The sequence below is a fragment of the Cololabis saira genome, chromosome 8, assembly GCF_033807715.1.
Source record: "Cololabis saira isolate AMF1-May2022 chromosome 8, fColSai1.1, whole genome shotgun sequence".
Taxonomy (NCBI): domain Eukaryota; kingdom Metazoa; phylum Chordata; class Actinopteri; order Beloniformes; family Belonidae; genus Cololabis; species Cololabis saira.
In genome coordinates, this window is record NC_084594.1 from 6899717 (window position 1) to 7026949 (window position 127233).

General features: G+C 41.1%; 3 protein-coding genes across 3 annotated transcripts; 1 reads left to right on the forward strand and 2 right to left on the reverse strand.

Moving 5' to 3' along the window:
- Nucleotides 1-618: 618 nt before the first annotated feature.
- LOC133449097 (protein MTSS 1-like) lies at nt 619-95356 on the reverse strand. The gene is made up of 15 exons (XM_061728230.1): nt 94836-95356; nt 59138-59199; nt 51967-52040; nt 35051-35135; nt 32035-32126; nt 30813-30887; nt 20290-20447; nt 20071-20178; nt 19753-19850; nt 12499-12577; nt 8837-8965; nt 7433-7574; nt 7224-7250; nt 2930-3516; nt 619-2887 (listed from the first exon to the last, which is right to left on the reverse strand). The coding sequence occupies exons 1-15, from the start codon at nt 94905-94907 to the stop codon at nt 2381-2383; spliced, it is 2295 nt and encodes a 764-aa protein (XP_061584214.1). The 5' UTR covers nt 94908-95356; the 3' UTR covers nt 619-2380.
- Nucleotides 95357-104027: 8671 nt separating this feature from the next.
- Nucleotides 104028-105859, reverse strand: LOC133449248 (nuclear factor 7, ovary-like). Its single transcript, XM_061728379.1, has one exon. It carries the CDS (start codon nt 105788-105790, stop codon nt 104294-104296), a length of 1497 nt encoding a protein of 498 aa, XP_061584363.1. The 5' UTR covers nt 105791-105859; the 3' UTR covers nt 104028-104293.
- Nucleotides 105860-110269: 4410 nt separating this feature from the next.
- Nucleotides 110270-119481, forward strand: LOC133449098 (parkin coregulated gene protein-like). The gene is made up of 5 exons (XM_061728231.1): nt 110270-110326; nt 112542-112700; nt 115732-115903; nt 117709-117858; nt 119366-119481. The coding sequence occupies exons 1-5, from the start codon at nt 110270-110272 to the stop codon at nt 119479-119481; spliced, it is 654 nt and encodes a 217-aa protein (XP_061584215.1).
- The last annotated feature ends 7752 nt before the right edge of the window (nt 119482-127233 follow it).

The window sequence follows — 127233 nt, forward strand, 5'->3', positions numbered from 1 at the left end:
TGCCAAAGGTCGTCTCAGTTCAGAACAAGAACAACTTTTGAAGGGGGAGGTCCTGATGGGTCAGTCTGACCCGGCTGGAGGTTGTTGAACTTCAGCGGTGTCGTAGTTCACAACCGGGTTCAGCCATGAGTCCAAACATGTCACAACATCATCAATAATGATGATGCAAAATATCCATCCATCCATCCATCCATCCATCCATCCATCCGGGCATCAGGACACTGGTCAACAACATCTTTAGTTCAAATATATTTACATGTCTGCATATATGTGTGTACATTTGTTATGTATTTATATCTATATTGAACACCGTCTTTGGTAACCCAAAGACTTTTGTACCTAGGCTGCAGCATCCGGCGTCGCCGTGGTAACTGGACCAAAACTAAAGTGTTTCCAGCATCACAGACGGTAAATAAGAGACACCACAGTCGTTGATCAGGGTCATGTTTATCAAAACTCCCACAGTCTAGAAAACCCGTCTAGACGGAGTTGGTCCATGTTCGTCTCTGGCGTCTCCGCTCGTCACCCTCACCGGGTTTCCTCCTTAAAGCTTTGCTACAAAAACATGAGCGACGCCGACGCGATCAGATCAATAAATCAACAAAAATACAATGGAAATATGTGTACGTACATTTTAATATAAAGATTTAATTATCTCCCAGGAAAAGAAGCACTAATATATACAGACATTGGGTCCGATCGATCGATCGATCGCATGATCAGAAAAGCTCTAACGTACCAAAAAGAAAATCTTCAACCAGGTAATGAAGCTTCGACCGGCTGCAGAGGAACCATCTCCCAGCATGCTTTGCCAGAATGGGACAGCGAACTGGACGTGTGTGCAGCTGAGAACGGAGAGCGACTCCTGGAGAGCAGTTTCACGTTTACGGGCGAGAGCGGCGCAGAGGCAGCGGCAGTTAACCTTCCTCTGGTTCTGGTTCTGACGCGGGAGGAGAACAAACCTCCCGTTCTGATGATCAATTAGCACAAAAAGAGACGAAAAGGCTGCTCTGAAAAAACATCTAAAATGATTGCAAAGCCCTAGTTTTAGCGATTAAAATAAATATCAGGCTCGAGGCTGAAAACTGAACCGGTCTCAACCCGTTTGGATCCAAAACAGGACCAGCTATTTTGGCCCAACGAGACTCCACTAACTTTAATCTAAAATCACATCCTGCCAGCCGTTAAACGGCGGCTTCTGATTGGCCGGAAGCATCAAACAGGACTAAAAAAAAACAGGATTCTGGACCAGAAAAATGCAGCAAACGTGTTCAAAAAGAGTCAAAATGTGTAAAAGTGGAAACTTAAACTCAACTTTTCCTCTCATCAATGAAAACAGATCCAGGATTAGGAACCAGAACCAGAACCCGGGTGGCTGGATCTAAACCGGACCGCCACTTCTATCAGATAAATCTTGTCTGCAGTTTATCAAAATCCTTTATAAAACGAACTGTAAAAATCAAACACTATCCCAGAATATGTGGCGGATTAAATGTTTAAGTGATTCTGATTATTACGTCTTTCTGACCATTTACACGTTTGTTTTTGTGCTGCAGAGGATTAAATAACTGCCTTGCTCAGAGGCCGACGGTGAATCCATCTGACGTGAAAACTTCCCCACCTGACGTAGAAAAGCATCTAAATAAATAAAGTCGTCCGGCGCCGCTGAAGCCGCCTCTGCAAACGCTGAATCTGCCTCCGAGTCGTTCGTCTAAGCTTCTCCGCCGCCTCGTCCGTCAGGAATCTGACCGGCGTCGTCTCAAATTAAAGTTTCTCCTGCTTCCCTGTAAAGGCACCGGTCGACCCGTGACCCGTCAGAGGAACGCGGAGCTAAAGCTCCAAAGCTCGCTTTAGTTTATAACATTTACAAATCTTCTTGTTCAAGTCAGCGTTGGGTTCCAGAGTTCCCGGTCTTGAGATGACCCGGTTCCAGCTTAAGACTTTCCTGAGGCCGAAGCCTCAGCCAGCCCAAATAAAAAACACCCGACGTGGTTCAACCACGCAGAGCCGTGCAGTTACCGGGATTATCAATAACAAGCCCCGCCCCGCCGGATCGGGCCGGGGACAGAGAAATCAAATCAAACGAGGATCTAAGAAGCAGTACCGGCCTCCGGGTCTGGGTAAACACGCCCATCCGACCCGGTACCAGGAAGTAAAAACTAAAAACGATCAGCGGCCGCGCGGGTCCGCCGGAAACAGTCATGCAAAAAAACATTAATCATAATTCAAACGTGAACAAAAAGGTAAAAGCTCGACGGCCTGAGAGGAAGCAGAATCTGAGGAAAGTAAAAATTTAGTTCCAGCGATCAAAGTTTGTGAAGTCCGTTTTGGTCCGGCGCCGACGCCCTCGTACCTGAAGCTCGTTAAGGATTCCCCGGCCTCACTTGTGATTGGCCGGGGGCGGCAGCGCGGGGGCGGAGCGGTCGTCGGTGATAGTCCTCCGGAGCTGAACCCTCCGGATGAGTCTCAGCATGTCTCCTCCTCCTCCTCCCGCCCCGTCCTGGCTCTCCCGCTCGGGGCTCTGGTCCGGCCCCGAGGGGGGCGGGGCCTGGAGGCCGGAGGGCTCTCCCTGGGGGGGGACCTGGTACTGGCCCTGGTACTGGGCCTGGTACTGGCCCTGGTGCTGCTGCTGCTGCTGAAGCAGCCTCCTCTTCTCCAGCTGGCTCAGATGCTGCGGATCCTCGTCCGGAGGCTGAAACAGATCCTGCAGATGCTGCTGCGGCAGCGGGGGTTGCTGGTTCTGCTGCTGCTGCAGCTGCTGCTGGTGGTTCAGATGTTTCATGATCTGCTGCTGCTGATGTTGATGCATGGGATGTTTCTGCAGCTGGTGATGCTGCTGCATCTGCATCTGCTGATGTTGATGCATTTGCATTTGCATCTGCTGCTGCTGCTGCATTTGCAGCTGCTGATGTTGATGCATCTGCATCTGCTGCTGCTGCTGCTGCAGGGATTGTCTCTGCTGCTGCTGCTTGACGCTGCCCCCCTCCGGCGGCAGCGAGGGAACGGTGGGAACCGGCACGGGGATGGGCATCTGCCCCGGCACCAGCTGGTAGTACGGAGACGAGTAGGCGGACAGAGCGCTGAGGCTCTGGGTGGAGGTGCAGAGTTTGCTGTGGCCCAGCCCCCCAACCCCTCCGACGGGGGAAACGTTCTCGTCGCTGCCGCCGGCGCCGCCCCGCTGGGCCTTGAGCGGGACCTGCGGGGTGCAGATGGGGATGGGGACCCCCCCGCTGATGGTGCCCCGCCGGTACGCCGGCTTGGACGACGGCTTGCGGCGGATGGTGGCCGTGTGCGATGGCGGCGGCATGTGGCCGGCGGCCAGCTCGGCCTCGGCCAGCAGGCTCACGGTGGACGCCGGGCGCCGGGACTGGACCAACTCCCGGAACTGGAACCGGAGGTCCGAGTTCCGGGGGAGGGTGGAGGACTTGTCGAAGTCCGACTGGCTGCTGCCGTGAGACAGCTGGTGGAAGGAGATGGAGTCAGCGTCGCCGTGGAGGGAGATGGATTCGTAGTCGACTGTGGAGAGAAAGACGGGATTGGTATGATGGCAGAAGCAGAAAACACATCAAACAAACATTTATGGAGAAAAAAAACTTACAGTCAGTTCAAATAATGAAGTGGAAATGAGACTGACGGACAGACGGGATGAGGAACTGGTAACCCTTTCTTTTACAGTACAGTATTAACCAGGTAATACCATGGTAATTACACTGTAATTACCTAGTAGTACCTTGTATTTACAAGGTAATTACATGGTAACTACCGGGTAATTTACCCAGTAAGTACTAGGTAATTATTACGTATTTTCTTGTACCATGTAATTATGTGTATTTACCATGTAATAACATGGTAAATACCTGGTTGTTTAAACTAAACATTACTAGGTAATTACAAAGACATTAGATGGGAACTATGAGGGAAATTACAGGTATTTACTAGGTTAATATTGGTAACTACCAGTCAATTTACCATGTAATTACTCTGAAATTACATGAATTATTTCTAAGTAAGTACCAGGTAATTACTAAGTATTTTTCTGCAAACTACCAGGAAATTATAACCTATATTTGAGGTAGTTACCAGCTAATTACACTTTAATGACCATGTAGTTACCTTGTATTTACTATACATTTCATGGATAACTACCGGGTATTTACCCATTCATTATTGATTCATGTATTATCAATGGATTGGTGCATGTACCCCCGAGGGTGTAAATGACTCTATTGACCTTGTAATTAACCTGATAGTTACCATGTTTTACCTGGTAATTAGCAGGTACTTACCTTGTAGTTACTTGCCCAGTAATTCTATTTCCTAAGTATTTACCCAATAAGTACATACATTTTTTACCTGGCTTTTACTCAGTAATTAAAGTGAAACTGGACTGTAAAAGAAAGCGTGTGTTGTTTCCGTAATATTACCTGGTACTTCCTCATTAAGTACAGAAATAATTATCTGATATTTAACCATTAATTAAGAGTTGGTAAAATATGCAAGCAAATGATTAACTTGTGATATTTTCATGTTGAAACTTATGAAAAGTTATTTTATTGTGGTTCGCCCTGTGTTTTTGTTGTTTACATGTCTCAAATCTTTGCTTCTGTGAGGGATTAAGGGTGATGGCCAAATGCAGATAATACTGGGGTCCTTGACATGCCAGTTTGAGATCTAAATATGTTGTTATATCGTTATTGAATGCACTGTATTTTTTATTGTTTTGCATTGATTGACTAAATGTGCCTTTATTTTCAACACTGTGCCTAGTTTTATGTTTTACACTATGCAATACGTTTTACACTGTACAATATGTTTTTATACAGAACTTTGTATTTTTTTCTTTATCCTTTTGAAGAAAAAAAAGTATTTGACAGATCACCTGTTTTGGCGTATTTGTTACAAGGTGGTGGTGTGTGAGGGGGTATATGTGAGGGGGTGTGTGTGAGGGGGTATGGTCCAACTTTCTAATTGCTGGGTAAAGGGGAGGTAATTATCAGACGTTTTGCCAATTGTTCAAATCTTTATAATTATAATCTACAATTACCAGGTAATATTATGGAAACAACACATGCTTTCTTTTACAGTCCAGTTTCAATGCGGAAAATACGGTATTTTGGTTCCAGGACTGAATCAATTACAACAAACGAGTGAATCTGCTGTTTTTCCGTTTCACGAGACTGAACCGTCTCCGTTACTGATGCAGGAAGCAGTTTAGGAAGACGTCTAACAGCTGCTGGAGAACTTTACAGTAATAACAATAACAATGCACTCTTCTTCCAAGAATCTCTGCCACAGAGCCAGTACACAGTTAAAACTAACAATAATAAGTCATAAAACTCAACTTAAAAACACCTTCCTGAATAAAAACTTTGTATTCAACCCAGGTTGAGACAGGGAGCCAGTGGAGTGAGTGGAGAACGAGTGTTATGTGCTCATATTTCCTCAGTTGAAGAGGATGGTTGTGGCTTCAGGAGATGGTTTATGGTTGAAAAAAGCTGTTTGGAGTTGCCAGGGTTTTTATTGATTAACCCGGAATAGACTTGTGAACGAGCATCTTTAAAGGAGTTGGAGTCGGCCCTTTGATGCTCAAGGAGTTGCCATCCATTATCTATACCCGCTTTATCCTTGTTTTGCAGGGTCACGGGGGTCTGCTGGATCCTATCCCAGCTATTTTCAGGCGAGAGGCAGGGGTTACACCCTGGACAGATCAATTAAACTAGCATGCATGTTTTTGGACTGTGGGAGGAAACCGGAGTACCCGGAGGAAACCCACGCAAGCACGGGGAGAACATGCAAACTCCACACATAAAGACCCTGCCGGGCCTGGGAGTCGAACCGGGAACCTTCTTGCAGTGAGGCAACAGTGCTAGTGTTTATGGACCTTCAAAGGTTCGTGTGTTACAGACACAAAACTTAAACGTCATGTGCTGGGAACGAGTGATAACTGTTCTCGGACGTCTGCAGGATTCATAAGGACCTGCAGGTGGGACCAACTACTGATTATAATAGCATGAACAACGATACGAGGACTGGTGACGTTATTATCGTCCTCATGGTTGTTGCTGTACATAACTTTACTGTCACTATTATTATTATCTTTAGAATAGTTTGTTTACAGGTGCGTGACCCCTCCCTCTCATGTATGTACATATACGTATAAGTACATGCTTGCATTTATATTTGCATGTATCTGCATCAGGGCCGCCGCAAGGGGTGTGCGAACCGTGCGACCGCACGGGGCCTCGCGCCCCAAGGGCCCTCGCGCTATGGGCGTTTTTTTTTTTTTTTTTCTATTTTTCCCTCATAAATATCAACTGTCACGTTCCATTACAGACCTAAATGTGTGGTAGTCTGTGCATGTCAATAAATATATGTGCAATGATGCACGTGTCTGATTTGTTTAATACAACTGCGTCAGACCAAGCGCAGACACAAGCTGCTCTGATCCAGACGGGTGGAGTTGGAACAAACGTCACACAATGTCGAGAGAACGAGACAGATTCAGGAAATTTCCATCAGGTGATGAAAAAAGAAAAAAACTAAAGAAAATGGAAGAGTTTAATGCCTCTCTGAAAGGCTCGTTTGATAAATTTGTTACAAAAATCACTGATCTGACCGGGTCTCAAGCAGCCATGGGGCCCCGTGTCGAGGCAAGAGATGATGATGAGGCAGGGGAAGGTATCCAGTATTTTGCTAATTGGAGAGTTAAAATTGCGCATATAGACACCTGATCCGACCCGAAAAACCCAAAAATTTCGCGCACGCTCGCTACGCTCACGCACAAGGCCCCCCCCCAGCCATTTCACACAGGGCCTCGCAAATCTCCCAGGCGGCTCTGATCTGCATGTTCATGTAACTCTCTCTCTCGTCCTTTTTACTGCAACACATTCCCCCGCTAGGACACATCAAACACCAGTGATCATCACACTACACACACCGCACCCATCACTGTCTGGTCTTTCCCTCCGTCTTGTCCTTGTTTCACATATGTAATTCAAATGTTGATAAAATATACACACACACATCCATGCACCAACATCTGCTGCAAGATTAAAATGCACATATATCCCATCGATAAAGGCGCCCCCCAATCAAAGTACTAAACATTAATATACATGCAGATGTGAAGGAAAGAAAGGTAGCTAAACGAGATGCTGGTTGCAGATGCGATGGCATGCCCCCCCCCACAGACTACAGACAGACAGACAGACAGAGAGACCTACCGTAGGGGGGAGGATCTCTCCTTACAGCTGGAAAAAAGAGGAAGGAAGGAAGTTTAACCAAATAAAAAGATGAAATAGAGAACGACAGGAAGCAGAAGACGACGATCGATTAGCTGAAAACAAACACCGACGGGATGGAAAGAACACCAGAGTGATGTCGTGTTTGCAGCAGCAGATACGGACCCGAGGGTCTGGGAGCGGGGACTCACTGTGTGAGTGGATCGTGTCCTCGGAGCAGGACGGGGTGGTGGTCTGGGTGCTGTAGCCGCTGGAGCAGTGAAGAGAGTCCCTGCTGCTCCTCGAGTTCGACACGCCCAGCGTCAGGGCCAGCTGGTCCCGGGCCGAGCAGGACTGGATCAAGAGGATGAGGAGGATGAAGAGGATGGAGAGGATAGAAACAAAAAGACGGTGAGATAATTCACAGAAAGGAGAAAACCAGCAGCATTTCTGGTATTTGAGACACTCAACGTTACTTTTGTCATACAGGACTGTCTCAGAAAATTAGAATATTGTGATTGTGATTTGCAATTACAAAAACAAAAATATCATACATTCTGGATTCATTTTTTTGTTTTTGTTTGTTTTTTTTAATTGCATTACAGAAAATAAAAGAACTTTATCACAATATTCAAATTTTCTGAGACAGTCCTGTAAATCCGAGATAAAATTTCTGTTTCTACATTTGAGTTTGAGGACATTCACATCAGAGTGGGTCCAGTTTATTCGTGCACCAACGTCATCCATTAAACATCCGAGGCCCATAATCAGCTCAGGGAAGCTGCTCAAAGCTTCTCTTCAGCTGGGAGGGAAAAGTTCTGCAGTCTGACACCTCCACGGAGCAAGGACGGGTACTGGGTGGTCCCGCTGATGTCCAGCTCAAAGTTCTTATAAAGTGACACTTTGTCGGCCTTCTGATTGGTCCCTGACCTTCTCTGCTGCTACATCCGCTTTATCCGGTTGGACAAAGCAGCCGTCTCTCTCGTTCACATCAATGGAAAAAGTAGTTTTTACTTGTTTTGTATCAAGATTTAAACCACAGGATTATTTTTTTTTAAACTTTATATTAGTAAAGGTAACACTTGCAGTGTCATGAGGGTGCAGCGTATTTTTATCCCCAAACTGGCAGAAATCTGATCCGTACTTCCAAAACAAAGTCGGCTCGGCAGCAGCAACAACTGTGAAAGTGTTTTATTTATTTAACTTAAATGGTTAAAAAGTGACACCCACTACCCGGATAGAATCACAGGAATACATTTCATCCCAAAACCAACGGCAAATTACGATAAAGCTATGTGGATGGCTGGACCTTCCACCATGTTATCAGCTAAACTCATCAAAATAATCTTGTTTTCGCAAAAAAAAACTCCTTTTATAAACCCTGAAGTGCTCCTTTTTATTTATATCTAGTTGCTGTTGGTTTTCTTTGGTACTTTAATTAGAAATAAAGTGATGTAAAACCCCGCTTTTACATTGGAAGTGGACGGGAAAGATGTCATAGCAACGGGGGCGGGGCTTGACGAAGGGTCAATTGTGTCTTATTTTCTGCACATCTTCATCAGAACTCTCATCAAAAGTCATCGTGTGAATCTGGTGACATGAGAAGGAGGAGTTACCTTCCCGGAGGCCGACATGGCCCGGGCCCGCTCCCCGTGGGGGCCGTAGGAGTTGTGTGGGGGGGCCAGCAGCCCGTTCTCCGTCGTGCTGCTCATCCCGGCAGCGAGCTGCCCACCACCGACACCGTCCTGCACAGACAAAACCGCCAATCAACCAGCTGCATCACGAGACCAACACCACGTAAAAAACAATGGTTTGAACCGTTTAAACCAGGGGTCGGCAACCCGCGGCTCTAGAGCTGCATCTTTAGCGCCGCTATAGTGGCTCCTGGAGCTTTTTCAAAAATGTTTGACTTTTTTTTTTCCTTTTTTTCTTTTCTTTTTTTTCTTTTTTTTCTCATTTCGACTTTTTTCTCGAAATTTCGACTTTTTTCTCGAAATTTCGACTTTTTTCTCGACATTTCGACTTTTTTCCCGACATTTTGACTTTTTTCTCAACATTTTTCTCAAGATTGTACTTCAACATTAATCTTGACATTTCGACTTTTTTCTCGAAATGTTAACTTTTTTCTCGACATTTCGACTTTTTTCTCGAAGTGCATAATGAAAAAAAATCTTCCCCCAGTTATAACTAATATAGAAACATGCAGCATGTGTTGTCTTCATTCTAAGGCTTATACAAGACTTTTCATTTTTTGCGGCTCCAGATATATTAGTTTTTTGTGTTTTTGGTCCAATATGTCTCTTTCAACATTTTGGGTTGCCGCCCCCTGGTTTAAACTAAGAAGTCTGCAGATCCGTCACAGCTGACGCATCGGGAGGCGAGATTTTCACTTCTATATATTTATCTATAAGGCTATTATTGGCTTGCTGCCGACTTATGTTTCCTCCCTCCTTGCTTGGCCTGCTAGTTCACACCACACTCCATCCCCTGACTGGCTTACACTACAAGTCCCCCGAGTCTTTACTGAGCTTGGTAGATCTGCTTTTAGCTTTTCTGCACCATCCACCTGGAACTCATTACAAAGCACTTTAAAAATCAATTCACTAGTATCTTTTGGTCATTTTAAATCCCTGATCTTAAATCTTTTAAGCACTGTTTGTATCTGTTTTAATTGATTTTATTGTTACATTATTTATTGATTGTAACTTCATATTTGTTTAATTGACTGCTCTTTTGTTGTTCTGTTTTTATCTTTGTTTTTTGATCAGGTCAAGATTAAGATTCCCAGAATATTCAAATTTTTTGAGATAGGATATTTGAGTTTTCTTAAACTGTAAACCATGATCAGCAATATTAAAATAATAAAAGGCTTGCAATATTTCAGTTGATTTGTAATGAATCCAGAATGTATGATATTTTTGTTTTTGTAATTGCATTACAGAAAATCACAATATTCAAATTTTCTGAGACAGTCCTGTACACATAAAAGACGACACTGATGAGTCCAAACACTGTAAAAAACACCAGAACACACGATATTATTGATTCATGGACATCGAGAATCAAGCGAGGGCTGGATGGATGAGGACCAGTCAAACACGTCGGGGGGTAAAACCTGGGACACAAGTGATGGAGGACACGTGGAGGACACGTGGGGGACACGTGGGGGACACGTGGAGGACACGTGGAGGACACGTGGAGGACCGGCGAGGGGGACGGATGGAGGACACACGGTAACAACACAGGACTCGGATCGGGGGGTGTCGGTTCTCACGCTGGTGGAGTCCCTGCGGCTAACGCGGCGGCCCTGAGCGGGGTGGTGGCCGTGGCCGGCCGCGTAACCATAGCGACCGCGGCGAGACGGGGAGTTCCCCTCGCTGAGGGAGCGCCCGGTTTCCTCGCCGCCGTACGTCAGGCGCGGGGACGAGCATCGCTACACACGGGAGAGGGCAGAGCCTTACCGTCAGGGGGGAAACCTTGAAGTTAAACACTTTACACGCTCAGTCATTTTCAGGGCCCTGAGGGTCAACGTATGAGTGAAATGTACCTTTAATATGTTTGTTTTCTTCTTTCTAGTTCAGGGGTCGGCAACCCAAAATGTTGAAAGAGCCATTTTGGACCAAAAACACAAAAAACAAATATGTCTGGAGCCGCAAAAAATGAAGTCTTGTATCAGCCTTAGAATGAAGGAAACACATGCTGCATGTTTCTATATTAGTTATAACTGGGGGAAGATTTTTTTTTTCATTATGCACTTCGAGAAAAAATTCGAAATGTCGAGAAAAAAGTCGAAATTTCGAGAAAAAAGTCGAAATGTCGAGATTAATGTTGAAGTACAATCTTGAGAAAAAAGTCGAAATTTCGAGAAAAAAGTCAAAATGTCAAGAAAAAACTAGAAATGTAGAGAAAAAAGTCGAAATTTCGAGAAAAAAGTCGAAATTTCGAGAAAAAAGTCGAAATGTCGAGATTAATGTTGAAGTACAATCTTGAGAAAAAAGTCGAAATTTCGAGATTAATGTTGAAGTACAATCTTGAGAAAAGGCGAAATGTTGAGAAAAAAGTTGAAATGTCGAGGAAAAAGTTGTCATTTCGAGAAAAAAGTCGAAATGTCAAGATTAATGTTGAAGTACAATCTTGAGAAAAAAGTCGAAATTTCGAGAAAAAAGTCGAAATGTCAAGAAAAAAACTAGAAATGTCGAGAAAAAAGTCGAAATGTCGAGAAAAAAGTCGAAATCACGAGAAAAAAGTCGAAATGAGAAAAAAGGAAGAAAAAAACAGAAGAAAAGAAGAAAAAAAGGAAAACATTTAAAAAAGAAGAAAACAAGGAAAAAAAAAGGTCAAACATTTTTGAAAAAGCTCCAGGAGCCACTAGGGCGGCGCTAAAGAGCCGCGGGTTGCCGACCCCTGTTCTAGTTGAATTAGAGACATTTATTAACTAGTTCCAATCAGACATCAGTGATCAGACCCTGAAAGCACATGGTGGTCCAGGTATCGATCGTCCTGCACCGCTGGACTCTGGACTGGAGGTGAAATGGGATTCATGTGTTTGTTCATGTGTGTTTGTTGTTGTTCATGTGTTTTGCTCCACTCTGGGGCAGGACGACCCCAGACTCGGATCACATGACCTTAGGCCACTAATCCAGAGTTCAATCAGTGAAGTCAACAGACCCAAACTGAACCAATCAAATAACTTATCACAGTTGGAAACAGATTAATCACTGAAACACTCGCCTCTCTCTCCTACGGAAGAGTATTAGGGCCAGGCAGGAGAAAAAATATTTGAGAGGGGAAGATTTTTTTTTATTGTACACTTCGAGAAAAAAGTCGAAATGTCGAGAAAAAAAGTTGAAATGTCGAGATGAAGTACAATTTCAAGAATAAAGTCAAAATTTCGCCTTTTTTCTGAACATTTCAACTTTATTCACGAAATTTTGACTTTTTTCTCAACATTTCGACTTTTTTCTTGAAATTATAGTTCAACATTAATCTCGAAATTTCGACTTTTTTCTCGACATTTCGACTTTTTTCTCGAAGGGCACAATAAAAGAAAAATCTTCCCCTCTCAAATATTTTTTTTCCTGCATGGCCATAATACTCTTCCGTACTCTCCCCCCTGAGTATAAATGTGTGTGTGTGTGTGTGTGTGTGTGTGTGTGTGTGTGTGTGTGTGTGTGTGTGTGTGTGTGTGTGTGTGTGTGTGTGTGTGTGTGTATGTGTGTGTGTGTGTGTGTGTGTGTGTGTGTGTGTGTGTGTGTGTGTGTGTGTGTGTGTGTGTTACCTGGATGTGGACTCCGTCCACAGCGCAGCTGATGGAGTCCAACGAGGGGACGTGTCTCACTGATCCGGACTGATAGTTGCTGCCAAACAAACAAAAGTCACATTTACATTTTGTTGCACCGATAACAAAGGTTGAAAAAAAAAAAAGTAAACTAATTGAAAACTTTATTCAAGGTAGGTGGACAGGAAATGGCTGGAAGGAGCGACAGGCTGGGATTCAAACCTGCGCTGCCTGGACTTCCGGTTTGCAGCCTCATGGAGTAGACGCACGTGTGAGGGCTCCTGTCTGCGCCTTTAACTTTTCACTTTTTCACTCCACTATTTCATAGTCTGGGCGGTCTACGTCAAATATTATACATTTTTAAACCACTTTGGTTCAAAATGTCTTCACATCGTGGTAAATCTGGGAAGAAAGACGAACAAGCCAGTGCGGCCAGCTTACCAGTAACAATGGCGGACATGTCGCAGCTACTCGACCAACACAGGGAAGCTCTGGCCGCGGACTTCAAAGCTTCTTTCAGCCAACTCGAAAATAAGTTTGAGCAGGTCCGGTCCGTGGTTGATGAACACGGGCAACGGCTTTCATCACTTGAGCTTGCTTCGGATGATCTAACTCAGCGTGTCAGTGAGCTGGAAAATACCTGCTCGGGTCTTCGGGAGAGCAACACGAAGCTGACGGCGAAAGTTGTGGACCTGGAGAGCCGCTGCAGGAGGCAAAACATCCGCATCCTGGGCCTGGCGGAGTCCATTGAAGGTGAACGACCCACACAATTTTTTTCCGACCTGCTGCGGGAAGTTTTTGGGGAGGCGCTCTCATCACCACCGGAGCTTGATAGAGCCCATCGCTCGCTGGCCGCTAAACCGGCCGCGGGACAGAGACCGCGGCCGGTCATTATCCGTCTGCACCGATACCAGGTTAAAGAGCTCCTGATTCGCGAGGCCCGGCGGAGGGGGAAGTTGGAGTACCGCAACCAACCGATCAGGATCGTGGAGGATTATTGCCCCGAGGTTCTGAGCCAGCGCGCCGAGTACCGGGAGGTGATGGCGGAGTTATACCGCCGCGGGCTCAGGCCGTCTCTGCTTTTTCCTGCGAGGCTCCGGATCACGCTTTCCAGCGGGGAAAAGAAGTGGCTGCGGTCAGCTGAGGAGGCTCGGAGATACATCGGCAGCCTTCCTTCTCCATCCTCTGCACCGTGAATGACATGCGAACACCTGAGGTTTGCAGCCGGGAACGCTGACTCTTCACTGTAAAAAAATTTTTTTTTTCCTTTTTTTCTCTCTCTCACTTTCAAAGTTGCAGTGCGGACGTGAGTAGACCCAATTCAGTGAATTGTCACGCTGTACAGTATGTGAAGCTTAATTTTCAAAGCCGAATACTTTTTTTTTCTCTTGTTTTATTATTACTTAACTTTTTTCATTAGTAGTATTGCTTTTTCTTTTATTACTGAGTCATTATTATTACTGCTATTAATATTATAATTTGATCTCACAGTGCTGGTGGTGCGGAGGTATTTTAATTTTATCTATTCCTTTTTTTTCCCCTTTGCTTCTTTATTAATGTGCCCAGCATTGTTGAAATTTGTTGTTAGGAGTGTAGAGTGCACGTTTACATTGCAATAAGGAGCAAGAAGATGTCATTAACGACAGGAAGGTTTTTTTTTTGGTATGTGGGGGGAGAGCTTGCTGCTATGTTCTTTAGCAGCTGTCTGGGGGGGTGGGAGGGTGGGGGGTTCTGTTTTCAAGGCTAATACTCGTTTGTTGGCCCATACAAGTATTGCACAGCCAGTAATTTGTTCATTTCTTTTTTCATGTGTGTGTCCTGGATTCATTACCTGGAGTTTTGATACTATTTGTACTCATCAGCCTATGCCATTAGCTGAAGAATTTGGATAGAGTATTAAATCTTGTTAGCTGGAATGTTAAGGGTTTAAATCATCCTGTGAAAAGGAGGAGAATATTTTCTCACATCAAACAGTTTAAAGCAGCTTTTGTCTTTTTGCAAGAAACACATATTCGGGGGTCTGATAATTCTCGCTTAATGGCCCGGTGGGCGGGGCAGCACTTCCACTCTTCATTTCAAGCGAAGGCAAGAGGAGTTTCGATTCTTATAGACCCAAATATTCCTTTTGTGCATCATAATGTTGTATCAGATACTAACGGCCGTTTCATCATCGTCACAGGGAAACTATATGACATGAATATAGTGCTTGCCAACGTATACGCCCCAAATGTAGATGATGTACATTTTTTTGATCATTTTTTTTCTTCCCTCCCTGATCTGAGTTCATACTCTCTCCTTCTTGGCGGTGATTTTAACTGCTGGTTAGACCCTGTGCTGGACCGTTCCTCCCCCAAACCCGACTCAGGGAGTAAGTCCGCCTCATTCATTCAGTCTTTCCTTCTCAATTATGGCATCTCCGATGTATGGCGCTTCCTCCATCCAAATGAAAAGGAGTATTCATTCTTCTCACATGTCCACCATACTTTTACGAGGATCGATTATTTTCTTATCGATAATCAGTTGCTACCACACGCTCGGTCCTGCACCTATCAGGGTATAGTGATATCAGATCACGCCCCTGTCATATTATCCCTGGCGCTACCTAATCTTCCTCAAATTAAAAGGCATTGGCGTTTTAATTCGTCCTTACTTTCGGATGCTAAATTTACCAAATTCATAAAGGAACATATAACCTTCTTTTTTCAGACTAATGCCACCCCCGATATATCCCTTTTAGTAGTTTGGGATGCATTTAAAGCATACCTTAGGGGGCAAATAATTTCCTTTACTGCAAATATGAGGAAGAAGGCCATGCAAGAACGCTTAGATCTAGCCAAGCAAATCAAGGACATAGATCAGAAATACTCCCTTGTCAAAGACCCAGATCTTTATAATAAACGTGTGGAGCTCCAAACCAAATTCAACTTGGCTTCGACATACCAAATTGAACGTCAACTGTTGCGAAGTAAGAGCTTGTTTTACATCCATGGTGATAAATCAGGGAAATTGTTGGCTAGTCAACTGAGGGGACTTAAATCAAAGGGGCACATAACAAAAGTTAAAATGGAAGATGGGACTATCACTTCGAATCATGTAAAGATTAATAATGCATTCAGGGACTATTATTCCAAACTTTACACCTCTGGATTTTCTAACACTAATTCGATGAATGATTTTTTAAATGACCCCAGTATCCCTACACTTTCCACTGATAACAAAATGAAATTAGAAGAACCAATAACAAAGGAGGAGGTTGCTGCAGCTATCCTTTGCTTGCAATCCGGTAAATCCCCTGGGCCAGACGGGTTTCCAGCAGAATTTTTCAAGGCGTTTTCCCCTCTTCTTTCATCTCACCTAAGTGCAGCTCTATCTGACTCATTCAAACAAGGCAAACTCCCGACTTCATTCTATGAGGCGTGTATCACACTCATTGCCAAAAAGGACAAGGACCCGACTGAGTGCTCATCATATAGGCCAATATCTTTACTAAATGTTGACACCAAAATCTTGTCCAAAGTCTTGGCCCGTAGATTGGAAAGCATACTACCATCAGTCATATCAGAAGATCAAACTGGTTTTGTCAAAAATCGACAGTCATACTTTAACATACGTCGTCTGTTTGACATTCTGTACTCTCCATCCGGGGGGGCTCCTGAATGTGTCCTCTCTCTGGATGCAGAAAAGGCGTTCGACCGGGTAGAGTGGGCGTATTTATTTGCAACGTTAAATAGATTTGGCTTTGGTCCTAGTTTTATCACCTGGATAAAACTTTTATATTCATGCCCTGTCGCCTCAGTCCTGACCAACTCTCAGCTGTCGCAGCCCTTTACCCTCAGTCGCGGAACCCGACAAGGGTGCCCTCTAAGCCCGCTTTTATTCGACCTGGCAATTGAGCCATTAGCGATAGCGATACGGAACTGTGAGAGGATCTCTGGTATATGGCGATATGGTGTTGAACATAGGGTGTCTCTGTACGCGGACGACCTTTTGTGTTACATTTCACGTCCAGATAGCTCAATACCTGTCCTGCTGGATTTACTGAACAATTTTAGCCAGTTCTCAGGCTACAAACTAAACCTGAATAAGTCAGAACTTTTCGTTGTCAGTGAGGGGTCAACGGCGGTGGGGTACACCAACTTTCCTTTTAAGATTGTGAAACACAAATTCACTTACCTGGGCATTGCCATAACGAAAAAACATATGCACCTTTTCAAGGAGAACTTTATTAGTTTGTTAAATCACACAAAACAATGTCTCTCACAATGGTCTCCTCTCTCAACCACCCTGGCTGGTCGAATTAATTCGATAAAAATGACTATTTTACCAAAGTTTTTATACACGTTCCAATCCGTGCCAACATTCATTCCTAAATCATTTTTTGACTCACTAGACTCGGCTATATCATCATACATTTGGAAGGGAAAACGGCCTCGACTAAATAAGACTCATCTCCAAAAATCTAAGAAGGATGGAGGCATGGCGTTGCCTAACTTCCGTTTCTATTACTGGGCGGCCAATATCCGTTGCATTACCTTCTGGTCACACTTTCACAGTAGACCTGACCGACCCATATGGGTGTCGATGGAGGTAGGATCGGCCCAAAACATCTCCATTCCTGCACTTCTTGGTTCCTCACTCCCTTTCACTTCAACTATATCTACAGATAACCCTGTGGTACGGCACACACTGAGAGTGTGGACTCAGTTCAGGAGACATTTTGGCTTTCTTGCTTTCTGCCTCTCAGGCGCTATTGTAGCCAATCACCTTTTTCAACCTTCCCTACTAGACCCAAAATTTCAAGAATGGCAAAGTCTAGGTATCTGTCGCTTTAAAGATCTCTTTATTGATAAAATATTTCTATCATTTGAACAACTTTCTAAAAAATTTAATCTCCCAAACTCACATTTTTTCAGATATTTACAGGTTAGGGACTTTCTTCGATGCCAAATATCAAATTTTCCTGTGGGACCAGATTTGAATATCGTTGACTCATTTCTCTGTTTACAACCATCACATAAAGGGTTAATATCGATTATTTACAGTAAATTGCTTTCTGTAAGGCAAGCCCCCTTAATAAAGATTAAAACGGCGTGGGAACAGGATCTGAATTTGTCTATACCGGAAGACACATGGGCGACAGTCTTTAAGTTAATAAATGGCACATCTCTTTGTTCTCGTCACTCTTTGCTACAATTTAAAGTGGTTCACAGAACTCACATATCCAAGACTAAATTATCCAGTTTTTACCCAGATGTAGATCCATGTTGTGACAAATGTAAGAGAGAGGAGGCTTCTCTTATCCACATGTTCTGGACATGTCCCAGTCTGGAGAAGTTCTGGAGGGAAGTCTTCCAGACTTTATCCCTCATTGTCGGTTTGGACATAGAACCCAACCCTTTAGTTGCTCTCTTTGGTACCATGGGAGGCGATGCTGATGCACGTCTGAGCCTGGCTAAACGTCGAACTCTGTCATTTGCTTCCCTGCTTGCCAGACGGGCAATTCTGTTGAGGTGGAAGGATGCTGCTCCGCCCACCCACGCTCAGTGGGTGATGGATATTATGTCCTGCTTAAATCTGGAAAAAATATACTATTCCATCCATAACTTGAAAGACAAATTTCATAAGGTGTGGGGGCCTTTCTTAGAACACTTTACCAATTTTTAGACCAATGGCACCATCCCTACTTAAATCCCCTTAGTATTAACATTATTATTGTTTCCTTCTTTAAATACATTATTTAGGGTATGTTTGGAGATAAGTTTGCTTGCCTTCATATGTATTTTCTGCTGCTCACTTCATTATTCGCCTTGAACTGAAACCTGACTTCCAGCTACTGTTTTTGTTTTTTATTGCTCCAGGAATGATGGACCATCTACTGTTACACAGCATTTACCTTTGTGCAACCTGACTTGTCGTTGTTTGTGGGGGGGTGGTGGGAGGGTTGTATGTGGGGGGGTGATGGGAGGGCTAAAATGGGGGCTTGGATGCCTGAGCATTTCACAGTTCTGCCGTGTCTTTGTATGTGCATCTATTTTTGTGGGAAAATTCAATAAAAATATGTTTGAGAAAAAAACCTGCGCTGCCTGCATGAAGGCTGGCTCTGTAAACGGCCCTGCAGGGCCACGTCTCACCTGCTACAATCTAAGCACTTATCTAAACTTATCTGCTATTCTCTATAGAAGCAATTCTGTACCATAATTCAAATGGTAAAATGGATTAGCAAAAATGATTTTTCATTTTCGGAATAAAGCCGCATTCTTTGACTCGTAAATAAAAATTAATATGAACTTATCCAAACTGCATTTTCATTTTCTTCTTTACCATTGCTCATTCTGTGACTTAATCAAAATGATGAAGAAAGAAGGACATTGCTTCTTGAAAATGAATTTACAAACAAAATTTAAGACCAAAAAGACAAGTCACTAAGAAATCCAGCGCTGAGGTCGAGGTTGCCAGATCTGACAAGTTTCAGCCCAAACGTGATGTAAAACCCGCCGAAATAATGAGAAAACAGCCTGAATCATTCATTCTCTATGTTAAAACTATCAATTATTAAATGCGTATTAAATTTCAGGTCATAAGAAAATTAAGCCAAAAAAAGTTCAGGCTCCAAACAAAGAGTAGATTAAAGCAAATATAATATCGGTGAGTTTATTGTATACGTTTCTACTTGTTAATAATTTCTCCTAAATATTTAGTAAAAATCAGAAAAAGCAGCACAAATTTGATCAACCCGCCCAGTCCTGTATTTAACCCGCTCAACCTGGCAACACTGACTGAGGCGTTGTCAAGCAAGTATGTGTCTAACAACTGGTAAACACATCTATTTCTCCTCAAAAACAATTAAATAAACTTGCCATAATAGCAACTTCTTTGTTGATAATTTCTCCTAAATAATTAGTACAAATCAGGAAAAGCAGCACAAACATATATTTTTCAGCCCAATTGGGCTGAAACTTGCCCAACCTGGCAACACGGATTTAGAAACTCTGCAGGAGATTCTCCTCAAATGATGAAATAAACCTTTTAAAGATGACTGGATACATTCCCTCTAAAATTAAGATCTTTGGATTGAGATTTAAGACAAATTAAGACATTTAAAGGCCTTTAAAGACTTTTTAAGACTTTCTAAGGACCCCCGGTACAATATCCCCGAGTCCTTCGTGCAGAAGCACCGGTTCTTTCCCTCCGGCGCCACTGAACCCCGTCCAGAACCAGAACAAACCCAGACGTGAGAGGTGAGTGAAGCGGTACCTGCTGATGCTGCTCTTCCTGGACAGCGTGTTGCAGGGCGAGGCCGGGGGCGTCTGGTAGGTGTAGTTGAAGTCCGAACCCTTCAGGTCCAGGATCACCTGAGGAACAAACACGTGTTAACCCGACCGCTTCCTAGAACAACCACACGGTTTTATCTGCCGACGAGGCTCAGGAGTTTCCTCAAGCACCCGGGAGGAAGAGACGGAGGTGAACGAAGTGACGGAGGTGAAGGAGTTGGAGGTCAGATGAAGGAAGTGACGGAGGTGGAGCAGGTGATGGAGGTGAAGGAGGTGGAGGTCAGATGAAGGATTTCCTCACCTGCTCGCTGGCCGGCGGCAGCTTGTTCGGTTCAGCCGTCAGGTTGCTCAGGTCTGCCAGGATCGTCTGCAGGTGAGTCACTTCCCCCAACATGTTGATCTCATGGTCCTGGAGACACCACAGTTAACAAAGTAGTAGTACACACACTGATACACACACACATACATATATACACATACACACACATACACACACATATACACCCCCCCCTCCACCCACCAGCACGGGTCTCAGCATGCTGACGAAGCTGCAGTATCGTCCTCGTTCCTCCACCAGAGCTCTGCACACGGCTCTCTTCTCCGTCTCCTCCAGGACGGCGTAGCGGACGTTCACGTCCTGCAGGGCCGAGTCCAGCTGGCAGCGCGCCTCGTCCTTCCCTGGACAAATAATAGAAAACATCTCAGCCTCGTCCTTCCCTGGACAAATAATAGAAATAAATATATATTAATAAATAAAAAGCCTCGTCCTTCCCTGAACACGGAAACACCAGGTGATGTCAGGAAAATACACGGAAATAAAATCATATGAATAAACATGAATAAACTCAGTTTGGTGAAAACCCAAACAGCTGAAAGAAAGAAGGAAAGAAGTCGGTGAAACATGTAACAGGTAACGGCCCCGACTGATCGAGGACTGGTCGGGGGGCAGGTCGGGGACTGATCGAGGGGCAGGTCGGGTAAAACAGCTCAAAGGACTTAAAAACTACTAAAAAGATTTTAAAGGTGACGGAGGTGAAAATAGTTGAAGGAAATAAAATGAAAAATATTTTTTTTAAATAAATAAAAAAAGATTAAAATGCATATATATGCCTTAAGTTGGTATTAACCATTAATATATGTGCACTAGAGGCAGCTCCACAAATCACTTTCAGCCCAGGGTAAACTCCAAGAAAGGTTCAAATTCGGTTTGCATCCTATTCTACCAACATGTGGAATTCCTTACCGACAGCCATAAAAGAGAGCAAATCCCTAATCTCCTTCAAGTCTGCCCTAAAAAACCCCTACAGGAGGCTGCTACTGTAACTGGGAATAATGAAAGCCTCTACTGCACATCCCGCTGTTCCTTCTGATTATTGCTTCTTGTTTTTGTTTTTTTGTTTTGTTTTCTGCTTTTGTTTTGTATAACCTAGCTTATTCTATTTGTCTCATCACCTTTTTAGTCTCTCTCTGTGCAAAATAACAGTAATTCCCCCCTTTTTTCTTTTTACAATCTTCCCTACAAAGTATTGCTTCTTACCTGTATGTCATTCAATGTTATATGAGTTTAAAAAGGTCTCCAATGTAAACAAGTGTAATGCTTTCTTGGAATAATGCCTTTTAGTTGACTTTGTATCAGCGAATCTGTACTGTCATGAAACTGTACCTGATCCTATGCAATTCTCCTAATAAATTATTCAATCAATTCAATCAATGCAGACAAGGTTCACACTGATTCACACTGAAAGCGTCACAGGCGTCATAGGCAGCCGGCTGCCATTCATTTTCTATGAAAGCTCAGTGCAAGAGGCATCGGAGGCGTCAGAGCCATCAGGAGCAGTCAATTTGAAGTTGAAAGATCTCAACTTTATGCAAATAAGCAACGTTGACGCCGAGGCAGCGTCCAATCACAGACCGGGATTCCGAAGCAAGAAGCCTTAATGCAGATTGTACTTTCATGTACACACAAACGTACACTCATTCACATGAGCAGAGCTGTGCACTAACAAACTTATTTTATCAGGAATTAATATATTTCATCCAGCAAACTGACATTTTTGCTGATTTGACTGCCGTTTTTACCTGAACTGCTCACGTGAAACAGTAACTGATGGGTGAGGAGCTGGATGGTCCCAACCATTTTATTTGCTACATTGATCCAACGCAAAATAATTCAAAACCGTGCTTATTAATCACAAAACAGTTTAAACAATATGACCAAATCCGCTACGACCCAGTATGTCAGTGTCCACCGGGACCAACAGCTATGATGGTTGATAATCCAGATCAACCTGGTTCAGGAGAATCAAACTCACTCTTATGCGGAAATAATGCTAAAATATAAAGAAGGCTTCCCAAAGTGTGATTCATGGTGAAATAGGAAACTGAAGATGTGCACAACGGTTTTTCTCAATACACGAGTCAAAATATAATTTGCGTGATGTTTGTAAATTTGTTGTACAAAAAGCTAAAAAAGAGACGTATATATCTGTTGTGGGAGTTAAACTATGGAATGACGCTAACCTAGATTTACGAATGTGCAGCTCATGTTCGGTTTACAAAAAAAAGATTTGTAGAGCAATCTTTGAAAGCTACAAATGTTAATGTTTATTTGTTTTTGTTTGTTGCTGTTCTCTGATATTTATCTAAAAAAATGTCTTTACTATTACATATGTAAACCTTATTGGTCCTCCTTTTCTGGTTTAGTTTTGCTATTGTTTGTTAGTTTGTATGTAGGACAGGCATTAATATAGCACTATGCTTCTGCCTGTGCCTTTTCAGTCACTATTTGTTCGATAATGTTTGTGTTTAATGTTTGTAGTGTGATGTGACTGAATAAAGAATTTCAATCAATCAATCAATCAATCAAGATGTGCACGCTATACAGGACTGTCTCAGAAAATTAGAATATTGTGATTTTCTGTAATGCAATTACAAAAATGTCATACATTCTGGATTCATTACAAATCAACTGAAATATTGCAAGCCTTTTATTATTTTAATATTGCTGATCATGGTTTACAGCTTAAGAAAACTCAAATATCCTATCTCAAAAAATTTGAATATTCTGGGAATCTTAATCTTAAACTGTAAACCATAATCAGCAATATTAAAATAATAAATGGCGTGCAATATTTCAGTTGATTTGTAATGAATCCAGAATGTATGACATTATTGTTTTTTAAATTGCATTACAGAAAATAAAGAACTTTATCAAATATTCTAATTTTCTGAGACAGTCCTGTATGTAGATATATAGACTATATGCACTTTGTTCCCTCCAGTTCTGCAGCTTGAAGCCCCGACTGGTGCAGGCGTCGACAGACTTCACTTTGAATCTACCACGCGATGCTGGCCATTTTTTACGCTTTCAGTGTGAATCCACCATTACAGACGCCCTTCAGCTTATTTAGAAACAGTTGATGGAAGAAATGATGTCAAAGAACAGTTAGACGAGGTTTGTTTCGTCGTTTGTTTCCAACAGATTTATTTGTTTATTTATCCTCCCAAAACTACAGAAAGATGGAGAAACATGTCAAACTGACTAAGAGTTGAGATGTGCAGATGTGACCAGCAGGGGTCAGCAGAGCACCACACACACACACACACACACACACACACACACACACACACACACACACACACACACACACACACACACACACACACACACACACACACACACACACACACACACACACACACACACACACACACACACACACACACACACACACACACACACACACACACACACAGACCTTGTCCGTCTGGACTCGTCAGAACCAGCTGAAACTCAAGGATCAACCGGGTCTCTGTTATAGTTTCACTCTAAATCATTAGTTCTGCAGAGGTGACGCGAGGCGGATAACTCTGTTTACTACGTTGTTTACTGGACGTGTCCAGCAGCACGTGGATTCACCAGCCCCCGTGCACAAGTTCAAACACCCCCGGGGGCCGTCAACCCGGCTGGACCCGGTTCTTCAGCTACGGAGCAAACGCCTGCATGCTTTAACTTCAGAGGTCAGAGGTCGGCACTTCTGTCCTTTTCCTTTTTAACTATTTATCTCACACTACAGTTATATGCCAGTTTTTTACTCAATGTGCCAGTTTTTTACTCAATGTGCCAGTTTTTTACTCAATGTGCCAGTTTTTTAAACTACGGTAATATGCCAGTTTTTACCTAATATGCCAGTTTTTTTACCTAATATGCCAGTTTTTTTTACCTCATATGCCAGTTTTTTAAACTAATATGCCAGTTTTTTTACTCAATGTGCCAGTTTTTTCAACTAATATGCCAGTTTCTTTACCTCATATACCAGTTTTTTCAACTAATATGCCAGTTTTTTACCTCATATGCCAGTTTTTTTTAACGCATATGCCAGTTTTTTACCTCATATGCCAGTTTTTTAAACTAATATGCCAGTTTTTTTACTCAATGTGCCAGTTTTTTAACCTCATATGCCAGTTTTTTACCTCATATGCAAGTTTTTTACTGCATATGCCAGTTTCTTACCTCATATGCCAGTTTTTTAAACTAATATACCAGTTTTTTTACCTCATATACCAGTTCCTTACTTAATGTGCCAGTTTTTTTACCTCATATGCCAGTTTTTTACTCAATGTGCCAGTTTTTTTTTATCTAATGTGCCACTTTTGCCAAAATCCTTCTGGTTCCATGAGCAGATCTTTGATCTTCTAGGATCATCTTTCAGTTTTACGAGGTAAACGTTAAAGGTTTAACTATCGGACCTGGACAACACAGTTCCGTTCTTTATTACCTGCTTTTAACCCTGAAATCAAACTGGTCCATCACAGAGGACCAGAATGCACTGCTGCGTCTCAGAGGACGAGAGAAATAAAACTATTCTGCGTACCGACTCCTTCACCGCAACATTAGAGACGAGTTGTTTATCATCTTCTCTGATGAAACTCGGATTTAATAATTTAGCTGCTGTTTCAGTGTGTGATCATATTCTCCATGTTTGCATCATTTTTGTGTTTTTAAGTGGCAAAACAAAACTCTCTTTATCTTCAACTGGGAGGAATAAAGAGAAAAGTGGAGCCACAGACGGTAAATCCAGCGGGAAACACGGAGAGCAGTTTCCACCGCCGAGCCGACACACTGCAGCTTTGTGCCATAAACCTCCTAAACAGCCTCTTCAGTGTGTGTGTGTGTGTGTGTGTGTGTGTGTGTGTGTGTGTGTGTGTGTGCAGAGGGGAAGCTGTGAACAGAAGCTCGGTGTTGCCGGGATGTTAGTCTAACGTCTGACCTCTGTGGAAACTCACTGACAGTCTGCACGCTGTTTCCACATGGCTGTGGCCCCGCCCCCTCAGCCGGCCAGCCAATCAGAGGGGTTAAAGCCAACGCCGAGGCCATCAGGTTTCTCGTTTTCTTCAGACCGGATTCTCCCAGATTTGACTTCACAACGTAAACTTAAACCTCCTTTAGTCTCATTTAAGTGGTGATTAAAACCCGGGGCCAGATTCACCAATATGTTCTTAAAAACGATCTTAAGAAATGTCTTAAGATCTAAAATTAAGAAGTTCATAAGAAAGTTCTTAAGTGAAATTCCTCAATATTTTCTTAAGAACCGTCTTAAGAACTGTCATTTCTTACAAATTTCTTGTTTTTCCTACTTAAGAACTTCTTAAATTATGTCATTGCATTGCACGCGCCAACAAACAACATTTATAGGTAGTTTGCGTCTTAACCGTCAGTCACTCACTAAACATGGAGAAGGAGAAAAAGAGATGCAGGAACTTTTCAAGGTTATGGTGGATGAGATTAATGTGCGAAAAAAAATAATATTGGGGAAAATTAATAATAATTAACTACCACGCTAACTAACATGTTAACAAACAGTTAACAGGCTCTTTGTGTAATTAATTACAAAGTATATCCTCAAACTATGAACTACTAGTCTCAACTTGTCTAAAATGTGTTGAAAAAGGTGATATTAGAGTCTTATTATTATTATTATTATTATTATTATTATTATTATTAATATTATTATTATTATTATTATTATTATTATTATTATTACCTTTTCACAGAAGACATTTTAAGACAGGTCAAGGTTGTCTTAAAGTTAATAAAAAAAGTCAAGAACAAATTTGAGAACTTATTATTTCAAGAATACCATTTATTCTTAAGTTTTTTCTTAAGAAGAAACTTAAGAAGAAAGTTGAGAAAATCCTTAAGAACATTTTTGGAGAATATGACTTCTCTTTTTTCTTCTTAAGACTGAACTTAAGAAAAAAAAAAATGACACTTAAGATTTTTTTTCTTAAGAATGTTTTGTGAATCCGGCCCCCGGTTCTTAATGAGCATCTGGATCGATCCCGGGTTGATCATGTTGGATTTTAAAGGCGGTGACACAATTTCCTGAGGTCTGGATGAAATGTCAGGGAAGATTAAGTGAAACAGCTCAGTTTTATTACGTATAAACAGTTAACAGAAGCTGCTTTTAGGGGGCGGGGTCAGACCGCATCGCCGCTCTGCGTTTGCTCTTCTATGATACAACTTTACAGACTTCTGCAAAGTATCAAATACATCCCAACGTTAAACTGAGTAGATATAAACATGGAGAAACTGGACGGTTCTGACTCCGGGACACTCTCATCTCCTGCAGCACCAAACGCCTCATTTCATCACAGTTTCAGGCTGAATTTGCCGGAAAACAAAGACAGTTTTGGAGTTGACGGTCCCTTCAGACACCCAAATATGAGCTTTCAAGCTTAGACAAATATATTTCCTTCATAATATTCCCCTTCCAGCCTGATGTGTGCTGAAACTCACTAACTAATCTGTGGACTTTATTTGCATTCATGATGCACGAGCCAAAAAACAAAAACAAAGCTAGCTTTTTTTCATGGTGCTCGCTGTGATCCTGTCGTTTTTAGACCGTGCACGAAGCAGGACGCAAGTTCTGAACAGGAGAAAGTGAAGTGAAGAGAAAAGTCTGCAGGTAAAAGCCAATGAAACGCCGGGCAGTTTAAGACTTGCTCTCGTCTACGTCTCTTTTATTCAAGGATGTTGAAGATGAGTTTTTCATTTTTGCAGGTTTTTTTCCCGTGTTTCACCAAAGAAGCAAAAGAAACAACAGAAGAGACGATGAAACACAGATTTCGTTTGAAATCCAACTGCGTATCAGCATGATTGTATTTACAGAATAAGTATCATGGTTTCAGCATGTAAATGTGACGTTTAACGGAGCATCTGGGCAGATGTTTGATGTGATGATCCCGAGGCGGCTGCAGGGATTGTTTCTCAGAGTCCACGGAGATGAAACACTCGTCTTCATCACGTGGAGCTTCTGCCCTTAAAAGCACATGATCTCTTCTTCTACAATACGGCTGTTTTTAAGAGAAGAAATGAACCAGATTTCTTGTCTCTGGGCTATAAATCACTGACACACACTCACAAGCCGTGTGACATCAAATAAAACCAGAATACTCCACTAAAAATAGTTCTTTTATTCTCAGAGGGACCTGCGTCCCTTCAGCTATTAGACGCTGTTGATTTGTCAACGTGAACGTTGTATTATGGGATTCAGCCAGACTGATATGCCAGTTTGTTACCTAATACAGCAGTGTTTTTACATAATATGGCAGTTTTTAACCTAATATGGCAGTTTTTTTTTACCTAATATGTAACTTTTTTACTTAATATGCAACTTTTTTACCTAATATACCAGTTTTTTAACCTAATATGCCAGTTTTTACCTAATATGCCAGTTTTTTACTTAATATCCCAGTTTTTTTATCCTAATATGTCAGTTTCATACCTAATATGCCAGTTCTTTTTACCTGAAATACCAGTTTTTTTAACCTAATATGCCACTTTTTTACTTAATATGCCACTTTTTTTACCTAATATGTCAGTTTTTTACCTAATATGCAACTTTTTTACCTGAAATACCAGTTTTTTACCTAATAAGCCAGTTCTTTTTACCTAAAATACCAGTTTTTTTACCTAATATGCCACTTTTTTACCTAATATGCCACTTTTTTACCTGAAATACCAGTTTTTTACCTAATATGCCACTTTTTTACCTAATATGCCACTTTTTTTACCTGAAATACCAGTTTTTTACCTAATATGCCACTTTTTTACTTAATATGCCACTTTTTTGACCTAATATGCCATTTGAGTTAATCAAAACATTTTACTTCATCTCTTTTGCTCTCGTTGCTTATTTCTTTTAGTCTGTCTTCACCTTTGAGTATTTTCTCTTTTTTCCTTGCCTTTCTTTTTAAATCTTGGATCTTTCTGCTTTAATCAGCTTCTGTTTTCGACCCTCAGGTCCAATCAGTCGCCTCGTCCTCACCTCCCTCTTGTTGCGTCTTCAACATCCTCAGCTCTCCATCTTACGTCGCTTCATCCCTCTCTTATCTGCATCTTCATCCCTCTCTTATCTGCATCTCCATCCCTCTCTTATCTGCATCTTCATCCATCTGTTGCCACTTCAGAGCTGAATGACATCATCTCTTCCCTCCCTCCTTCCTCCATCTCAAAGCTATTACATGCAGACCGCACCATCCGTCTTTAGTGCCTTTAATTTCCTCCTCAGAGGTGGGAGTCCCGTGTTTTTGTAGCGTCACAAACTTTTTCTGTTCACAACTCGTCGGAGACATCAGACCTCCATCCTTGTCCTCAGTTGTGCTTTATTGTCCACTAACTTTATTGTCCATCGTGTTCAGGTGCTAAAATCAGACCTGAACGTTACCTGCACCAACCAAAGTAAAGAAACCAAACTGGAACGAGCAGCCAGGGTCGGTCCAAGGTTGTAGGCGGCCGGAAACAAGATTTTGCCCTTGGCCTCAAAAACACAGCAACTGTGTGTGTGTGTGTGTGTGTGTGTGTGTGTGTGCATGTGTGTGTGTGTGTGTGTGTGTGTGTGCATGCATGTGTGTGTGTGCGTGTGTGTCAGAGGAGATAGATAAGTAGTTCTTTTGTCTGCTTTTGTTCCCCGACCCTCCTCCCAACATCTGCAGACTTCTCTGTCAGCAGTCGGAGATTCCCTTTCCTGAAGTGGCTGAACATAATGATAGAGTTATGATCCCCACGCACACACACACACACACACTGATACACACACACACACACACTGATACACACACACACACACACACGTAAACGCACACACGCAGCATCACACGGGATGATCAGAGAGGGAACAGATGTTTACTGTTGGTGGGTTTTCTTTCTCCCCGACCGTAGCAGAACGATCTGAGCGGAGTAAAGAGACCAGCAGGTTGACGGCCCCGCCTGAACGCCAGAGATAATTACAACACAAACCTGTCGGTAAATACAACCCTCCGTCTCCGGGATAATCCCTACTCATTACAACAACTCGGACTCGCAGTCGCCCTGCAGTCGTTTACATGCACTTTCACTGGGAAATGATTCCTGTGGACAAACAAATCGACGTGGATCATCTGGATTAGGAGAGTCGTTTGATCGGCCAATCAGAGCCCGCGTCTGCCGGTGACGTCACGTGGGGGGCGTGAACCATTTTCTCCACATTTTGACTTTTTTCTCAACATTTAGACTTTTTCTCTCCACATTTAGACTTTTTTCTCGACATTTTGACTTTTTTCTCAATATTTTGACTTTTTTCTCCACATTTTGACTTTTTTTCTCCACATTTTGACTTTTTTTCTCCACATTTTGACTTTTTTTCTCCACATTTTGACTTTTTTTCTCCACATTTTGACTTTTTTTCTCCACATTTTGACTTTTTTTCTCCACATTTTGACTTTTTTCTCCACATTTTGACTTTTTTCTCCACATTTTGACTTTTTCTGTGACTTTCTTTGACTTTTTACTTTCGCATCTGAATCCCGGGACATCCACAAACTGCTGGAGCTGCAGCTCCTTTCACCTCCGGGCCGTCTGCATTCCTTCATGACAGGCTTTCGGTTTCCTTTGATTATGGGATGGAAAGGCCGAGTGAAGCCATGGCAACGGCAGGGCGTGTCGCTCTGGCAGCAGGGAGGCTGCAGGTGTGTGTGTGTGTGTGTGTGTGTGTGTGTGTGTGTGTGTGTGTGTCCAGGTTCCCACGGCAACGGGCTGAGCGACAAGCAAGAAATGATCAATTTAAAACCCCGTCGGCGAGTTTAAACGGATCAATGAACCAGGCGGGCCGGGTCAACACACGCAGGTCCAGAGTCAGGTCCAGCAGGAACAAATCCATCATGAGGTCGTAACCTCCCGACCGCCGACGCAGCTGAACTTCAACACGTCCTTCTGAATCTAAATGTTCAAGTTTAAATCTCTTAACCCTCCCGTTGTCCTCATTTCCTGAATAAATCCCGTGTCCTCTGTGTTTAAATGACCGGTCTCCAGTAAAGCCCCATTATAATCACCTTAAGTGAATTTTAAACACCAAATTTCATCTTGCTTGAAGAAACAACTTGTCATTCATCACAAAATGCGTGAATGCATACGTTTTCCCTCTTAATTTGTATTTCTATAGGTAAAGAAAAAAATTTGCAAACGTGAGTTTTGAATGCAGTTTTATTCATCCCAATGACTCAGTTTCTTTTTTTTTCCTCCAGTGAACAATTTTCGATAATGTATAATACAAAAATATGAAATATAACATATCCCATTCAGCTAATTAGCACATATAGGGCAGTATGCAAGTGCCCAGCCTTTGTAGATATATTTATTACACCTGCAGCACAAAGTATAGTCCTGACATCTCTTCCTCTTACTTGCCCTAGCTGGGGAAGTTACATTTCAAGTTAAAAAATATCGCTTAAAGGATTTTTTTTTTTTTAACACGGTGGCGGGTCATTGTGACCCGAGGACAACAGGAGGGTTTTAAATTGACTTTTACATCCCAGGAATAAAAACTCATCCCTGGCCTCCAGACCGCCACGACCCAAAACCGCCGTCTCCAACCCGACGAGAGCAGAATAAAACCCTCCTCCTCGTCATCCGTCTCCCGGTGGATGACTGTTGTGTTTTTCAGCCGCCGGCTTCTAAAACGTCATCTGCCACGATTCCTTTCCTGACCGCCGGCGCCGTCTTACCTTTCTTCACCTTCTTCTGCAGCTTCACCGTGTCGGAGGATTTCTTCTTGATGTCCGCTCGGGCCTTCTTGTACTCTGGACGGAGGAGAAGTCGTGAGTGAGATAGGGCTGCAACGATTCGTCGACGTTGTCGTCAAAAATCGATAATCAAAATTGTCGACAATGAAATCCATTGTCGGCAATTGTTGCCAGACGTGTTTTTCCAATGGAGTGAGGCGTCTCACTTCAATACAATCTCTGCCGAGAGTTGCGCATGCACGATAGCGTCTCACGCAGCTGCGCGTAATAAAACCTCAAAAGTTTGGGAGCATTTTATCCTCGATACAGCGAATAAAAAGACGACTTGCAAGGTTTGCAAAGCCGACCTTGTTTTTCACGGGAGCACGTCGGTAATGCATTTGAAGAGAATGCATTACGTCGGAGTGTTGAACGAAACGGACTCGCCTTGGTAAGATATTAAGCCTATTTTCATTTGTTAAATTAATTTGTTTCATTCGTTAACTTTGTTTATTTCATGTTATTTATTAGTGTTATTTGAGCCACTCACAGCTACTCTCGTTGCTAAAACCTAATCAAATAATTGATGCTGCGCGAAAGGCGAAATAGCTTGTGTGATGATGACGATGGATTTGCATCTAACTTTCAGTCAGGTGCCTATGAACTGTCAATTATCCATCAAGCTCCACAATTATCATGGTAACATTAAATCAGATAGATTTGTCTGGACTTTTCTCTTGCGGGACGGGAGAAGACACTAAATCAATGCATCTTTATTATCGTGCGGGCATGAATTCTCAGAGTTTTACGGATGCGGAAGCAGGATGTAGAAAACAGGGCTCTAGTGCCATCTTTCTTGTGTTTATTATCATTTAGCACATAATTAAAGGTGACCTATTATGGCATCTAATACCTATTTTAAACAGTTCTTGAATGCCTTAAAAACAAGCTTTTGATTGTTTTTACTAAATAAATTAGAAATTCAGCCTCTAAACCATGTCTTTATCTTCCCATTCTCTAACCTCATTATCTATGCAGGATTCTGAGTGGGCGGGGCTATGATAATGAGGCTCTGTGCTGATTGGCTGCGAGAGAGAGAGAGAGAGAGAGAGAGAGAGAGAGAGAGAGAGAGAGAGAGAGAGAGAGAGAGAGAGAGAGAGAGAGAGAGAGAGAGAGAGAGTTGTGTCGGTGCTCGGCGAGGACGGGTCTGGAGGCGGCCGCTCACCTTTGGCGTGGTCTTTGTCCAGCTGACTGGCCACTTTCTTCCACTCCTCCATTTTCAACTCCAGCGGCATGATGAGGCTCTCGGAGAGAGCGCTGGAAAACACACATTCAGAGTCTCACTTGATTTTTAACGACTGGTTCGCGGCGTTTCTGGTTCAAACACGGACGGCCTTGCTCGGGCAGACGGCCCGGCGACGCCGCGGCCGCCCTTAACGGGATTAGACGTTCTCTTAGAGGAGGATAACGTTCAGGGAGTTTCCCCGGCAGACACGTTACTGTGATCTGATGACATCACACCCCCCATGATGATTCAGAAAACCAGCAGGTCACATGACTAAAGTTGCTTTCGTCAACGAAAATTATGACTAAATATCGTCGTCAACGAACCTTTATCACCTGAGGAGAACGAGACGCAGCGAAAATGCTGGTCATGTGACGATAACGATAATTGAATTACGGAAGAGTATTAGGGCCATGCAAGACAAAAAAGTCGAAATGTCGAGAAAAAAGTCGAAATGTCATGATTAATGTTGAAATACAATTTTGAGAAAAAAGTTGAAATTTTGTGAATAAAGTCGAAACATTTCAACTTTATTCACAAAATTTTGACTTTTTTCTCGACATTTCGACTTTTTTCTCGAAATTGTATTTCAACATTAATCTCGACTTTTCGACTTTTTTCTCGACATTTTGACTTTTTTCTCGAAGTGCATAATGAAAAAAAAATCTTCCTCCTCTAAAATATTATTTGTATTTTTCTCCTGCCTGGCCCTAATACTCCTCCGTATTAAATATATAATGCAATATCGTAGAGGAATAAAAACGAGACTAACTAGTAGATTATAAAATAAAAACTATGCTAAAATGACCCTTAATGTCCATGTTTTCAGTAGTTTCTCTGGTTTAATGTCCATGTTTTCAGTAGTTTCTCTGGTTTAATGTCCATGTTTTCAGTAGTTTCTCTGGTTTAATGTCCATGTTTTCAGTAGTTTCTCTGGTTTAATGTCCATGTTTTCAGTAGTTTCTCTGGTTTAGTTCTGCTGGGTGACGTTAGTCCTCAATCCCAGTCGCTGCAGCAGGAATCAGATCCAGAAGATGCAGCTGCAGAGTTAGAGGCTGATGCCGTTAACGCAGAGCTCTAGTTAACGTCAATTAAAAACAAAGTTACATAGAGAAACGCAGGGATCTGCTCTGGGGGGAGAAGAAGAAAAAGATCCATCTTTGGATAAACTTTCCTACATAGACGTGGAAAAGAAAACCCAATGTGTCGTTGAAAAAGAAAAAGATGGGGAGAAATGCGGAAAAATAAACATGTTATAAACTCAAATTAGAGTCTTCTGTATCTGGAATTAATGTATTCTTGAGTCTATAAGGTAACAGTAATATAATAACAAGATAACCTTGTTTGAATTGTAAAATGGGTTTGGTTAAATACAATCTTTGACTAAAATGGTCCTGGACTGACTAAAATACTCTGAAAACTAAACTGAAACTTGACACGACTAAAAGGAGAATGAACGTGACTAAAATTAATAAAAACTAAAATGATAGCTTGACCCAAAGACTAAAACTCAAATTGAAACAGGCTGACAGAAACTACTCAGAATCAGCCGGGGACCGGCGGGAAACGGCTCGTGTGGCTCAAGAATCCCTGCACCGTCGTAAACGCTTCGTTTCCTTCTGCTCGGCAACCAAATCTGCGAAACAGAAGGACTGAGCTGTTTATTCCCCGTCGGTTACCGAGAACCGACACGGAGGGAAAAACACGGTCAGGTTTAAGGATAAAACAGGAAAGAGGAAGTGGAAACGTCGTAAAAATGAGGCACGTTTAAGTGCGTCACAAAAGGATGAAAACGCTCAGTTCTGGAGAAGAAAACATGGACTGACTGGACCTTTTTCTTCTTCTGCTTTAGAATTCAAACGGATCAGACGCATTTATTATTCTCTCTCACGTCTGGTTTAAGAACCGAAAAACACCGTTGTTTTATTATTTCCCAAAAAAACGGAGCAGACGACCGAAAAGTTCAGCTCACAAATGTCCACTTTGTGAGTTTTTGAGACTTTACACATATTACAAGACCTTCTTTTGCTTTATAGAGTAGTATTGATGCACATCTACTGGGTCTGGTACCGTTTCCCCTGGTACAGAACGTACCGGAGACTCGTAATCAACACCAGCGTTCTGGATGTCTTGGACCAATACTTTAGTCTCTCTTTTAGTCTACGATTCACTTCCCTGACTGGTTTACGTGTTTGTCTGTTCAACAGGACGCAGAAATCACTGGAAATCAGAGTCTAATCCAGGAGAACCCGACTGAACACCCGTTTAGGGCTGCAACTAACGATTATTTTAATAATCGATTAATCTGACGATTATTTTTTCGATAAATCGGATAAAAAAAACTAAACAAAAAAGCATTAAATTCCAACCATTCAAAAACAGAACTGACAGTGCAAATTCACAGTGCAGATAATCTTCAGAAAGTTCACAAACAGGTTGCTCCTTGAACATCCCTGAGCTTTTAAAGTATTGATTAAAAAAAAAACTAAATGGACTAACACAGAAAACATACACATGCTTTACATCTGCCAAATATATAAAAATAAAGTGCACAAAAGAGGTATACTTTGTTTAAAAGGGACCTGAGCTGTCAGAACAATAAATAAATTATAAAAAATAAAGAAAAATAAAAATCAGAAATCAGCGACACAACGAATCGATAATGGAATTCGTTGCCAACGCTTTTAATAATCGATTTTTATCGATTTTATCGATTCGTTGTTGCAGCGCTACACCCGTTTATACTCGGCTTTCACACATCCATGCGCTCTAAAGGTTGTTTGTGTGTCAGAGATGAGACAGAACCAGAAAAACACACTTGAGGATAATTAAGTGTCTAGTTCCCACACTGTCAGATAAGAGGTGTCATTCACACCTTCACCTGGCTGCCCGCTCAGGTGTGTGTGTGTGTGTGTGTGTGTGTGTGTGTGTGTGTGTGTGTGTGTGTGTGTCTTACGTAGTGAACAGCTTGAGCTTGGATTCAATGCTGCGGTGTCTCATGCACATCCTTGTCAGCGCTGAGCCGATCTCCTTGGTGGCCCCTGCAACAATAAAAGAAAAAAATAATAAAGCTTTTATTCTGAAAAGCTTGAGACGAGTGAAGCATACAGGACTGTCTCAGAAAATTTGAATATTGTGATAAATTCCTTTATTTTCTGTAATGCAATTTAAAAAAACAAAAATGTCTTACATTCTGGATTCATTACAAATCAACTGAAATATTGCAAGCCTTTTATTATTTTAATATTGCTGATCATGGTTTACAGCTTAAGAAAACTAAAATATCCTATCTCAAAAAATTTTAATATTCTGGGAATCTTAATCTTAAACTGTAAAACATAATCAGCAATATTAAAATAATAAAAGGCTTGCAATATTTCAGTTGATTTGTAATGAATCCAGAATGTATGACATTTTAGTTTTTTTAAATTGCATTACAGAAAATAAAGAACTTTATCACAATATTCTAATTTTCTGAGACAGTCCTGTATTATCTAAGCTGGAAAAGTCCTCTTATGTGGGATATTAACGGTTGAAACAGACATTAAAGTCTATAACTGGTCTAAGGCCGGTTAAGACTGAAACATCTTCTTTCTTCCGAGTCTTTAACTTTCCAATCGCCACCCCAGAGCGGGTCAGGGTCGATGTGGGACAAGTTTCACGCTGGATGAACCTCCTGAGATTGTAAAAGAAACACCAGCCAGTCTGAATCCACAACAGCAGGAGGACGGTGACGTCACACGACCTTGTGTTGGGGAGATTGAGTCCTGCAGGTCCCAGTTAACCCGTCAGTGAAGTAAAAATCTTCTCTTATGCTTTTATTGTCTCAATTTTTACTGACTTTGTACAAAAATACAGTTCTGTTCATGAATTATGCAACGAGCACGTCATTTCACAACCAGCCCGGGTTTGTGCGTCATGAGGAGACAAACACGGCGTCTCAACAGCAGCGAGCACGAGGCCGGGAATCTCTCTCCTCACACGGCTGATCGGCATGTAAACAACATTTCATCATCGCTCTGACAGTTTCAACATGTGTTTGTGAAGAAAAAATAAATAAAATACATTAATAAAGTGAAAACAACAAGTTGGTTTATCAATAAAGTGCTCCTTTTTTTTTTTTTTTTTAAGCGTCAGACATGATGATGAGATGAGTTCATGCTTCTCCCATGTGGCCAGTTTACGTGTTATTAATTCGCTTCACAGTTAAAAACAGTGACTTCTGTTGCATTTTTGTGAAGTTTATACTATTTTATAATGAGATATCGACTCCGACAGCGAGAGGAGAACTTGAAGCCGTCAAAACAGCAGCAGAACCGAACAGAACTCATCCCAACGGGTTCTTTATTTCATTTCATTTTTCATTTCATTTTATTCTTTATTTCATTCAAAAAATAAAACAAAGAATTCAATACAAATACAAATACAAATGTTCATAAATTGTGAATGAAAAGGGAGCAGAAAGAAGAATGATCTTATCTTATCTGCCCCTTTTTCCAAGAAATAAATTCACAAATAACATAAATTAAAAATTAAAAAAAAAACAACAACTAAGTAAATAAAAAACTAAAATAAAATAAAATTACCACCGTCTATGGGTATGTCAATCAAACTTAACTAACATATTGCATTATATTTACTTAACATACTGGCTTTAATTGTTCTTTTGAATGTGATGTATGATTTGGATTCTTTGTTTTCTTTATTCAGATTGTTCCATAAACTGATTCCTTTCACAGAAACACAACGTTCCATCAATTTTATGGCCAAATCTCCTTAAACTGAGAAACCAACACAGATATTTGGGAGGATTTTCCCTCCAGCGTGGACCTGACCTGCTCTCAGTGCGTCAGTCTGGGTTAAGGTATCAGGAACCGTGCGGAGTGATCCGTCAGACCTGCAGAACTTCTTTAAAAAGAAGATCCCATCAGCTTTTAAGAGAGGAGATAAAAGCAGAATCATCTCGTCTGATAAAACCCGCTCAGGACAGGAGTAAAGTTCACCAACTTATTTATTTGTAGCTACTGAGTCTTTGTAACGACTCGGGTTAATCATGAACAACCAACTGTCCTCTGACGGAATCAGCAGCGCTGTGTCAGCCGTAAAGAAACAACCGATCCAGATCAATATTCACGCAGGTCCCTGATCAGGCAGAAATCTGTGCTTTTATTTCATTTTACTTGATGTGGTCGAGGGTCTAACTCTAAATGTAACTACGGAGACCAAAACCAGACTGAAATTTAGTCTGGTACAAAAAACAATTGTTGAGGAACTGCAGTTTTTCTTGACAAAACACGATCAAACACTCAAAATACTCTGTAAAAACAAATCGAAACAATCTGATTATGAAGGTCTGATTTATGAAATAGCTCTAATTTATCTCTCAGCTATTAAATGTTGCATGAAGCTGTTTAGATGATGTGCTAAATATAAATTAAAGACATGAAAGATTCAAAAATACAGTTGCTGCAGTCAGATTTACCTCTACTGCACATGTGCAACTCTCAGCAGAGATAGGAAGGATGAGTGATGTCTCACTCTGTTCATTTTCTTTTTCACAGACAACGGTCGATAAGTCGCAGTTTTTTTTTCATAGTTTGGCCGGTGGTGCGACTTATGTGTGAAATTATTAACACATTATTACCGGTATTATTATCATTTCACATGTTATTCTCACACTAAACTTCAAGAGGGCGCTCTAGGAAGCGCCGCATCTTCTACCTCCGGACTCCGGAAAATCAGCTGCTGCTGAAATTAAACAAGAGCTTTTCCAGTCTAAAGTTGTAGATTGTGGGCAGTATTGTGGGATCTTGTGGGCATTTTATTTTGGTTTATTGTGAATGATCCTGTGGGCATTGGGCACTTTATTTTGTGTTTGAATACTTTGATTCTGGTTTTAGTGTTGTCTGTTGGACAATATGACTGAAAATAGTTTGCACTTTACAGTACAGGTTGTGACTGTCCTTTTTGTCCTGTTCTGCGGAAGTAAAAGGATCATGTTACTGAGCTCAGCTGAGATTTTACAAGTGTGCATGTGTACTTTAATATGCCTCAAAGTTGATTAAAACAACTTGTGCTGGATTTGTGACTCATCCTTTTTCCCTGCATTAAATAACTGAAAGTAACTTTTACTCAAATTACATTTTAAATTAAGTACTTTTGTACTTTTACTCAAGTACATTTTTAGATGAGTACTTTTACTTTTACTTTGAGTAGGATTTAAGCAAAGTAAAGATACTTTTACTCTAATTTTTCAGTACTTTTTCCACCTCTGCTCCGGAGTTAGCGGAGTTGTTTAAAAGTGACTCCGAAGATGAAGATTTCATTGGATTTAAGTTATTTGGAATGACATGGATGGTTTGGTAAACTTATTAGCATGTTATTTATGCTATAGTTATCTGAATAACTCTTAATATGTTATGTTAACATACGAGGCACGTTCTCAGTTGTGTCATGTAACGTAAACAAACCGTACAATTATTCAGCCTGTTGTTGCCTCTATTCTATTTTTATTTTAAGTTGCCTTCCAAGATGACATGTCTGTTCTTGGTGTTGAATTTTATAAAATAAATGTCCCCCAAAAATGTGACTTATACTCCAGTGCGACTTATATACAGGACTGTCTCAGAAAATTTGAATATTGTGATTTTCTGTAATGCAATTACAAAAACAAAAATCTCATACATTCTGTATTCATTACAAATCAACTGAAATATTGCAAGCCTTTTATTATTTTAATATTGCTGATCATGGCTTACAGTTTAAGAAAACTCAAATATCCTATCTCAAAAAATTAGAATATTCTGGGAATCTTAATCTTAAACTGTAAACCATAATCAGCAATATTAAAATAATAAAAGGCTTGCAATATTTCAGTTGATTTGTAATGAATCCAGAATGTATGACATTTTTGTTTTTTTTAAATTTCATTACAGAAAATAAAGAACTTTATCACAATATTCTAATTTTCTGAGACAGTCCTGTATATGTTTTTTCCTTCTTTATTATGCAATTTATGGCTGGTGCGACTTATAGTCTGGAAAATACAGTATTTTTATTCACAATTTGTTTCAACGTCAACTAATCGTTGCTCCCCCTAAAGCAGAGCTTCCAGCTTTCCGCCACTGTCTCTCGATTCAGATCTTGCTTGTTTAATAAAATAAAAAATCTCTCCTTGTACATGGTTCAAATTCCTCCACACATTGATGTAATGTTGGCACTCAGTGTTTTTTTTTTGTTGTGTTTTTTTAAGACAGTCTCATGATTTGACTTCTTTCCAGCGTGACCTGGTGTACGACGTCGATGCAACTGAGTCAGGATTTAACCACCAGTGACTCCACGGGGGTTTGTTTTTAGCTGAGTAGACCTAACGTTCACTTGGTGGGTTGCTTCCAACTAGTAAACAATGTTAATGAATTAAAGGCTTCAAATATTAAGTAATTAGTGAGCAGTAGCTGCAGATCAAAGCCCCATCCAACTCTGTACTTAACAGATTTGACTTGGCTGTTATTGATCTGACTGGTCTGAGGTTTCAGCGTCGGCGCTGGAGCGGCGAGGCCGGCGTTCGCCTCAGTTCAACGCCGCGCAGCTCGACTGGGATCCAGATTTCCACCGACCAGTCAGGCCTGCGTGAGTTTGCGCTGACTCATCTCCCGTCATTTGCATATCAGAATGTGAGATCTGCGCGGAGAGGAAACGGGACGGCTCCGATACGAGCAGCTCAGACCGAAACAGGACTGAATAATGGCTGCTGTGTAAACAGAAAAGAGCGATCAGGTGTGCATCACCTCTGCTTTTCCTTCCTGTTTCAGACCAAACATAAATAAATAAATAAATCAGTCAGTTCTTGGTCTTTCCTTCACTTCCCACCATCCTTTCATCTCGCCCCCGCCCGTTCTCCACGGTCTGTGACTCACGTCGTCCCTCCCTCCCTCATTTTGTCCTGGGTGCTGCCTTAATGGCTGTGCAGCAGGTAATGACGGTGCACACGCACCGACATGTGAGGACAGACATGCTCCCTGGCACTAGGTGTGGTTGGAGGTGCGGTGAGGAGACTTTGCTTTAGTTGCCGTTCCCTCCCTGTTGCACCTCAGAGAACGTTTAACACTTGAATTTAGTGGCAATCAAAGTATGACATTAGTGCAGGTAAGCATGTGTTGCAACGTTACGACACGTCTTAAATTATCTCACATTTAAAGGCTGCTCCTGCGTTGTGTTGAGATATTGAAAGGTCAAAGTTCTTACGGCCTCCTGGAGCTTTTGTTTCATTTTATGACTCAATCAGTTTTTAGCAAAGAGCTCTGTGAAGGAGATTCCTGCGTGATTACTGACTTTTATCAGCTAACAGGCGCCGTGGGAAACTTGATCACATGCATCTGCAGATCTCAGTAATTCCTCTTCATCTCATCGCCTTTTCTGCCTCGTTTTCGGGGTAATTATCGTATTTGTGGCAAATATGTTGATCAAAGATACTTTTTTGATATTTTATTACAACAACACACATAATGGATTTACGCGGTTGTCACCGCACTATTGTTCATGCACTTCAATTTGTCCAACTGTACAGTGTTTACATTTACAAGCCTAGGAGGCAGTGAGGTACGATGCAAAATTAAGTTGCTTACTGACTTTTCAGTATCAGAAACAAAGCAGTGCACTGTCCTGGTTTATATAAAACATATTAATGTTCATGCACTTTAATTTGTCCAGCTGTACAGTGTTTACATTTACCAGCCTAGCAGCAGTGAGGAAATATACAAATGCACTTTCTTGCTATTAACAAGTGAGAGAAACTGCAACATAACTTACAATAGTACAATAAATAAATCTAATCTAAAATCTTGTACATTGTATGAAGTCTTGGCATTGAATAAATGCATAATTACAGACGTTTTCCTTTTTATGGGTAATTTATCTTTTTCAGTCACATATATCGTGATATATCGTCGATTAAATTAAATTAAATCGCAGATATTGTGATATTATCGTTATCTTGGGCCACATATCGCCACAGTATTGAATCGTGATTTACCCGTATCGTCCCACCCCTAATTGATTCCCATAAAAAGCAAGAAGATCACAGATGACAGGGACGACATGTAGAAGCACACGCTCTTAACGGGACAGAACTGGGGGGGGGGGGGCAAAATACCGATATGGCAAGTTACCGATGTGGCAATATATCGCGATACTTTGATGCCCAATTTGATATCGATATTCAAAACTTGAATATCGCAAAAGTAAACGAAGTATGCAGTTCAGAAAATTTTTTAAATTTTTTAAAAAAGACATGAGGAATTTTGCGTTATTCATTGTATTTTGTGCCAAGCCAGCACAACTTTTTAAGTATTCAACCCCCTGAGCAACGGCAGGGAACCCAAACTGAGGCAGCAGCTCCTTTCTCAAAAATACCAACCGTCTCAGAGAGTCGAGAGATGCTAAAACTCAAATCGCTGGGCGAGGCTCGCCGGGCGAGGGAGCCGCTACGTCAGGTTCTGCGTGGCCGTGCTGCTCCTACATGCACATGCAGGATTGATCTGGTCTGCAGAGAACAAGGCTGATCACTCCTCTGTGGGTGGGAGCCCCGGGAGCTGGGCCAACCCAAGAGCCCAAGCTTCATATGGATATAGATGGATACTTTATTAATCCCCAAGGAAATTTAGGTTTAAAGAAAGCTCTTCCTGGCCTCGGCCCGGCCAATTAAAACGGTGTAACCGATACCAATCCAAGGCTGGTTAACTGATGGAGGCTCCTCGTTTTTACCGCCTTCTTCTATTTGCTTTTATTAAAAATCAAACCTGACATGAGTTTCAACGTGAAATAAAGACCTGCATCTTGTTGTGAACTAATTTTTTTCTGTTATTTCACCCTCAGATGGTGTTTTTATTTGAACCGAGGAAATGCTCCATCTTCTCTTCCTTCATCTGGTTTTCCTCATCCATTATTTTGGTTAACATTGATATTTGTACCAGTTTTAACGGAGACAACAGAAGAGTTTTCTCTCCTAAGCAACATCACTGACGTCAGGCCGTGCGTGCACGTGCACGTTGTGTGTTCAGGCTTGTCTGCCAGCGATCGCTGGGACTGGAGATGCTTCAGGGACAAGATCAGACAGAATTTCTTTTGAGTCTCACGTTCCGTGTTGACGGATTATTCAAAACTCTTAGTTGCAGTAACTACGTCACACGCCGGCGTCTCCAGACACGCTCGGCCCGAGTAGTCCTCCCAGAGTTTACCGATTCCATCTCCATCTCACTCACTCAGCACTGGGGGGTTTTATTTGTCATATACAAATAAAACACCCCAAAAACCAAACACCCATATAAAGATAAAAAGATAAAGAATTAAAAATAAAGATACAAATAAAAACAAAAATAGAAATAGAAGAAAAAAAAAAAGAAAAAAGTGCAGTTCCATAAATAGAATTATATGGATAAGAAAGAAATAAGTGTTATGTAATATTGCTCAAAGTTATTGCACCGTCTGGTTTGTTCCCTCTGTTCTTCACTACAGAGTTATACAGGACTGTCTCAGAAAATTAGAATATTGTGATAAAGTTCTTTATTTTCCGTAATGCAATTGAAAAAACAAAAATGTCATACATTCTGGATTCATTACAAATCAACTGAAATATTGCAAGCCTTTTATTATTTTAATATTGCTGATTATGGTTTACAGTTTAAGATTAAGATTCCCAGAATATTCTCATTTTTTGAGATAGGATATTTGAGTTTTCTTAAGCTGTAAGTCATGATCAGCAATATTAAAATAATAAAAGGCTTGCAATATTTCAGTTGATTTGTAATGAATCCAGAATGTATGACATTTTTGTTTTTGTAATTGCATTACAGAAAATCACAATATTCTAATTTTCTGAGACAGTCCTGTAGTAGTAATAATAATAAATATTAATAGTTGTTTATGTAATGTTTATGTAATATTTGCTCGGGGGTCGTGTTGTGGGTCTCTGGAAAGATCCTAGAGACAACTTCTGTTGTAAGAGACGCTATATCAAAAAAACTGAACTGAAGTGTTTTTGTCTCATTTTTCTTTAAAGTCTTCTCTTCATCTGCTTTTAGAAACTTTAAAATAAAAGAACATTCATATCTAAAGGGTTTCTGAGCCTTTCAAACACGACTTTATCATGTAAATAAACAATTAAAGTCATGAAACTGTAACCTAAATGTTTAAAAATGCTACTCTGCACCACGGTTGCCATGACAACAGTCTAAAGCGGTAACTGCTCCCCCTGCACTTAACCTTTCCCCCTGTTCACATTGAGCGGGTTATTGATTAGCCGAGCGGTTGACCAGCAGCTGGACCCGAACGCCTCTCGGCCTCCGCAGCCCTGGACGCCGACACGCGACCTTTAAAGACCTCTGCAGGAATTAGTCCGGCGGTCTTGTGACGTGCAAACCCCATGATGCCGGAGACGTCAACAGCTCCTCCGTTGCCGCGGAGACGGGTCATGTGGAGGAGAGGGAGCTACTCTGCAGATCAGCTGATGGTAACGAGACTTCAGACAACTGGGGTCTTCTCACCGTCGCTCTTTACGCCGATATCTCACGCTGGTGGGGTTTTATTGTTATTATTATGAATAAGTTGAGAGAGCTGACAAAAAAGCGGAACGAGGAGCCGTTTTTCTGGTGTCGGTTCTTAAAATACAAACAAGAAAAGGAGTGTAATGATGCACTAACGCTAAATATTAACATTCACAAACCCTTACGATCATAATAAAACCACAACTCTTCACGGAACGCAACATAAAGCAAAAGAACTGCAATACCCATAATGCAATGCAGTTTAAATCGGAAGAAATGCCCCCAAATTAGGAATGGGTGATATTTTACCGTTCACAATATACCGTCAAAAAAATTCCTCACGATAAGAATTTGTCATGACACGGTAAAAACGATAAATTCCTGTTGATGATGTTTTTGTGTAAACCTGATTTTTGGAAGGAAGGAAGGAAGGAAGGAAGGAAGGAAGGAAGGAAGGAAGGAAGGAAGGAAGGAAGGAAGGAAGGAAGGAAGGAAGGAAGGAAGGAAGGAAGGAAGGAAGGAAGGAAGGAAGGAAGGAAGGAAGGAAGGAAGGAAGGAGGAAAGAAGGAAGGAAGGGGAAAAAAGAAGGAAGGAAGAAAGGAAGGAAGGAAGGAAGGAAGGAAGGAAGGAAGGAAGGAAGGAAAGGGGAGAAGGAAGGGAGAAAACAAGGAAAGGAGGATTGAAGGGAGAAAAGAGGAAGGGAAGAAGGAAGGAAAGAGCAGGAGGAAAGGAGGAAGGAAGGGAAAAAAGAAGGAAGGAAGGAAAGAAAGAAAGAAAGAAAGAAAGAAAGAAAGAAAGAAAGAAAGAAAGAAAGAAAGAAAGAAAGAAAGAAAGAAAGAAAGAAAGAAAGATAAATTCCCGTTGATGACAAACATGGCGGATCTGAGAGCGAGATAGATTTATAGTTGAAAAGGTGGAGTTGAATTGGTATTTTTTTATCGTCATTTTTATCGTTATCGGGATAAATGCCAGAAATAATCGTGATACATTTTTTAGTCCATACCGCCCATCCCTACCCCAAATAAATTATTTTTCCAGCCTCAACTTCAGGCAGAGTCTCCAGCTCACAGCCGATGTTTTTTTTAATTTGTTTCACTTGTTTTTCCAATTTCCTTGTTAGGATGAGCGGTTTTTAATGGATATTTATCCTCATTATCATATTCAAATTGTTGTACTTGAGGGAGGAGACAGGGCGGAGTGTTGTGCTCCAGCATGTGCGCTCGATTCCACGTTGATTGGGATGTTCAAAGAAACGTGCGTGGATTTGGGCGTCTGCAGGTTTGAACATCTGAATTTTACATACTTTCACCAATCAGACCTTTTTTGATTGATTTTCCTCCAATGAAAACTGCGATTCAGCTCACTTTGTCCCGTATTTCTGTGAGAGTCAAAAAATAGTCCTAAAATGCCAATGGAAAATGGCTTTGAGCTGTTGAGTTCATAAGTTATTTTTTTCTCTTTTATTACAGCTGTAGCCTACAGTCATGGCCTTTGAGGCACAAATATGTTTAAAAGTTATACAATTTTAAGTTAAGCAGGACAGGTTTCTGTTTAAGAAAGATACTTATTTTATTCAGTTCATTTTGTTATTTTGTATTAAAGTGAATTGCTGGATAATAATTTGTTTTCCATGTGTTCATGGCATTCAAAAATATGCATCTAATTCAATTTAGGTTCGAGTCAAATAGTTAAAAAATCGTTTCACTCACAAAAAAAGGGGCTAAAAAAATTCAAACGCCAGGAAAGGTGAAGGTAATTGGGTTGAGGTGATGAGGTGTCCCTTATTTATTTTTCAAGGAGTTGGTAACCTTTAACCTCGGCACTTCTGTGAGACAAACGTTCTCGTTTAGTGTGGAGCGTTTTTGAGATGCTTTCTGAGTCCAATTCACTCGATCTCCGTCGCTTCAGATTATACTATGAACATTATAAAATAAATATGGATGCACATATTTAACATTAAAAACAGTCCAACTTTAGCATCTAAACTCAGAATTTCCTATACAGACTTTAATTGAGATGACAGCATTGGCAGCAATAACAGGAGGTGTGTCGGGAGGCTCGTCTGCCTCGGGGGGTCGTCTTTGTAAAACTTGATTTAAAAAGAAAAAGAAAATAAAAGACAAGTATGAACGAGCTCTACATGAAAATAAGCCATTGTTGAGCAACACGTGGATTTCTTGTATTATTCAAATGTATAAGTTATAGGAACTTAACCTGAAAACTGCCAACGGTGCCGCTCGACAGCCGTCAACCCCAGACACGATGCTCGTCTGTGATTTACTATTGTTGAATAATTGAAGTTTAACGGTTAACGTTTAACTTCATTTACTTGAATGGGAAAACAAGTGAAATCAAAACTCCATTGTTTAAAAAACCTGTTTTTGATGGAGGAGAAGTTCCTCCTCCTCCTTCTGCAGCTCACACTTCACTGTTTTTTATTTTAATTCTTAAAATGTGAGAAAATAAATCCTTTAAATTCTCAAAGTGTGGGGCGCGCCCCACTGGTGGGGGAGGAAGACATGAAAGGTGGGGCGCAACAAACGGGAGGAAATTTTCAATTTCCTATCTTACTATAAATGCTATTGACAATAAAGATAATTCACTCTAAACAAAACATAGTAATAATTAATAGCTAAAATTATTAAAAAGCATTAGGAGACCGGAGAAAAAGGTACCCTGGAACTAAAGTGCAAAAACAATGATTGACGTCGGACCGTTAATTGCAGCGGGACAATATTTGCAGCAGTATATCCCCTCATCGGACAGAAAGCTTTAAACATCCTTCTTCCCTTTGCCACTTCATATCTCTGCGAGACACTTTTCAGCTGTTGCTTCTCTAAAAACTAAGTACAGATCCCAGCTCAACATTGAGCATGATTTGAGAGTGGCAGTTTCCAGCCTGCAACCCCGTTTTGAAAGGATGTTCAGTGCAAAACAGGCAACACTGCAGCCACTAGTAATGCAGGGAAAGTTCTCGTTTATGTTTTTTGTAAATTAAGTTATGATAGCACAACTGCACTTTTATTTTCTCTTTTTGAACTTTGTGTTATTTGTTGTTTTTGATTTTGATTCAGTATCAAATATGAGTAATTTCAATACATTTAAAATAACTTGAAGAAATTCGTCAAGATTTTTGTACAAATGTAGTTGTTCAGGCATGAAACTCCTCTTCAGATTAAGGAGCAAGTACATGCACGTGTATGTATTTTTCATCAATAAATGACATTGATCCCGAACCCCTGATGGTGATGCGTCATGTGACCCACTTTTATCGTCTCTGTTGGTTCAGCAGCAGAACTCTCTGATAAACTTCAGCAGACGCATTACGTTCTGGCCGTGATACCGGTGCACCTTTGAGCAAGGCATTAGGCCCCGGGCTGTTAAACACCTCTCCCAGATCACAGGAGGATGAGAACATGAGCATTAGTGTAGAAACAAATCACGAAGCGTCTCGCCAGACCGGTTCTGAGAAGAGCCCTGCGGGGGGTCGGAGGCCGCTCAGCGCTTTAACCGCTTAAACGCTTTAACGCCCGAGACTCGGAGAAGACGCAAATGTGTTGCAGAAGAAGAAAAAGTTCTGGTCTCGGGTGAAAGCAACTGTTGCTTTTGTCTTTTGTGCTTCAGTCACACGTTCAGCAGCTGACGGGGCCGAAGGACAGAGACACAACGGAGGAGGACAGCTGTCACAACACACACACGCGCACATGCACACGCACACACACACACACGCACACACACACACACACACACACACACACGCGCACATGCACACACACACACACACACACGCACACACACGCACACACTCTCTCGAGGTCAAACTCTCTGCTGCTGCAGCTCCACCGTATTTAACATATATTAAGGTTTCAACTAAAGTTAGTTCCGTCAATGAAAATTATGACTAAATCATCGTCAGCAAAACCTTTATCACCTGAGAAAAACGAGACGCAACGAAAATGCTGGTCATTTGACGATAACGATAATTAAATATATAATGCAATATCGTAGAGGAATAAAAACGAGACTAAAATGTAGATTACAAAATAAAAACTCTGTGTCTTCATTTTCATTGACCAAAATGAGATGAAAAGTTCTACCAAAGATCCTTAATGTCCATGTTTTCAGTAGTTTCTCTGGTTTAATGTCCATGTTTTCAGTAGTTTCTCTGGTTTAATGTCCATGTTTTCAGTAGTTTCTCTAGTTTAATGTTCATGTTTTCAGTAGTTTCTCTGGTTTAATGTCCATGTTTTCAGTAGTTTCTCTGGTTTAATGTCCATGTTTTCAGTAGTTTCTCTGGTTTAATGTCCATGTTTTCAGTAGTTTCTCTGGTTTAATGTCCATGTTTCCAGTAGTTTCTCTGGTTTAATGTCCATGTTTTCAGTAGTTTCTCTGGTTTAATGTCCATGTTTTCAGTAGTTTCTCTGGTTTAATGTCCATGTTTTCAGTAGTTTCTCTGGTTTAGTTCTGCTGGGTGACGTTAGTCCTCAATCCCAGTCGCTGCAGCAGGAATCAGATCCAGAAGATGCAGCTGCAGAGTTAGAGGCTGATGCCGTTAACGCAGAGCTCTAGTTAACGTCAATTAAAAACAAAGTTACATAGAGAAACGCGGGGATCTGCTCTGGGGCTGGAGAAGAAGAAGAAGAGACCAACTTTGTATACACTTTCCTACATAGACGTGGAAAAGAAAACCCAATGTGTCGTCGAAAAAGGAAAAGATGGAGAGAAATGCTGAAAAATAAATATGTTGTAAACTCAAATGAGAGTCTTCTGTATCTGGAATGAATGTATTATTGAGTCTATAAGGTAACAATAATATAATTATAAGATAACCTCTAAAGCAATGTTATAATCTCCTACATCATCCAATATTGTCATGTTAACTTGCTTGTTGTTCTAATCCACTACTGCTACCACTAAATATTTAATCACTTTTCCAACTGTTGCTCTGCTTACTGCCCCCTACCGGTCACCGCCGGTACGACGTGCTCTCCTCACGTACTACGCGAGCGACGTTGCAGTTGGTGGTGCAGGGACGGACGTGAAAGGATGCGAACGCAAGCACCAACAGCAAGTATATCCCAGGCTTTAGTCGACTAAAACTCGACACGACTAAAGCCGGGCAGACACTGTGCGATTATCGGCTCGTTTTGAGCCGATTTTCCAGTCGTGCGACTTTTTTTTGGTCGGGCCTGATTTTGACCCAATCGTTGCTCGTGCCTCGTGCAGTGTACGTGGGGTAACGACGAGAGATTAAAACCTCACGACGAGCTCCCGATCACAAATCGTGAGGTCGCAAGAAAATCAAACCTGTTTGAAATCCTGGTCGCTCCTCGTGAAGGAATCGCACAGTTGAAGCAGCTACGACCCGATTGGACTCATCCTTTCACAGAGAGCATGTCCAATCTCTGATGTCACGTCAAAAACTATTATTTGTAGTTTAAAGTGTTGCAAATTCACATTACAAATCATGTTTTAATAGCAAAAAAAAGACTGCATTTCCCGCATACGGTGCCGCGTACCCTGCGCCGTAGGCTCTGCGTTGGTGTAACGCGGAACCATAAATCAGCCTTTAGTGTGTCTCTGTCTGCTGTTCTGAACACTTCTCTTTTTTCTCTTCTCATTTTGCTGGGACGCCGGGTTCCTCCGCCGAGACACAACTTTTGCGGTATGCGTTCTTTGTTGTGTCTAAAAATGATGCGCAGTGCCCACCCAATCAGAAACGCTACAGATATTTTGGGATTTTTTAAATATATAGCCTATATAAAAAAATAAAATTATAAAACAATAAAGGATCCCCATAACCTTTGATCAGGTGGGCAGGACGCACGTTTGGGTGGACACAGCCCACCCCTGCCCCAAACCGGCCTAGAGTTCCAGTACACAGAGGTCCGACGGGAGGATTATGAACGTATAGTGTGAGCAGACGGAGCATCCGAGCATTGGGTCGTACAGTGTGAGAACATAAATCGTGGGCTCTAAACTTTTGAACTCCGCAATCTAGTCGTGCAGTTTGAGATGGGGCTGAATCAAACCATTTAAAATATTGCACAGTGTATGCCCGGCTTTAAAGGAGAATGAACGTGACTAAAACTAATAAAAACTAAAATGATAGCTTGACCCAAAGACTAGACTAAAACTAAAATTGAAACAGTGTAACAAAAACAACACTAGTTCCAATCATGTTCTTCCCCGTCGCCGCCGGTGATGTGGAGCGAGTCCCGGCAGGTCGGAGCATCCATCACTAGAACATGTCAAGAGGGGGGGGATAAGGCCCGTGTTTGATCCTAACACACACCGGACTCTGGTTATTCATCTGCATCTGATGATCTTAAAGTAATGAAGTAAATGAATGAAGAAAACAAGCCGTACCCGGAGGATTGTTCTGGGGACAACTGTGCCCTGAGCATCGTCTGAAGGAGCATTTTTACATCCATAAACCTTACGTTGTGTAGTTTTCTAATCACTGAAAGCAGCTTTGACAGAGTTAATAACGTCCCACTCCCCCAGTGAAGTCATGTGATGCAGAATCTGGAGCTGATTTCCAAACAACCTCCTGATCGTCAGGACAATTACAAGTTCCCTCTAAACTCTCCGTCTGTTCAGCCACCAGAGTTTGATCACACGCGTCCGCCGCCTCTTTTTAATCCCGTAAACAAGTAGTCAGATATGACGGAGCAGGTCTGAAGGAGTGGCCGTGATTCACCCCCCGCAGACGCCACACTGGATTTTCCAGTGAATACCAGCTGATTTATGGGTTACGTAACCACAGCGAGCGCTGCAGCAGAGCGTGCTGGTCCCTGCCCTGCTGCCTTTATCTCACAGGCAACTCGACAGATGGCCTGAATACTTTATATGATCCGTTTGAGCCTCAAGTGGGCCGGCAATTCATGTCGAAGAGGAAAAACAATAATACAGTGAATGATACTAGAATATTAGAGAGTTTACTCTGTTTCTGAGAGAATAAAGAGCTGAAACCTCATTATGATGATGATGGTGAGAAAAGGCCTGGGGAAGTTTCTTCATCATCAATCAATGTGTTATAAGAAAATCTGGGAATTTACGTTCCACGTGTTCGTGTTTGTGTCACGTATATTTCAGAAGGTCTTTGGTTATTAACATCAGGGTGTCTACAGGTTTAACCAAGGTAAATTTAAGACTTTTTAATACCATTTTTAAAGAAAATTTAAGAGAATCGCTATGAAATCCAGCGCTGAGGTCGAGGTTGCCAGATCTGACAGGTTCCAGCCCAAACACAATGATACTAAACCCCACCAAAATAATGAAAAACCAGCCCAAATCATACATTCTCTATGTTAAAACCATCAATTATTAAATGCAAAATGAATTTCAAGTTTCACAAGACCACTAAATAGCCAAAAAAAGTTCAGGCTCAAAACAAAGACTACAATTAAATTCAGTAGATTAAAGCAAATATAATATCCGTGAGTTTATTGTGTACGTTTCTACTTTTCTCTGCCATAATGGCACCTTCTTTGTTGATAATTTCTCCTAAATATTTAGTAAAAACCAGGAAAATCAGCCCAGATATAAATCTTTCAGCCCAACTTGGCTGAAACTTGTCCAACCTGGCAACACAGATTTAGAACCTCCGCAGGAAATTCTCCTCAAAACGATGAAATAAACTTCATAATGATGACTGGATACATTCCCTCTAAATTTAAGACACTTGGATTGAGATTTAAGACCAATTAAGACATTTAAACGCCTTATTTTAGCAAAAATTGAATTTAAGGCTTTTTAAGGACCCGCGGCCGCCCTGAACATGTTGAAACTGTGATTAAGTTTCCCTTCATGATCTGGAGAGACAGAGGAAACTACGACTACGTGGAGTTGAAAGGTTGATAAATAAATAAATAAATAAATAAATAAATAAATAAATAAATAAATAAATAAATAAATAAAGAGAAGGATGACCTAAAAATGCCAGAGAAACTTCAGATGAAAGTAGCAGAGGAACTACAGGTAAACCAGTAAAACATGAAATACAGACAACAACGGCGTGCACGGCGAGGACCAAGCTTCGTGGTTTCCACGTGAACGGAGAGCATAACTTCTGATCTCATTATTTATAAAGAAAAGAGAGGAAGAGGGAGAGATCTCAAGAACAAACACTTCTCTCAGTTCACCCGGCATGATGCTGCACTTTCATCCTCACGTGTTCGACACAACTTCTGCAGGACGGCTGAATCCTGAGTTTCTGAGCTCAGATTTTCACTTCACCAAAGAAAATCAATGAGCACGAGTCAAATGCAACGAGTTATGATTTATAACCTGTTTACATGTGAAATCAGGCTCCGTTAAACAACGTTACCTCTGGTCCCGGTCGCCATGTCCGCCACCTTCTGAAAGGCGTCCAGGAAAGCCCCCGTCACCGCGATGGTCGTCCTGGAAGAAACAGATCAGAAGAATCTCAACCATCAACAACTTCTCAGGTTTATCAAGCAAAATAAATCCTGTGTTTGTTAAATAAGCGGAACCATTAACCACTTTAAGACTTCCAACAACAAACATCTGAATGTACAACCGGAAATAAGAAGATATTAATAAACTTGGGACAAAAAAGTATTTAGTCAGACACCAGTTGCACTAGTTTTCCACTTAAAAAGATGAGAGAGGCCAGTGGTCTTGTATTTCTTCCATTTTCTAATAATTGCTCCCACAGTTGATTTCTTCACACCGAGCTGCTTACCTATTGCACATTCAGTCTTCCCAGCTGGTGCAGGGCTACAATTTAGTTTCTCACGTCCTTTGACAGCTCTTTGGTCTTGGCCAGGGGTCGGCAACCCAAAATGTTGAAAGAGCCATATTGGACCAAAAACACGAAAAACCAATATGTCTGGAGCCGCTAAAAATGAAAAGTCTTGTATAAACCTTAGAATGAAGGCAACACATGCTGCATGTTTCTATATTAGCTAGAACTGGGGGAAGATTTTTTTTTTCATTATGCACTTTGAGAAAAAAGTCGAAATGTCGAGAAAAAAGTCGAAATTTCGAGAAAAAAGTCATAATGTCGAGATTAATGTTGAAGTACAATCTTGAGAAAAAAGTCGAAATGTCGAGAAAAGTCGAAATGTCCAGAAAAAAATTTGACATTTCGAGAAAAAGTCGAAATTTCAAGATTAATGTTGAAGTACAATCTTGAGGAAAAAAGTCGAAATGTCGAGAAAAAAGTCGAAATGTCGAGAAAAAAGTCGAAATGTCCAGATTAATGTTGAAGTACAATCTTGAGAAAAAAGTTGAAATGTCGAGAAAAAAGTCGAAATGAGAAAAAAGGAAAAAAATTAAAAAAAGAAGAAAAAAAAAAGGTCAAACATTTTTTAAAAAGCTCCGGGAGCCACTAGGGCGGCGCTAAAAAGCCGGATGTGGCTCTAGAGTGGCAGGTAACGAGTGGAGGACAGAGGAGTCTCTTAAGGAAGAAGTTACAGGTCTGTTAAAAGCTAGGGATCTTGCTTGTTTGTAGGTGACAAAATACTTATTTTACCCAGGAATTTACCAATTAATTCAGTAAAAATCCTACAATGTGATTTCCTGGATTCTTTCCCCCCATTCTGTCTCTCATAGTTGAAGTTACCTATGATGAAAATTACAGGCCTCTGTCATCTTTTTAAGTTGGAGAACTTGAACATTTGGTGGCTGACTACACTAAATACTTTCTTGCCCCACTGTATTTGCACAACAGAGTCCGGTTCACAGGACTAGTTCAACATCAGGATCATGTAAACCACATTTAGATGCCCTGAGAGAAGAAGAAGCTGCCGACAAAGGAGGCTGGTCAGAGCTTTTATAAACAGCCGTTCAGTGTAAAGAAACGCCAACGTCAACGTTTCCTCCGGCTTCAGCTGAAGGACTTTTATTTTGAAAGGAGGACCGGTTTGTCTTCAAAGGCAACGGGAGACGGAGACACACATGATCCTCATCAATGGACCTTTGTCTGCTCGTCATTTCCTAGTCAAGTGTACGCCACACACACACACACACACACACACACACACACACACACACACACACACACACACACACACACACACACACACACACACACACACACACACACACACACACACACACACACACACACACACACACACACACACACACACACGTTACCTGATCTAATTACGTTTCCAGGGGTAATGACTCTGTCTCTGTTCGGCCTCAGTGGAAACTCTTTCATAATAAAGGCCGAACACACGAGTTAAACACCCCCAACCTACCGTTTCTAAATCCCCAGTAACGTATGTTGTAACGCAAAAGATTATATGCAGGTTAAAGCGGTCGTAGCAGCAGAATAAACACACAAACACTCGGGTGCGTCCCTGAAGCCTCGCGTGGGCAGAGACCTGTCTGATCCAGCTGTGCCTCACGTCGAGGGAAACAACAAATAAGTCTGAATCTTGTGCAGCGTTAAACGCTGGAGTGGTGTGAGCAGCATCCCGTGAGGGCGTGCACGTGTGGCTGACTGGTAGGGCTGCAACTAATTAGGGATGTGTTGAAAAAATCGATTTCCCAATTCTAAATCGATTCTCATATTAATTCCTAAAAATCGATTCATATGTCTAAAGATCGATTTTTAAAAAAAAAAATTTTTTTGGGGGGGGGGGGGGTGGATTTTTTTTTTTTGATTTGTTTAATTTATTTATGTATTTTTTTTTCATCATTACATTACAACTTTTGGTTATTTTTTTGTTTATCCCCAAAAAAGGAACACGGACACGAGAATAACTGGTGCCATGTTTTTGCCTTTAAATATGTTTAAAGGTATGAAAACGTTAAAGTGTTAGGTTATAATTGCATAAATTGTCTAGATTTCATTACTTTATAAACTGTCTTGGGGTTACATTTGCAAAAAATGCTAAAAACCAAATGCTCAAAAATTAAAAACCAAAATAGACCAAAAATGGAACAAATAAAAACGGAATGTGGTAAAAAATAAAAGCGATTTCATCCGTCTCTGTTTCCTCCCTGGATCTGTTTGGTAATTCTGACCCTCATGATGTTTCTGAAAGCAGTTCTATCAGCATTCTGGGAGCTGATTGGTCCTTACAGCATCATTAGCTGCAATACTTGCTGTTTAATCTCAATATAATACTATTATTAATTGGTTGCATAACTACAGTCATATAATTCATGCAACAGCTCAAAAAACAGTTTTAATAACACTAACCCAAATCAATATCGGAATCAAATCAAAACGAATCGAATCAAATCTTGATAATCGATTCTGAATCTTAAGAATCGGAATCGAATCTTGACATTTGAATGGATCCCCAGCCCTACAACTAACGACTATTTTAATAGTCGACTAGTCACCGACTATTGAAACGATTAGTCGACTAATCGGATAATTAGTATTTTTTTCTTAAATTTAGTATGAGGTTGCTTTAATTATGTGGCAAATGATAATAAACGCAAGAAAGATGGGTACTTCAATGAAAAATAGATATTTTATTCAACTTCTTTGGACTGCATGCATTTAATTTAAAATACTTTTGTCAGGCATAACGTTAAAGCTCTCTTTTAAAGCCAAAATACGCTTAATATCTTACGAAGGCGAGTCCGTTTTGTTCAACACTCCGACATGCTTTCTCTTCAAATGCTCGTGCATTAACGACGTGCTCCCGTGATAAGCAAGGTCGGCTTTGCAAACTTTGAAAGTGATCTTTTTATTCGTCGTATCCAGGCTAAAATGCTCCCAAACTTTTGAAGTTTTATTACGCGCAGCTGCTGCACAGGACGCCGTCATTTTTGTTACCTGCTACCGCTCGGCAGAGACGCTATCGTGCATGCGCGACTCTCGGCAGAGATTGTATTGAAGTGAGACGCCTCACTCGTCTGGCGACAACTGTCGACAATAGAGTTCATCGTCGCCAATTTTGGTTATTGATTTTCGTCGACAACGTCGACGAATCGTTGCAGCCCTACTGACTGGCAGGACGAGGCGAGGTGATGCGTATCCGCGATAGCTGGCGACTACAGAATCCTCCCAGAGCGTCAGGTCTAAAGTTGCTTTCGTAAACGAAAATCATGACTAAATATCTTCGTCAACGAACCTTTATCACCTGAGGAAAATAGACAAGACACAACAAAAATGCTGGTCATGTGACGATAACGATAATTAGATATATAATGCAAAATTGTAGACGAATAAAAACGAGACTAAAATGTAGATTACAAAATAAAAACTCTGCTAAAATGTGTTTTCATTTTCGTTGACCAAAACGAGACGAAATGTTCTAACAAAGATCCTTAATATCCATGTTTTCATTAGTTTCCTCTGGTTTAGTTCTGCTGCTGGGTGACGTCACGTCCTCAATCCCAGTTCGTTTCATACCTTCCCAAAGGAACCGGACTTTCCGAGCACGCAAATGAACTCCGGTCCATTTCAGGCGGACTGAAAGGGAAGCTGTGATTGAACACTTAAGGGGCGGATATACTTGCTGTTTGACCCTGCGTTCGCGTCCGTTCACTCACAACCAACTGCAACTTCGCTCACGTACCACACATTCCCCATCATACCGGAGGTAACCGGTTGGGGGCAGTATGCAGCGCAAGAGTTGGAAAAGTCATTCAATATCCAGTGGTAGCGAACAACAAACAACTAAACAACATGACAACATTGGATGAAGAGGAGATTATAACATTGCTTGGTATGGTATGTTAGACCGTAGAACCAAAGCTGGCGGGAGACGGGAGACTTCTCCACCCTCGTCTTGCCGATGCGGGAAATCGATGACGAGAAACACCGGGAATATTTCCGTATGTCATCAGCTTTGTTTGCTGATGTGTGATCAGCTGGTGCTCTGACCTGGACCAGCGCCGCTCGCAGGAAAAGCCAGAACTGCAGGTCACATGTTCAGTGTTTCTTGGAGAATGTGCCTGAATTGGCGCTTGAAACAAACACCGGACACCCGTGTCGAACATGATGCGTACAGCAAGTATATTCCCCCCTTTAGGCTCCATTCGCACTACCGGTGTTCTGCCAATTTCTGCTCCCTGCCGAGAAATGCTACTTTGTGGTTCTGCGCATGTGCACAGTTGATTTTGAAGTTTGATTGTCACGCTAAATTGATAAAATGGGATGTTGAGAATTTGATCCTTCAAAAATACACTACCCATGACATGAATCGCATTACACTTTGTAAACATTATACGATAAAGAGGAAAAAAAACAATTCTATCGCTTTATTTGATATTCATTCGGTCATTGGCCTTTATTTAACCAGGCAGGTCATTAAGAACATTCTTATTTACAATGACGGCCTGGCAAGTGACAAGGACCAATTGGGGGGAAAAGGAAGAGGTTTAGGGAGTAAAACACAGTAAAATTGTAGCTCCACAAAAGGTAGAAACCCATTAGGGAGCATTTTTTTGCAAAGAAGCAAAAATTGGCAGAACACCGGTCTTGATTCTTTCTGTTTGCGGTTGTTGACATTAGTCTCTTGAAAGTGTCTTATATCAGACGTCTTCAAAGTGACATCAGAAACAATATAATGGTTTTAATATCTGTTTATACGAGCACGGATAAGAGGTTGGATTGGTGGACTGGTGGACCGGGACACGACCGGCTTCGCTGGAGCAGATTTCATCCCAAAGTAAATCCTGCCGGTGCACAGTACTGGAGTTGAGGGGGGATGAGGGGGACGGCATCCCCCCTGAAATAAAAACAGTCCAAATCATCCCCCCTGTAAAACTGATCACCAGAAAAATAACACCAGAAAAAAAACTTATTTGACAATTTTCACCTGTTTCAAGTAAATTTTCACTTGAAATAAGTAGGAAAATCTGCCAGTGGGACAAGATTTATCTTCTCATTACAAGCAAAAAAATCTTGTTCCACTGGCAGATTTTTCTACTTATTTCAAGTGAAAATCTACTTGAAACAGGTGAAAATTGTTGTTTTTCCAGTGATGAGTCTTATTTTAAGTGTAATGAGATGTTTTTACTAAAATGAGACATTTTAACTAGAAATAAGACAAATATTCTTGTTAAGATTGTGAGTTTTTGCAGTGATCCATGTTACTTATCCTGTGAAGGACAGAGTCATATTGATAAGTTCAGAAAAGTGTTTTTTATTGTTGTGTTTTGATGTATTTGATGTAAGCCCAGTGGATATTTAAAGCTTACAGAAGGCTGCATTTAACTGCTGCTATGTCATTCCTGCAGTATTTCTGCAGGTGTTTTGGTCACTGCTATTATTTGTAATATATTATATTATTTGTAATCAGCACAAATTATCCGTCCCCATATGATAAAATCCACCATCCCCCCGATTTGTTTTTACAACTCGAGTACTGCCGGTGCAGAATAGTGAACATTAACAGCCTAACGGTCAAAGACGGAGGCCGAGGTCGCAGACATCAGACACATTTAGTACCATTTAGCCAACCGGACCCGGATCTGATGTGGAAATAAATGGATTTCATGTCATCTGATCTGTTCAGACATCCTAAAAAAGAAGTTGGCTGGGTTGGAAGAGACGCCCGGGCGGCTGATCAGCTTCAGCAGAACAGGTGAGTTCCCATGAACCCGTGCAGGTCGGAGCTGCGTCTTCTTCTTCTTCTTCACTGCAACAACAATCCGGCTCCGTGTAACCGAGACTGTCACCGTTGTTGTTGCTGCGTGTCAAAGTGGTGACACTTATTTATAGAAAACCTTTCAGACACCGGTCTGGAAGTGCTTCATGATGAAAACAGCAGCGACAGATGAAAGCAGTGAGGGGGAAAAACATTTCATTTTCCAGCTCCAACATGGAAGCGGGAAGTTTAGAGGAGCAACAGTCCTTCAAGTGCAACATTCTTCCACTCATTCATGTGCATCATTATTCTCTCATTTTTATAGTATATACAGGACTGTCTCAGAAAATTAGAATATTGTGATAAAGTCCTTTATTTTCTGTAATGCAAAAATGTCATACATTCTGGATTCATTACAAATCAACTGAAATATTGCAAGCCTTTTATTATTTTAATATTGCTGATCATGGCTTACAGCTTAAGAAAACTCAAATATCCTATCTCAAAAAATTTGAATATTCTGGGAATCTTAATCTTAAACTGTAAGCCATAATCAGCAATATTAAAATAATAAAAGGCTTGCAATATTTCAGTTGATTTGTAATTAATCCAGAATGTAGGACATTTTTTTTTTTTTTTTTTTTTTTTCCAAATTGCATTACAGAAAATAAAGGACTTTATCACAATATTCTAATTTTCTGAGACAGTCCTGTATATATATATATATATATATATATATATATATACACATACACACACACACACAGTCTTTGTTTCCATAGTCTTTGCATGTGTGCACTTTTACGGAGCTGCTGCCTAATCTCATTGTACCAGTATAATGATAATAAAGGCTTTCTATTCTATTCTATTCATGAAATCAGGAGATGAAACTGTGACGTTATCGTCTGTATTCCCGGCAGTGGAGCCGTCACTCAGGATGTCCGTGGAGTGTAAGTCTGTGCCTCTTACCTGAGCTGTGATTGGAGCTTGGTTCCTTTGGTGACGAAGTCCTCCCACGTAGGATAGCTGGCCTGCAGAGCACAGAGATACAGAGAGAGAAACTCATTAAGTCCACTGTTTTTCATTCACACAGCTCAAAATCACCTTGGGACAGCCGACATTAAAGCCCTGAGAGCATCACGAGGCTCCCCAGGTTCAACTTAAACGCTAATCCCAAAGCTCCTGAAAGTGTTTATTTCCTCACAATAGCTGTGGAGGCTGTCGATGGTTATTTGGGAGGTTGTTCGGCTAATTTGAGCACATGTGTGTAATTAACAGCCGTACAAATTCAAAGAAATGTGATGTCTTCAGAATATCAACCATGAGGGCTGAAAGCATTTAGGATTAATGGTCTCCGCGGAAACAGGACTGAATCTAAGGGCCAATCCCAATACACCCCCTACTCACTACCACTTCACTCTCAAAATGAAGCCACAGGCGTAGAGCCCTTGTAATGTTCCCTAGGGATTGGGACACCACTTGCTACGTCACTGCGTGGTTTACGTTCGGGTACGTAAGCGACTGCGTAGTTACGTTTGCACATACGTCACACCATATCAGGAAGCCCAGAGATAAAAGCTGTTTTAATTTCCGCTGTAGCGCTGTTAATATGCAAATTTATTGAGTTTTAATATTTTTTCAGGTGTAAAAGTAACCGTTAAAATCCCCAACCTGGGCTCAGTTTATCCAAAAACGCCTGTTAAGAAATTTGATCCAATGTTTTTCGGAGATGAGAGCAGCCGCCGGCGATTTATGTATCCGCGTTAAATCTACGCAGAGCCTACGGCGTAGGTTACGCGGCGACGCGCACCGTGCAGCGTGCATTGTCGCGTAAGCTACGCCGTAGGCTCTGCGTTGGTGTAACGCGGAACCATAAATCAGCCTTTATTCTAGCGAGATCTGAAGATACAACGCAACAACGGGCAAGCGAGTGATTATGAACATTCACTGAGAGAATATTATGAAAGTAAAATATATATTTCTCGCTAGAAATGTAATAAAAACGCATTTTTATGCAGAAACTAACTCAAAATATTGATTTCATTCACTAAAAATGATGTTATGTTTTTTTGTTTGATTCAGTCTGCAAATGATGACGTAAAGCATTCTGGGAAATCTTTCTGGCCCTCCGTCAGCTAGTCAGTATCTGAAATCCCTCACTGTGAAGGGCTAGATTCATGCACACTAGCCCTCGTTTAGGCCACTACCTCTACATGCAAAGAGGAATTGGGACACCACTACCCTAACGGGAACGTGCAAAATTAAGGGGTAGGGCTGAAAAGTAGGACTAGGGGGGGATTGGGACGGCCCTAAGAGACGAGAGGGAATAATTGTCTGGATTTACGAATAAATTATATATATATATATATATATATATAACATTTATTCGTAAATATATATATATATATATATATATATATATATATATATGTGTATGTATGTATGTATGTATGTATGTATGTATGTGTGTATGTATGTATATATATATATATATATATACATATATATATATATATATATACATATAATAAATATAGGAAGGATGAAAGGAAGGAAACCCAACATGGAGTGTCCTAATGAGGACTTGAGGACCAGCCTGTAAATCACTGGCGAGGTGATGAAACTCCGGCGTCCACGTTCATCACCTCGCTCCGTGTTTTGATGGCGGCGTTTGGGCAGCGAGGCCAGAAATCTCCCTCGAGTTTTTCAACTTCTTAGATCTGGGGACGGTCGGGATCTGACGGGTTGCATCATGTTCACGGCTGAACCGAGTCGCGGTGCCTCCGGATGTGATTAAAGAGTCCTCTCATGAGGAGAGAAACGCTTAATAAACATGGATAAGAAGGATCGATCACCCCGAAGAGACAATTAAAACGAGCGCTGTAAAACCACATAACTGAGCTTCTTCAGTGTCTTGAATTTATCAGCTCGTTTTAATCACCTGCCGGCTCTGGGATCCAGCAGGATACGAGGATTACAACCCCCCCCCCCCCCCCCCCCCCCCTCTGGTTTTCTCTGAATAAGGTCTCTGAACACATGAAAACAATGAACAGCTGAGTGAGTGGCTGCTGCTATTTTTGGTTTCTCTGGCTGCGAGTGAGAACGGGGGGCCGGGGGGGGCCCCGGGGGGGCCCAGGGGGGCCCCTCAGGCCCTCAGGCTGATCGTGTCACCGTAAACACACTGAAACCAGCAGAAAGAGGGGGGGGGGGGACACATGCTTACACACATGCGTGTTTCATACAGTCCTTTAACCCTTTATGACCTACCATAGAAGTCCACCTAAGCATACTTTTACATTTCTGCCTGCTATTCTGCCATTTTATAGAGTATTTTTATTTACTATGCGTCAAAACAACCCATATAAGCCAATCTTTAATAATCTGTATGTTACAAGTCCAGACTAACTACATAAATTGCTAAAAAGTGCAAATAACTACCAAAAAAATGTAAATAATTTTTTAATTTCACACATATTTTTCTAAATACAGTAATCCCACAGTTAGACCCCTTAAAACTGTCAATGGAAAAAAGTAACACAGAAGCCTTTCAAACCCCAGGAAATGAATTCATACTTTAGTTTTTGAGATATACCGTATTTTCTGGACTATAAGCCGCTACTTTTTTCCTAGGTTTTCAACCGTGCAGCTTATACAAAGGTGCAGCTATTCTGTGGATTTTTCTTCCACCGCTCGGGGCGCTCTAACCGGAATTAGAATCAAAACTAAGACAAAATAAATGCAAAGAAGAATACGCTACTTCTTCTTTAGCAGATAGAAGTAGGTAGAAGCAGATTTCAAACAGATAAATAGATAAATAAATACCGGTTATTTTCTCTTGGTTCTGTCCAGTTTTAATCAGCAAAGTTGCTGCCGTGTTAAAAGACACTGTTAGGAAAGGATCTATTTAGGTACAAACATGTACATCATTTACAGTTCAAAATCCTTCTGTACATGCAGTAAATATCTAATCTAACAACATAAATATCTGCAGCGTGCATATCTTTTTTTTTAAATAGAGCGGATGCGGCTTATATACAGGTGTGGCTTATAGTCCAGAAAATACGGTATCATTTTATATATCGCGTTTAAATATCGTGTCTTCCTCCGGCGCTGAACTCGGCTCCAAAACTTTGCTCACGGTAAACCGTTTCATAATGTGTGTGTGTGTGTGTGTGCGTGCGTGCGTGCGTGCGGGCTTGTATAGTGAGTGTGTAGTGTGTGTATGGGGTGTGTAGGTTGTCGCTGAATAATCTTTTGTGAAAATCTCTGATAAAAAGCACGAACAAGAGCGAAAATTCAAACCGACTAGTTTCCCGGGGAATGACGTCATCACCTCCCTTTTCGCGGAAAAAATCCAACCTGACGACACGCTGACAAGGTGATGATGTACGTGTCGACGTAGGACGAGCTGTGAACACGCACCAGATCTATAAATAACCCGCAATGTCAACTATGAAGATTTCCACAATTTTACTGGATTATTATGGGATATTCCCAAACGATTTAATGGATTAAAACTCTAAATGCAGAATATGGAAGTGAAACTCTTCATGTTTAACGATACGATAGTTTTTATTTGTCATTTTCAGGACACATGTAACACACATGTGGCTCAGAAAAGCAAATAATGATGCAGTTTAAAAACGTCCTAACTCAACTTAACTAAAACTAAATTTGAACTTAACTTAAAAAGGTGCTTGAGTGCTTAAAAATATGAAAATAAATAGAATATGCAGCTTTACATTAAAAAAAAAAAACAGTTTGGTCATTATAATTGGTTATTATAATCCTTTCATTTTTGAGTTCAACAGTCTTATATATTATGGCCTGGGGGATGAAGCGGTTGCAAAATTTAACATGCAGAAAGAAGTATTGCTCAGTTTTATTTGGTTGTAATTAGGGCTGGGCGATATGGACCAAAAGTCATATCTCAATATTTTCTAGCTTAATAGCGATACTCGATATATATCGATATTTTTTCTGTGCCATAATTGGGGTTTCCCCCAAAGCATTATAGCATAGCATCTCTGTTAGCTTCATTTTTTTCTGAGGCAAACCCTTAAAAAAACAGTCAGTTTTAATACAAAGCCTCGTGCCAAATGTCACACAGGTTCCTTTGTTAACAGAGGTCTGCACAATATCAAAATGTATAAAACAAATAAAAATAAACTGCCTGCATATATAGAATAAAAATGCTTCTTGAATAAAATAAAACAAATATCCCTTTCCTGCATAACAATTAAATTAAAATACACTGTGCAATTAATACAATGTAGACATTAACAGGCAGACTTTTCCACTGAGGTTGACAGTTGTGCAAATAACAAAACATTTGTGCAAATCTCAAATAAAACATTCAAGTCAATTTGTCACAAAATAAGCTATATCAAAATCATCAATAAAAAAAATGTAATTTTTTTTTTTTTTTTTTTTTTAAATCGATATAAACGATATTGTCTCGTACCATATCGTGTTTGAAAATATATCGATATATATTAAAATCTCAATATATCGCCCAGCCCTAGTTGTAATTGTACATTTCTAAAATCAATATGCAAATGGGAGCGCCGGCGCTCCATCCGGTCTTAAAGGGTTAATCATTTCCTGATAAAATGTTTTATGCCCTGACTCATTAATTAAACAGCTCTGAACCTCCTGATGTCACGTTAACTGAGAGGACGCGGTAATCTGTGGATCAGCGCGCGCTGGCGTTAATATCCTGGTACACAAACATTCAAACATCCTCCACCGTCGACCTTTAGGCGGTAAGAGCGGCGTGTGGTACCGGCGGCTAGCGGGTTACGTAACCGAGGACGGTCCGGCCGCAGACTCTGACCTTGTCGGGCCGGTTATTGAATCTAAACACTTTCCCCCCCGTGTGAACCCGGTCACCCTCTCCCCGTCCTCCGATTGTGCTGGTCCACCAGAGAGGGGATAATACCGATTTAACCCCTAACACAACACCATTAGCCTCTTAGCTCCACCGGCCCCCCCCGCGCAGATATCCAGACTCGTGGGGCGGCTGGACGCTGCAGGACTTAAGCTGCGGTGATGAAACGCTGCAGGTGGAGGAGGAGGAGGAGGTTTATCTACATCACCACATCAATGAAACGCTGATGCTGACAGAGTTTTACAGACGGAATTAGACTTTCATCTTTCCAGGAACTCGTCTCACGTGAAAGATGAAGATGCAGATCAGTTTAAAGGGGACCTATTGACTGTGTTTACATGCATCAATAACCCTTTTAAAACCCGAATATTGGCAATAACCCGAATTTGCACGGCCATGTAAACACCAATAACCCCTTTGAATAACCCGAATTTGCTCATAATCCGGTTTTTAAAAACCCGAATATAACCCCTGGGTTACTCCTTTTAAAACCCGAATATTGGGTCATGTAAACACCTAACGGAATATCCCGATCAAACGGAACAGGAATTTGTTTTCTGCGCATGCTCTGTTCACAAGGAATCCTGGTCTTTTGAGTCCAGGAAGTTCTTATAAACACAGAGAAACACAAGACCAGGAGTAGACTAATCACTTCATAAATGTAATGAAGGATATGAACATTCTGGCATTTGTAGACGGTAGAAAGTACCGGGATAGTGAGATTTACAAGAAGGTGAGCGAAAAGTTGCGCGAAGCAGCATTTGTTTTGAATTTGGATACAGGAAGAAGAAGCGGAAATTACGCTAATTGCGTCATCACGTTCTCCGTGCGTCGCTGGTTTGATCCAGATATCCCGAATGATTAATTACCATGTAAACGGGGATAAACCTGTTTGCTCACGCATGTAAACAGAATATTCCGAATGTTTCAGTAACCGGAATATTAGCAATAACCCGAATTTTGACTGCATGTAAACGTAGTCATTATGGCATCTAATACCTATTTTAAACAGGCCTTGAATGTCTTAAAAACAAGCTTTTGATTGTTTTTGCTAAATAAATTAGAAATTCAGCCTCTGAGCCATGTCTTTATCTTCTCATTCTCTAACCTCATTATCTATGCAGGATTCTGAGTGGGCGGGGCTATGATAATGAGGCTCTGTGCTGATTGGCTGCCTGAATGACGTGATACACCGCTACGAAAAAATGGCGGAAGCTCCGGCCGGTGGAGTTAGTTGTGGGCGTGATTAGTTGTACACTGTCAGAAATTTCTCTTCAAAATAAGATAAAAAATGGCTGCCAAACTTTAAAATATCTGTGCGTATCACCCCGTGCAGTGTACTTCAGTTGTTCCATTTTGAGGTGAGACATGGCGTCTTCCACCCACCGCTTATGAGAGGGAGGTGTGGGCTTTTTCCAGCTAAAAAGTATCAGACGTCGTGCTAGTCGAGTTGAGAACGCTACAGCTCCCGCCTGGTGCCTAGATATTGGCGTCTCCTCAGGGACGACCCCAAATAATGCAGTCAATGGATTGGGACTGATAATTTTATTGCAAATATATGAAAACGTATCAAATATATTTTCCCAGAATAGATCCAGCTTTGGACAGAACCAAAACATGTGACTTAAGGCTGAATTATGCTTCTGCGTCAAAACTGCGCCGTGCCTACGGCGTGTGGTTTGGGTCGACGCAGACCACACGCGGTCACCTGCGCCGTCTCTGACGTGCACCTCCCGAAAATTGTAACTACGCGTCGAGGCGACGCAGACCAAACGCAGACGGAGAGGGCTGTGATTGGTTCGCTTGGAAGCAACGCATTTCCGGTTTCCGGTTTGAAGCAGTCGTGAACTTTCAGGGCTCTTTTCTTCGTTTATGTGTGATTTTTTTTGTTTTGTTTTTTTGCACAATAGTTGTCCTTATTTCTTTGATTTACTGTGACCGGAAAAAGTCGGATAAACCATTCAGAAAAAGATCGCTAACTAGCGGCCGCGGGGGTACTGCACCGCGATGAAATGGAGTGACAGAGAAGTCCGAAGGGTTCACGACGGCGTCACGGCTGCGGCGTGTGCTCTGCGTTGGTGTGACGCAGAAGCATAACTGAGCCTTTAAGCATCGAGGCTAGGTAACAAAAGACAAGTGGCACTTTTCCACTAGCACCTACTCGGCTCTACTCATCTCAACTCGGCCTGGTTTCTTTTCCATAACAATTCAGCACCTGGATCAGAAGTAGGAGGTTGGAGCAAAGCTGCTGTGACGTATTTGATTGTGTGATCTAAACGAAGAAGACAACAACACTAAAGATGTAGAACCTGGAGGAGATGATAGATGTGCTGCTGGGTCTGTGGCTTGTGTTCCATATCAAGTTAAAAAATGAGAGTGAGAGAAGCTTCAAACAGCGACGCTTTTTAATTTTTTTTAGTTCGTCTCTGCGCTGCTGAAAAGTCAGCTGGAGCCGTGAGCAGCTATGAAGAGACAGAGCTCCTGGTGTATCTGCTCGTTCCTTATCGCTCGTCTAGATCTTTTTAATTCTCTCCTCAGCACCAGGTTTATGAACATCTGCACCTCAGAGTTGGATCACCAAAAAGACTTTTGCGCTGCCATTGCTGGTCGAATATAATGCTGATGTCACATCCTGACTCAGACGTCTGACTCCAACCCCCTGACCAATCGGTGGCCTGAAGTGTGATGACATCACAGCCCGACTCAGACCGCTTAGAACCTCGGCAGAAAAGTTACAGCAAGGTATCTACTCGGCACGTTAGACCCCTAGTGAAAGAGCCAAACTGGACAACGATCCGCTGTGGCGTCCTCGAAAAGGAACGAGTCACGACGTCTGTTTTTACACCGATAATTAATGAGCAGGAACAAGAAGCATCGAGTGAAATGCGTCTTTAGAGTCTTAAAACAACGGAAACAGAGCAAAACACGTCAACAGGTACCAACGTTTCCTCCGGTATGACACATACGACGGGACGCAGGATTGCATCATCATCAGGCGGTGCAGTAAACAGACGAAACATAAACAAAGAAACCAACTGTAGCCGCATTAATGTGCTCAGAAATTGGTTTAAATCAAATTATCGGCAACGAGGCCGACTGTGGGTCCCGGCGTTGCTCGTGGTGCGCCGTCATGTGACCCGGGCTGCAGATACGATGGTATCATCTTCATGGCGGTGACTTCTGTCGCCACAACTCCACCTTCCCGGCGTCTCGTGAAGCTCCATTTATTCCACGTTTCGGATCAGCACATTTTCTCAAGTTGCATTTTAACTTAGGATTTCAGGCTCAGTCAGGACGTTACATCACGCGGCCTTTAGCTGCAAAGACCAGCACGACTAAAGCGTTGCATCAGCCAGATTGTACAATGTGGCACCGCAGATTTGGACCCACAATCAAAGATAACGCCATGATTCTTTCATGAGACTGAAACCCGTCAGCCTTCAGGGCCGACCGTTGTTTAGATGAGATGTAAAACATGTTCAGAGAGGACGTCACATAATCATGGTTTGTTTCTGCAAACAAAAGCATTTAAAAAACATGTACTGGTTCAGATCTCCTGCACAGTTTCTCCAGAAAAGCACCAGCTCGTCCTCCCTCGCATCCTTCCTCAGAAAAGCCGCCCGGCTTTACGAGTGAATTCAGCCGAGAATCCAAACGAAAACATGACGAATGGTGATTTTTATCAGCCAGGCGCTTGTTGGTCAACCTACGGTTATCGTGTTTGTGTCTGACTCAGCGAGCTGCCTGATAACAGAAACTAGAAAAACATGTAGATAAGAAGCTCAGTCAGGAGTTCAGCTTCACTAAAGCACATGTTTATTAAATTATTAACACTTTCTTTGCTCTACAATAGGCCTGTGTTGAAAAAAACGATTTCCCAATTCTAAATCGATTCTCATATTAATTCCTAAAAATCGATTCATATGTCTAAAGATCGATTTTTTTATTTTGTTTGTTTTTTTTCTTCTTTTTCTTCTTTTATTTATTTATGGTTTTTTTTTCATCATTATATTACAACTTTTGGTTATTTTTTTGTTTATCCCCAAAAAAGGAATGTTTTGTTGGACACAAGAATAACTGGTGCCATGTTTTTGCCTTTAAATATGTTTAAAGGTATGAAAACATTAAAGTGTTAGGTTATAATTGCATAAATTGTCTATATTTCATTACTTTATATACTGTCTTGGGGTTACATTTGCAAAAAATGCTAAAAATCAAATGCTCAACAAATAAAACAAACGGAATGTGGGAAAAAAAGTTTCCTCCCTGGATCCGTTTGGTAATTCTGACCCATGATGTTTCTGAAAGCAGTTCTATCAGCATTCTGGGAGCTGATTGGTCCTTACAGCATCATTAGCTGCAATACTTGCTGTTGAATCTTAATATAATACTAGTAGTAATATTTTGCATAACTACAGTCATATAATTCATGCAACAGCTGAAAAATTACTGTTTTAATAACACTAACCACACTTAAAAATCGGAATTGAATCGAATCAAATCTTGATAATCGATTCTGAATTTTAAGAATCGGAATCGAATTGATTCTTGACATTTGAATCGATCCCCAGCCCTACTCTACAATCCTTCAGCCTCTCAGAAAACAGTTAATAATGATCTATAAGTTGAAGCCCAGTCGGGCTACAAGCCCTTAAACCCAAACGGCCTCTGAAGGCCCCGTTATTCCCCCACAACTTCTCGCCCCGGCCAGAAATTCTCCCGGGGTTTGTTGTTACGGCCAGGAATGTCACGGTAAGTCGCAGAGAAAATACTCCAGCGCAGACGGGCGGCTGGACGGGTCGCATCAGAGTCCAGTCAGGATTTATGTCAGGAGCTTTAAAGCAGCAGCGGCGGTGGCTAAATTGGGGTGACCTGCAGGGGTCAGCGGCGGTTTCAGAGGGCTCCCCGGACAGCTGCCAACAAAACAGCTGTCTACGCCCATCTGGTGACCGGCTATTTTTACATCTCCACCGCATTTCAGTTAGGCAGTCAGCGAAGACGTTTCTGCTTCTTCTTTCAGTGGATACACAGATTTGCAGAAACGGGTTCCCGGAGCAAAGACTTGCGGCCTTCACAAGTCTCCAAAGCTTCTTAAAGGTTTTTTTTAACGACACAGAAAAAGCTTAAGTACAAAAATTCCCTGTATGAGGAAAAAAAACCTTTGTTCCCGTCAGCGGTGGGACTCTGGGTTAAAACATTGTTCTAGATCAGGGGTGTCAAATGTGCGGCCCGCGGGCCCCATGTGGCCCGAGAGAGGTTTTCATGCGGCCCGCGAGAACTTTCCAACGCAAAAAACCGAAATGTTAATTTACTAAAAAGGAAGACATAGATAATTGTCATGAATCGCAGCATATCCGATAATATATTTCTTCTACAAATCCATCGTTATTCCACAAAGAGAGCAGTTTGACATTTTTTTAGTTTTCTAGAATGCATTTGCCGATTTTATTTCTTTGTAGACGGTCGTTTATTTTTATTAACTGACTACTATTATATATTTTCACAGGAAAAATATCACTGCTAAAAAAGATGATGGAAGATATTTATTCTGAGAATTTCAGTTTTGAATACGAGGATAGTGACAAAGTAAAACAGTTAAAAGAGAAGTGCTGACTTTTTCGGCACACTGGCGTAAATATCCGCGCCAATTTTTAAAAATAAATACACTTAATTGTCCTGGAAAAATCTCTAAATCACAAAGAAACACTCTCGGATGTAATAAGAAATATTTTGCTTTTAATTAAATTTCCTTTAAAAAAGCGAAATATTAAAAAAAAAAAATACTTGTTTCTGTTTATCTTTGTAAAATGATATTAAAAGTATCTTACATAATTTGAAAAAAAACGAGAAATTTCAAGAAAAGATCATGAAGAAATATATTTTAGATAATTAGAGTGTAAACAAAGTGCATATTTCCTTTAAAATTAACTAAACTGATATTGGATTAGATAACAATAGTAAAAAAAAAAAAAATTAGAAAAAAGATTTTTCGCACCGTTTTTGTTATTTTGAGCGTGCGGCCCGCGAGAAAAAAATTGGTCAAATCCGGCCCGCCAAGCAATGAGTTTGACACCCGTGTTCTAGATGCTTTATTACATCATATTAGACTTGTAGTCAAGACGTTCTAAACCGAGACCAAGACACTACCAAGACCAGAGAGAATCAAGCCCAAGTCAAGACCTAGACCAGTTCAGCTTGAGACCGAGACCAAAAACAAACCCAGTTATTTTGTAGAACATCAGCTCCATCCTGGTTCACTAGTTTCCATGTGAGCTTGTTTTCAACTGCAGCTCAATAACACAGAGAAGTGGATGATGATGTTGAACTCACTAGAAATGTTTCCATCCATCAGCTGAGATCAGATATGTGTGGCGACTGCACTACCGCTATTTCTACACTATTGGAGGATTGACTCCAGTGCTTTTAAGGATTGACACGACTACTAACTAGTCCCAGAGTCCTCTAGCAGAATAACCAGCTCCAACACCCCCCTCACCTCAGAAAAGGAGTGAATAGTAAATGTTACTGATTTAAATTGGACTGAATGGAGATGAAACCTGAATTTTAGTTATAAAAAATTGAAATTACATTAATTACCATTATAGTAATCAGATTACAACTAGGGGTGGGCAAAAATATCGATATGGCAATATATCACGATACTTTTCCAGCTGATTCAATATCAATATTCAAAATTTGAATATCGATTTTTTTTTTTTTTTTTTTTTTATCCCTGATTTTTTCCCCATTCTATCACCCAGTGCTCCTACCTAAGTGACAGTCCTGTGCATTGCCACTCTTTACCAACCCCGGGAGGGCCCTGCACTGAGCTCAGGTTTTATTTCACGTTTTATTTCATTTTATAATTTATTTTTTATATAACACAATTGCCTGTCCTTAAAAAATGAAAAATAATGGACAGAGGTTTATTTATTTATGGATTTATATCTGTACTGACTGATCACTGTGCCTGTCCTTGGTTTTAGTACCCATCTTTCTTGTGTTTATTATCATTTGCCACATAATTAAAGCAACCTGATACTAAATTTAATATTAATTTCATATGATGTAAATAATATGAAAAACATATACAAATATGTTGTAACTTTAGCTTGTATAGTTATAATAAAACATTGTTTTGACTCAGTTTGTCCCATGAATTGTCACTATAATCTGATGAACGTGCAACTCGGATTTTAAGATCCATAAAGCTTTTTACAGTTTTCAGCAAACTTTATATATCGCAAAATTTGGATATCGCAATATCGTATTGTATCATGACTCAGGTATCGTGATGTGTATTGTATCGTGAGGTCCTTGTTAATACCCACCCCTAATTACAACGTATATCAGCATCACTGAAATGGACCTGATGCTTAATCAATCACAACAATATGCAAATATAATTCATATATTTATTCCTACAAGGCCATTATAAACCACAAAACTGCAATTAAATACAGACACACATGCAGATGCACCAGAACATTAAATCAAATGCAAAATACAAATAGTTTACAAAACTGTACATCAGCAGATCACCAGATTCACCTTGGCGAGCAACGACATCTCAATTATCGAGACCTGCGACCGAGAGAAGACCAAAACCACAAAAAAGTGGTCTCGAGAACTACAAGTCGAGATCATATGTACGTTTTTTGGAATAAGTAACAAGAAACATGTTCCTTGAGTTTATTACGAGACGACTTTTTCCACAACTTTTCCTTAGAAACATGCATCTTTGCCTGAAACGTTTCCTGAACCTACAGTAGCTCTAAACACGCCTGAAGCAGCTCCCTGCCACCCAGCTCTCTGTTTAGACCAGACCCAGGTGTTATCTCATACGCTCCGCCAACCAGACAATGTAAGCAGGTATACGGTTACAAGTGTGTGTGTCGTCTCCTGCTATCAGCGTCTAATCCTACTACGATAATCCTGCCTCGTTCTACTGACCGAGAGAGAGAGAGAGATGGAGGGAGAGGACGGGCCGACGGGAGAGCTCAGGAAAGTGAGACCGCTGCCCTGCTGACCTCTCCGGAGTCCAGGCCGACTCCAGCGCTTTAATTCATCCAACCAGCCAATCAGGAACATGCTAATTCAATCATTCATCCGGCAGGAGAGACCCTCTTAGACAGACGAGGCTTTTCATTGGTTGTGAGTGTGAGTGAGCAGCGTTTAGCAGGCAGCTCACACCAGGTATTAGGAGGTGTGATCGGACCTGGCCAAATGCAAATGAACATTCACGTCACTTTTGCTTGGAAACACCAGATGCGTTGCTGTTTTTAGCAGCTGGAAACGACGAGGCCTCACTCGCAGATGAGTTGAGTTGAGTTATACTTTAATGTCCACTAGGGAAATTTGTTTTAGGCATCAATACATGCATAGCGTATAAAATCACATACAATCAACTAGGGCTGGGCGATATATCGAGATTTTAATATATATCAACATATTTTCAAACGCGATATGGTACGAGACAATATCGTTTATATCGATTAAAATTTTTTTTTTTTTTTAATGATTTTGATATAGCTTATTTTGTGACAAATTGACTTTGTTTTATTTGAGATTTGCACAAATGTTTTGTTATTTGCACAACTGTCAACCTCAGTGGGAAAGTCTGCCTGTTACTGTCTACATTGTATATTTACAGTGTATTTTAATTTAATTGTTATACAGGAAAGGGATATTTGTTTTATTTTATTCAAGAAGCATTTATATTCTACATATGCAGGCAGTTTATTTTTATTTCATTTGTTTTATACATTTTGATATTGTGCAGACCTCTGTTAATAAAGGAACCTGTGTGACATTTGGCACGAGGCTTTGTATTAAAACTGACTGTTTTTTTAAGGGTTTGCCTCAGAAAAAAATGAAGCTAACAGAGATGCTATGCTATAATGCTTTGGGGAAAACCCCAATTATGGCACAGAAAAAATATTGATATATATCGAGTATCGCCATTCAGCTAGAAAATATCAAGATATGACTTTTGGTCCATATCGCCCAGCCCTACAATCAACACATACAGACAGCAACAGATATCAGACTCAATACCACAATAAAATTAGTAAGAAACCAAGCAGCAGTGAACGACATTGCACATACCCTATAGGCAAAAATTGCATCTATCCCGGAACCTCATTTCATTACATTTCATTATTGGTACAGTATGAAAAAAAGCAAGAACAAAGAATAAAAACAAGCTTTTTCCTCGTTTCCTTATAGATGAAATAAATAAATAAAATAAATAAATAAGGGTAAGAAGAAAAGAACAGGATGAAGACGGACCGCAGAAACATGTACGACTCAAACCGGATGCAGGGAAAGATCCACGGGAACAAGAGCTTTGCTGTGGTTAAATCAAATGAACCAATGACGTTAGCTCGATGGGTCGTCCCTGAATCCGTCCCAGGATGCTTCTGGGTTCACACGTTAAAAGACGCGAGCGTCCCGGCAGGTTCAGATTTATTCCTGAGTGGCTGCATCTGAATCCGTCGTCGAGGCCGAGTTAATTTAGTTAACGACCACCGAGACCATGAGCGAAGCCAACAGAGTAAACTGGAATAAAAATAAAAACTAAAACACTAACAACTAACATTAACAATGCACAACTAACTGAAACTGCAGCTCAAATTAACTTATTTTGTCTATTTTTCTAATTGCTCAAAAAAAAAGTTTTTTGTACGCTTCATCTTACATTCTTTTGTCGATAGGTGGAAGTCAATACCTTTGAAAATTAAAACAAAGACTGAAACTAACCAATTTTAAAACTAAAATAATCAAAACATGTTGAAAAATGAAAATATAAACTATAAAAAATGCAAAACTATTATAAATCAGCTTGAAACGTGTTCTGAAGCATTTTAATAACGCCAACAAAACAGCTAAATGTCTGTTTTGAATTACAAGATACTTCAAAATTCAAGAGAAAACGCTGAAAGACGCCGCTACGTTCATCACACCATCGCCCAGATGAACAGGACTGAATAACACCCGTGTGATCACTGTCAACTTTAAATTATTACAATATTTCAGTTTGCCGTAACGACCAAAAATAAAAGCTGATATTCAAACCCCGCCGTCCCATCTTGTGCCAGTCAAATTACTGTGGTCATATACAAATGTGAAATTTGGCAGATTAACTCGATATTCCACAACTTTGGTAGCAGGCAACGGTGTCTCTGGCAGCAACATATGGAAGACGAGGTTTAAACAAGAAAAAAAAGAGAAATAAAGAGATATTAGACCACTTTAATAATAAATAAATTCACTGGAAGAAGAAGCAAGAACGTGCAAAACATAAGGAAGGTGGTGATTTCACATGTAGAACTTGTAAAATGTCTCTTTCTTTCCCAATAAACTGAGGTGTTGATTGTTTTTTTAACTTGTCTGTTCGACGTAGTCGTGGAAACAAACTGGTTCAAGAAGCACGACGCACACCTCATCGTAAATGATCGACTGTAGGATCGCGGATAAGTTACAAAGGAATGCTGGGAAAATTCCTCTGAAACCATTTTGAAAGTGAAAGTTGACAGTTCCAAAGAAGCTGTTAGCGTGACTAGTTTGAAAACCTGTTTATCCCTGGAAACCAAAATAAATGTTTACACATTTTATTCACGCCTCGTCTACGCACCATGTATTTGATAAATGTTCGCTTACCGTGCGTTTTATTCCCTCACAACGAACCTCCACTCAGGGATTTATGAAGTATTCCTTAAATGTAATTTAATTCACGACGGTGAATCGACCTTCACTGTTCTAGTCGAGATACAATCAACACCTCAAAACTGGGGGTTACAGGACTGTCTCAGGAAATTAGAATATTGTGATTTTCTGTAATGCAATTACAAAAACAAAAATGTCATACATGAAATTAGAGGATTTTGTGTGCCAAAAATAAATAAATAAATACATCATTAATTAATTAAAATGGGAATGAAATATATCATTAATTAATTAAATGTGTCATTAATTAATTAAAATTAGAATGAAATATGTCATTAATTAATTAAAATACAATTCATTTTAAGTAAAAATATATATTTATTATCTCAGCATTTAATTAATTAATGACACATTTAAGTAATGATTTCGTGTTACGTGTGAATCATGAAATGTAAAACTGCATTTAATTAATTAATGACACATTTAATTAATGATTTCGTGTTGCTGAATCATGAAATGTAAATGTAAAACTGTCAGTTTCACTCGTCAAACTCAGTGGGCGGGGCTAATTAAATGTGTCATTAATTAATTAAATGCTGAGATAATAAATATATATTTTTACATGAATTGTATTTTAATTAATTAATGACATATTTCATTCTAATTTTAATTAATTAATGACACATTTAATAAATTAATGATATATTTAATTCCCATTTTAATTAATTAATGATGTATTTATTTATTTAATTTTGGCACAAAAAATCCTCCATATGAAATATTGCAAGCCTTTTATTATTTTAATATTGCTGATCATGGCTTACAGCTTAAGAAAACTCAAATATCCTATCTCAAAAAATTTGAATATTCTGGGAATCTTAATCTTAAACTGTAAACCATAATCAGCAATATTAAAATAATAAAAGGCTTGTAATATTTCAGTTGATTTGTAATGAATCCAGAATGTATGACATTTTTGTTTTTTTAATTCCATTACAGAAAATAAAGAACTTTATCACAATATTCTAATTTTCTGAGACAGTCCTGTACACCTGGGGGTTAGACCTGGGGAATTTGGATATCAAAGGGGAACTTTCATCATTCTCAGACAAGTGTGTATCCGTTCAACATGGGTGATAGATCTGAAACATAAGTCTCTTCAGCATTACTTTCCGGTTGACCTCAAACACAACACATCAGAAGAAAAGACAATTTATCCGGCACAAGAAGAGTTCACCAGCAAACGGGAACGAGAGTCCTGAAGACTCTGAACTCCCATCTGTTTCATAGGGCTGAATGTTTTTCAGAGCTGAATACCTGCTTTCGATTAAAGAGCCACTTTAACGACAACAACAAGGATGTCCACATTTGTCCTAAAGTAAATCAAAGTGACGGTGTGATTATTTATGTGCGATTCACTCATCAGGGACTTAAGTAACTGCACCGGGCGCTCAGCTCTGCTGTGATTAAGACTCAACACGTTTAAAAGGATTACCGCTAATCACACATGCGTTAGTGGGCCGTAAGCCGCGCTCATGTCGGCCTGCTGTACAATCAGACAAACCTCACTTCGTGGGGTTCTGCCCTCTCTCTGAAAAAGGCTGCAACAAACCAGAAGAAGCAATAAAACATCTACTCCGCTGGTCTGGCAATTGACCCTTTGTCAGCCTTCTGATTGGTCCCTGACCGACCAATCAGAAACATCATTCTCCGTTGCTACATCCGGTTTATCCGGTTGGAGGAAACAGCCGTCTCTCTCGTTCATATCAATGGAAAAAAAAAAAGAGTAGTTTTTACTTGCCTTGTATAAAAATTTAAATCACTGGATTATTTTTTTTAAAACTCTGTATAAGTAAAAGGAACTGTGTGTTGTGTGTAGTGTTGTGAATATGCAGCGTATTTTTATCCCCAAACTGGCAGAAATCCGATCTGAATTGCCAAAACAAAAACGGCTTTGCAGCAGCTACAACCGTGAAAGCGTTTATCTTAAAATGGTTAAACGGTTGTAAAAGTGACCCAGAGAGAATCACAGGAATACATTTCATCCCAAAACCAACGGTAAATTACGAAAAATGCCTGCTTTGGTTATGTGGACGGTAGGGATGGGCGGTATGGACTAAAAAAATGTATCACGATAATTTCTGGCATTTATCCCGATAACGATAAAAATGACGATAAAAAAAATACCAATTCAACTCCACCTTTGTAACTATAAATCTATCTCCCTCTCAGATCCACCTTTCTTTCTTTCTTTCTTTCTGGCTAATTTCCTTCCTTCTTTCCCCTTTCCTTCCTTCCTTCCTTCTCCCCTTTCCTTCCTTCCTTCTCCCCTTTCCTTCCTTCCTTCCTTCCTTCCTTCCTTCCTTCCTTCCTTCCTTCCTTCCTTCCTTCCTTCCTTCCTTCCTTCCTTCCTTCCTTCCTTCCTTCCTTCCTTCCTTCCTTCCTTCCTTCCTTCCTTCCTTCCTTCCTTCCTTCCTTCCTTCCTTCCTTCCTTCCTTCCTTCCTTCCTTCCTTCCTTCCTTCCTTCCTTCCTTCCTTCCTTCCTTCCTTCCTTCCTTCCTTCCTTCCTTCCTTCCTTCCTTCCTTCCTTCCTTCCTTCCTTCCTTCCTTCCTTCCTTCCTTCCTTCCTTCCTTCCTTCCTTCCTTCCTTCCTTCCTGTACGTTGTGCGTGGATTTAACACAGAATCATAAATCAGCTTTGCACAAAAACATCATCAACAGGAATTTATCGTTTTTACCGTGAGATACAAATTCTTACCGTGGGGAATTTTTCTGACGGTTTATCGTGAACGGTAAAATATCACCCTTTCCTAGTGGACGGCCACACCTTCCACCGTGCTATTAGCTAAGTCAGCTAAACTAATCAAAATATCTTGTTTTCTCCGAAAACCACCGTTTACCAATACACTTCACCTGAAGGGTTCCTTTTTATTTATATTTAGTTGCTGTTGATTTTCTTTGGCAATAATTAGAAATAAAGTGATGTAAAACTCCGCTTTTACAATGGAGTTGGACGAGAGAGATGTCATAGCAACGGGGCTTGACGAAGGGTCAATTACGACCAAGTCAGGTGCCACGATGAAGCAACAGAGAGCAGGAGAAGTGACGGAAACTGTTCAAACATCAAGGTTGAGGGTTTATTTGTTCTTGTTTGAGCAACACCGGCTGTCTCGAAGAGAGAAAAGTGAGAGTTCAGAGCGTCAACACCAGTTTAATGGTCTGAATATTTCATACCGCGCTCTGTAGGCGACTATCGTCCTTCATCTAACTTCTTTGTATAAATCAAACTTAAAAAATGGGTACAGATTGAAGGAATCTGTGGAAGACGACTTGAACTTTAGCAACAGACCAGCTTTGCCCGGAGCAGCCGCTGCAGCCGGGGAGCAGCGGAGGAGATAAAGGACGGATGATTTGACTATTTCAGCTCCGCACATGTGAAATGAGACAAAAGTGTAGCGTTACGTCACGTGAGGGCGACTTAACTTTCCTGGGACAATTCTGGTGAAACGGAGGAGGCTTCAAGGCCTTAATGGATCCCTGAAGGGGAGCAGAGCACCGTGGATTTGATCTGTTCATCAATATCAGTGCTTTTGTCCTTCATTACAAACAGAGAATACTTCAGTTTCATAAGCATGGCGCTAGTTCAGCCCCGGCTAATGTGAACCACTCTCGTCACACACACACATCTGTATGTGATCTCTGAAATTCTTGTTTGCTTACAAACATCGGTACATTTGAGAGCAGAAGAAAAGGAGGGAAAAAGTCCCGTCTCAGCTGTTTCAGCTTCCAGGCTGAATCATCTGATTTCCATAGCGAGATCTTGTGGTGTAAACTGGAGCCGTGCGGCCTTCGGTGAGGCCGACGGTTCCCTTCCCTCGTCACTCCAGACGGTGGGAAGGACGGCCGTCTGGACTTCCGTCCGTCCTCAGACCGGTTCGCAGTCGACTGACGGAGATAAACCTGCGCTGTCAAATTCCTCGAGCAGCCGAGCGGCGACTTCAAGCGCTTCATGGGGAAACGGCAGTTCAAACGTTGACCTCATTCATGTGCTGGATCTGAACTGTTCTCAGCAGCTGGAGGGGCCACATCTGGCCCCCAGTAAGCCTGGGGGTAAACGAGTATTATTAACTCGATTAATCCGTTGATTATTTTATTGATTGGTCGACTTATCTAACGAGTAATTGGACGATTATTCTAACGATTATTTTTCTGTTGTTTAATGAATAAAAGCCATAATAATCTTTAAACATATAGTTTATTAAACTACAGTTTTGCACATCAAAATAAAAAAAAATATATATTTTAATTACATAAAAAAAGTCTGACCACGTGTGTCATCAAAAGGGAATTAAGGCTGGATTATGGTTCTGCAACAAATCGACGCCAAGCGTGCGCCGCAGGTTGCACCGCGTCGCACACCCCACGCCGTGCCTGACGTGCACCTCCCACAAATTGTAACTACGCGTCAAGAGGTCGCAAACCAACGCAGACCGAGAGGGCTGTGATTGGTTCGCTTGGTAGCAACACATTTCCGGTTCCAGTTCATGAAGCAGTCGTGAACTTTCAGCGCTCTTTTCTTTGTGTGTGTATGATTTTTTTTTTGTTTTGTTTTTTTGCACAATAGTTGTCCTTATCTCTTTGATTCACTGTGACTGGAAAAGTCGGATAAACCATTCAGGAAAAGATCGCTAACTAGAGGTCGCGGGGGGTACTGCACCGCGGCGAAATGGAGTGACAGAGAAGTCCGAAGGATTCACGACGGCATCACGGCTGCGGCGTGTTGTCTGCGTTGGTGTAGCGCAGAACCGTAATCCAGCCTGAATGCAGTTTAGGAACCTTTCTATGGCGGATGGAACAAAAAAAAAAAAAAAAAAAAAACCACTTGTTTTCGGTAGGAATTATTTTCCGATGGCACTTTAGCTTCTGCTAATAGATATGAAAAAAAAAAAGTTTTTCATGCAGGTAAAGGGAGTTATTACCATAAAACAACAACTGTAGGAGCTGATGCAGACCATAATTTGATCATGTGACTTCATTTTTACAATTATTTCGTTAATTATATTTTTTGTAATTAGAATTGTCCCGCCCACGAGAGACGAGGGGGCGGGACTTCGCTTTACATGCTCCAACTTGGCTGGTGTGCTGGTCTGGTATCAACTCCAAAAGGCGTTTAAATTTAAAGTATTCACATACTTTTAACGACTTAGGGCTGTTTTTTTTTTTGCAGGACTTTGTGCGGAAATGCGTCAACAACAAAATATGACGTCAACAATATTTTGAATTCGACGTCATCACTACAGGCCAACCTGCTAGTCCGACACAGACCAGGAAGTCGGGTTTCTCTTCCGACCTTTCCGTTGACCTCCCACCTCAAACCAACCCAGTCCACTCCTCCCCCGGCGGGTTTCTGAGGCAACATTAGTTACTGATGTTAGTTTCACTGGTGTTACGTTGGTTTCAAAGCAGTAGGCAACAAAGGGGAGCTTTGAATTTCCAACATTCGACTTTTAAATCGACTAAAGGCTGCATGACGTGTCGTCAAAAATGCCGAAAATATATATTTCTACCTGATATTTGGAGCTGGCGGTAACTAGAGACAGGGATTTTGTCCCCTTTAGCTGGATCTGAAGGTTGGTGAGTGTTTGCTTTGTCCGTTTTTACTAAAGGAGAGAGGGAAGGGTTGTCACGCCGCTCTTTCAGATGTGGCAGATTCCTCCACCTGTTCAGGCTACACAACTTGAGGATTTAGATTGGGAGTCTTGATCACATGACAGGACTGATCGTCAACATCTTTAACCCTCTTATCATCTCTTTCCTTCATCCTGTAAGTCCCCTCCCTCAGATATTCCTCGTTGTGATGCGTTTCTCCTCAGTTTCCCTCCTTTCATCAACCCTAGAAAGCACATTAACACACACACACCCATGAGGTGTGTGTGGAGCTCAAAGTCCATTTCTGTTACACAATAGACAGTCAGATTTGCGCCCACACCCAACCTCACCTTAGGCGCCCTATTTCCCGTCAGGAGGGAGTGTCATAATTACCCCCCCCCCACAAGACTCCCACACACACATCAGATCAAACATGAAGAAATATATCAATGTTATGACATCACTTTGTGCTCCGGCCTCCAGTTGTTGTGTATTTTGGTCTGTGTGTGTGTGTTTCTGTGTGTCTCTATGTTTCTGTGTGTGCAGACCTGTATTTTCTCACAACACACACACAGTTGATTACATAGACAGCAATAATTATAAGAGAGTAATGTCATCTTAATTCCTATTTACAGTTATGTGTCCGTCCTCGTAGAAGCTGCACACTTCTGTTGCTCGTTGCTGAACACACACACACACACACACAAACATTTACAGCACAGGACGGATAAAACACACAAGTGAAACCCTGCGGGGGGCGAGAGCAGGTCTACTGAAACTTCGGTGACAACGGCTCGATCCCACCCGTGATTCTCTAGTTTACTAGAGAAACAAGTAGGCCTGTGTGGAAAAAAAATCGATTTCCCAATTCTAAATCGATTCTCATATTAATTCCTAAAAATCGATTCATATGTCTAAAGATCGATTTTTTGATTTTTTAAATGTATTTATGTATTTTTTTTTTCATCATTACATTACAACTTTTGGTTATTTTTGTTGTTTTGTTGGACACGAGAATAACTGGTGCCATGTTTTTGCCTTTAAATATGTTTAAAGGTATGAAAACATTAAAGTGTTAGGTTATAATTGCATAAATTGTCTATATTTCATTACTTTATATACTGTCTTGGGGTTACATTTGCAAAAAAATGCTAAAAACCAAATGCTCAAAAATTAAAAACCAAAATAGACCGAAAATTGAACAAATAAAAACGGAATGTGGGAAAAAATAAAACCGATTTTATCCGTCTCTGTTTCCTCCCTGGATCTGTTTGGTAATTCTGACCCACATGATGTTTCTGAAAGCAGTTCTATCAGCATTCTGGGAGCTGATTGGTCCTTACAGCATCATTAGCTGCAATACTTGCTGTTGAATCTCAATATAATACTAGTATTAATATGTTGCAGAACTACAGTCATATAATTTATGCAACAGCTCAAAAAACTGTTTTAATAACACTAACCCAAATCAATATCGGAATCGAATCGGATTGAATCAAATCTTGATAATCGATTCTGAGGCCACGTTTACACATAGCCGGGTATTTACAAAAACGGATATTTCCCCCTCTACGTTTTGAAAAATATCCTCGTTTACACGAACCCACATGAATACGCTGTTAAGGTGCTATGATCAGCCAAACCTGCAGGGGGCAGTGTAACGAGAAGATAAAGTCATGCTAGCCAATCAGAATCCTGGAAAAAAACGTCAACAAATGACACGTGTGAAGCCTGAATAATATGGTTCTGCGTTAAATCGACGGCGTGGCCTACTGTACGTACGGTGCACGTCGCCGCGTACCCTACGCCGTAGGCTCTGCGTTGGTGTAACGCGGAACCATAAATCAGCCTTGACTGCCAGTTACTTCCAAGATGGAAGACTCTCGGTCTTTCGTTTGGAGTGTCAGAGAAGTGGAGTTACTTTTAAGTGTGACTTTAGAATATAAAACAGGTAAAATACAAGAAAATATTGACGGTGGCGAAACTAATTGTAAACACAGGTCGAACAAATGATGCCGGTGACGTTTCTGTTGCATAATGTGACGTTCTGAAGCCTAAATCTCAGTTTCTCTCCGTTTACAAGCAAACGTGAGTTTTTGAAAATCTCCACTTTGGCCGGAGTTTTCAGAAATGATCGTTTTTGGTGACTTTGAGCTTCGTTTTCGTGTAAACGAACGGCCAAAACGCATGAAAACGCCACCGTTTTTGCTCCGTGTAAACGAGGCCTGAATCTTAAGAATCGGAATCAAATCGATTCTTGACATTTGAATGGATCCCCAGTCCTAGAAACAAGCAAATAATCTTCCACACAAACCCCCCCCCCGGACTGATTTGTTTCTCCAAACAACAACACGTCTGAGCTCGACTGACATGGACGGGTCGTACGAGTCCCGGCACCTTCTCGGTGGCGATGAATTCAGGAGAATCTCTCACCTCTCCCCCTCTTTTTTGATCTGATTTAAGCTGAGGAGGAAAAGGAAAGCAGAGCATGTGGGAGGGAGGGCCCACTGGGGGGGGGGTCTCATCAGGAACACTCCCCGTGATGACGTGGTGGACGTGATCCGGATCAGGGGGGTTAGCAGCAGGAACGCTGAGCCGCTGAGAGGAGGAGGATTCCCTCGGACCGGGGTTTCCTCCGTCTCAGCGGGTCGTTGGGGCCGACGACGCTTCACCGACCTCTTTAGCTGATGCTACATTCCTCAAACTCACTCTGATAGTTGACTGTTCTGCTGTCAGGGTTTTCACCTGGACCCCCACCTGCCCTGACCAGACCAGACCGTATGAGAAGAACCGGACAAAGAGTAGTCTAGTTTGAGTCTAGTCTTTGAGTCAAGCTATCATTTTAGTTTTTTATTCATTCTCCTTTTAGCCGTGTCAAGTTTCAGTCGACTAAAAGTCTGAGCATTTTAGTCTTATTTTAGTCAGAATTGTCCAGGACCATTTTAGTCAAAGATTGTATTTAGCCAAACCCATTTTACAATTCAAACAAGATTATCTTATTATTATATTATTGTTACCTTATAGACTCAAGAATACATTCATTCCAGATACAGAAGACTCTAATTTGAGTTTACAACATATTTATTTTTCCACATTTCTCACCATCTTTTTCTTTTCGACGACACATTTGGTTTTCTTTTCCACATCTATGAAGGAAAGTGTATCCAAACTTCGTCTCTTCTTTTTCTCCCATTTTACATTTTAGTCTCGTTTTTATTCCTCTACGATATTGCATTATATATTTAATTATCGTTATCGTCACATGACCAGCATTTCGCTGCGTCTCGTCTCGTTTTCCTCAGTTGATAAAAGTTCGTTGACGACGATATTAAGTCATAGTTTTTGTTGACGAAAGCATCTTTAAAGAGTCTCCTCCTTTCCCTCGTACCAGCGGGTCGATGGACTGCGAGTCCCGGCAGAGATCTGCTAGTCTCGCTGGTCGTCATTCAACTAAGTAACTGGTGGAATGGAAACTGGAAATGGTTTAATTGTCCCCACCTCAATCCGACTTTTAAACACCTAACCCGTTTTTTCCTTTTTCTATAGACCTGTTTCTTTCTTTTATCCTATGTAACTGTTTTATCCTGTAGCTTATGTGATTGTTTTTAACCCTTGCTACGAGTACTTGTGCTTATGTAGGAATTTGTTTTTATTATTGTACTGCATGTAAGGATGCAAGGACTGTGATTTTTGCACTTGCACTTTTGTCCTCCCGCAACAAAGTTCCTAACGGAAAAATAAAGTACTTTTGAGTTTGAGTTTTGAGTTAACAACTAACTAACTTACTTCTGCAATGAACTCGACCCGGGAGGAACAGGACGCTCCCAAGAGACCGAAACTCAAGGCTCAAATATTAGAAGCAGTTCTGGGGGAGGGGGGCAAAAGAGGAAGGAAAAGAGTTGATGGAGGAAGGATGGAAGGGGAAGAAGACGAGCTCTGCATGCGAGGAAGGAGGGATGGGACGGAGCAGAGACGGAGGAGTGTGGGAGGTCGATGGCTCGTAATGTCACTCCTAAGATAGCTGGGTCAGAAATCAATAACCCGGCTCTCCGGCAGGACTTCACAAGAGCTGCTGCAGGATGGATTTCTACACGGATTTACCTTTTACTTCTGCACCAACACCGAAAAGAGAAACAATATGACTACGTTTACATACCAGTCAAAATTCGGGTTATTGCTAATATTCTGGTTAGTGAAACATTCGGAATATTCCGTTTACATGGTAATTAATCATTCAGGATATCTGGATCAAACCAGCGACGCACGGAGAACGTGATGACGCAATTACTGTCATTTCCGCTTCTTCTTCCTGTATCCAAATTCAAAACAAATGCTGCTTCGCGCAACTTTTCTCTAACCTTCTTGTAAATCTGGCTATCCCGGTACTTTCTACCGTCTACAAATGCAGAAATGTTCAAATCCTTCATTACATTTATGAAGTGATTAGTCTCCTCCTGGTCTTGCGTTTCTCCATGTTTATAAGAACTTCCTGGACTCAAAAGACCAGGATTCCTTGCGAACAGAGCATGAGCAGAAAACAAATTCATGTTCCGTTTGATGGGGATATTCCGTTTGGCGATTACATGACCCAATATTCAAGTTTTAAAAGATGTAACCCAGGGATCATATTCGGGTTATTCAAAAGGGGTTATTGGTGTTTACATGGCCGTGCAAATTCGGGTTATTGCCAATATTCGGGTTTTAAAAGGGTTATTGACTGAATCTAAACGCAGTCTGTGACGCCCAGTTCTTGTGGCAGAAGCACTAATATCGTCTCCCGATGACGTGACATCGGGGCTGCAGCCGACACGTCTTCGGTGTCGGTGCACAACCGTCGCGTTTACTATAAAACGCACCTTTGTTCATTTAGAAAACAACCTACAATCAGCGCCGGGCCTCCCAGCCTTCATGTCTGCCGGCTAATTAGAGAGCGTGAGCTGTGCAGGCCGGTCACGGGGCCGAGGAGCCGCGGATCTGCACAGCAACTCGTGTGTGTGTGTACATGTGTGTGTGTACATGTGTGTGTGTGGCAGATGGCGGGAGTGCCCCTCGTGCTGCTGTGCCAGCCCGGTTGAATACCAGGATATGATGCCACAAGGACCAGAACCTTCCTGCTTCCTCGTTATCTGACAGCAGCGATGACTCGTCCACGGCTCTGCAAGTCCCGTCACGTTACAGGATAATAAAAGAAAACTGAACACCTGAAACACATTAGGAGTCCTCCTTTTAGCTCCGATTCTTCTGCAGTTCTGACCGGGTTAAATAGCAGCTGCGACGGCGAGGACGTGCAGGGCTAAAATGGGACGTTTGCGGCTCGAAACCAACGTTTGAGGTTTGAAAATCATACAGAAAAAGACAGATGTGACTTCAGCGATCGTCATCTGAAGATCTTCTGAGGACTGAGTCACCACATGAGGTTTGTCACGTTGATTTCTGAACGCCACACTGGGCTTCAGCGAGGAAACCGCCTCAGGCCGACCCGTCTGGGCCATGTGGCATCAATGAGACGTTCAGGACCGTCGTGGGGCTGTGAAATGCTGACTCAGCAGGCGGCAGGTGAAGAAAACTGCTCGTGTTGGTGATTCAGCGTCCGTCCTGGAGACCTCCGGCCACATCCTGGCCGAGGTCCACCGGCGCTCCGCTGCCGCAGCTTAATTAACCATAATTGTGATTAATGGACCAAAAAGATTTAGGATTCCGTCATAGAAACTGGCTGAGAAAGTAGCACGCAGCCGTACATGCAGAACTCTTTTTATTGATATGAATGTATTCCTTTGAATTCTGTAGAAGCAAACTGAGGCCCCGTTTACACGGAGCAAAAACGGTGGTGTTTTCATGCGTTTTGGCCGTTCGTTTACACGAAAACGAAGCTCAAAGTCACCAAAAACGATCATTTCTGAAAACTCCGGCCAAAGTGGAGATTTTCAAAACTCCGTCTTCACGTTTGCTTGTAAATGGAGGGAAACGGACATTTAGGCTTCAGAACGTCACATTATGAGACAGAAACGTCACCAGCGTCATGTGTGCGACCTGTGTTTACAATTTGTTTGGCCACCGTCAATATTTTCTTGTATTTTACCTGTTATATATTCTAAAGTCACACTTAAAAGTAACTCCACTTCTCTGTGACTCCAAACGAAAGACTCTCGTTCCGTCTTGGAAGTAACTGGCAGTCCAGGCTGATTTACGGTTCTGCGTTACACCAACACAGAGCCTACGGCGTAGGGTACGCGGCGACGCGCACCGTACGTAGGCTACGCCGGCGATTTAACGCGGAACCATATTATTCAGGCTTCACACGTGTCATTTGTTGACGTTTTTTTCCAGGACTCTGATTGGTTAGCATGACTTTACGCTTCTCGTTACACTGCCCCCTGCAGGTTTGGATGCTCATAGCACCTTAACAGCGTATTTATCCGGGTTTGTGTAAACGAGGATATTTTTCAAAACGTAGAGGGGGAAATATCGTTTTTTGTAAATACCCGGCTATGTGTAAACGTGGCCTGAGTCTCGTAAATAAAGCACGAGACGCTCCGGATAAAGGTGTCAGTATGCTTCTGCGTCACACACACGCAGAGCACACGGCGCAGCCGTGACGCCGTCACGAACCGTTCAGACTTCTCCGTCTCTCCATTTGGTCGCGGTGCAGTACCCCCCGCGACCACTAGTTAGCGATCTTTTTCTGAATGGTTTATCCAACTTTTTCCGGTCACAGTGAATCAAAGAGACAAGGACAACTATTGTGCAAAAAACCAAAACAAAAAAAATCTCATATAAACGAAGAAAAGAGCCCTGGAAGTTCACTACTGATTCAAACCGGAAACCGGAAATGCTTCGCTTTCAAACGAACCAATCACAGCCCTCTCGGTCTGCGTGTGGTCTGCGTCTCCTCGACGCGTAGTTACAATTTTCAGGAGGTGCACGTCACTGACGGCGCATGTGACGGCGTGTCCTCTGCGTGTACAAAAACCACACGCCGTAGGCACGGCGTCGTTTTGACGCAGAACCATAATTCAGCCTTAAGTGTGAGTTAGGGCTGGGCGATTTTGGACAAAAATAAAATCCCGATTTTTTTTCTCTGAAAACCCGATTTTCGATTTCGATTTTTTTTGGTAAAACTACAAAAGACAATCGAATAAATTGTTTCAAATATTATTTTTTTTTAACTTTATTAAAATGACAATTACAAATCAAAATGTTTCAAATATTTTATCTTTATTTTTAAAGAAAAATAGCAAACAAATTTCCCTATTGGGAATGAAGTGCAATTGAAAGATACTGTAAATCCTCCTTGAGTTTAGTAAAGTGACAACATTTACAATTTTCTTGACCAAACAAAGATGACTAGACGAGCTCGGTCTGTAATGCAGCCAGTTGCAAAAAAGGAAAATCGATTTTACGATTTTTTGCTTTTTTTAACATCGTCTTGATTAATAAATCCGATTTAGATTTAAAATCGATTCATCGCACAGCCCTAGTGTGAGTGTTTGAATTGGTTCAGTGAATCTGACGAGAGTTTCACAGCCCGTCATTGTATCGCAGTATAAACGATAACGGACGTCCCAGGAGACGACAGCGCTGACAGCTCCGGTTTAAAGAGTAGGACACGTTCAATAACAGCTGATAAACCCGAGAGCATCAATTATAAACGAGCGCTCCACTTAACGAGCCGTCAACAACAGTTAGTCGATATTTTCCAACAGTCAAAAAAGACACTAAAATGGTTTAATTGTCTGATCAGCAAATTTTTGCTTTAAAATGTGACTTCATTAACCACAAAGTCCAAAGTTCTCCCATAACATTTAGTGTGAAAGTGTGTGTGAAATACTGTTCTTTAATTTAGTGTATTTTCTAAAACATGAAGTCTGAAACTCAGAAGGAAAAGCAAACGGATTCTGCCGAGGGCTGCAGGAAATGTTTTGAGGAAGTCCCTCCGCTCCGTTGCCCTGGAGACTTCAGGTGACTCACTTTTTCTTCCGTCTGATAAAAACGACTTGGGCATTTTTTTGCGATGTCGACACCGACCGTGGCCTGTGTTTTTCAAAATCCAGGAGCTTCCAGTTTTTCCGGACGCAGAGTCCAGGGATTTCCTGCCGAGCGGGAGCCCAGATGGGGATGAGGAGGCCAGATCTGTGGATGGTTTCTCCCGGAGGATCCAGCTGACGGCACAGCCGCCCGCGCGGGAGCTGCAGGCCGGCAGGCCGGCGGCCGGGGAACTGAGCTTCCCTTTCATGCTCTTCCTCTCCAGCTGTCGGGGAACTGAACCCGCCGTTTCAGAGACGCTGATGCTGAACCTTTGACACAAGCTTCTGTTTTCTGTGCAATAATCCCAACTACGGATGGACTAAAAAAATGTATCACGATAATTTCTGGCATTTATCCCGATAACGATAAAAATGACGATAAAAAAAATACTAATTCAACTCCACCTTTTTAACTATAAATCTATCACCACATTCAGTCTTTGGAGCCAAAACACTGCTCTAAAAGATACTAAATACTACTAAACGTATTTCTTTCTTTCTTTCTTTCTTTCTTTCTTTCTTGCTCAAATATTTCTTTCTTTCTTTCTTTCTCATATATTTCTTTCTTTCTTTCTTGCTCAAATATTTCTTTCTTTCTTTCTTTCTTTCTCAAATATTTCTTTCTTTCTTTCTTTCTTTCTTTCTTGCTCAAATATTTCTTTCTTTCTTTCTTTCTTTCTTTCTTTCTTGCTCAAATATTTCTTTCCTTCTTTCTTTCTTTCTTTCTTTCTTGCTCATATATTTCTTTCTTTCTTTCTTTCTTTCTTTCTTTCTTTCTTTCTTGCTCAAATATTTCTTTCCTTCTTTCTTTCTTTCTTTCTTTCTTGCTCAAATATTTCTTTCTTTCTTTCTTTCTTTCTTTCTTTCTTTCTTTCTTTCTTTCTTTCTCAAATATTTCTTTCTTTCTTTCTTTCTTTCTTTCTCATATATTTCTTTCTTTCTTTCTTTCTTTCTTTCTTGCTCAAATATTTCTTTCTTTCTTTCTTTCTTTCTTTCTTGCTCATATATTTCTTTCTTTCTTGCTCAAATATTTCTTTCCTTCTTTCTTTCTTTCTTTCTCAAATATTTCTTTCTTTCTTTCTTTCTTTCTTTCTTTCTTGCTCATATATTTCTTTCTTGCTCAAATATTTCTTTCTTTCTTTCTTTCTTTCTTTCTTGCTCAAATATTTCTTTCTTTCTTGCTCAAATATTTCTTTCTTTCTTTCTTTCTTTCTTTCTTGCTCATTTCTGTCTTTCTTTCTTGCTCAAATATTTCTTTCTTTCTTTCTTTCTTTCTTGCTCAAATATTTCTTTCTTTCTTTCTTTCTTTCTTGCTCATATATTTCTTTCTTTCTTGCTCAAATATTTCTTTCTTTCTTTCTTTCTTTCTTTCTTGCTCAAATATTTCTTTCTTTCTTTCTTTCTTTCTTTCTTTCTTTCTTGCTCATATATTTCTTTCTTTCTTGCTCAAATATTTCTTTCCTTCTTTCTTTCTTTCTTTCTCAAATATTTCTTTCTTTCTTTCTTTCTTTCTTTCTTTCTTTCTTTCTTGCTCATATATTTCTTTCTTGCTCAAATATTTCTTTCTTTCTTTCTTTCTTTCTTTCTTGCTCAAATATTTCTTTCTTTCTTGCTCAAATATTTCTTTCTTTCTTTCTTTCTTGCTCAAATATTTCTTTCTTTCTTTCTTTCTTTCTTTCTTTCTTGCTCAAATATTTCTTTCCTTCTTTCTTTCTTTCTTTCTCAAATATTTCTTTCTTTCTTTCTTTCTTGCTCATATATTTCTTTCTTTCTTTCTTTCTTACTTTCTTTCTTGCTCAAATATTTCTTTCTTTCTTGCTCATATATTCCTTTCTTTCTTGCTCAAATATTTCTTTCTTTCTTTCTTTCTTTCTTTCTTTCTTTCTTTCCTTCTTTCTTTCTTTCTTTTAGGCTCCTTCCTTCCTTCCTTCCTTCCTTCCTTCCTTCCTTCCTTCCTTCCTTCCTTCCTTCCTTCCTTCCTTCCTTCCTTCCTTCCTTCCTTCCTTCCTTCCTTCCTTCCTTCCTTCCTTCCTTCCTTCCTTCCTTCCTTCCTTCCTTCCTTCCTTCCTTCCTTCCTTCCTTCCTTCCTTCGGATTTAACGCAGAACCATAAATCAGCTTTACACAAAAACGTCATCAACGGGAATTTATCGTTTTTACCGCGAGATGACAAATTCTTACCGTGGGGACTTTTTTGACGGTATATCGTGAACGGTAAAATATCACCCATTCCTACTCCCAACGCCACCGACGACGGCAGCTGCTAGGGAAACACGACTAGTTCATCTGGCGGCTGATGTTTCTGCAAACCCTCGTCTTCTTCTGGTCTCACTGAAGTTCGTCAGGCTCGTGATTCTCTCGTGTGTTTACGTTTCTGATCTGATCAGCATCCCCGCTCCTTTATTCAGATCTGTATTCCAGTCCTCTCAGCTGCAGAAAGTCACCACCTTGATCCTCAGCTCCATCTCGTGCCAAAGCCCCCCCCCAATCCTAGTGCAGATACACCAGAGGTTGTCGGGATGTAATCTGACGTCAAAACTTACGTCACATACACATGCAGAGCACCATAATCCAAATGGCGTGCTTGTTTCGCTTTGAATGACATGCAGATTTGTTTTGGCTCCATGGATAAGATTTAAATCAAGCTGCTCAAAAATGGTGACAAGATCTGTTATCAATGGGAACAACATGGATTATAAAGACAGATAAATATAAGTAATCGCTAATGTTGGTTCATTCTGGGGTAATAACACAGCGTTTATCGTAGCTTTGTCTGTTTGACATGTCTCAACCACAAGCCGACGTCTTTATTGACCATGTGCACGCAAAGGTTCACAAGTATTGCTGCAAAAAGCTGAAACTGATCAGTGAAATCATTGATGTTCCAGTCAGCACAAACTCTTCTGTAAACACCAGCAGCTCCAGAGCGATTGCTGCTTATTTTGTTGGTTTTTTAAGTAGACGTTACATGAAAAGAGACGGTGCTAACCATGAACATCTGAGAGCAGCGAGGCGCTGACGGACAGACAGACAGCAAAGGGCAGCCTGGTTGACTAACATGAAAGAGCACACAGCTGGTAAAATCCCCCCCATCCCGCCCCGTTAGCCGCTCACATGGCCCACTTCCAGGTTAAAGCTCGGCTCAGTCGTCAGCCAATCAGCATCAGGACTGTCCAGAGTCCCCGCTCAGCTGCTCAGCATCTACACGTCAACGTTCAAACGCAGGGCAACAGTAGTGATTCACACCTGAGACACTGTTCATACTTTCCTCTCAATAAGTATAAGATTAAAAGTATAATGATGGGAAGAAATGGAGAAGATACTTAATTCAAGGACTTTGATGAATTGTTAAGTCCCGCCCTCAAGCACTAATGAGCCAATGACTGCGTTTCCATGCATCAATAACCCTTTTAAAACTCGAATATTGGCAATAACCTGAATTTGCACGGCCATGTAAACACCAATAACCCCTTTGAATAACCAGAATTTGCTCATATTCTGGTTTTTAAAAACCCGAATATGAGCCCTGGGTTACTCCTTTTAAAACCCGAATATTCGGTCATGTAAACGCCAAACAGAATATCCTCATCAAACGGAACATGAATTTGTTCTCTGCTCATGCTCTGTTCACAAGGAATCCTGGTCTTTTGAGTCCAGGAAGTTCTTATAAACACGGAGAAACACAAGACCAGGCCACACTTTTGGAGTGAGGAGGAGACTAATCATTTTATAAATGTAATGAAGGATATGAACATTTACATTTACAAGAAGGTGAGCGAAAAGTTGCGCGAAGCAGCATTTGTTTTGAATTTGGATACAGGAAGAAGAAGCAGAAATTACGGTAATTCCGTCATGACGTTCTCCGTGTGTCGCTGTTTTGATCCAGATATCCTGAATGATTAATTACCATGGAAACGGAATATTCCCAATGTTTCAGTAACCGGAATATTAGCAATTACCCGAATTTTGACTGCATGTAAACGTAGTCAGTGGCTGTTGAGTATAATTAGTACGTTTCAGCTCTATTGACAGGACAATCTGAACGCTCATCGGTTTTAGGGCTTTTACTATGACCCCGTCCACACGTAGCCAGATATCTGCGGATATCTGCTAAACCGGAGATATTTTCCTACGTTTTGACCTGTCATCCACACGAAAACGCAAATAAACGAAGGTTTAAAAAAACTCCGGGCAAAGTGAAGATTTTTGAAAACTCCGTTTATGTAGATGCGTGTAGACACACACAACCGCAGTTTTGTGTTTTCGAACGTCACATTATGCGCCAAAACAACAACAAATCTGCTGCGCCTTTTGTTTACTACAGAACTACAGATGATCCAGCATCTGTTCTCCAAGCTATTTATTAAATAAATGGTCTCTGGTCTTGACCACCGCTTACTGCGTTACACCGACACAGAGGCTACGTCATAGGGTACGCGGCGACGCGCACCCTACAGCGTAGGCTACGGCGTAGGGCTGCGTCGATAACGCGGCAGCTCCGTGGGGAGAAGGAGACGCGCCTGCCGGGGAAGCGGAGCCGCGGAGGTGCAGCTTCCCCGGGAGCCGCAGATTATCTACAGGTTAGAATGCTTATGAATGTGGTCGAAAACGCAGATCTTCGGTTACGTGTGGAAGGGGGTTTTTTTTTAAACGATGTAATGTGGATGCAAATTTTTTTATAAACGGAGGGAGGAAATATTCGGTTTTAAAAATACCCGGCTACGTGTGGACGGGGTCTATATGTCCCAACAAAGTAAAATACCATGACCGGGATACTTGCAATATTAAACCCAGGTATTGCGAGAGCGTGGACAATGGAGTTTGTTTCATTACATTTCCCAACTCCCAACAAAACTAGGTTAAATGTCTGCTTTGGATTAAGCTGCCAGCTTAGTGTGAATAAAGAAATTAACAAAGATTTCTATGTTAGTTTTAAGGTAAATCAAAGCTACAATGGTTTCAACTGTGCTCCTGTGTCCAATTTATCCTCCTCACCAACTCTATATTTTTAGATTATGCATATTTATGTCATATCTGAATGCTCAACACAGACTTGTGAGCCAATGGCTGTTGGGTATAATTAGAATCTGTCGTCTCTACTGACAGGACAATCTGAACTGTCATCTGTTTTATGGCTTAAACTGTATGTCGCCAAAAAAAGTAAAATACCATGAATGGGATATTTGCAATATCAAATCCAGGTATTGTGAGACGATGGAGTTTGTTTCATTACATTTCATAAATCTGAACAAAACTGATCAGGGTAAATCAAAGCTACAATGGTTCCAACTGTGCTGACATATTAAATAGTAATTGTTGATGATATTCACCTGTGATTGTGATGATAGACATTTCCAATTTATCCTCCTTACCAACTCTATATTTTTAGATTATGCATATTTATGTCATATCTAAATGCCAGAGGTGTCAAGTAACAAAGTACAAATACTTCATTACCTTACTTAAGTAGAAATGTTGGTTATCTATACTTCACTGGAGTCATTATTTTTCAGACGACTTTTTACTTTTACTCCTTACATTTTCACGCAATTATCTGTACTTTTTACTACTTACATTTTAAAAACAGCCTCGTTACTCTATTTCATTTGGGCCTTTAATAAAAACTATCCAGTTAAATTGCTCCATCCGGATAGAGTGAATTTGGTTGTGGTTGTTTCAGATGTTCTTGTCCAGTTTTGTTCTTACATCCGTTCCCTCAGATTCCTGCAACTAAACTTGGATGTACATTCCAATAAAGGTTAGGATAAATGATAACATGCCTCTGAAGTTTGACTTTTTGCACCATTACAATACTTATAGGCAACTAGTCATCATATCTCCTGCTCTCTGAAACACATGTTAATGCTCAATAGTACACATATATGCTTCTTTAATATATTTGCATTATACTAAGATGCATTAATTTTCAATGGCTTTTGTCCTTAATGGCTTTTTCCCCCTTACATTACTTTTACTTTTATACTTTAAGTAGTTTTGAAACCAGTACTTTTATACTTTTACTTGAGTAAAAAACTTGAGTTGATACTTCAACTTCTACAGGAGTATTTTTAAACTCTAGTATCTATACTTCTACCTGAGTAATGAATGTGAATACTGAAGACACCTCTGTCGATTTGTGTAAAAAAAAAAAAGTGGTAAAAACATCTTGGGAGGTCAAACAAGTTGTGCGGGTAGCAACAGTAACTAAGGGGGGCGGGGCTTAGGTCAGCGTAATTGATAAGTGAGCATTGCAGGGAATCCCCAATACAAATGAATGGAGCCTCAGAATATACAAATATAACCTTTGTCAATACAGAAACAGCTCATGATGACAAGTATGAAAGAAAAAAAATACAAAAAAAAATTATAAAAATATTACATAACTATAATAACTTTGCAGGAAGTTTTTTTTTTAATTATTGATTGATAAATTTTACCTTCATGTCGTTCATGACGATCTGGAAGAGCCCTCCCAAGGCGCTGCATTCCTTCTCTATACCCGCATCCATTTTTCCACAGGCTCCGGAAAAATCCTCAACCTCACAAGGAGAAAACTTTTTTTCTTTTTTTTTCTTTTTTTTTAAACCTCCCCTCCAAAAAAAACAAAAAAAAATAAAATAAAACTTCCAGACAAGTTTAAAAGTACTCCAGCTGGTGAATGAATGCAGGGGGGAGGTTATTCAGAGGGATTGAGGTGAGTTGGGGGTAAATAAAGCAGAAACAGCCGGGAGGAGGAAACACAGAGATCCAGGTCGGACTGGCTGCTGCAGAATAAACGGCCCCACACGCCGCGCATCGCGCCCCAATCCCGGGGAAGCCCGTCTGCCCGACGGCTGCTGTCCTGCACCGCCGCTCCGGCCCGTTCTGGCCCGTTTGTGTCCGCGGAGAGACGGAGAGAGCGAGGACGGTCCGCGCTGCGCCGGCCGAGTCCCAACCTGCAGGAGCGAAGCAGGGAGCGTCAAGCTGGCGGAGCCGCCAACGCTGCTTCCGGTCCGCCCCTTCAGAGTAAAACAGCTTTTATACTAGGACAGGGGTCGGCAACCCAAAATGTTGAAAGAGCCATATTGGACCAAAAACACAAAAAACAAATATGTCTGGAGCCGCAAAAAATGAAAAGTCTTGTATAAGCCTTAGAATTAAGGCAACACATGCTGCAACACATTTCGAGAAAAAAGTCGAAATGTCAAGATTAATGTTGAAGTACAATCTTGAGAAAAAAGTCGAAATGTCAAGAAAAAAGTCAAAATGTCGAGAAAAAAGTCGAAATGTCGAGAAAAAAGTCGAAATGTCGAGATTAATGTTGAAGTACAATCTTGAGAAAAGAGTCGAAATGTTGAGAAAAAAGTCGAAAGTTCAAGAAAAAAGTTGAAATGTCGAGATTAATGTTGGAGTACAATCTTGAGAAAAAAGTCAAAATGTCAAGATTTGGAGTACAATCTTGAGAAAAAAGTTCAAATGTCGAGAAAAAAGTCGAAATGTCGAGAAAAAGTCGAAATGTCGAGAAAAAAGTAAAAATTTCGAGAAAAAAGTCGAAATGTTGAGATTAATGTTGGAGTACAATCTTGAAAAAAAGTCAATATGTCGAGAAAAAAGTCAAAATGTCGAGAAAAAAGTCAAAATTTCGAGAAAAAAGTCGAAATGTTGAGATTAATGTTGGAGTACAATCTTGAAAAAAAAGTTCAAATGTCGAGGCAAAAGTTGACATTTCGAGAAAAAAGTTGAAATGTCGAGAAAAAAGTCGAAATGTCAAGATTTGGAGTACAATCTTGAGAAAAAAGTTCAAATTTCGAGAAAAAAGTCGAAATGTCGAAATTAATGTTGGAGTACAATCTTGAGAAAAAAGTTAAAAAGTCGAAATGTCAAGAAAAAAGTAGAAATGTTGAGGAAAAAATTCGAAATGTCGAGAAAAAAGTCGAAATGAGGAAAAAAAAAAGGAAAAAAAGAAAAAAGAAGAAAAAAAAGAAAAAAGAAAAAAAAAGAAGAAAAAAAGGACAAAAAAGGTCAAACATTTTTGAAAAAGCTCCAGGAGCCACTAGGGCGGCGCTAAAGAGCTGCATGTGGCTCTAGAGCCGCGGGTTGCCGATCGCTGCACTAGTACCTACTCAGCGCCTCCACTCGTCTCGTCCTCGTTTGTTTTTAAACACCCAGATGAGAAGTAGGAGGTTGGAGTGAAGCTGCTGTGACGTATTTGATTGTGTGATCTAAACAGAGAAGACAACAACACTAAAGATGTAGAACATGGAGGAGATCACCCGTTTCAAATTCTATCAGTCCACTGAGTAGGAATTTATCTTGTGTAATCAGAGCCTTGAATGGTGTGAGTAGATGGGATACTGTCTACCCGCTAGATTTTTGTCATTATTCTTTGGGTTGATAATGACTTTCTCTTCGGGTTCAGGGTTTAGGTTTAGGTTAAGGTTAGGTTTAGGGTGAGGGTTAGGGTGTGTGTAGGTGAGGTATGATGACTCTGAAATGTGTAGTTGAGCGTAGAATGGTGACAAAACATCTACTGAGCCTAAGTTTCGTTTTCAATAGCAGTAGCTGGGTTAAAATACATAGAGAAAGCCATTCTCTATTCATTCTTGCAAAGCCCCAGTTTGTCATTTTTTAAAATTATTTTATTATTGTTGTTGAATTTTGGATATACGCATAGAAGTCAAACAGGAAGGTAAATTAGAGGGACAAGGAGTATGAATAAATAAGTTTTGCTTCTTCATACCCTTTTTCAGAGAATTTCAATGTCATATCTGAAGGTATAAATACTTACAAGTTTATTCAAATGGAAATGTTGTTTATGTTATTTTTATATTTTGTACAAATTTATATATGAACATATATTGCGACGATAAGCTAATACTGGTGGGGATTGTTCTTTTGTAAATACTGTTTACCAATCACTTTTGTGGTAATTGTCTGAAATAAATTCAATCATGCATCCCTTTATTGATATATATATATATATATATATATATATATATGTATATGTATATATATATATATATATATATATATATATATATATATATATATATATATATATATATATATATATATGTATGTATATGTATATATATATATATATATATATATATATATATATATATATATATATATATATATATATATATATATATATATATATATATATAAATTTGCAGTAAGCGTTATAACAGTAGGAAGCGTAAAAAACATACATCAACAAAACCAATGAAAATAAAAATATTTATAAAACCAGTAAATAAAGAGAGATGGATATGTCTAGATACTGTGTAAGTCTTACACCTCATAAAACTACTTATCATAAAGTTCAATTCATCCCTATTTCTTAGGGATTGTATATATGATTTAAATTCGGGTGTGTTGAAGTAGGTTTGCCTTCACGTCACTTCCAAGTTCCAAGTTGATATTTCAACTGTAAAACTCCCCAAAGTCCAAATTCCAACTCAGAAATTAGTTAAGAAATAAAGTTCAGTTCAATTCAGTTGATTGGATTTTTTTATTTTACAGTATATTCGTGGAAGGGAAATTGTTTGTAATGTTATCAATGAATTGTAGTTATGATAATAAATCAACTACACAGACACATATACACAAAAACAGCTGTACTATTTGTATGTGTAGTTTGGATAAACTTGAAGTTGTAAGGATTAAAACAACTCTAAATGAACGTGTACTTTGCTGGGACTCTTATTCCTAAAGGGCATCACTTCCTGCCGGGGCAGCGCAGCGGCGCTTGACGTCACCGTGGCCTGTGAATGGGGAAGGTTTGTTTTGTGTTGGAGACGCGGCAGTTCGGGGGGGGCGGGGCAACAACGCTAAAAAAGTCAGAGAAGAAGACGTTACATAGCCATACTTTGATTTTTAGTTTTAGTTTAGTTTTATCTAGTTTGATAGGGGGATTAATTGCAACAGAAAATGCATTAGCAGAAGAAATGTGTAGTGACCTGTGATGGTGACCCTTCCGACCCCTGACTCCAGCCCATAATGAGTTTACAGGCTGCATGAGACCCCGTGACCTTGAATAGGCTTATTATGGTATGGAAAATGGATGGTAATGTGGAAAATAAAGTTCAATTTCTTTCATGAGTAGGATTTGAATGACAAGCAACAGATGAATGCAAAAGATCATGCAAAATTAAGCCAACATAGTGTTGAAATGTGGTGAAAAATGAACTGGACTTTTACTTTGAAATTGCAAAAGCTCCAGTCCTTTCTTTTTCACCCACTCTTTTGTATATTTCCTTGCCAAACATGAACCCATTTGAGCCAATTATTAGCTGCAGGATGGATTTCTTCTCATCTGACATAAGAATCGACTGAAACATAGTGTGGCGCCTCAACGCATAACCAGTTTTGTGAAACTTTCCTCTTTTAAAGTTATGATTTTTAAACAAATGTCCTCATAAAATTCATTTTTACTGCTTTCATTTTCCTTCCCGCAGCAATAAACACATATAATGTCCTTATATTTGCATAATACTACATGAAACTGAGTGTTTGTCCTACCCTGATGTTTATTAGCCCTATAAATATTATTCATCCTGAATCACAGGATTTTTCTCACGATAATATTCCCTCGTAAGGGAATTATCTTCATCGATCTCCCACCGAGTCCACGTCCAACGCCAGATTACGCAGCAACCAGCAGATAAATGTAAAACATTGACTTAGTCTCATTGAAGATTTCCCTGAGTTCCCCCGGCAACAAGCTGAGTCACAGCTACAGCGGCCTCCCCCCCATCCAGCCTGGTTGCCACGGCGACGGGCACAGTGGTGCATGCTCTTGTTTGCATAAAGTGTGTGTTATGCTGAATCACCGAATCGCCTCCTGCTAAACACGAGTGGGGTTTCCATGGAGACCAAATGTCTGTGCAGAGGGAACATTTTAAAGATAACGAATGTCCTGTTTTAGGTTTAGATCTGATACATTTTAGCTTTTTTTTTGACTGTTTACATCTGAAATGCATCATCATCAGGTGCTTTTTAAAGTTTTATGCCATTTTTAAAAACATATGCAGAAGAAAATGCAATAATTAGAGGTGGGAGGCTTCAAAGTTTAAGAATAAACAAGTATTCAATGAACTCTGTTCACAAAGGTTTTTATTAATAAAATAAACGTATATCGATATTAATTCCTATACGTGTTTAAATAAATTACTAATCAGATTAAAATGCCACATTATTGGCATATATGGTATACAGTGTGAATAAAGGTTTTAATGATGACCAAGATCCCAAAATGCAACAGAGTATTTTGTAAAGGACCTTTTGATTTATTTTTAGAAACCTAAAACTGACATGTATCAACGTCACAGCGGTATATTGGTAAAAAGAAAATACACATTTTGCCTAATTTTTTAGTCAAACAGTCTTTGTTCGACTACGTTTAAATCCCATTTTTTTTATTTTCGGTTTTAATTTCGGATTATCACACTAACTGGCCGGATTCACTGGTTTTACTGGGAATTTGTGGGAATATTCCTTTTTTCCACCGAAGCAACGGCGCCCTCTGCTGACCAGAAATGGAACTGCAGCTGAAAGATATCTGGAGGGCGCCGCTTGTTTTTTGTGCTATTAATGCTGTTATTATATTACTTGTGGATCTTTTTAAAATATAATTCTAATGTTTTAATAATTGAATATCATATCAGTAAATAAGAGTCAGTGATTTCTCGGTTTAGAGCTGTAGAGGTCTCCCAGACTCACTGCTTTAGTTACATAAAGCAGCTCCAATCCTCTTTTTTAATATTTAAGAAAATGAACCCAGAGCTCTATAAACTGACACTAAGACAGTATTCTTAGCCAGCCAGTGACTTATGTGATTTTCTGGATGGAGGCCAATGACAAAGCCTCTCTTTGTGAAATAACAGCTGGGGATAATCTTTTTCATCGTCGTCTTTTCTTTTTTTTTCATGATCAAAACATGCCCCTTGAAAATAAAAATATTCATATGACTGAGCCACAAAAATGTCTCCTGACGCTTCCACATCCCACTTGGTGCCTCACAGTCACACTGTGGTATCCGTCATGGGACCGGCTGGCCCGGGAGGAGTGAACACGACCTCCCACGAGGGTTAAAGAGGCTCAAATTAACGTCTACTTGATTCATTAAACACATAAACATGTTGGCTGGTAAACACGGTGGCTTGGTGGTCTGTTGCCTCCCAGGAAGACGGTTCCTGGTTCCTGGTTCCTGGTGAGTGTGGGGTTTGCATGTTCCCCCCATGGGTTCCCCGGCTTCCTCCCACAGTCCAAAAACTTTATACAAAACTTTTTGCTTCATTATTAACAGGTTCTGATCAACAGTCCAGCTGTCACTCAACTGATCAAAAATCAATCAATTCATGAGCCAATGAGGCACCATCAGTACTTCAACTCATGTTTTATATCCTGAATAAGAAATTCCACTATTAATTGTTATTATAATTAATATTTGTTATGATAATTACTATTACAATATAATAATAAATAATAAAAATAATAATTAGTAATTCCAATATTAATTGAATTGAAATTTTGTTTTAATATACAGGACTGTCTCAGAAAATTAGAATATTGTGATTTTCTGTAATGCAATTACAAAAACAAAGATGTCATACATTCTGGATTCATTACAAATCAACTGAAATATTGCAAGTCTTTTATTATTTTAATATTGCTGATCATGGTTTACAGCTTAAGAAAACTCAAATATCCTATCTCAAAAAATTAGAATATTCTGGGAATCTTAATCTTAAACTGTAAGCCATAATCAGCAATATTAAAATTATAAAAGGCTTGCAATATTTCAGTTGATTTGTAATGAATCCAGAATGTATGACATTTTTGTTTTTTTTAATTGCATTACAGAAAATAAAGAACTTTATCACAATATTCTAATTTTCTGAGACAGTCCTGTATATAATCATTCTTGTTTTCTTGTATTTAGATTGAAACGTGTTAAAATGTTTGTAAAACCTAAAGAAAAGAAAAATACACGAATAAAAATAAAGATTTGAACTATTTATTTAATTTAACCCCATAATGAGTTTCTTAGACCTCTGTTCCACGCGCATCATAAAAAATTAAAAATATAAACTGTATGTTATAATTAGAAACTGTTAACTGTTTTGGGTTTTTGTTTTATTTTAGTTTAGAATAAACACTTCAAATGTAAAAATGTCACAAATTAAAGGGTGTAAAAGGGAATAAAGGGTTCTTAGAATTAAATTAAAATATTTGGTACTTCCTGCACGCTGATGAAATCACACCACAAGGGCAGAATGGTGCTTAAAATAAATAAAGAAAACAACAACAAACCAGCAAAACACCTCAACATGTCAAGTGTCCACGCCACAGCTCCGCCCACCGCCACTGTCACGACACGAACCGCCCCGAAGAGCAACACAGAACTTTTGCTGTGTTTGTTTTTAGTTTTTTTTTATTAAACACTTGAATATTGTCCAAATCTTTGAGACATATAAAACATATAAAACAGTCTGTAGATTTATAAGGCACACAACACATCCTGCATCACTGTAAGAGTGCAGCAGTAAATGTAACAGATACGTTGTAAAGGAAGGACATAAACAAAAGCAAAACAATTCACAAACAACTACATTTAAAATAAATAAATAAATACAAATATAATAATAAAATATGAGAAAAACGGTGAGAAGCAGGGGCATTAGTCATTTTCAAATATCTTAATATCTATATACTGTAGGTGTTAAGGAGTTGTTGAACATGTTTGTTTTTTATCAGTCTTAAAGGTATAGTCTGTAATCGTATTCAAAAACATTTATTGTTATACTGGGTGAAATGGTCCTTCCATCCTGAGAGTAGCCAGTGAATAATGTGTTCAGAAAAAGGAAAGAAAAAAATCCGACCTCTCTGACAGCTTTAATCCTGTAAAAACTCTGACCAATCTGTTTTTTGCACACCGAATGGCACGGATTGGTCAGAGGACCAGAGGATTGGCAGGGGGGAAAGAACCAATCAGATGCCTGCATTTTAAGTCCCGCCCACGCCCCCCTCGGTCCCATGCGCGCACTCGTCACGTTGAAAATCTTGCCGGAAAACTTCACACACTCGCGTCGCGTGGCGCAGAAAACAAGAAAACGCAGCCAAAAATACCACCTCCAGCGTTACTTGTAATGGTTTGCCCTGCTAAAAAGGCTAAAAAAGACAGCGCCGGTGTGGGTGGCGGTGCGCTGCGGTGCTGTGCAGGCTCTGGAGCCACGGCTGCGCCGTAGGGTACGGCGTAGGGTACGGCGTAGGGTACGCGGCGACGCGCACCATTCTGCATTGGTGTAACGCGGAAGCATAAATCAGCCTTCAGTGTGTCTCTGTCTGCTGTTCTGAACTTCTCTGTTGTGCTCATTTTGCTGGGACGTCGGTCCCTCCGCCGAGACACAACTTTTGCGGTATGCGTTCATTGTTGTGTCTAAAAATGATGCGCAGTGCCCACCCAATCCGAAACGGTACAGATATTCTGTGATATTTTTTTATAAATATAAATCTGCTGCTAATCCAAGACACGAGAACACACATGGAGGCGCATGTCGAGCACTGGAAATCTGAAAAAAAAAAAACAGAAAAAACAAAACAGGCACGAAACCGAAACGGAACCGGCCAAAACACGAGCAGCAACCGCCTCAAGTCTCAAGATCCAATCACAATCTAAGCTACAGCTAAACTACAGAGCCAGCATGCAGGTGAACGGGCCGATGTATGTGTCTGTGTGGCTATGTTCATGTGTGTATGTGTGTGTGTGTATATGTGTGTGTGTGTGTGTGTGTGTGTGTGTGTGTGTGTGTGTGTGTGTGTGTGTGTGTCTGTAATAACCCTATCAAAGCTCCACCTGAAGTGTATCTATAGTGGGGGAGGGGGGGGGGGGGGGGGGGGCAACCCCGCCACCCGCGAGACCAGAGGCCGACAAGGAACAACCCGGAACCCAGGCCACCGGCCACCCCACAGAGGGCGAGAAGAGGGAGGGAGGCAACCCACCGCCAGCGATGCCCACGCTCCCCCGCCGGCCATCCCGCCGGCCATCCCGGTGCCGTCGGAGCCCCCACGCGGAAGGGGGAATGGCCCAACATCCATTCATACTGACGACATAAGACATAGACACCTGAGAATGACTCCACCCCGCTGCCGCGCCCAACCCGCGCCCGCCCGCGCCCGCCATCGCACCCCCGGACCCAGCCCCACCCCCCCAGCGGACATGCCAAGGCCCCGGAGTCCCCACAGACGCAGGGGCATGTGGCCCCCGCCCAGCGACGGCGGACCAAGGCAGCAATGCCCCCCCAGTGCAAACAGCCACCCCCCACCCAGGCAGAGCCGGGCCCTCTGAGCGGGACCCCCACGCCCACAGCCCAGCCCCCCCCCGGAATGGACCGGAGACGGCACGGCCCCCGACCCGGGCCACGGCCCCCCACCCGGGCCACCCCAGTCACCCCCCCCAACACCATGAGGTAACCCCCCCCATAGACCCGCAAGGCCCCCCCCAGTCAGGGACAGGGCCCCACGGCGACGACCCGCACACCCTCCACCCACCAGAGGTCCGCACCCCGGCCCCCAAGCCGACCCCCAACCTCAAGGGCTACAGGATCGCCACCTCCCCGCCCTCACTAGGTAATAAAGCCTATAATCGGGGACCAGAGAGAATGCCCCCATGTCCATGTTAATGTATTGGATACCTGGTAGATTCATTGAAACAAACTAACTTAATTTAAGTTATACCCTCTTAATAATAGGATAATTCAGCAGGATAATTAACAGGTTTGTTGAGAAGATTTTTGGAGGCAGACCTATGTACCATATCACCGTAATATAGACGTGTCAGTCTACAACATTTGGTTCCTTTAGGAAGAAAATGGGATTTTTAGATGCCAACTAATAAAAGAAACCTTCCTCAGACTTGTTCCTCACCATCATCATCATCATCATCATCATCATCCTCATCATCATCGTCCCCATGACAACCATCATCACCACATCCCTCCTCCTCAGTAACCGCCTCGCCGTCATCAAACACTTGCGGTAGTATCTTCAGCGGGACTTCGCTCCCCGTGTAGAAGACCGGAAACAGCTTCCCAGGATGCACCTGTGTGGTGGTGTGGATGCAGGTCCGGGTCTCGGCGTCCCAGAAGGACAGCGTCCCCCCGTCCAGGTCCAGCCGGACGCCGACGGCCCGCAGTGCCGAGCCGAGCCGCAGGCAGCGGGGCTCTGTTGGGGAAAGCAGGACGTATGTCCCCCTGGAGAAGCACACCGCCCAGAGTCCAGTCCTCAGGTCGGCCCGGCCCTTCCTCCTGAAGCTCTCCGTCGCCACGCCAACGAACCAGGCCCTGCCGGCGCCGACGTCCACCACCCAGCCGTGGCGGCCCGAGTCAAAGCCCTCAGCGGCCAGGACCACGCCCTGGCACTCGAAGCGCTCCGGGTTCCCTGGCAGCGCCCGCTTCTCGCTGCGCCTCACGCCGGTCAGGTCGTCGGACAGGACCAGGCCCGGCTCGGCCGAGTTGGGGTCCAGAATCACGGGGGTCCGGGACACCGTGTCCCTCATTCGGTTCCAGATGTTGAAGCCCAGGTTGCCCAGTTGTCTGGCCTCGTCGATCAGAGCTCCCGGGTCCAGCGCCGGAGGCTCCGGCAGGCGGCGCCGTCGGACTCCCTCTGCTGCCGCCTCGTACCCCCGCAGCAGAACCACATCCCGGGCCCGCAAAACCTCCTCCGTGGCCCGGATCACCTCCGAGAGCGAAGCCATCTCGTCCGCCAGAGCCTGGACCTTCCGGGCCAGAACCCGACTCTTCTGCTCCTCTTCATCCCTCAGAGCTGTGAGCCGGGCCTCCTCCTCCTCCTGCAGGAACCGGTGCAGCTTCTCAAACTGGGTCCTGATCTGCCGCTCTGTGCGCTGGACCTGGGCCCGGATGTGCGCCGCGGTCCGGTCCAAGTTCCCCCGGACCTGCTTGTGCAGCTCCAGCTTCTCCCGGACCGGTGCCAGAACCTCCTCCAGCGCCTCCCGGCGACCCCGCGCCGCCTCGTCCACGGGCCTGAACCGGTGGTTCTGGTGCGCGTCCGAGTCCCGGCAGACCAGGCACACGGGTTCTCGGTGGTCCCGGCAGAACAGCTTCAGCCTCTCACCATGCAGGCTGCAGAGGTCGGCCGACCCGGCGGCAGAGGCCCGGTCCCTCTCCAGCAGGAAGGCCGTGCACGTGTTCTTCAGCGCCAGGTTGCAGGGCGGGTCCCGGGTCCCGGCGGCCCGCTTGCAGACGGGGCACTCGGGCACGTCCTTCCCCCGCCACCACCTCTGCAGGCAGCTCCGGCAGAAGCTGTGGCTGCAGGGCAGGAAGACCGGGTCGCTGAAGACGTCCCGGCAAACGGGGCAGGACAGCTCCTCCTCCAGCACCGACGCCATCTTGCCACGCAGGAAGTCAGAGGAGGAAGTCAGGGCTCGCTTCTCCCTGAGAGGAACGGCGGCCCGGTTCGGGGGGAAAAGCTCAGGCCCGAAGGTTGAAGTCGGTGCCAAGTCTCCTGCAGACGGGTTTAGAGGCTCCTCTCTGGGTTTCCGGGGCGTCCGCTCCGCTCAGGACTCACTTCTGCTTTCCGACTGGAGTCACGTGACCCGTGACGTACGTGGAGGGGGGGAGGGGCGCCGCGGCGTCCACTGTGTCACTCTTTAAATCAGAGAAATGTTTCTGTGTAGTTTCACTTCCGCTTTTTTGGTGGTCTCCATGACAACCGTACTGGAGAAATTTGCGTGTTAAGTTCCTGCTTGAGTTTCCTTCCTTCATCTGTAGGAAGATGCTCCTGTAGTTTTTTGTGCTGGCCCAGCCTTCTCTTCTCTTTTTTCTCTTTTGTACATGCTGCAGCATCCTCTGCCGGTGGCGAAGAGCATCTCTGAATGCACAACACCGGATCCTGCAGTGTGGGAGTGAGGGGGGCAGGGTAACGGCCCCTTTTTGGGCGGGGGAGAAGGTTCGTCCCTCAAGACTCCTCTCCCTGGCCCTGCCCCTTTTCAACCTTTCCCTGACCCTGCACCCCAACCTGGGACTTGCTGATTGGGCCGGAGCTTCGGGAGCTGCGTGCTGGCCTGCGGTCCCCACCCCTGGTCATCCCGTTGCTGCTTCCACCTGCCTGCTGTGTGCTGCTGACGTCCCCGACCCCCAGTCTGGCCCTCGGCAGGAGGGTCCCCCCTTATGATCCTGGTCCTGCTCAAGGTTTCAAGGAAACATTGTGGAAGTGTCACAAATCTGTCTGTCCTTTTCTATCTGTTTGCTTAATTTGTCACCACTGTGATACAGTCTGAATTCTATGATAATGTCCTAGAACTTAATTTATGTGGAAAGATAATTTGGGGTAGCTATTTATAATTTCTTTTTTTCTGTTTAACATACTCATACATGTTTGTGTTAGGTGGCTGGAATAACAACTCTAACGCCAGCCAGTTCAAGGACATCTTTGGAAGGCTGATGGCCCGGTGTGGGGTTGTTAAACCAAGCAGCAGAGGAAATGTCACGGAGTCCCTATCAGCCTCTGCTGCCCAGTCCTACCAGATTGACACATCTGTCAATGACCTGTCAGCCATGTCAGACATGTCCTCTGGTGAAGAAGTCCAAGAGCTTCCATCTCCGTTCGCCGACATTCCTGCCCTTGTTCACGACCACAGCTCCTTCCCACTCGCTTTCATGGTCTTGTGGACAATGCTCTTGTGTACATTTCAGTTAGAGGTTGACCAGTAGTGGATTTTTCCTTTAACAGTTAATGCCAAAAGTCAAAATCTAGGGGAAATCAATGGCCGATTAATCAGACGATAGTCCAAAAAAAAAAAGTCCACCTAATTCACCATGCTCATTAATTATTATAAGTTTTTATACTATTAACCAATCTACCCCTAATTTCATGATTTGTTGTGCGATGGATTTTAAAGAAGCTGTCCTGTGAGGTCTGTCATGCCAGCCTGGTGACGGATGCTGCATCTGCCAGCAAGGGCTTCCATCTGCTGACCCTGAAAAAAAATTGTCTCATTCTCATCCCATCTGAAGGTCAGAGAAGGTCGTCAGGGCAGCAGAGTGAAGGTCGTCAGGGCAGCAGAGTGAAGGTCGTCAGGGCAGCAGAGTGAAGGTCGTCAGGGCAGCAGAGTGAAGGTCGTCAGGGCAGCAAAGTGGGTCCTTGGCCAGGCATCAGTCAGGAGATCCAAGCCCATCTGATAGAGTCCTCTACATCAGTGATTCTTAACCAAACTTGGGCCGCGAGCGCCACCTAGAGGGCCGCATAAAAATTCTGTTTTGTACGTGTGGGCCGCGAGGGACGTGGGACTGCATAGCAACTCCCGACCAAATGAGGAGAAGAAGACACTCAGCTAGCTGTACGTGTAATAGTAAGAGAAATGGTGTGTATTTACAGAGAAAATCCTTCATTTTGCACAGAGTAGGTTTAGATCCGCCAGGATCAGGGATCGATTACTTGGGTCTGTGCCGACCAACCGGGCGAGTGAGTGCGGCGTGATAATTTATCCCGACGCGTCCCCGCGGCCGGGGAGGTCGGCTGCCGCTCGGGCGGCGGGCTCCGTCGTTACTGCTGAAGGATGGTAGATGCGTGGGCTGACGTGTTTGCTGGACTGGACTGTTGTTCGGGCTTTCGCAAAAGTATCGGAAAACGCTCCGTGTGTGTAGAAGGCGCCTTTCCACACGGCGTGCCGTGTGTGTGTTTTAAATCCTGAAATAACACAAAACTGAGGGTGCGCCTTTCCACACGGCGTGCCGAATGGTCGTCAAAATACGGTAATTAGCTTGACTGTATATACAGAGATGAGAAGCGTAACAGGTGGAAAGGAAAGTTCAACCCGGAATGGACAGATTCATCCTGGTTCAGTCTTCCCACTGGGAGAAAACCAGTGTCTCATACGTTCAGAGACCGTGGCGTTCAAAGTGCGAAAGTGAAAGGCCACTGAAACAAAACAAAGTTTTTCATCAAACATATCCACTCAAGTCTGAACTGAAGTCACAGAAAAATAAACTGACCATCTTAAAACATCCTGCCCATGTTTGGGTCCAGATACAGCTGTGAAGCAGCTTTCTCCACAGTGAACATAATTAAAACTAAATATCGTTTCAGGCTCACCAATGAGCACCTCCACATGCATATGAGAACCTGACACCATCCAGCCCAGATTTAAAGTCCTGACAGGAGAAATTAGAGCTCAGTTCTCTCACTGAACAACAGAAAGTGGGGGCATAAGATTATAAGAGGGGAAGAAAGAAAAACTGCAAAACTGTTTAATTGTTAAGATGTGTTTATATTCATTTATTATAAAAATGTGTTGAGACAATTAACAAATAAAAGGGGAAATTCAAACTGCTGGTAGAGAAATAAAATAAGATAGCATTTGAAAAATAAAATAAAATCTATATTATTTTTAAGAGAAAAAAATATGTGTAATTCAAGTTACACATGTTAAGTGGCAAATATTTTTGAAATTTACTTTTTTAATATAACAGTCAGATGCAGATGTTGATACAACTATGAGGCTACTTTAATATATACACATATATACACATATATATATATATATATATATATATATATATATATATATATATATATATATATATATATATATATATATATATATATATATATATATATATATATATATATATATTATGATGTTCTGGACCTTCGCTTGAGTAAATTTTCTCTAAATTGACCTCTTAAAGTTTTAGTTGAATACCCCTGCTATATATATATATATATATATATATATATATATATATATATATATATATATATATATATATATAGAGAGAGAGAGAGAGAGAGAGAGAGAGAGAGAGAGAGAGAGAGGTTAAAATATATACACATGTAATAATATGTTGTAATATACGCGTTATAATATAATAATAAAAAAAGTAATATATATACACATGTAATGTAATAATATAATAATAATATATATGTATATGTATATATATACATATGTTGTAATGTATATATATATACATATGTTATAATGTAATAATATAAATATATGTTATATCACAATATAAATACATCATAATGTAATAATATATAAACATGTTATAATGTAATAATATTTATATACATGTTATAAGGTAATAATATATGTATATATAATATTATAATGTAAATATAAATATTACTAAGAATACTATAGACATATTGATTTAATATAAATACCCTGTCATAGCTATCTGTTTCTTGTTATTTTCATATAAAAGTACGTTTGTCAATGTTTATAATTATTCACAAGTATGCAATGTCATAACTACATCTCTGACGTTCATAACAAACCAATCTGTTGAAAATGGAGCAAGTTAAGGTTGTTTAAGCAGTACATGCACCATTAAACACAATGTTATGAGTGAGCGAGCTCCCCTGAGGCAAGATGGCCATCGTGTGACGACGTCGCTCTGCATCGGCAGCAGCGCGGGGGAGTCATCTAGCCTTTATATTTATCTATGTGCTCACTTAAAGGTTTCACGCGCGCGCTAAAACTCATTCTATATATAAAAAAAATCCGTGTCCCTTTAGGGGCTCCGTACATTTTAATCAATAAATGATGTATTTATTTATTTAATTTTGGCACAAAAAATCCTCTATACTTTGCACCCTCGTAAATAGATGAATAATATAAAATATAAAAATGGGCTGCTTGTTTTTTGTTTTTGGCAAATACATACTGTAGATCTTAAATAAAAACAAACACGTTGATCTGCATGATTTTGTTTAAAAACGTGTGTACGTCTCCGTCGCAACCACGCCCCAGCGCGTGTTTGGTTCCCTAGCAACCACCAGACGAAATACGGAAAGAGGAACATAAAAATAAACGAGTTTTGAGAGCTGCACAACGGTTTTAAAACTTAAGACCTTTACAATGTCGGAGAGGAAAGCAGAGGGCTTCACCATGAAGCCCAAGGGGATTCACGCCGCGGTGAGTAGCCTACTCATTTACTAGTGAATAACAATTTTGCAATAAGAAAATAAATGAAAGTCTGACAGCATGTGACACCGTAAAGCTCAGCTACTTTGTGGTAGCAACAGATTCACACGTCTGCGGTCAATAACTACTAAATAAGGGGACAAAAAAGCATGAACGTTGTCTCTGTCCAACCACTGAAACACAGACAACAAGCTACATCGAAACGAGACTCTAAACGGTCCGGTTGCATATCAGCCATAAAAGTAACGTTGTTTCAGTTAATGTTGTTTATTTTTGGTTATCATCAAATCGTTATAGTGCTTGGTGTTATGTGAAAAGGAAAGTTATATTTTGCTTTGCTTAGTAGGGACACACGGAAATCAGTCTGTCTCAAATATTACCTATTTGCTTTTAATCCCTCAGTTTTACACAGAGGCCGTAGTGGCTGGTGCAACAAAGCATGTCGAGGAGATAATTTGGTTTAACCGTTGCTTAAAGCAGGACAATGTAACTTTTCCACCTTAATATCATATTTCCAGAGTCATTGTGATGGTACATCAACTTCCAACAGGTTTAATGAACCTCTGTCATGGTCTGAGGGGTCTGTATCGCCTTCACTGGCACTATGTAACTTTGAGGAGCATGGTAGGAACCCTGCCACACTAAAAAACTACAAATCGTTACGACTTTGACTGCTTTACGGCACTTCCCCCTCCTTCCCGATTCGTAGTCGAGACGAAAATGGGCGGGGTGTGGAGCGCAGAGCTCAGCAGAAGCTGGTATCATGGCCGAAGCAGCAAAAAAAACGAAGAAAATAAAAGTTTTATCGGAGGAGGCAAAAAAAGAAAGCGTGAGAGTAACAAGCTAAATGCCCGGACAAAAAAATAAAAAATAAATAGATGAAAGATGAGGAGGGATGTCCGACCGATGGGGATTTATGGGGATAAAACAAGAGACAGAATTGTTATGATACGAATGTAAATGCAGAGTTCTATGTTCAATAAGAATCAAAATTAGAATGTTTTCACATACAGGGGATTCGTCTTGGGTTCTAGTATTTTTCCTGAGAACTGTAAAATTGTGCAGGGCTGATCTGCAAAATATAAGGAATGGGCATTCAGTTATTTACAGGTTATAAAGTATTTTTTTATTTTGTCAGTAAGTATGTTGGACTACTAATTTATGACGAAGTCCCTCTAAAAAACGTGACAGGAAAAAGGTGCAGAGCGTATGAGTTTGTAGGGCGCATTATCTCGCTGAAACAACTTAATAAAACCAAGTTGAACTTAGTGTTTTTCAACATTGTCATATTATATTGTTTAGCCAAAAATAGATACATTACCTCTTCACTATCCATCCTGCAAACGACCGCTGAAAACAGAAAAGTAGTTTTGAAAGTCCGTCCCGTCTTCTTTCATTCACTATCAAAACAAATGCAGCGACGGGGACAGGATCTTTCCGGCAGTACGCGCTGGTGCTCATGGGAAATGTAGTGTTCTTTCTGGTAAAGCACTACCGCTTTTGTCCAAAGGAGCCGCCAAACTCAACAAAAGCTGAAAGTTACATTGTGCTGCTTTAAGTTGACAGTTTGAGGAATTAATTTGCTCTTAGGCCTACATAGTTTGTCTTTCAGGCAATTATCCTTAACTTATTTCACAGAGACAACACCAAGCTAGTCATTAGGAATTATTTTAAGTGTGCAACGAAGACATGAGACTCACAGAAATGGAAATTTTAAGGCAAGGCAAGGCAAATTTATTTATAAAGCACATTTCACATGATGAGCATGGACTCAATGTGCTCAAATACACAAACAAACAGACACAATTGCTAATTTTAGGAAATTTAAGGCTTCAGTATTTTAAAGCCAGGCTTACAGCAGGGTTGACATCCTTTCATTATTGTCTGTTATATGATAAGAAAATATTTTTATTCAGAAAGTTTCTAAAATATCTTATTCCCTAGCCTTTCTCCCTGCTGTGTTGTTTCAGCTTATATTTGTCTTATGTGTACCACCTTTAATGACCCCCACAACAACGACAGCAGAAACTGGGACTGATATGATAGGAGTCCTATTGACTTTAGTAGCATACTAAGAGCCCTTCTCCAATCTGGAGGCAGAGAAAAGATGATACTAGTAACAAAAGCCTCTGGCATTGCGTCTGGCTGCATGGCCAACACACCAGCACATGCACACAACTGCACACTCTCTGTGTGTCTCCACCAGTTGTCCTGTGTATCTGACCAGATGGTGGGAGTGGGACGTCCAAAAGCACGGGTTTTTCAAGAGAAGGCGGTCAAACCAAACTTCCGTGAGAGCTGCGTCTCTGGAGACATTCCCATCGCTCTGACACACGTCACCAAAGGGAATGGCGTCAGGTGGAAGGTAGGACAGCGCAGCGGTTGTTTAGTAAAATTGCCCAAATATTTGAGGCCTTCACAGTTTATCGACCAAAGGCTGGGGTTGTTGATATCCCAAAAGATAAGTCTGTAGATGCTCTCTTGTAACTTAAAAACCTTTGAGAGTAAAGCTAAAGCCGATGGGAATGAAAAGTTTAAACAGGCCCATTTAAAGGCTTGCAAAGAAAGAATGACGCAGTCCATGAAGAAAATGTCTTATTAGGAAACAACTATTCAAATACATATTCTTTTAAATGTAATTTTTTGGAAAAAGTGAATGAAATATACCGTATTTTCTGGACTATAAGCCGCTACTTTTTTCATAGGTTTTCAACCGTGCAGCTTATACAAAGGTGCGGCTATTCTGTGGATTTTTCTTCCACCGCTCGGGGCGCTCTATCCGGAATTAGAATCAAAACTAAGACAAAATAAAAGCACAGAAGAATACTCTACTGCTTCTTTAGCAGATAGAAGTAGGTAGAAGCAGATTTCAAACTGATAAATAGATAAATAAATAGCGGTTATTTTCTCTTGGTTCTGTCCCGTTTTAATCAGCAAAGTTGCCGCTGTGTTAAAAGGATCTATTTAGGTACAAACATGTACATCATTTACAGTTCAAAATCGTTCTGTACATGTAGTAAATATCTAATCTAACAACATAAATATCTGCGGCTTGCATATCTTTTTTTTTTTTCAAAGGAGCTTGAGGCAGGATTTATGAAAAAAATCCGTATACGTTTTAAGTTTTCTAGTAATAATGTCAGATGAAGCGTTCCAAACCAAAACGAATGAGCCCTCTAGCGCAGTGGTTCTTAACCTTGTTGGAGGCACCGAACCCCACCAGTTTCATATGCTCATTCACCGAACCCTTCTTTAGTAAAAAATAAAATATGATTTTTTTTTTACTGGTGCACGAAATGAATTAAGCGGTTTGAGAGGGAGGTCTCACTCTGCTCCATAAACCAGCGACCTCAAAGCGGACCGGTAGGAAATCCAAGAGCAGGACGCTTTCAATTACTGTGCCCACTACCCTGCGTTCACACTGAAAGCGTCACGGGCGTCCCGACGCCAGCATCTCGCCGCTTGGTGGATTCACACTGAAAGTGGCAGGTACTGTTGACGCCTGCAGGGGGCGGGGCTAAAGCTGCGCTGCAGAAGTGGAGGGAACAGTGGGAACAGCCTTCAGTTTCCTATTTCACCATAAATCACACTTTGGGACGCCTGCTTTATATTTTAACGTTAATTTCCACGTAGATAAGAGTGAGTTTGATGCTCCTTAACAAGTTTGGTCCGCGGATCAACATCAACCGCGAGCTAGCCCTTGCTCCCGGTGAACCATAAATCCGCCTAGGCTGATTTATGGTTCCGCCTCACACCAACGCAGAGCCGACGGCGTAGGGTACGCGGCGACGCACACCGTACTGCGACCCTACGCCGTCGGGTACGCCATCGATTTAACGTGGAACCATAATTCAGGCGAAGCTGCAGTCTGTCTGCGCTGATCACTGACACCGGGTCGGAGCGGATTTGGTCATGATGATTAACCTGTGTTTTGTGATTAATAAGCACGGTTTTTAATTATTTTTCGTTGGATCAATTTAGCAAATAAAATAGTTTTGGACCATCCAGCTCCTCACCCATCAGATACGTGTTTCACATGAGCAGTTCGGGTAACTGCAGACTAGACTGAGGGGTGGACCTCTGCGGCGGAGGCTCCACCGAACCCCTGAGACCGACTCACCGAACCCCTAGGGTTCGATCGAACCCAGGTTAAGAACCACTGCTCTAGTGTATCTCTCCGTTGCCTTGAACAGGCTGTGTGCTGCAAAAACTGCTGCAATTGTGACTGGAATTTCCCGCGCTGGGCTGTGGATGTGACGTCACATGACGCTGCATGCACGTTCTCCCCGTTCTCCCGTGCCGGCTTCACTGTTGGCTGCAGTACCCCCGACGGCCGTCGTGGTGAAGGGTGGTGCTAGAGAGTCTCATTTCTTAAAAGGAGCCTCATGCTCCTTTAAATAGAGCGGATGCGGCTTGTATGCAGGTGCGGCTTGTATATCTTTTTTTTATTTTTATTTTTTTAATAGAGCAGATGCGGCTTATAGTCCAGAAAATAGGGTATTTGTTTAACTCAGCTTCTGTGTGAGTCATAGCTGTCAAGTAGATTGGTTGAATAAAATACATACATTCTTTTAGGATGGATTGGACAGATACGCTGAAAAAGCTTATTTGCCGCCTGATTTGTCGTCATCAGATCATCTAGATCAGTGTCTCCCAACCTGGGGTCCGCGCCCCCCGAAACTTTGTCTGCTTTGAGGATATGTAGTTGTAAAAATTATATTTGCGCATGTTAAATACATAGAAAATCATAATAACACAACTAATGGAATACTGTAATCCAAGTCTGTATAAACCCACTTAGAAATATATTTTGGTCATTTTAAAATACTTTATTGTACGTTATTTAGCAGGATAAAAACTTAAAAACATATTATTATATAATTATTCAACATTTAATCATACTACTACTCCGACAGGTTGTTAAAGGAAAAATGTTAAAAATGTTTGCTCTCATATTAAGAGACATTTTTCAGAAATATTTTTATGTCCTTGCAACTATTTTTTGTGCGTATTTTATAAATTGGTGACACAAAATGAAGTGAGAAAAACAAAGTCATATGTATACAGGGTAAACCAAAGAGAAATGTATCAAAAAAACATAATTAATGTTCATTTTTTCAATTAAAGATTTGTAACGAATCACTTTACTCTTTTGGGGGGGGCCTGGCTGGTCTTAGACACAAGTAGGGGGGGCTCCATGGAAAAAAGGTTGGGAACCACTGATCTAGAGAAACAAGGAGACATTCTTTTTTTTTGGCCTTCAGTTGAAGACAATTATGTGTCAATCTTTTCTTGACATCTCCTGAGTAATTGAGTAAATCTAACAAAATATGAAATTCAGAGTTCCAGTTGCAGATAATAAAAAACATGAAGCGAATGTACATTTCTCTACTCAGGTGGACTTTGAGAGGATCGATTACCACCATTTCCTGCCGCTGTTCTTCCAAGGTTTGGCTGAGACTACTCATCCATACGAGAAATTGGCAAACCAGGGAATCCACGGCATGTTGGACCATTGTGGCCAAGAAATCATCAGTATTGTTCCACAGCTCATCCCTCACATCAAGAGTAAGTCACAAAAAACTAATTGTCCCACAGTGTTTACTGATGTCATTTCATCTTGACTGTCTTTCCTTTCCACTAACAGTAAAATGTGTGGTTATTTATATATAAAAAAGACTATTATACAGTTAGAGTATCTTGTATATGTTCCTATAAATCTTAAAAGAATGTCAAATGCATGTATTGAATTTTCCATATTTCAAGTACCGGTATGTGCGACTTGATTGCTATTTATTTAGATAAATGCAGTCTAGCTGAGCAGTTTTCAGTAACAAAAATGCAAATATTGAAGTACCTTTTAAATGGCTATACTGTGTGATGTAAACACGACTTTGCAATCACCTGACAGCTTGTGCTATAAACTAAAACACATATTTTTTAATCAGATAGACTAACTATTGCATATCTTGTACTGCCCATATTGGATGTGTTGTGTTTGCTTTTGTTATATTTATTTGCAACAAGTGTGATGAAACTGATGAGGACATGTCTTTAATTTTTGTGGGACGATCATTTGTCCGGATGCATTTTCTTCAGCTGCACAGCTGCGCTCTATCAGCACCTGTGGTGTAATCTTAATAGACATTTTCATCATTTTTAACAAACCTTTTTATAGTAAAATCATGGTTTTGTTTCACAAATTATTGGCAAAGTAAAATAAACTGGGATGATATACAAACTGAAACCCTTCATTGTTTAATCATCATGTTGTCCAAACTCCTTTTACGTGTTGAGAGCAAGAATGGCAACATGACACAGAGGTTATGTTGCAAACCTAAAGTGCGAAAATTAGGATTCAAAAAATTTATTTATATATGGAAGATATATATTAGCTGTTTGCCTTGATGTATCCGTTTTCAAGATTAAGTTAAAAACTTTAACATAAAAAAACAATATTAAACTATGTCTGCCTTTGTTGTTGGTTCATCACTTTTTATCCTTTTACAGTTAGCTTTCTGCTCATCACATTTTTCCTGCTATGTTTCTGACATGATATCTCTTGTTGTTTCTATATAGGTTTTTCTCTCTTGATCTCTCTTGCCCTCCATCTCTCCCACCATTATTCCCGTTTGTTCTCTCTATCAGTGGTAGATGAAGTTAAGTGCAGCCTGTAGGCCAAATAGCCTTGTGACCAGCTCTCACTTACTTCTGCCTCTCCAGTGCATTTGAAATCACTGATTGCAGATATGATTGTCTAAAACAAAGCCCAGCTATAAAGTAATTTTTTTTTTTGATTTTTTTGTGCGTCTGCTAAACCCACACCACTCTGCATTTACTTCCGTTTCTTTGCTCATTTGTCCACACCAGGGGTCGGCAATCCAAAATGTTGAAAGAGCCATGTTGGACCAAAAACACAAAAAACGTATGTCTGGAGCCGCAAAAAATGAAAAGTCTTGTATAAACCTTAGAATGAAGGCAAACACATGCTGCATGTATCTATATTAGTCATAACTGGTGGAAGATTTTTTTTTTCATTATGCACTTTGAGAAAAAAGTCGAAATTTCGAGAAAAAAGTCGAAATGTCGAGATTAATGTTGAAGTACAATCTTGAGAAAAAAGTCGAAATGTTGAGAAAAAAGTCGAAATGAGAATAAAAGGAAAAAAGAAAGAAAAAATAAGAAAAAAAGGAAAAAAAAAGGTCAAACATTTTTGAAAAAGCTCCAGGAGCCACTAGGGCGGCGCTAAAGAGCTGCATGTGGCTCTAGAGCCGTGGGTTGCCGACCCCTGGTCCACGCCAATCTTTTTAATTGATAATCTTGTCTTATCAGAGCCTTGATTCCTGACCTTTGTCGTTTATCTTGCCATCCAGATGCTCTGAACACGAGGAACGATCGGGTGATGTGCAACACCTTGCAGGTCCTGCAGCATATGGTGATGTCTGCACACAGGGTTGGGGAAGCTCTGGTCCCTTACTTCAGGCAGATCCTCCGTTGGTTCAACCTCTTCGGGCCCAAAAAAGGTACGTTCCTGTCAGGTTCACCGTTGAGTGTTGATTCACGGGCAGATGCTGTATCTGTCTCTTGTGAAGCAGGTAAGATTTTGCATGAGCTGGTTTAAGCTTTATAAGTGAGAGCCCTGAAACTTTCAGGCTTTTTTTTCTGTACATCCAGAGGTTGTTTCTCTTTACTTTTTATCCCTTTACTTCAGCATCCACATAATAGAAATGCTCCTTTATGTCTTTTCTATTATCAGTCAGGTTGTTCTGTGCTGAGCTTTTTGAGGAGGAGACTTTGGCCCAATCCCAATACACCCCCTACTTTTCTTCACTAGGCCAGATTTTAGGGCACTTGAAATCTTCCCAGGGCCCTGTCCCAATACTCCCTCTACCCCTCGTTTTCATCCCTACCCCTAATCAGGAAGCTGAGAGCCAAAAGCTGTTTTAATTTCAGCTGTAGCGCTGTTAATATGGCACTTTATAAAGTTTTAATATTTTTTCAGGCGTAAAAGTAACCGTTAAGATCCCCAACCTGGGCTCAGATCCGATGTTTTCGGCGATGATGAGACCGGGGTGCAGCAGCAGCAGCAGCAGCAGCAGCAGTTCACGTACAGACGTGATCGCCAGGTCAACCTGCGCCGTCGTCCTGGGGGAGAAACCTGCAGCTCTGTGGAGAATTACCGCTGGCTGAAATAAATCATTTAGGAAGATAAATGTTGGTTTAATAGATGAAATCTAACAGTTGTAGCTACGCCTGTTAAGAAATTTGCTCCGAAGATTTCGGGATTTCTGCCTGCCGGCTCCGGAGCTGATTATGGTTCCGCGTTAAATCGACGCAGAGCCTACGGCGTAGGGTACGACGTACAGCGCGCGTCGCCGCGTAACCTACGCCGTAGGCTCTGCGTTGGTGTAACGCAGGACCATAAATCAGCCTTTATTCCGGCGAGGTTGCAACCACGGGGAAAACGAGTGATTATGTACATTCACTGAGTGAATATTATGAAAGTAAAATATATATTTCTCGCTATAAATGTAATCAAAACGCATTTTTATGCATAAACTAACTCAAAATATTGATTTTATTCACTAAAAAATAAGAAATGTCCGCCATGTTTTTTTTTTTGATTCAGTCCACAAATGATGACGAAAAGCATTCTGGGAAATTTTTCTGTCCCTAGATCAAACTAGTGAGCATCGGAAATCCCTACATCCGTAGGGCCAGATTCATTAGCCACTACACTACTTTTCTTCACTAACCCTAGGTGGAAAGAGGAATTGGGACACCACTACCCTCACGGGAACGTGCAAAATTTAGGGGTAGGGATGAAAACGAGGGGTAGTGATAGTATTGGGACAGGGCCTAAATTAGATTTAGTCTGTCCTCTGGTTAGTTGGAAAGATGGCATTTGCAGTGCACCGTGGCTGCAGGTGTAGCTTTCTGAGCCCTGACATTAAAATTCACACACTGATGACCCAGACTGTGCTGAATGATTTTTGTTTCTCATTCTGTCTCTGTGTCTGCTTGGCTCAGACAACGTTGCTGATCTGCTGAAGAGGACTCTGGAGATATTTGAGCGCTATGGAGGGAAGGACGCCTTCCATCACATCAAAAGCGTGATACCCACCTACGAGTCCTGCATGAAGTAGAAGTGATGGGGGTTGTTGTTTGCACACTTTTGCGTTCATATTTTTGTTTTTTGTCCTGCATTATAATGCCCATGAATAATATATTGTTGCTGTTCTTGTTGTTTGCACACTTTTGCGTTCATATTTTTGTTTTTTGTCCTGCATTATAATGCCCATGAATAATATATTGTTGCTGTTCTTAAATAAAACTCAAAATATTACACTAACATTTGTTTTGGAACAAATGCTCAGTCAAAATGCAAAACCAGTGGGTGAAAAACAAAACACGGCCTTTTGATTCACTCACTTGTAGGACCACCTTTAGCCGCAATCATTTTAAGAAATCATTTTCTGCATGTTGACATCATTGTCTCACATTGTTGTGGGGTTTTAGCCCACTTCTTGTGCATCATTGGTCTTTTTTTATTTGGTTGATCGAGGTTTGCAGTCAGATGTACATTCACAGCTTTCTCAAGGCTCCTTCACAGCATTTATGAGGCCCAAACTGTGACTGGGATGATTCATGCAGTATCTTGATTCTTTACTTTTTTTAGCCAATCGATCGCATGTTTCTCTTGCTGGTGTGCGTGGGCTCATCATCTTGTCTGGCCTCAAAAAAAAAAGTGGAAAACTGCAGTGAAAGAACTTACTTCAAGCAGCACAAAAGACTTTATGATGTCGAAGTATCAAGTTTCAGTATCATTTGCAGGAAACATCCATCTTACTGTGGTGGTGTTCTGCCTGTGCTGTCGGCAAAAATCACCCAAAGTAACATTTAAATCCTATCTCAGTTGTTTCTTCCTTCAACAGTGTTGTTTACATGTGATAATTCAACAATGACGACCTTAGCTCACAGAGCTAACTTCCATGCAAACAGAAGGCTCTACTGACTTATAAATGACAAAAGTTGCTCTTTTTTCTGCTTTAATGTTTTGTGAAATTCGGTCACATGATATTATTTTGATATGAAAAAGATATGACAGTGTTTCCAATGTAAAATCAGAATATCATGCAGTGTGAGTTCTGTTTTTGAAACTACAGATATGATTTGACATGAAACATCATTCCAGTTACTCCAGCTACTATCATCAGTCTCAGCTGCTCCAACAAGGAGCACTACAGGGGCAGCTGTTGGTGCTGATCCAGTCATATTTCACAAGTAGAAGGGAGCGGTAAAGCAGCAGGTAGAGATGTTCCCTGTCCTTGTAAAGCCCATTCCCTGGAGGACAGATGTTTCTGAGAAGTGTCATTCCATTTACTTTCTGGAATTTCCCAATTTTTTTTCAGACGTAAATTCACATCTTTTATCATTCCCAAATTGCTTGAAATAAACGCGTTTCGCATTCTCACATAATCTTCTTTTGATGGAAGCCAGAAGTCACTTACCATTACACATTGCAGCCATGAATGCAAAATGCAGGCATATAAAAGAATCAGGTGTGTTTAGCGATCCAATATTGCACCTACATTTACAAATGAATCACGTTCCAAAATGATGTGTCAAAAATTACAGAATGTGAGGAATGAATTCCACAACAATATGATTTGATAACACTAATGTTTGAGAAAATACCTTCTCTGGCCTGTCCTCCGTGGCTTCGAAGTCCGAAGATCTTTCAGAAAGAGTTATGACATCTTCAGGGGAAACATCCTTTTCCTGGGAGGAAACATACAGTATATGCGCAGCATTCGTAGTTTAGTGTCCTCGTACAGCTGACTAAGGGCCTGATTTACTAAAGGTTTGCGTGCGTAAAAACGTGTGAAAACTTGACATCACCCGCAAACCAATGTGCAAGCTGATCTACTAACAGCGTGCAAAGAGGACTGCGCCTCTCAAATGAGCAAAATAGCACACGCTGTTCATTTAGTACTTTTGCCCTGATGAATAATCAATATGGGGCGTACCCGCCAGAAATCCTAAATACTGGGAGGGGAAAATGCAAATATCTCCTTTTACCACCCGCAATGAGATTTACCAAGCCTGAAAGTTTTTGCGGGGATTGTGATTGCGTCTGTATTTAATACGTTCGAAAGGAAGGTGCTAATCTGCCCAGCATTACGCAGGGATGCTTGTTGGTGCCTGATTTGAGGACTGGGGTGGGGATGGCTCAACTTGTGGTGAGGATTCTCCACATGCAAAAGGAGAAATATTTTATTTGAATGTTAAATCGAGTATTATTCAGCAAAAGGTTGCCACAGGAGGCACATTCATTTTTTTATTTATGATAATAAATAAATCACGTGTTTTCATGGAGAAAAAAGTGTTTCTTATTGTGCGCCTATACTTGTTCTGCAGTTGTCATACCCCGGTGTTGTGCCGTATTCAGCACCCCTGCCGTGAAAAGCACCCCCTCGTCTGACAAAAATGATATTCTCATTCCGTGTCATGTTCTGTTTAGCGTCCAGTTTTGCGTTAATGATTCATGTTGAAATGCGCTCATGGATTCCACAATAGTCATACTTTCCCACAATCACAGTCACAGATAACAATCGGGTAAATGGTTATTGATGTCATTAATTAATAGCCTGCTTACTGTGTTGTCTTCCATAATATTTGTAAATATATATAATATAAACTCCTAAGTATGTGTTTGTGTGAGTGTGTATATATAAATATATTGAAGTGTCAGTGTATTGTTTTTTTTCTTGGTCTACTTATCATTGAATATACAAGGGGGTGCTTTTCACGGCAGGGGTGCTGAATACGGCACAACAATTTGCCTCTTCCACTAATATCTTTAACTCCAACTCGTCAAATTTCATTTTGCGCTCGCAAACCGTAAGACACACACCTCATTTAAATACTGCAGTTTGCACCTGTTATCAATTGCGCACGCAATCTTAGTTGATCACCCGCAAAACACACAACAACAGCACGTGCAAAATTTTTCAGTGCACACGCAATTTAGTACTCTTTATTTAGGATCTTAGTAAATCGGGCCCTAAATGTGATTTCAGTGGGTAATGTGTTGTGACTAAAATCACGAATATCAAACTCAAAGTCATCCACTGCTCCTTTAGCAGACTGTCCATTCGGAAAAAACAGGCCTTTCCCAATCTCCAGCAGCTCTCCCATAGTAACTGTTTTCTGGACAACCAGAGACCGCATTCCACCTCCATGTCTTGTTCGGACTTGATGATAATCGCCTTTATCAAAGTGCAGCCATCCCATTTCAGCCCGCCGGTTCATCTTTTTTCCGTGTGTATTGCCAGGCTTGAAACCCCTGCTGGCACCTCTGTTACTGGCCCAAGTTTTTCCCTGTAGTCTGTCCCTAATACTCCCTAATACTCCCTAATACCCTAATACTCTGTAGTCTGTCCCTAATACTCTGCATGAGAGTTGACTTGTCAGTCTTTGGGTCCCCCGAGTTTTCATTTGCCACATCTCTTTGCCGGCAAAATGCTCTCACTGCAAGCCGGTCCCCATATCTCTCAATATACTGTCCTAACTGCTCATCAGTCATAACCAGAGCTGGGTAGAGGAGCCAAAAATTGTACTCAAGTAAAAGTACTGTTACTTCAGAATAATATGACTCAAGTAGAAGTAAAAAGTAGTCATCCAAATAATTACTTGAGTAAAAGTAAAAAAGTACTTGGTGAAAAAACTACTCAAGTACTGAGTAAATGTTGAGTAACGTCTGATTTATTTTTTTAACACAACCATTCAAACAGACAAAAGTACAAAATAATCATCTTCAGGCAAATAAAATAAAATAAACTAAAATTAATAAAAAAAATAGCTTTAATTAAAATAATCTTAAAGTAAATTCAAGTACTTTAATAAATAATAAAATAAATAAAATAATAACAGAATAAAAAAATAAATTAAGTACAAGTAGCACAACATTTCAAGCCTTTGTACATTTCTTTTTTAACCAGGCAGAACTAGAACAACCCCATGAACTCATAGAAACTCTGTGTGAGTTTGAGTCTGTGTAAATGTGACAAAACATGCAAAAACAAACATTTTTCCCAAAGAATCACCCAGTGATGTCATGAGATTGACTTGTACGCGGATAAAAGGGATAAAAGAAAAGTAACAGCTCAACGTAGCCTAATGTAGCGGAGTAAGAGAAACAGTTTCTTCTTCACAAATCTACTCAAGTAAAAGTAAAAAGTATAGTGATTCAAAACTACTCCTAAAAGTACAACATTTCCCAAAACTTACTCAAGTAAATGTAACGGAGTAAATGTAACTCGTTACTACTCACCTCTGGTCATAACATCTATGACGCTGATGTCGATCTGAAAAAAGAAAGGAAAATATAAACAATTTGGAAAAATTAGAATTTGAGAATTTGAGAAAGCTAGCAAAATGAGGGGAAGATTTGGTAACGCTAGCTTATGTGCCTACAGTCAACATGCGTTTTACTTCATCATGCAATGTATGTGATGCCGTCAGGGTCATTTACCTTATCATCTTTTAGTTGGTTGATGATCCTGTCGGGTATATTTCGTGACTTAATGAAAGTGAATTAATCTGTTTCCAATCTTTTTTATTATTTTTCACAATGAATATAAAAATAACAATGTTACATTGAGAATGTATATTGCCCTAAGTCCTGCTCCCACGCAGCCCTGGTCCTGTCCAGTGGCAAATACGGTATCATGGTGATATTATGGCACAATGTTGAGAGGGCGCCGCTCGCTACAGGATTAAATGATAGAAAAGTGTCAATTGGGTTGGGGCTAGGTTTTTTTGGGAAACCTGGCAGAGAGTGACGGATGAAATCCCTGACCTGTAAGTAACGGAAAAATTGTGTTTTGGGCAAATTAAATTTCTCTGAGAGTTCCTCAAAGGAGGAAAACTATCCTCTTTGAATAGGTCCGAGAATGAAGTGATGCCTTTCCTATGCCAGTCTATAAAGGAAGTATCATACTGAGAAGGAGTAAAGAAATGGTTGGAGGAAATAGGACTGAGAATGGAAAAATCTGCATACCCAAATGTTCTCCTAAATTGAGTCCACACCCTCAGAGTGGAACGTACGACTGGGTTTTGTATTTGTTGGGGTATTGGATGATTGAGTGGGGCACCGAGTAGTTCAGAAAGTGACATGTTCTGGACAGAGTTAAGCTCACGAGTTGTTCATTCTGGGCCATCGGACCGAAGGTTGTATCGGTGCCAGAAAGCGAGAGAGCGGATGTTTGCCGCCCAGTAGTAATAGCGCATATTGGGGAGTCCCATACCTCCGTCTTTTTTTGATCACTGAAGTACCGTTTTCTTCTCTCTTATTCTGCCAAATGTATGTGGAGACAGTCGAGTCTAGTGAAGCAAAAAAGGATTTAGGAACCAATACGGGCAAACATTGAAATAAGTATGTAAACTTTGGTAATATATTCATTTTTATAAAGTTTATACGGCCAGTCAGGGTGAGTGTAAGGGGTGACCACTGCTGTAGAGAAGTTTGAACCTGAGTTTGCAGAGGTATGAAGTTTTCTTTGAAAAGGTTGTCAAATTTATGGGTGATCTCTATTCCTAGATACGTGAACTGTTGTCTCTCCGTTGTAAAAAAAATTGTTACTATAATCCGCACCTAGGGCCTCACCGTTTACCGGAAATAGCTTAGTCTTATGTGAGTTAATTTTATAACCTGAAAGAGAGACCAAATAGAGACATCGCCGCAGATAAGGAATTTGTTGGGCCCGAGACATACAGCAAGAGGTCGTCAGCATATAGAGAAACTTTATGTTCTACGCCGCCCCTATGCAATGCTGGTATTATCTCTGAGCGCGACTGCAAGCGGCTCTATAGCCATATCGAAAAGAATTGGTCTCAGTGGGCAGCCTTGACGTGTTCCACGGCCTAGCTTAAAAAGTTGGGAAGTTATGCCATCAGTCTGAACCGATGCAGTGGGGGCAGCATAGAGCAGCTTGACCCAGCCTATAAACATAGGGCCAAAGCCAAACTTATCCAAAACTAAAAACAAATATCTTCATTCGACACGATCGAACGCCTTCTCAGCGTCAATAGAAACAATACACTCTGGGGTTCGGTCGTGAGAAGGCGTATATAGCACATCCAGTAGGTGTCGGACATTGAAGAACGAATGGCGGTTTTTGATAAAACCTGTTTGATCAGTGTATAATATGTGAGCAAGGGCTTCGTCCAGTCTGAGGATTCCAATTGGCTAGCATGACTTTATGCTTCTCGTTACACTGCCCCCTGTAGGTTTGGCTACTCATAGCACCTTAACAGCGTATTTATGCAGGTTCATGTAAATGATGGTATTTTTCAAAACGTAGATGGGGAAATATCCGTTTTTGTAAATACCCGGCTATGTGTAAACGTGGCCTTAGAGTCCATATTTTCGCATGTTGTTATACTCCTTCGCGCTTGTTCCGGAAGAACTCCAACGCGAAAGTGTGTGTGGCGCCACCTACCATCGGGGAGTGCAACGTACCTCACTCAATAATGGATAGTCATCTAGCACATGCAGGCCTATACTTGGATTTCTCTAAACCTCAATTTAATCTTTAGTTAGACAGTTGCCAATAGTTTGATTAAGATGTGCATGTAACCACACTGGGGTGATCAGAGGGGGGGGACTGCCGGTCAGGATGCAACTCCTGAAGCTCCGGCCTGCAAACATGCACAGAAGAGAAAAGGAAGGGGCAGACCAGCACAACAACCTACAAGAACAATGGAGAACACTGATGGTGATAAGATACTTCTAATTAATAACTGAGAAAGGAAAGAGAAGGAGGGGTCATGGGCACTGCTCAGTGGATCATGTCGGAGTCACCCCCTGCATCGTAGCTCTATAGCAGCATATCTACAATTAAGCTGCTCTAGTCTGGTCCTGTAGCTGCAGCTATGACTACTGACTAACACACTAGAGTTTACACTAAGTAGATGTTTTACTAAACACTAACTAGAGGATTACTAAACACCAACTAGAGGTTTACTAAACACTAACTAGATGTTTTACTAAACACTAACTAGAGGTTTACTAAACACTAACTAGAGGTTTTACTAAACACTAACTAGAGGTTTTACTAAACACCAACTCGAGGCTTTACTAAACACCAACTAGAGATTTACTCAACACTAACTAGAGATTTACTCAACACTAACTAGAGCCTTTACTAAACACTAACTAGAGGCTTTACTCAACACTAACTAGGGGTTTACTAAACACCAACTAGAGGCTTTACTGAACACTAACATTTGAAGGTGGAGGTGGTGTCAGCCTCCTGAACCCAGACTGGAAGTTGTTTCCATGGTAACAGTTCCTGGTAGCAGAAGACTGTCCTCCAAACGTCTAGTAACTTGGTTTGAAACACCCACCGCCACCTTGATGTCCGCCGGTTGTTGCACGCCAGGAAGAGGAGACTGAAGGGTGAAACTCCATCAGAGCTGCAGGAGGATTCAGTGACTCAGTGGCGCCACCTGCTGGAGAAGCTGGTTCAGGAACTGCAGAGGTTCTTTCCTTTTTATGTGTTAAACTATCAACTGAGATGTAAATTTCATTTGCATTCAGACCAACATACAGGACTGTCTCAGAAAATTAGAATATTGTGATAAAGTTCTTTATTTTCTGTAATGCAATTAAAAAAAAAACAAAAATGTCATACATTCTGGATTCATTACAAATCAACTGAAATATTGCAAGCCTTTTATTATTTTAATATTGCTGATTATGGCTTACAGTTTAAGATTAAGATTCCCAGAATATTCTAATTTTTTGAGATAGGATATTTGAGTTTTCTTAAGCTGTAAGCCATGATCAACAATATTAAAATAATAAAAGGCTTGCAATATTTCAGTTGATT

What these genes read in the sequence shown, in the direction of transcription:
- LOC133449097 (XM_061728230.1), bottom strand. Translation starts at nt 94,907, where the DNA reads ATGGATGCGGGTATAGAGAAGGAATGCAGCGCCTTGGGAGGGCTCTTC. An exon ending in GGACAAAGACCACGCCAAAG is followed by an intron (nt 30,888 to 32,034) that starts GTGAGCGGCCGC and finishes TCCTCCGTCCAG; the next exon opens with AGTACAAGAAGGCCCGAGCG. An exon ending in GCAGAAGAAGGTGAAGAAAG is followed by an intron (nt 20,448 to 30,812) that starts GTAAGACGGCGC and finishes TTATTTGTCCAG; the next exon opens with GGAAGGACGAGGCGCGCTGC.
- LOC133449248 (XM_061728379.1), bottom strand. Translation starts at nt 105,790, where the DNA reads ATGGCGTCGGTGCTGGAGGAGGAGCTGTCCTGCCCCGTTTGCCGGGAC.
- LOC133449098 (XM_061728231.1), top strand. Translation starts at nt 110,270, where the DNA reads ATGTCGGAGAGGAAAGCAGAGGGCTTCACCATGAAGCCCAAGGGGATT. An exon ending in CCAAGGGGATTCACGCCGCG is followed by an intron (nt 110,327 to 112,541) that starts GTGAGTAGCCTA and finishes TGTCTCCACCAG; the next exon opens with TTGTCCTGTGTATCTGACCA. An exon ending in GGAATGGCGTCAGGTGGAAG is followed by an intron (nt 112,701 to 115,731) that starts GTAGGACAGCGC and finishes TTCTCTACTCAG; the next exon opens with GTGGACTTTGAGAGGATCGA.